This window comes from Myiozetetes cayanensis, unplaced genomic scaffold (assembly GCF_022539395.1).
Source record: "Myiozetetes cayanensis isolate MyiCay16 unplaced genomic scaffold, myiCay2020 scf13, whole genome shotgun sequence".
Classification (NCBI taxonomy): Eukaryota; Metazoa; Chordata; class Aves; order Passeriformes; family Tyrannidae; genus Myiozetetes; species Myiozetetes cayanensis.
The window spans coordinates 4,240,027-4,354,200 of NW_026086937.1; the positions used below are offsets into that span (position 1 = coordinate 4,240,027).

The 114,174-nt window shown below is 41.2% G+C and overlaps 2 protein-coding genes across 5 annotated transcripts; both read right to left on the reverse strand.

Moving 5' to 3' along the window:
- Positions 1-27,147: 27,147 nt before the first annotated feature.
- On the reverse strand, positions 27,148-30,183 carry KCNE4 (potassium voltage-gated channel subfamily E regulatory subunit 4). The gene is made up of 2 exons (XM_050307790.1): positions 30,138-30,183; positions 27,148-29,723 (listed from the first exon to the last, which is right to left on the reverse strand). Exon 2 carries the CDS (start codon positions 29,694-29,696, stop codon positions 29,205-29,207), a length of 492 nt encoding a protein of 163 aa, XP_050163747.1. The 5' UTR covers positions 29,697-29,723; positions 30,138-30,183; the 3' UTR covers positions 27,148-29,204.
- A 21,249-nt stretch (positions 30,184-51,432) lies between these two features.
- Positions 51,433-102,559, reverse strand: ACSL3 (acyl-CoA synthetase long chain family member 3). 4 transcript variants are annotated; one of them, XM_050307786.1, is made up of 16 exons: positions 102,408-102,424; positions 86,969-87,072; positions 82,168-82,589; positions 75,173-75,350; positions 69,882-69,991; positions 68,543-68,681; positions 66,546-66,696; positions 65,838-65,961; positions 65,477-65,548; positions 64,826-64,965; positions 63,931-64,103; positions 63,533-63,607; positions 62,722-62,913; positions 61,752-61,866; positions 57,013-57,170; positions 51,433-55,573 (listed from the first exon to the last, which is right to left on the reverse strand). In XM_050307786.1, the coding sequence occupies exons 3-16, from the start codon at positions 82,558-82,560 to the stop codon at positions 55,410-55,412; spliced, it is 2,184 nt and encodes a 727-aa protein (XP_050163743.1). In that variant the 5' UTR covers positions 82,561-82,589; positions 86,969-87,072; positions 102,408-102,424; the 3' UTR covers positions 51,433-55,409. The 4 variants fall into 4 exon arrangements, with proteins under 4 accessions (XP_050163743.1, XP_050163741.1, XP_050163742.1 ...); XM_050307784.1 differs by lacking the exon at positions 102,408-102,424 and adding an exon at positions 93,118-93,322; XM_050307785.1 differs by lacking the exon at positions 86,969-87,072 and having other exon boundaries at positions 102,408-102,559.
- Between the last annotated feature and the right edge of the window lie 11,615 nt (positions 102,560-114,174).

Sequence of the window (114,174 nt, forward strand, 5' to 3'; positions counted from 1 at the left end):
TTGTTGTTGTTATTTTTTGTGGTGTTTTTTTCTTTTATTTTATTACTAATTAGGCTTAGAGTCTAGCCACAGACCATGACTCTGAATGGGTTAGCTACCACTGACCAGAAAAAATAAGTCTAAGCAAAGAGTTCCAAACTGACGAGCAAATCAAGATCCAACAGCAGGATCCAGAGAACCAAGCACAGATCAGCAACGAAACAGCTTGGAAAAAACATCTACAGGCAATCATAAGATACTAAAAACAGAAGAGAAGGTATGTGCAAACCAACTGGTTTCCAAGTCTGCAGAATATATTGATTTCCTGCCATAGAAAAGTTTGATGACTATTCTAATTCAAGATAACGTAAAACTAATTCTGCTTTCCTGCTTCACCTCGAGCATGTGAACTTTAGGACTCCAGTCAATCTAAACATGAACACAGCTGTACTTCTGAGAGGTCACTGTTTTGGAAAATACATCTCAAGGTTTTCCTCTATAGATTAAACAGAAGGAAACTGTTCCTCACATGAAGAATAATTAAGCTGAGGAACTCCAGTGTGGGATATAATGGATGCTAAAAGCTTACAAGTATTTAGGGGAAAACTGAATGTGTTCATAAGAGAAAGATTAATTGAATGTCACTAAATACATAGAAGCTCCACTGGCTCAGGACATCTAAGCTGAAAATGGGAGCCTGGGAGAGTGTTCACAGGGAAACTGTGCACATTCATTCTGCTCCCACATTCTTCTCTACACAATCATCCATTTTTAGTCACCATCAGAGACAAGATGCTGGGGTGGGCAGTCTTTGGAGTGAAATGAAGGTTCTTATGCTCTTGTTTCTTGTAGATTAGGATTTCATCACTTGCTGTTTTGTTAAGCTGTTGTTTACTGTTATTATGCACTGTTTCAAGAACTATATTCCTCACAGTTTCACAAAACTATACATGAGATGACCATTGGTCATATAATGACTATATATTATCAAACAGTTTTACAAACCTATCCACAAGTCCTGACCAAGACATAACGAAAAGCAGGATTGACAGATCTTATTCCTGAACTCTACTTCCCACAGTATACACAACACAAAATTATTCATGTGCCTTTCCAAGACTGCAGAAAATTCAGCTAGCTAATAATGAACAATTCAGCTGCACAATGCCTACCATAACAGCTACACACGTTGTTTTGCACAGCACTTCAGTTCATTATGCAATTTTCATTACTATCACTGTAATTCTGCCTGAGAAGAGTCAAAGTTCAGTCTAGCTATCCATGGCAAAATACACAGTTCCATTCATTTCCCAACAACAATTGTTTATTTTTTTCCTAATAACATGAGCTGCTTTCAGCTCTGTTGAGTAATGTAAATTAGTTATTCTACACCAGAAAGTCAGCAATCCTTGCTCGCAACAGCCTCTCCAGCAGGAACCATTTGCCAGAGATCATATGATGAGCGGCTAATTGTGGCTTTCTAAAATGCCTTTCACATTCTCCACCACAGAAGTACTATTTCTGCCTTATTTAGCTGACAAACTCAAGCAGAACTGTCCCTGCAGAGCTGGGCTGAGCTTCGGTGCATTGATCTGAGCTTTCTCAAAAGTTCGAGTGTTTTCCAGTCTTGGATTTAATTTTTTTTTTTCCTTTGCAGACACTGAAGTCTGCTTCAAAACTTCTAACTTGATATGCAATATTTATCATATTTCAAGCAAAGCATTACATTTCTGAAGCATTTTGAGATACCAGAATATTAAGTGACATTAATGTTTTCTAAGGATGAAAACAAATCTTCCTAATGGAGGAGGTCACAGTATATTTTAAACAGTTACAGAAATCACAGAAAATGGATGTTTGAAACACTATTCCTTTATAGGTTTTGCCTTCAGTATCCACCTAAAGCAGAGGTCAAACCCAGACACAATGATAAAAGTTACCACAAAATGGTGCTGAGGATTAGAGAGGCCACAAAGACTGACAAGATCAAGAAGCTTTGGCTACCTCTGTACTGACTGGATAAAACTCATAGTGGCATAAGCTTTAAATAAGCTTAGAAATAACCTCAGAAAACACATAAATAGTGATTCTCAAGCACAACATGCAGCTCAAGATGAATCACTGAAAAACTGCTGTTTGATGACCACATTATAGTCAATTCTAATAACATTAAAAGACAGAAAACACTTCAGAATTCCACCACAGTAATATTAAATTTTCTAAAGGAAATTACAGAAAAATGGAAATCATAGTTAAAAGAAAATTTCAAATAGCAACTACAAGAGTAGGGCAAATTGGATATAGCAGAGAGGCTGCTCAAAGTATTACATAAAGGCTCTCAGTTCACAGCCATCTGAGAAAAAAATAGACTCCAAAAGTAGCAGTAAGAACAACACTGTGGTTAAACATCTGAGTAAGGACTGTTATTAGAAGGAAAAAAAAAAATTCAAAAATGTGGAAGACATGGTTAGATGGAGAACACAGAAAAAGGAATTAATTCTGTCAAGTTAAAAGTAAAAGCACATTAAAAAATCCCTCATAATTGTTGGCATAAAGTACAACTTTCTATAGGTAGAAATACATGCTAATAAAAACTTTTTCAAAAACACGGGAAGCCAGAAGCCTGCCAGAAAGTTTCTGAAGCCAACAGATCATACAGATATAAACACTTAAGAAGATAAGCCCCCATTTCAGAAACACCAACGAATTCTTTCCATTTGTGTGCAGCACAGGGAGGTCAGGCAGGTTCACCCACTAAGCCAGTCTGCCGAAGGAACGAGTCTGAGGAACTGCCTCAAAAAAATCAAAGTGTTAAAAGAGCCAGCTTTTTCCCAGCTCTGTAAAGTGAACCGCCATAAATCGTCAAGACCAGGGAATATTCACCCAGGAGTTCTAAGGAATTCTAATACGAAATTTTGCCAAGCTGCTCTGGTGCGTAACTTGTCACGTAAATCCTCCTGACTTGCAGAGGGGCATAGCAGGCAGGCAGACATCTCCCAAATCCTGTAAAATGGATCAAGGGTGTTCTTGCAAACAACAAACCAAAGAATTTAACTTCTGCTTATGTAGGGGAGTAAAGCATAGAGTAAAGGTCAGAATCAACAGATCCTTAGATAAAGTATCATTTAATGACGAATATCTGATGAGCTTTTCAAACACAAAGGGCTGCCTAGTAAATCTATCAGAATGCTTTGAAGTGTTCGTCAGGGTGTTAATAAAGGCAAACCACAGCAGTGTACTAGGATTTCACCCCAAAGATACTGGCATAGGTTTCTGAATGGCTTTGAGAGCCACTACTCTCCTGTGGGCTCTCTGACTGCGCTAGAGGATAAAGCAGTGTCTTTCACAAATTAATTGTCAAATGACAGACACAAAGGTTTAATTTTCAGATTGGAAGAAGTTATAAGAGGGATACTCCAAGAATCTATGCTAGGACCTGTGCTACTAAACATTCTCTTAATCTGAAGAGGTCAAATGGGGAGAGAAACAGAACAAGAGAATTTTCCAATCATAAAAAACAGCGAGGGGGAAAACCCAATATGAAATCCCCATTCTGGACAGTTAAAACCTAAGCCTAACTATGAAGGTTCAGAAATTTCCCAGTGTTAGCTAATTAGGTCATTAAATGAAAATAGAATTTATTGTCAATAAAAAGAAAGTAATGCACATGGGGAAAAGCAGCTTAACTGTTCCTGTGCAGTGATGATCTAGTTTTGCCATTAGTATTCACATCTGTTATCCAAATTTTACTGCAGGTAACACCTAAAATAGCAGATAGATTGTCAGAAAGCAGCTAAAAATACCCAATCAAGTGATAGGAATTGTTTTGACATGAAGAGGTAGAAAATGTGTTCTATTCAAAACCCAGTGTTCACACGTTACACAATGTATTTAATTCAGCATTTCCTTTTTAATCTCCTCTTTCTCAAAACACAGCAGAAGAATAGGAAAAGGAATTGGATAGCATTTCAAGCACAGGGTCACCTAATATATGAATTGGGAGGTGGTGGTTTTGTTTTGGTATTGTTTCCTTTTTTTTTGAAGTTTTTTTTGGTGGTGGTGGTGTGGTTTGTTTCCACCAACATTTATTCCTTGCAGTCACCAGAGGATATCAGGCACGGGTTCTGGCAGTTCCTACACAGGAACAGCCAAGTCCACAGTCCTAGTTTGGCCAAATGCATCTTTCAGGGGGAGATGTGGAATGTAAAGAAAGGAATTCCTCCTTTTTTCCTTCTGTTAATGCATTTTTGCTATTTAACAGATTGCTAGTGTTAAGGGTGGCTGAGCAAACCGAAATATGAATTTCAGTACAAGGCCTCTCTCTGACTCAATGCACTTTCAAGAAAATAAACATGTCTCATCTACTAAAATACTAATAGACTCTACTGGCATTGCATTTAAATAGGTACTCACTGCTCTTTCATATAATCTGGGAATTTGATTATTTTTAACAACAACAACAATAGCAAAAAAAGAGATAAATTCTCTCGTCGTATATTAAGTTTGTACAGGTTCTAAAGCCTCTTTTCACCATAGCAAAGTTCACTTATAACTAGTACAGACAGCCAGAATCTGTAGCCTTTTGAAAACATCTCTTAACATCTCTCTGTGCTGGCTGAACTGCAGCCTTCACCAGGACTCACAGATCGTTCTTCATGAGGGAGGTGAGTGGGTAGATGTCTTTATACCTAAACAAAGATCTTTCTAAGGGGTCCTCACCAATATCAAAACCATTTCGTTTCATCAAAGGTTTCCATCTTTTATACACAAGCTGCAACTCACAGAGCACAGTGCCAAAAGCAGCGAGCACCATCTCCAAACAAACCAGCTCCTGGAGCATTTCGGTGTAAATAAACAAAGCAGTGCATTATGCCAGCCAAAAAAACCCAAACAAAAACAAGACCAAAAAAAAAAAATAAATCTTAGAAATTGCAAGAGCACAGCCCACAAAAGGTCTAGTTTCCTGAACTAGGTTAGTATTTCTAATTCATAAGCATCTTTGGACAAGGAACAAACAAGCAAATATTAAGCAGGGGAAAGGGAACTCAGTCTTAATTTTGGAAAACCACAGCAGTACAGCAGATAGCTTGCACTTTCCTCAAATAACTTGGCAGAAGGATTTCTAGCTGTACACAAGCATCTGCCCCTGAGCCACATCACACCCCAGCCTCACCAAATCCCACCTAAGAGGAGTACCAATCCATGCAACTCTTCCCAGCCCCAAGACAGCCATTTGACCACCACCAAATTTAGCTGAGAAAAATCAGGTTTATTGTGGTCCTCAGAGGCAATTACAGCTTCATTCCCAGCCTGTGAACTCTTTCATGCTGGAGCCAGAAGTGCCAGGGAGCAGCAGCAACAACATGCCAGGAGCTGCAGCTCTTGAATTTAAGACACACAAACATAAAATGGGACTGCCTGACGAACAAAGGAGAGCACTTTTTCCTTTACCTGTCGACATGCAGCTTGAAGACAGACACAAGGAAGAAGCAGCTGCCCATTTCCTCTCAAGGCACACTTTGTATGGAGACCACATCTCAGTACAGCAGAAGTTTCATGCCATAAATACACCTTAGCTAGGGAAAACAACCAGCAATGTAGATATCCTCTTAAAATAAGTAACATTCTTTACTAAATCCTGTCAAATAATTGGTGGGGAATATCTTAGAGATGCTGTATAAACAAAAACTATAAAAAGTGGGAACTTCTGAAGTCTCTTTTGCTTCCAAAAGGAAACTGTGATATTTGTAATTTCAGATAGAAACCAGCAAGTAGAGCTTTTCCCTACTGGGTCAATTAATTTCTGTGGTGGGGATACAATCAGGCTTCCTTTGCAGGAAGACCAACTCAGCTTCCAGGCAAAAGCACCTGAAAGCTGGATCTGAAGGCACAATCACACACTGAGCTGGTCCACACAGGCAATCAAAAAGCTATTCTTTTACCAAAGAATATTACCTGATGGGAATGTGGGGTATTTGCCCAGAGGAACTTCATAAAGAACAGCAGTACTACAGACTTCCTCGGCTCACCTCCAACCAAGGTATCAAATTGCTCCCAAATCTCCTGGGAGAGCTGCTACCAGCCTGGAAAGATGGCACAGCCACCACACTCATTAAAATTCCTGCTCGTTCCCTTAGCTGTGTTCCCTTCAACATCATGCTGAGCATTCAAAAGGTATAGAACATTAAAACCATGTATTGGACTCTGTTCCCAAAGACAGCACATCCAATTACTCATGTTTTTTACTTCCACAGCTGTTCACCAAGTGTCTAACCAGAGCACAGATTAATTTTAGTCTACCAACCTAAACATTTTCCATATAGTATCCAATTATGTAGGTTAGATTCTTTTAGTTTGAAGCTTGAACATTTGAACATGATTAGTGCTTTTTAGGAATAGCACACAGGAAATAAAACTGATTTCCTCAGAAGTCAGGACAAAAAGCAGTCTAATAGTCACCTGCCTCAATGAATCTGCATAATCAATCAGCAGTAGTGTATATGAAAACATGAAAAGTAATAGACCCTCAGAAGTCCCCTCTGTGTTACATGCTACTATCAAATGCATAAAAACACTATATGAAGATCCCTGTGTTCACTGAGAATTAACTCTGTTCAAACAATTTCTTTCCTAAAATTTTACATTTTTAGATATTGAGGTGGATTTTTTTCCTGAAAAGTCTGAGAAAACTTCTTTCAGCTGTTTCAGAAACATGTGGGAGTTAAATTCCCCTGCTATAAAAAAAAAAAAAATCCAAACCCTGCCAAACAAACAAAAATCCTCACCAAAACAATAACAACAAAAAACCAAACTCACACTCACTCAACCACCCACAGAAATCCCCCTTTTAAATTACACTGGATAAAATAGCAGCAGCATCAACAACTGAAATATCTTGCATACCCTTCAGTTAATACTCTCATTTTATTATTAAGACAGATGGTAAACTTTTGGCAAGTTTGTTTTTACTGGGCCTCACTCCTATGATATATGTCTCAGAAAAATCTATAATTTGGGGATAAACAAATGGAAAATTCAGCTGGTAGGATAAAACATGCTGCAGGAGCAAGATGAGAAGTAAACAGGTCGGCTGTGCAGCCACTGGACTGACAGAAATCCCACCAAGCTTGGTTTGTTCACAGTACTAAGAAACCAAGAGGTGAGATGAGCTGCCTTCTTTTGTCCTGATGTGTGAGGAGACCTAGCAGAGGACACTGAAAAGGGCTTTTGTTGTCTTGGTTGTATATACTCCTACAGGAGCCAGACTTTCACAGGGCTGGTGGAGGACAGAGGCTTCCTCGGAATATACCAGGGAGATTCCCCAGCAACACTGCATGTACAGGGTCAGGTCAAAGATCCATCTGGTCTGTTGGTTTTCCCCTGCAGCAGCTGGGATGCCTAGTGAAAGTAGCACAAGTATACAATAATATTTCCCTAGTGTATCCTCCCAGCTCTGAACTTCCTCAACCAGAGACTGTATCGACTGTTCAGGAGCCCTTTGTGGATTGTTTCTTCCATTGATTTGTGTAATAATGGTTTGAAACATTTGGCCTTCAAAACATCCTGTGGCAAGGCATGCCATCATTTAACTGCGTTTCTATGGAAAGTAAGGGGAGTTTTGTTTGTCTTAAACTTGTCAGCTGTTTATTTCATTATGTACTTATAGTTCTCATGTCATGAGAAATACTGAATATGCCTTCACTAGTCACCTTTTCCATACCTCCTCTGATTTTATAAGCTGCCATGATCTGCCTTTCCCACCCTCTAACTCACATCAAATCTTCCAAGTTTAAGACTTGCATGTCACCACTTCCTACATCTTCACATAAACTTCTGAACACTCTGAGAGGTCCAAAACCACACATACTAAGCGAGACAAGAGCAAAGTATGACAATGCTGTCTCTTTTATTTTCCTAGTATTTTTCCCAATATTACTTTCCTGCCATTTTTATTACTGCCAACCACTCCACTGTGAAAAAATAAGGCTTTATTCGCAACTCAATCTCTGTGAGGAATTTTGAGTGTGTGTTTTGGGGCTTTTTGCTTGTTTGGGGTTTGTTTTATGGTTTTGTTTGGTTGGGCTTTTTTAAGATGTTTTAGTACTCTAACATAAGCCAGATGGAGACTTAGTCCCTTCACTACTGAGAAGTTACAGAAATATCATAGTCATTAGGCATAGTTTCTTTGTGTAAAGGCTGTGTGAACCACCCCTCTTAAACATACGACTACTCATTCTATTGTTTATTATAATTGTTTAATAGTTTTCTCCTGTAGAAAGCCATCCTTCCCCAACTTAATCTTCCCTGATCCCCTTAAGAACAAGCATCAATTTCCTCTCTGTTATTCCTTTGGCATCAAGGCTAATTTAACTTGTATGTCATTCACCACAGCAAATGGCTCAGTAATTTCGTATCTGAATTCCTTCAAAACACCCAGGCTACACCATTTGGCCTTGACAATTTGTTACTACTCATTTTTATGGACTTGCTCCAAAAACTTCTACTGACGTCACAAAACTTCTGTGTGAAATAGCCCAAGTCAGTAAGACCACGTCACACCAGCACAGACACACGAAAGAGTGGGGAATGTTCCACAGAAAAGGATGCACGAAGAGGGCTTGGTGCCATCATGATGTATTATGCAATTAAAAGACAACGCTAACCTCAGAGGTGTAAATGCCAAATTTGGAAAGAGACAAAGATCTTTTCCTTCACCACACAAACATTAACGCTGACACCTTTATAACTCACCACAGGAAACTTCCAAGCTGGCTGGTAAAACTTTTTGCTGGTCTTGTGTGCTATAAAAGTCTGAAGACTAAACATTACATGTAGCTGTAAGCCATACCTAGTAGGATCACATTACTTGAGGCCAGGGAGAGTACAGAACGTCAAGACTGAATGCGATACCTTCCAAAGATAAGCAAACAACAAACTGCTTTGTCCTGGGGCTCCTTTTGCTCTGTAAAAGGTTGACTAGGCTTAAAGGCCATGTTACCTAAAACAGTGTAGCAAAGCCAAAGACCACACATTTTCAGGGCTAGGCTTATGTTGTAATATAAATGTTTTATAGTATGGAAGCAAAGTTTCTTAACGTTACCTAATGAAGGTTACTCAAGACAGGGGAAAAAAAAAGTAAATTGAGCTGTGTTCCCACAGGCATTCTTCTTTTCCTCATGCCTCATTTTTCCCACCTCCCTCTATTTTTCATTTAAGTTCCTTCTGCTTATAATCACACCTCAAGATGGTTTCTTTAGCTTAGTCATAGACACTTACTAAAATTGATGCTTTAGTTGTTTATTCTGGTAGCTATCATGCCCCTCCTGGGCAAGTATGGCCCTTCTCTCTGGCTTTGTAAGAAACTACAACAAAACCAATAAGGAGAATCCAACTAACAAATAATAGTTAATTACCTAGAAGCAAAAAAGAGAAGTGGATTTCCTCCCTTAACCTACATGTTTGGTTTCCAAATGTCATAGTATCCCTTCACAAAGCAAAACTACTTTCAAGCACTGCCCCTCTGCCCAATCTGAGTCATCAATGTTTTAGAGGAAGGTGATAGGAAGGGCAGGAAAGAATGAGTTGCCAGCTCTGAGTAATTCCTTCTCGATATATCACCTTAAGGATCACAAGCAGAGCCATGTAAGAAAAGCAAAACAAACGAAAAAAAACATACTACACAAACAAACCCCCAAACTATCTCCATATGCAGAAAACCACATAATTTCACTAACTCTAAAAGTCTCAATACCTGATGAGAACAACTTTTCACTCGGGTGAAATGACATTTGTTTGCTTGCAGCAGAAACTGGGAAAAGGGAGGATTTCACATCCTCTGACTTATTTTGTCAGGTTGAATTTGATCTTACCCACATCATCATTTCAGACAGTGAACACCAAGAGCTCCAGGGAAAGGGAACCAGAGAGTTCATGAGAAGAAATAAGATCTTTTGAACATGAAGATCACTGAATGTCCTATCCTACCAGGCATGTACATATGCTAAAGGTGTTTACCACCCTCAGCCTGATGTAGTTTCTATCTAAATTGCTGCTGCTTAAGGAGCACCATCCCTCCCCTAATTCATACACTCTCACTGTCCTCCCCAGTGGGTTTCTAAAACCTTGAGCTCTACAGGTAGCAAATGGGTAATCAGGTCGTTGTTTGAGCAATGTGCATTCCCAGAACACGCAAAATGCACTTTCCTATCCCTCCCTTGGGAAATCCATGGTCAGGTCAGGAACTGAGCAAGAAAGGGAAAATTTAAAACACCTTTCCATTCCAACATGTAGATAGAAAAAATAAAGGCATCACCCAGCTCTTTTCTTTAGCAGTAATAGTCAGGCCTTCAAATATGTTAGTGTGCTCAATTCCTGTTGAATTCTTTACAGATTTAAGCATTTAAACACCTGCAGTCAAATCCTGATTGAATTATGTGATCTGTAGGTTCTCTTAAGATATTTAACCAAATCTCTGAGTTATAATACAATGGAATAAAGAAAGGAAAACATGTTTGCAGAGACAGTTCAATGTTAAAATGCAGCAGGAGCTAGGAATCCTAAAAGCAGCATCCATGCCAATGATACAAGGCAGCACACATCAACATACTGCTCTTTTCCACCCTGAAAGATAAAGCTACTGGGTTTTTTGAGGCTTTTTTGCTCAGATTTTCTGCTCAACTAAGAAAAAGTCAGGTATAAATAACGAGAACCTTTAAATTCTAGCTACACCAGGTACAGCTTTGTCTCAGGACACACAAATCACACCACACAGGTTGGCAGGATGTATATATACATATATATATATATAGACATATACCTACTCTGTGACTGCATGATTAGGCCATGTGAGTCATTATTAGGAATGAAATGAACCGAAGAATTTTGCATAGTCAGAGAAGAAATTACAGAAATGTAAGTAGCTTTAAGAGACTGGCATTCTAGAGTGCACTGGGATTCAACCTGAGTTTTAAGATTAGAAATCGATTTGTAAGATCTGATAGTACTGAAGAAAATGCATGTTAGTGTTCCCTAGCACTGGAGAAAGCAAAGCACCAGGAAACCAGAAGAGAGCCACTCTCTCAACATCATCCTTACTTTTAGCAGATGTGGTCTCTCAGTACCACTAATTTATAGGGAATACAAGAGACATCTTAAGAGGGAATGGGGTATCCAGTCGTCACACGCCTGACAAGTTATAAAGGTCCTTTTCACTGCATGTGCAGCCAGCCCAGTGCAGTCCAGGAGCCCTGGATGTCTGAAGTGCCTGCTCTGCTACGCATGTGCAGTGACCCCATCCCACAAGAACAGGGAAACTTGGTCTTTGTGAGAGGCACATAACCACTGGAGCTGCTCTCATCAGGCCCAGCAGATGGGATTCTTCAGGACTGCTGCACATGAGCAGAGCAATTTCACAAATACTGGCTTTGGGGCAATTTTAGAAGTACTAAACCGATACACCAGGGACCTACAACTTAAGTCTAAAGTTACTATTAGTGAACACCAGTTTGAGTAGCCCTTCCCCAATTCTGCCTTGTGCTTACACAACTCACAGCCAGTGCATTCTGCTTGTTTGGCACCATTAATACCCACAGAACTATAAACCTTTGGAGTTATCCAGAGCTTGTAGAGGTCATGGACACCTAAATGCAGACCCTTTGCTCACCTGAGAGCCTTCTCAGAGGATCACACAGAGCCTGCCTCATCAAGCCATGGCTTGCAGTGGTGCCAGGACACACCAAGCAATTGGCAAGTAGATCCAGACACATGAAAGTTGTGCCCAAGGGCAGATTTTATCAGCACTCATTGCTATGGTAGTCTGAGCAAACCAAGACTTTCTAAAAATAATCTGAACAGCAATTTCAGAGCCTTTGTGAAGTCAGAGTTCTTTAAATTCTGTCCTCAAGTAGACTTGAAGGTTTTGACTGTAGTGATATAAACCTGTTTTATAGCAAAGATAGATATCCAAGCCCTGTATTTACATGCACAGGTGACAAACAAACCCAAACAATCCTTCTTCACTTTTAAACAAATTTTTCAGTCACACTGAGGGCAATAAGCTTCAGCTACTCCTTATGCCTTGCATCTCTATTAACTGACCCATTCCTGAAGGTGATACATCACAAGGAACCACTTCTCATTTGGGAAACAAGTGGCTAAAAAGGAGCTTCACAGTTCAGGCAATCTTCACACTGTAGACAAGCTAAAAATCAGTTCTTAATTTGGACAGTACTCTTCCAGCTCTAGAGCTCTCTATCTGAAAAACTCTTACCCTCAGGCCTACTGGTGGGCTAAATTCCAGCAGTGTCCTGGACTACCTGCTTTCACTACGAGGGTGACTAGCTTTTCTTACCCCCATGACTTGTTTTTCCTTGCACCTGTATTTCTGTGTTCCTTTGAAAGGTCACACTGTTTGAAAGTCACAGAACTATTCATTTGCAAAGCTGGTAACAGCTTGCAGGTCCCTGGCTGATCCTCAGCAGTGTTTGCATAAGCTACTTTCTTCTCCTGGAGATATAATTTTACAGTCTCACATCTGCTGAACCTGCAGCCTCTTTGAGAGTGACTCTAAAGGTCATCGTTCTGTGTTTCCATGCATAACAGCTCAAGGGTTTCAGCCCCCCAAGTTATGCTCAGTTTAGCTGTACAACAGGAAGAATAAGTGCTTCCTTCCACTTTTGCAGAATAAAAGGATGCAAAGTGGCTTAGTTGAAAATAATCCCTTTAAAGTCTGACTATCACGCTATGATTATCCAAGAAATTTTAGCAGCTTACAAGATCAGTAACACAGAATCTTGGTGCATTATTGTAAATACGTTAATAAGATTTTTCTGTGTAAGCAGTTATTTTTCCCCTAGGTAAGGTATGGCTGTAAAGCTTAGGAGGATAATAATGGCTGTTTCCTGATAGACAGTATCTCCAAGAATACCCTATAATGGATGCATACAGAAAGGAACAAAAGCAAGGGTAGCACAGAATAATGCTTGCACAGAATAGTCACTCAGCATCCTGCTAAATGTTGCTCAGCACCTTTCTCAGCAAGAGACCCCAGCGATCAGTTTAGTAACTTCAAACCTTAAGAAAGCTCTGATTACAAGGCTAAAAACAGGGAATGTGCCTCTAAAAAAAAAAAAAAAAAAAAAAAAAAAAGGGATTATGGTCCCCAAAAATGATTCATTACCTGAAAACGAGAGAAAACCTGTGATACATAGGCCAGGAGGACCACCAGGACCTGCACAGTACCTGACCTCTGCAAGGATCTGCAAAGTCCTGATGGTGTATCCTACTTCAGAGAGAGAAAAAAACGCCAGCCAGGGCTATGCTGCTCAGTGAAAGGGACAGAGGACAGGGAGGTGACCACAGCAGCAGATAGTTTTAGAAAATCATCTCTGGCACACCTTGATGCAGCTACACCTGCGTGGAGCAGCAGCTCCCCACTCTGCAGGGACTCTGGGGGCACGCAGGGCCACTGTGCTCACTCACAGAGACAAGGGCAGTACAGAGTATTCCTTTTACCTCCACAGACTGCTCCAGTGCCATGGCAACGTGAACAACAAATAAAAAGCGAGACAATATGAACCTTGAGCAGAATTTGCCATTTTCATAGCTTCTGATTAAAAAAAAAAAAAAAAAAAAAGCTTTGATAACTTTTTAGTGTTTTTCCACATTTCCTTGAGTTTCTCCTGCCAGTAATTTACTAGATCCTGAGATCTGGTCTCTGCCTACACTCTTCATGGGCAGATCCCCAGGTAATAATTATGCTGTGGCCACTTTTTTTTCCAGGAAGCTTTTCCAGTATCTTTTATAAAAGCAGTGCCCAAAGGCCTATCCACTAATGACTGTTTGTATGTTCTTTGTAATTTCTCCCTCCAGTTCCAGGTGGCAACTGCTGCCCTGAGACAGCAGGTCACACAAAAGTTTGGAAAGAAAGGCAATAGGAAGGGCCCATTAACATGCTCCATAGCTTTCAAGGAACATATACTTAAAAATAAAAATATGCATTCTTTCCACTTCGGTTTGCCATGCCTTGTTGGAAACAAAAGTCTTCTGGAGAACAGTTGAGGTTCTCCAGAAGACTTTTGCTTCCAACACCTCCCAAAGGCAGTGTGTACTAGAGACTCAAAAAACTTGTGCTCTGGCACAGAACCAGCATTCTCACAGACTCATGTTTCATATGAAATATTAGAACAAAGCAGCACACCAAAATTGCCACCTTGGTTCTCAGATCACCCTTCAGCTTTTTGATGCAGCCTTCCTTGCTTTCAGGGGTTTTGTTCTTGCACCATATGACCATGCACACATACAGGTGAGCACACACACACGAGTGCACAAATGTACACACTGCAAATCTAATAAAGAATCTGAAATCCAACTGTAACACCTCTCACTGACCTTTTTGCTTAGAGCATTTAACTGCCTTTTGAAGACTATTGAAATATTTATTCACAAAGCCTCTGTCTAATGATGATAGCAGGGATGTCAACTGAAGGGAACCCTTGTCAATGAGTTTGCAGACCTTTCTGGCCTCACAGGGAAAAAAAAAATAATTAAAAAAACCCCAAACAAAACCACACAAATAGCCCACATTAAGATTCCATCTTAGATTTCTGGAAGCCGGACCTAGTGTAGCTGTGGCAGTAGGGTTATTGTGTCTGTGTTGTGTTATCTGCAAGTCTGCCTCTTGCTCCCTCCTTCCCTGCATTTCACTACTCAGAGACTTGAATGCACCAGCACGGGAGGTCGTAGCCAAACCAAGGACTGAAGCAGTGAGCCACAAAACTCAAAGGCATGAGCTCCTTCCTGCTGAAACACCAGGCTCCCAGTGAGAAGCGTCCCATGTGCACACATCCTCTGTGAACTGGGCACAGCTGGGGACACGCTCCACGAAACCCACCCACACAGTGCTCCCGAGGTCACTCACCAAGTATGTGGGACCGGCCACCGAACGCAACATTCGAATGTGGTGAGTCACGTCACAGCCTCCAAACCCTGGGTTTGCAGCAAAAAGAATGCATTGCCATGTGAGAACACTGGAAACTTCCCGGCCGGCCCAGGCAAACCAGCAGCACTATTCAAGTTCCATGATCTCCCAGGTTTGACCCACCCTTAACAAGCTGCCAGGGTGACCCCTCCCAACCACTCTGAGCAACTCAAGAGGTGGAGGGAACGTTTTCCTGATTTGTCACAGGCCTTTACAGCCAAACCTCCCCAAATCTGAGCAGGACTGAGAACCTGAAAAGCTCTTTTCCCGCAGAGGTTGGTTGTTACCTGCTAAAGTACCACCATACTTACAAATTCCTCCACATGACTGCTTTCTTACTGCCATAACATTCCAGGCCACATAAAATACAAATAAAATATCCCAAATGTAAAATACAGGAAAGAATCAAAACCACACCTTTCAATCTCAGAAGCAACATCTTCCTGTCTTTCGTCTTCTGAGAGCAAACAGGAGAGCTATGAAGGAGGAGCTTAATGCCCTCAGGGCACTAATAAGCCTTTATTACCCTGAAAGATGTCACCCACACCTGTCTCCAAGGCCCAGGAGCTCCTCTGTAGCCTAGGTTTGGTACATCAGTCCCAGAGCACGCAGCTATGACAAGCACCCCCAGCTGGTCTGAGATGATGTTTCGAAGTCTCAGTCCAGGATGTCCAAACTGAGAAGTCCCCTTTTTGTCCTGATCCCGAGACCTCAAAATGAGGCAGCACACCGTAAAATGCGAGCAGATTTCCTGACTACTTATCACACACTTCTGCTTTTGTTTTATGCCCCACTGCCAATTCACAGCCATGGGACACATGTCCTCTCAGGCCACAGGTGCAGTCTTCTTTCCAGATCTGGCAGCTCAGGCCAGTGCCTTCCTTTCTATCCCATGGTGAGACTGATTGTCTTTGTCCTTCCTACAGGGATGTAGAGTACATGACCGACCATGTAGTGCCCTCTTTGCTTTGCCACCACATTCTGTCTCTTCTTCCCAATACAATATTGTGCAGGCAGACCTTACAGGAATGCAGCAGCCCTCTTAAAATCTGCTTGTGAAGTTTCCATTCAGCCTTTGCCACATCTGCCATGGGGCAACTTTTCAGCTGTTTGTTGCAGGGATCAGGTGGGACAGGAGAGAAAGGTACTAACACTTCAAGCTGCTCCTGCAGCACGGTTAGCTAGCCATTAGATAACTAGAAAAACCTGTAGAGGTGCAGCTGAAATTCAAGCTTTCTTATAGGTTACACCCAGTACTTTCATCCTTTCTGAGTGAAAGGAATTTTGTTTTTCCCAGTAAAAAACAGATGTATAAGAAAATTGTGATTGTAACAAGATGAATTAGCAAAATTAAAGAGACCATTGTGAGCTTTCCTGAAGTGATCCAAAAGCCTGTGCTTCACAGTTGGTGTTTTGTAGGATTTTTCCCTGACATTCTGCCCACTGCACCTTCCCCAGTACTACAGCTACTAAGAAAAAGACAAGGCATATTCTCATCAAAACTCTAAGGTCTGTTTCCAGTTAAGGGTGCAGTAAAATAACATGTCATTTATAAAATCAGATGGAAAAACCCAAAGAACAATTTAAAGACAGGCTGGTTTCTTCTCAGAAAAATAAATGTCAGCCTAGCCCCACTTTTTCTTCTGTGCTCAGGACAGACTGAGAAGAAAAGAGGTCAAGCGGTCCTTTCTGTCTCATGAGCTGAATATTTCCCACACCCTTGCACTAGAAAAGTTTGTTGTAGCCTGCAGCACCTTGAACAAGTACATTGAAGGAGCAAGTGAGATCCAATTATTGTTTTCAGGTTGTTTTTAAATATTAACACAGTTGACAAAAGACTAATACCTACCTACAATCCATTGCCTACCTGGCCCGGGTCATCCAAGCAGCATACCAGGTTACTTGGTCTCATCTCTCTGTTTACCACTTCTCTTCTCAACTTTGGGAGTTGAGTAGCTTTTTTGGTATCCCTTCCTTTAGCAGCTGAGAGATGAGGCCCCATCTGGACAGATTCATGTGAGTAACTGCTTTTAACCAAAACCAAGATTTACAAATTAAAGTAAGTTGATGTTTCCTCACCAAAAACTAAACCAATATAGCTTCGACTTGAAACACGGTTGTTTCAACAAAACAGTCGCTTCCTATAAACAACAAAAGAAAAGAAAGGATGGGATATTTAATTCCCTGATTAAGTCCAAGAAGCAGTGGATGCAGACTGACTTCTATCCAGGACCTGAGGAAATCCATACCTCTTATGGGAGCACTATGGCTGCCAGGATACAGGATAGCCAAATCTCACAGTGTCTTGATGTTCTTGTACAATTTCATACAAGTTGGAGTCAGAACAGACTATACAACAGAAATCAAACATATTCTTGCCTCTGTATTTGCTAACCACTGTGCTAGAGAGTATTTGTAATTTCCTTTTCTCTGGCTCAAGAAATAGGTATTTTATACTGTAGGGACACAGGTCCAATGGGATATACCGTGGGTGTGCTGCCCTTTCTTCCTAAGATACTCAAAAGTGCTGGTAATTCAGTGGGAAAGGATTACCCAGCTCCACCCAAACATAGACTGAAACTGTCTGAGGCATTCCCAGCTTCTGGGCAGATGCATTAACCCCTGGGTTTAGTAAAAGTAAAAAAATTACTGTGAATAAAAATCCGCTCCCAGAAAAAAAAAGAAATCCCAGGAGTAAATAATTAGAAAATTTGACCTGAATTCATAAATAGTTTTAGGATGACCTAAATACCGTTTTCCCAACAAACTCACTGTTTTCACCAGAATTTTTTCTTCTGATTTAGCAGGCCAGTTGGCTCATTTCAGCTCCTTTGCTATAGACATTAAACAACAAACAATACAAGGTTTTCTTTGTATACATCGTAGATAGAAAGGAACTCATTATGGGATTCCCTAGTCCACACTTAGAAAGCTGCAGTCCGGTTTTCTAGAGTAGCTGTCATCACAAAATTATCACTGTGAGGAACACAGCAGACAAAATAGCCACAATCATCCTCAAGAATGACATTCTCCCAAGTTAAAGGTCACAAATTGCCTGACAGAATTGCCCTTTTCATAAGTCACTGTAAATATTAAAGTTCCTGAGAAAAGCAGATGACACGGTATCATCCTCAGCTACAAAGCAAAATGAAAAGGTGTCTAATTAGAAGTTTCACAAACACCAACAAGGCAAAGCTAGAGCAGATCTCAGCCTGTGGGAACGAATTTCCTTCTGATTACCCCATAATTAAGACCCCAGCTCAGCTGTGGTCACCACTGCCACCACAGACTGACCAGATCCTTCCACCACCTCTGTGGGCAAAGTCACCAGGTGGTTCAGCCTCAGGCACAGGGACAAGCATTCACTGAACCTCTTCACACTCATTTTGAACCCCCGCAGAAGAGCTCTGTGAAGGATGAGGAGACATCAGAGCAGTTGGCATTAAAGATGCAGCAAAGGTAAAGCACCCATTGGATATGCTTGGCACATCTCTCACCAGGCTGATCAGCACTGGGAGGCAGATGCTGTCAGCTCATGGAGCCTGACAGACTGAGCAACTGGAGACATTATTCAGACTGGGGATGTGTAATTAAACCATGAAGCGTACCCTGATGTGGCTGCTGGGGAATAATCACGGGCCTCAGGGGGATGAAAAGGCATAAAGTTGTGAGCAGCAGCACTTAAGAGGTGCGATTATGGAGGAAATCATGGGGTTTGTTGTTCCTCTGGTTAGCCTGGCACTGGTGGAGCTGCTCAGTGCCCTCCTCCCTGGCCCTTCTGGGGAGACTTCTGCCACTGCCCCTCACCACCACCTTGAGCCCAGCCCCATCCCCAGGCTCTGCCATGGCAAATGGCCTTGGGTGGAGGTGTGGGGCTGATGTGGGACTCAAAAAGCACAGGCTCAGGCTGCGCCCCACAGAAACCTCTCAGAGATCCCCCATGGGGACTGCGAGCCCTCTGCAGAGCTCGCAGCCCTTGGCTGAGCTGCACGCTGCCTGCTGCCCTTGCTCGAAGGCAGGAATTCTCATTTCATGGCTTTTATCACCTGACAGTTTCTTCTGGGAGTCTATCTGTGTAATTAAGAGTTTTTCAATAACTTCCAGTCACTCCATAAACGCAAACAAGACGGCCGGAGGGCTGCACGGAAGTGCCGTGCAAAGGCAACTGCGTGGCCATAGCACTTGTCTGCCCCATCTCTGCTGTGGTTTTCTTCACCCCTGGCATATTCAATCCCCACAGCAGGTGGAAAGGGGTGTTGGGGCACCCCAGGCCCCCAACTCACTGTGCATGGGGCAGGGCTCTGTGTCAGGGCAGCCTGTTCCCTGTCCTGCTGAGCCCGAGCACGGTGGGGAGAAAAGTGAAAGAAGAAAAAAAAAAGGGACCTATGAAAGGCAGGGTAAAACCAGGCTGCGGCTTAACCCACACTCTGGGACATCTGTGACTGAAGGTGAGGAATCTGGTGTGAACTGGACACAAAACAACAGGTTCAGGGTGAGGGGACCCCACTGGCGTGTCTGAAAGTCTACAGGGTCCAAGGCCACTGGAGCTTTTTTGGGGTCATTCATAGTGGAACGCCTCTGGTGAGAGGAGCCAAGAGCAAATCCTTTATTGGCTTGACAAGAGATGTGCAAATCTAAAGAAACAGGATTAATTTTACCATGTCACTACTTTACTTTTACTTCTACTATTATATACAGAAAGAGACCCATGGTGGTGAGGAGGACAGTGGAGCCCATGGAAACTGGAGTACTGGGGGAAGATGCTGGATCAAAGGTAATGGAGTGAACGGTTACCTGGTGAGGATGAGCTGTCCTCACCAAATCTTCACAACTTCTCTTTCAAAACTACTCCAAAGCAAGCTGTGGTGCTACAGTTCTAGCCCTTATTGTTCAGCTCTATCTGAGGTTTAAAATGCAGGTCCCATGGCGGCATGGGGAGATGGAGAACTTCAGCCAATTTTCAATAACTAAGGGAACAGTGGCAGTAAGTATGCAGGTTCGCTGCACTGCTAACCCCACAACACTTGGGACATACATGAAGTCAGTATTTCCACACAAAAATACATCACCAATAATGAAACTCATGAAAAAGATTAGGAGAGCAGTGGTAAAAAAGGCTGAGGTGGGTAGCTGACACTAGAGCAGGGTGCTTCTTTTCACTGTGTCACAGCTCAGCTGATTGCTTGAAGCCTGGTCTTTCCCTGGGGCTTTGTAGCACAGTCACTTTTCTGGACTCATGCTTAAATGGAACAGTTTGGCCTTCAGATGCAACAATGGCTTACGTGCAGGACTCCCTAAAAGCGCAGATCCCAGGGGAGGAACATGAGGATGTCTACAGGAATGAGCTGGCTGTGGCCCGAAACGGCGGAGCAGATTTCTGTAATCCCTTATAGACTAGAGAGAGGAGTTAATAATTTTCCAGGCACTGCTTCAAATTGGATCACTGGGGATATCTGCGAGGATTCCAAAAGAAATGTTCCTGATGGTCATTAATGTGTTCCCATTGACGTACAAGACGCACACACACATGTGCACAAGCGAAGCAGAAGCTGGCCTGGAAAAAAACCCCAGCTTGTGTGCAAAGGTGCACTTACATTTAATCTCATCACAAGGGACTCATTCATTTCCAGGACAAATAATGACTCTCACTGCCCTTCCACGTGTGCTCCCAACAAAGGGGTGTGGGAGCTGGATGCAGGGCATGTGTATAGCCCAGCTTCAACCCTTGAAAACTCCAAGGGGCCACGCTCTGTTTCCATAACACTTTTTACATGCTTACTTTTATGGGTCTCTTGATGACAATCTAAATCCTGCCTGTTCTTCAATAAACCATTAATCTTCCAGATCGAGTTCAGGGAAGTTGCTGTGTAGCAATAAAGTGCGTGTTTCCAGAGCCCAGAGGGAACAAAAAGGGGAAAAAAAAAGTGAAAGGGAGCAACATTGTTTCTGAAAGACAGCTTCCTGGCTTGGAGGGGTTTGGGGCCATGCGGGGTTATCTCCCCAAATCTTTCCTGTAGCCTATCCCTCCGCTCACCAAACGTTGATGCCACTTTGACTGTAACATTTGTGAAAAGGTCCACTCTCCAACAAGCACCATCAGAAAAGGGAGGGATGACCCTCTCTACCTTCCACCCTGATGGCCCAGGAGCCTTTTGTGAGTGGAGCCAGCTGGAACTGTGCTTTGATGAGCAGATACCAGCTGGGAAGAGTCAGTGATCATCACCTAGCTCCTGCTAGGCCTGGCTTGGAGATCTGTGGGGAGAGGGCTCCACCATTTCTCCACCATCCAGCGCCTTCAGTATCTAGCTTGCATCACCCCATTTACAGGCTTGCTGCTGCTTTTGCAGACTGAAGCATGAAATGTCTCCTCTTTGTCTTCAAACTACTTTGGTCTCATAGGGCCGCTGGTGCAAGAGCCATCAAGTCCCCACACCAACCCTGTCCTGGGTTTGCATTTGAACTGGTGACCCACAGCCTAAGTTACAAGTTCTGTGCCCCACTTTATAACAGGAAAAATTAACAGAATCCCTTGTGCTTCTAGGCCCCTATAAAACTGATGGTAACCATATGTCAGTGTGTGTAGCTCTTAGGAAAGCACGTACAACCCTACTCAAAAGAGATGGTAGCAGTCAGTGTGAGAAAATGCAAAAAAAAAAAAAAAATCATGTTCAACCTGACTTCAGTGCCTTAAGCTATGTCTTTTATGCAGTAAAGAAAAAGAGGACCAGAATAGGGCTGAGAAAATAATCTCCCTGAGCTATGGTCCTGCAGAAAAATGGTAGTAAGAGGGGAAAAATAGGCACATCAGGCATACACATTCAGATAGAAGTCCAATTATTGGGTTCTCCCTGTTCAAACTGACACAGCTCTCAAAAGAAAAAGGAGGGAAAATTCACTGTCTGTCTAGACATCATAAATAAATACTAGGACTCAAAGTGTCTAGTACTATTACTATAAGCTCCTGTGTCTCTGATCCTTCCCTGGCACACATGTATCTCACAAACATTCCTATACAGGACACTTTTAATCCCAAAGCTCTGCCTATTCTACATGGATGTTATGTTCTCTTCTTTCCACATGAATTTAATGTTCTTGTCGTTCCCGATGATAGTACTTCACAAAACAAACTAAAGGTCATGGAAGAGAACATGACAAAAGGAATCCTGGGATATACTGAATGTTCTTCATGAGCTTTTTTACAAAAGTAATGCATAACTCAGTATGTAAATATCCACACAAACACTAAGTACAGTGTCTTTAGATCACCTGAAGCAATAAAAGCCTTGTGCAACCAGCTCTAAGGCAGCATTTTTCTACCCACTGCAGCACGATGAAGGTTAGCCCTGCCAGCAGGCATTTGCACCTCCCTGCTGAAGAAAACTGCTCAATTCTTTTAATCTGGTCCTGCATTCTTGATGAATGTAGGAGAAAAAAATCTTTACAGTGAGTATCCGAGATACACATCCTGGCCAAAGAGCAGCTAATGAGATATGACTGAAGTTAATTATGTTTAACACTGAGCAAACCCTGAGCAACAGAATGTGACGTGGCTCTTGCTGCTTTTTCCTTTGATGGATGCACAACGAGCAGTTCCTTGGTAAAAATGGGTAGGTGCTACCATTACATCACCCATGGGCCTCACTGTCATTTCTAAGATAGCACTCACCTAACCAAAGTCAACAGTGTCCTTTGGTGTAAAATCCTGTACAGCTGATGAAAATTAACACCCATGCACACGACGTGTGCACATCCCCAGAACCTCCCCAGTGCTCTCATACAGTGCTGTGTGTGGAAAGTCACATCTGGAGAAGTGTCCCGGTGGTGGCTGGGCTTTCAGCAGTCCCAACACCACTCCATGCTTCTACAAGTGTCAAGGGTGTTCCCTGCTTCCCAGCGTGGCCACAGCACAGTGCTAGCAGGCTGGAAAGCAATTACTGACACTCAATGGCCTGCTGCTGCTGCTGCTGCTGACAGGATCAGCAATAGAAATGGGTCATTCTGTAGCGTCAGGTATTTGTAAGGAAAATGATGGAATGGGTGTTCCATTAAGGCCTTGAAAGAGTCACCACTGGGGCTTGTCAGTGTAATTTTCAAGGGCAGTCTGTCTGCTGCTGTGTCGTCCCATACCTATTGATAAAAAATAGTAGCAGCAGCAGTTTGTCTCTTCCTCTCTTGTCTCTTACAGGAAACCTTGCCTGATCAGTTTATCGTGTTCTGAGGAAAGAGAAGGGGTGTATACATCCTTAGAGGTGCACGGTTTACGTTTCCTCCTGAAGAGAAGGAAAGGACTGGTCTTTTGTGGACTGTCTGGGACAGAATTCAAAATCACTTGTGTGCCTCACATCCTCTTGCCTGCACTGTTTAGCTGATGTTTTCACTGCTGGGATGAGGCACAGCTGTCCCAGGGAAGGCTAGGCTGGAGACCAGCCCCACAGCAGGCTCGCTCCAGGTAAGCTGCAGGGCCTGGAGGCATCACATGCTGGTCCCATCTAAACATCTGGAGTTCACACAGGAGGAAGTTTAATATTGTGGTTCCTTCTCCAAGTATAAACAACTCATCTGCCTCTTCTCACTTTGCATGAGAGCTCGGCACTCTGAGATTCTCAGCGTGGTTATTCTCACGTTAGCCTTACGCAGTGATCTTTATAAATGAGAATCTTAGCCAAAGCAAGTAATTTTCCAGAGTGCCACAGTGAACCTGGAGCTGAAGGGGGAAACTGAATTTAGTTTCCCGTATCCCAGAATGACTGCCCTACTCACCAGCTCTCAGCCAAGCAAAAAGGTCCTGTTACAGGGCTTCTGTTGACCTGAGGGGGGATGAGCTGAAATATTCTGGTGCTAGCCAAGTGGTAGCAATTGGCATTTGTTACCAGTGGCTACTCTCACATCTAATAGTATTAGGGAGGGCAAAAAGTTTGTTGTTCCTAGGTGGGCAAATGCTTTGTATTTATACAATTTCTTTCATCTGAGATTCACAGGCATTTCGTGTCTATCAGGAACACATCATATTCACACAGACAGCAATATATATATAACATCCTCTGATAATCAAGTGAAACACAAGACAGTAAACCAGATTGCCAGGGGAGAGAGCTGAGAACACTGCCTGTAATGCACCATTCAATAGCCTTTCTTATCCTTTTAGTCACTTATTTAGGTGGGAAAAGCTTCAGTCTAACCTGGCCTAATACAAACTAGAACCTTACCCAAGCTAAAGCAAAACAAAATTAAGCTTTGAAAAACTCTGGTGCTCATTGATTTTCCATTATCTTCCATTTTCTTGCCTAGCTGAGCTGGTTACAGAAGTGTCAATGCACTAAGAAGGTGGCTCATCTTGCATCTATCTGTTTTTGGCTGTGTGTAGCAGGAACTGCAGAGGCATGTGAAAATGGAAAGAATATAAAACCAAATCAGCAAATACACAGAGGCATAAATGATCAGTGCATAGAAAAAAATAGCCTGAACAATTTCATTAACTGTTATGCCTCTTAGATACAAGCCTGGTATTTTCAATCTATAATGCCACTGTGAACTCCTGAAGAAATCATCTTCCCACTAGAACAACAAGGTCCAAAAAGATTATAATGTGACCCTGGTAGGTCAACAACCACAGGAGAGCATGGTCCAGTTTTGGCACACTTTGAGCAGCTGTGAGAATGTTCACCCCACTTTGAGCATCTCTGAGAATGTTCATCTATCACGTGGTGAGGACTCCTTCCAACTTAAAAATTTTCAGACAAATATTAAAGTCAGGTGGTTTAATCTCCTGGTTGAACTGGCTGTGACAAAAACACGGTCTTCACTGGGGTCCTGTCTGCTCCTTGTCCTCGAGCAGTGCACCTACCCTTGTCCAGCAGCATGCACTGAGGACCTAGAAACAGAAATGACTGTTAGAGTTTATATGTTTCCTTCTTTTCCAGCTCTTTGAGAATTGATTTGATTATTTGGGTAAGTGTGGGCGCTTTTCTGAGAAAGGGACAGATCCAGGGGAACCCACTGTGAGAGGGCCAAGCTGGGGAGAGAAGTTTTGTGATGAATTGTAACCCATGAGGCTCCTGACCTTACTTACCACCATCTGTGGCCTGTGCTCTGGTCCTAGGAAAGTGGATTCTCTCATTAACCTTCCTTCTCTGGTTAATTCTTTCCCTGACAGAGCACAGCAGTCCTGGGACAGCCTGGGAGATCCTGTGCCCGAGGGAGAGACAAGTTCTGCATTTCCCCTGCAATTATTCAGCAGGTTCAGTCTGTTGAATGAGTAACCTCACAGGTGCATCTGTACATGATCCACTGGTAGGATTTAGGACAGCAACTACCACAGATCCCAGTGCGGTTCGAGAGCTGGCACTTTTGTTTGCAGTAGGTCCTGGAGCCAGACCATGTGCACATGCCACATGTGACCTCCTTTTCCTCTTCTATCAAAGGGGGTATGTATTAACTACTCCAGCAAACATGTGAGGTATAGCGCTGCCAAGAAATGGGAGCCTAACTGCTGTGTTCTTCTAAGAAAGAATGCATTTGTAAAAAAACCCAAATCATCTCCATTCAGTCAAATTACAGTCAATTATCATTGCCTTCAAGCCAAGATATATTAGCTCTGAATTTGCCTTAACTCAGTTACTGAAGCACACTGGAAATGTCATTCAATTTGGAAAAAAAAATATTATTACCTTTTATTCCTTAGCAGTCAGAAAGATTTTGAAACAAGATTAATGGGGGCAATTTTCTTCCTTCTATCTGCAGCTTTTGAAAATTAACAATGCTTCTTTTATTTTGGAGTAATAGACACCTGACAATCTTCAGTCACTGGACTGTCTTCAAGGCATCATTGCATTCACTTCACATGCAATTAACTTTTACGACTAAAACATATTTTTGCCTTTTTTTTTTTTTTCCTTCTGCCATCAAAGGGAAAAGACAAAGACAAATGTGAGTATATACAAAACTATCCACACACTTTCTCAAACTCCTCAGGTCAAGGATGGCTCCATCACAGTGTGCAAGAAAGTGGCCACATTTTTGTGCTTACTACCTCACTTCAACTGTAAACAGACCCCCAAACACACAGTGTTTCCCTCACAGCACCTCAATTTAATGCAAGAAACCAATGCAATAAGCGAGCTCTTTGATCCATAAAGCAGAGCTGTAATTTACATTTTGTTCTGTTTTTCCTTCTTATCACCAGTGCTGTCACAAGTCTCTTGATTCATTATTGTGGCAATGGAAACACTGAAGCACTGAGACAGCGGCATGGGGAAATGTGGAAGATGCAATTACAGACTGACCCGCTATTCCAGGACACCGAGGGTGTCCCAGGAGATTACATTGCTGGAGGGAAACACAGTCTTGCTGGTGGGTAGCTTTAGCTCCACAGGAGCTTGTGACCAGGCCCCCAGAATTATTTAACAGAGAGTGAGGGAAGAGAGCAGAGCACAGGGCAGAGCAGAGCAACTCTTGTGGGAAAGCAAGCAGATATAACTTCATAGCAATCTGATTTTTGATACAACCTCAAATCACCCCACACAAGCAGGTCTTAGCTAGTGCTGGTGACCCCATATATAGCCTGACAGATTTAGGGAAGTGCAAAGTTGCCTCTAAACATTCACCCTCTGCATTGGGAGCCAGAATCCCAAAACCTCCCCTACACGTAATGCTGGAAATGACAAAGCAGCAGTGAGACCCAGGGTCAAAGCTTGTGGCAAAGCCAGCTACATTCCATGGCCAAGGAGGGGAAATCCAGTGGGACTAGAGAGATCTGTGCCAGATACTTACCCATAACCTCAACCCCAGCCCACACGATTTGCTACAGTGCAAATCTAAACCCAAAACTCAAAATACGCTTTTCCAGAGGCTGAATAAGCAACGCAGGTTTCCACAGCAGCTGGTCAGTTTTGCCAGCCTCCCCAGTGGCTCACCAGCACCCCCAGCTCCTTGCAGGAGGATGTCCCTGCGGCTCTGCCTGCACACACGGGGGACCTGAGCGTGCTGCCCAGTGCCCCCATGAGCCAGCAGGTACTGAGGATGGATCTGGAGCACCTGGCTCAGCCCTGTGGGCAATGCTGCAGTACTATAAAAACACAAGGAATCGTTTCAAAAAGAGGCTAAGAGAAGGATCCTGTAGAAATTGTGCCCAGTCTCGTTACTGGAAAACTACTTGACGTAGTGAACAAACACGGAGACTTTTCCAGGAAATGTGTTTCTTTATTTAAATAAAATTAGTGCCAGTAGAAACATAATAATAAACTTTAAATACATGAGACAATTATATACAACTCAATGTTAGGAATTATATACATCAGGTTTTTTTACAGATACAAATACATTTATACCAAAAGTAAAGGACGAAGGAGAAAGCAATGGAAAATGTGACAACTCGCGCATGTCAGTCTCATTTGGAAAGTTTCAGGATTCAAGTGATTCCAGGCAAAGTGCCAAACTTAATTTGGCTTCTTTCAAACTTAAAACAGCCCCTTTTAGAGTAAATCTACCAAAAAGCTTTATATGGTCTGATCCAAAGTTCACTGAAGTAGATGGAAAAACTCCCACCGCCTTCAGCCTGCTCCGAATCAGGCCCTTTGTGAGCACAATGGAGCCTTTGTTCTGCTGTGGGTGGAGAGAGACAGCGATCCCTGATCCCTCGGCATCCTACATCACATTAACCCTCTGAGCCCAACCCAAGCTTGGCCCTCCCCAGCAGCAGGAGCACAGTAGATTCCAGCTTCAGTTCATTTCTGCCATTTTCCAAGCTGCCTCTCCAGCTCTAATGCCAGTGGATAAATCACAGAGCTATTTTAGTGCAGGAAATACGTGGAGAGGTTTTGCAAATATTTTGCTGTGCAATGCTTTAGATTCAGGCTCTTCAGCCCTCATGCTTTAAAGCTAATCAAAACACTGTAATAAGTTATTATAAAATATAAGGTATGATTGAAATATTAATTTTTTTGTTTTTATTAATTTTTACTTCTTTTAAAAGTGCAATAATTTAATAACAAATTTCATGAGCATTTGAAAAAATGTCACAGTACCATTAAACTGGGAGAGGGGGGTAAGTTTGTGGTGGTATTAAAAACTAGTTACTAATAGCTTTATAGAAATGCATGTGTCACATGCGAGCTGATTAAAAAAAAATATGTAATACAATGTTTACCTACACTGGCTTAAATAGAGCAGAAAGTCTAGATAGTTTAATGATGTAAATGAGTACAGTTTTACTGACCTCAAATGGAGAATTTAACTCCAACAGAGAGGCACAAAATCTTGTGCCTGTCCCTGACTCAGCTGATGACTTCAATGGGGCCAGGAATACACCCTTGATAGGTTAAATTCTATTTGGAATTCCACCTATTTTTCAAGGGGGCGTAACAGAGCAGCATTTGTTCAAGCCTTTCTGCATCTTACAGCCTGTAACAAAGATCTTTCATCATCTTCTTTAACTTACAGATCTTTGCCTCTAGTGACCAAATTTACATATCTTTAAAAAAATACAAAAGCAAAAAACAAAACCACTTTTCCTACTAGTAACTCAGTCACAGGCTGAATTGCAGCAGAAGGTGGTGAACCTGACCCAGTCAGTACAGGTATAACTTAAGCAAAGACAGATATAAATGGCATGGATCTGAAACTGGGCTTTACAAACTGCCTAGAAATTTAGTGCCTTTTTTTTTTTTTTTCTCCTTTGCCTTTCACTCTTTCTGTGCCTAAAGTCAGTCTCCAGCCATGATGCAATCTCCCTTCAAGTACACATCAACAAGTCTTCAGCTTTGAGGTCTCATTGAGCAAATCTGCTGTTGGCTGTGGTTTGTCATAAGAAAAACACAGTAAAAGTACTTCTAGTCTATCACAGTTTTGTGTGAATGAGCATTATCCACAGCCTTTAAGAACCAGGCACTCGCATTAAGGTAACTTCCCTAAACATTTCCCAGATATTTACAGAAATCTGAAATATGCAGAGACGTGCCAGTAACAATTACCTCGTTAGAAAAAACATATACATTCTCCTTGCTTTTAGCTCTCATAGTAAGAAATAATAATGGAAAAAAATAAAATTAAGCAACCCTATTACGTGCAAGTTGCACTTTGGGGTTGGGTACCACTGCTTCTTTGTCCTGCCAGCTCTCGGGTGTGCCTCGGGCCCAGGGGCACAGATAGATACCTGTTCAGAGTTCATTGGAGAGCAGAAAAGTAGAGCCACAAGTTCTTAGTGGGAGTTCCACTCACGCTTTGGCAGCTGATCAAGGGAACCCTGCAAGTGCTAGGAGTTCTTATGGATGTTTTCCACAGACCCCTCGCTGCTCTCGTTGAGGAGCGTTTCTGACGCTTCCCCGAGTTCAGTATCCAGCACTTCCTCCTGGATGGTGAAGTGCACGTCTGGGGAGGAGGATTCGGAGCTCACGCTGCTGCCTTCCATGGAGCAGATGGCACAGGACAGGGATGGCACCATGCTCTCCTGCAGCATGTTCAGCATCATGGGGATCTGGACAGATTTTAGCCCTGCCACGGTTGGTAGAGGCTTTACAGCTTCCCCCCATTCTCTCTCCTCGTCTTTGTAGAGCAGAAGCAAGTTGGATGACTTGTCTTTTCTTTTGGATTTCATGTAGCCAAGCATTATCCCTATCAGGAAGATCCCATAGAAAGACATGACAATCAGAATGTAAAAGTACTCGTTGCCGTTGTTCTTCTCTGTGCTGCGGGATTCAGCATCAAGCATGGCTTGGGTCACATTTGCATGGTCCATCTTCAGCATGGAAAGTGTTTTACCACAGCTAAAAGCCTGGAGGAGAATGTGCATGGATATGTAAGATCAAACTTCAGAGCAGAGATGTAAAAGAAACAACTAAAAAAATGATTGCCCCCAACTCTTCCCTGCTACTTGTAATTTGTAAGCTTGCAAACCCCATACCTGACTGAAGCTCACAAACTATCATAGCTCTGCATTACTATTGTAAGTGAATGAACTCTTATTAAGATACAGAAAACATTAAAGGAAAGAAAACACATAATATTAAATTATCTTGAGTTCTAAGATGAATTATAAAACACCCAATCCACATAATTAAAGAAAGAAAACTACATAGAAATACTCTGCTAGGCACTTAAATATAGTTTTGTGCTACATGGTGGGAGAAAGTTAGAAGTATTATTTTGTTCAATGATGCACAGAAAAAAATAATCAAAAGCAACTTACGTCGGTATGCAAATAATTCCTCCTCTTGCAAAGCTCAAGAGACCTTTCCTCTACCAAATGCCGGGTGTTCTGAAAACTTTCCTCTGCTGCAGTTGGAATAAATAGCTCTCAAGAAATGTTTCATCACGTGTTTTAGAGGCACAGTTTATAATAGTTTTGTGTTGGAGTCAACAGATGAACTTGAAGGATTGCAGTTCAACCCACTGAACTCTTAACAGCTGTGAAAAGAAAAAGAGTTGGGAATTCAGATTTTACTCTTTCCTAACCAGTTTAGCACTGGCTCTTTCAGCCTGTGAATCTTTTCCTTTCACATCCCAATTGCTAAATCTGACCTGTTACCCAGAGAACTGCTACACAGAATGGAAAACCTGCAGACCATTACTCTGTGTTTGTCATAACATATAGTAAAATACATGTGTGAATTTTGTAGTAGACACTACCAAGGTATTTACACGCCTGCTACACGTAGTCTTCACTGAAGAGATGGGAAACAGGTTATTTTCTTTGGTCAGGATTAGTGACAAGGCTTTACAAAGTGTGTGCAAAATGAAGTGGTGACTTTAACCTTGTGTTGCAGCTCCACTTTGCCACAAGGCGTGGGACTGAGGGGAACTGGGCCCTGGGTCTCGAGTGAGTTTTGGGTGGAAGGGTGTTGGTGCCACCTAACTTTGGCCATCAAATCAGCAATTATGGGTGGGATCTGGGCTCCCCACATAATCAGTGGAATGGTGCAGACTCCTCCAGGAAGGGACTTGGAGCTCCTGAGGTTCATGGCCCCCTTCTCCCACTGTTTGTTACGTGCTGTCTGCGTGCTGTTTGTGCCTAAATAGGCCAGGGCCAAGTGAGTCAACGCAGATTTTGGTATGAGGGACATGAAGAACCAGGCAGAGGGATGCTTTCTGAGTGACTGCTGGAGGCTGCTGTAATGGGCTGCTGGGCTGAGCAGGACACCTCCCAGATGGCTGGGGAGGGCAGAGTTAGGATGCAGTCTGGGTCGCAGGGCCCACAGAGTTCCCAGCTCAGTGGTACAGGAGGCTCTGGGACCCCTTTTCAACACGTAAGCAACAGTACAGGCCATGGGAAGAAGGAGGCCCCGCTTGCACCTTAGGGATTTCATTTCCTTATCCTCTCCATCCCCGTTCTTCACACACAAAGCCCAATTAGTCAGGCCCCACATGTGAATGTCACCCCTTCTGCAAAGCTTCAAGGATGTTTATGTAACAGAACACTCCACTTCCAGAAAGCAGTGGACTGGTGCTGGAGTTTCCCAACGGTAGGTCTGGGTGGTTTTTTTCCCCTACAGTCACTTGTGGATTGTTTGCATAGACAGCAAATTCTTTTCCAAACTCTGCCCTCACAATCCCTCTGAGGTATAGGCAGATAGGATTAACTTCTCTTCACATGTAGGAAAAGGCAAGAGAGAAAAGTTAAGCAACTTTAGATACAGTGAAGAATTCAAGAAAAGACAGAATTGTATCTGTGTTTGGAACCAGCATTTTCCGTCATTTCTCTGAACGACTACACAAAGAAAGGAAAAAGTTACATTAGCCAGATTCCCTTCTCTGCACCTTAAAATAGAGGATCCACCCTTTAGGATGTTGGTTTTATCTCCCTGTGCATTCCCATGTGATAGCTCAGGAGCTGTTGATGTTGGACTAAAGTCTACTGGGATTTCATCTGACAAAATCTGTCTGCAGCACCAGCCTGCCAAGTCTGAATTCCTCTTCCCTGTTCCTGACAAATTACTGAGCAGGCAACAAGAGCATATCAACTGGTAGGCTAAAGCATAACCCAGAGCAAGTGTCTGGATTTTCTAGTTAATTTGGGGGAATTTTCATTTCTCAGCTCCATGTGATATTTGCTCCCCCACTCAGCTCTGGAAATTTGGTGCTTGAAAAATCAAAGACGACGTGTCAGGTTTTACCAGCACCCATTTATGCAGGACTTCCACAGAACAGTGAGGAAGCGCCCAGCATTGTTGGGTCAATGCAAATTGTCTCAAATCCTTTCACTGTGCCCATGAAACCAGCTCAGAAGTTGCTCAGTCCTGGGAACAAGACCACCTAAAGCCTGTCCTGCTGCCTCCTTTCGTCGGGATCACACCCAGGCCATCACTCACCTCGGCACAAAGGCAGATTCAGAGGCACCGACACCCCACAGCTCCCACCAGTGAGCCAGCAGAGCAGGGACAGACCAGCTCTTCTGCTGGTGCCTGCAGCTGCAAACAGAGTGTCTCATTTGCTCCAAAACCTCACATTCTCCCCGTGGGTGAAGCTCTGTCCAAAATTACCAAGACAAACTGAAGCACCTGACAGGAGCACAGGAACACTTCTCAGGTACATCCATAGTTTTATACAATTCTCCCACAGTTTAACTGAAAGATGACTGAATCACACGATTTTGCATAGCTATTGCTGAAAACTCTTTGCAACTATGTTTACTTTGGCTAGCTGGGGACAACATCTCTTCTCCATCTGTTAGCCCATGATTATGAAAAACAGTTTAATTTTAAAAAGGCCTGGAAGGAATCCCTGAGCCTTCTACAGACATGAAGAGGAGGGATGGGAAGACACTGAGGAATAACCACCTGAAAAACATATGCCACTTGCTTACTGATGCTGTAAGTCAGCTTTCTCAAGCTGTACCCTGTAGAAATTATACTTTTGTCTAAAAATAAGACATTGAAAATTGGAGCTTTTAGTTTTGTGTTTCAAAATTATATTTGCTGCAAATTATATTGTAAAGCCATTGACCGCAGCAAAAAGCTTGCTTAATTTGAAATAAATTATTTTTTTTTAGAGTTAAGCTTACTGGCTGTTTCTTTTTTCATGCTTCTGCCTTCCTTTCGGATTAATTTTTTTCCCCCAAACTTCAGTGAATTTTCCCTGAAACTTCACTTCGAAATTTCACCTGAAATGGCACCCTTATGCTTTCAGCAATTGCCTCTCATGTACTCCTCTTCACCTTCTTTGCACCAGTCCCAATCAAGGCTACAACATTCAAGAATAATCCTCATGCTGTTGTTACCACCTTCCACGTTCCCCCTTTGGAAAATATTCTGACCAATAAATCAGAGCAACAGGCACTCCAATGATGAAAAGGTCACAAAATAGTTGTTGATGCCAGACTTTTTTTTTTTCTCAAGGTCCCTGTCTCCTAGAGAGCCTTTTGTGGCAGCAACCTCCGTCACCGAAAGACGCAAACGTTGAGGCTTGAGGCCTCCCATGGGGCAGGAATTCTTCACAACATGGCTTAAGGGATCTTATAATGTGAGCCCTTTCTCCAAATAAAAATTTGAGGACAGTCAGAAAACTGAACAAAGACAGAATCCATTATGAAGACAACATGAAACCTCCTTAGAGACCCAGATGACTGTGCAGGCTGCCATGGAAAATATATGCCTAACCCTTCATTATGGGTATAATCCATGGTCTGATGCTGCATTTATCTTTCTTTTCCCAGTTAGTGAGTTAATAAGACAAAAGACACAAGACAACTGTTAAAGGGCCAGCTCCTATGGGAAGCTGAGCCTGTTTGATAAGTGTCTGCTAACAGTATCACTCTAAAGAGTACCCAAATATGTGCACTCTTGGAGGCACCATTTGAAAATCTGAAAAAAAAATAAAATTAAAAGAGAAACAGGAAGAATAGAGGAGTTGGGTTTTTATTTCCTGCATGTGGACCTTTAAAGGAAGCAGTATTTGGGAATTTACCTCTAGGGAGAAAAAGGAGGGAGAGTTTTGCCATATCAATATGGACTTAGTTATGATTTAGACCTTTGAGACACAAGTTGGCAAAGGACAGCAAATATGATATTTTTTCACTCCCATATATTATTTCAATTAAAGTAATATTAGAGATCAAGACCTGGGTTTGACACCATTAAAGGAAGGCAATAAAATGGATATTTGTGCCCTTGATCTGGTCTTGCAGCTGAAGACCCGCCATGCTGAGATGTATATACTGACTTTCAGTCCTGCTGCAAAACACACACCTCACCCAGGACCTGACACCAGGCCCCTTAAAGTTAGTGGCAGTGTCTCCCCTAAAACAAACTTCAACACCCGCTCCTTGCAAGTTCTGTGCAACTCAAAAACAGCTTTCAGTGAAGCTTGTGAATGTACTGGAATAAAAGCTAGTTTAAAAGCAGCAAGCAAGTCACACATTCATTCCTGGAGTAGGAATGAGTAGCAGCCTGACACAAGCCACGTGCCTCCTCGCTAGCAAACCTACTTACAGCATGGAATTTATGAGCTTTACTGTGTGCTCGTAGCCCTTCTGTGCCTCAGCAGTTCGCCCACTTGTGAAATTATTCTGATAATACCTACAAATTACTTGTGCTGGGAGGGTACAGCAGAGTAACACACTGGCAGATCTCTACCTGAAGAGGTAACAACCACTGTGCCTGCGAGCACGATGGCTGGGCTGGTGTCTGAGCCATTCTCAGGCAGCTCTAGGTTCAGTGTCATTTTCCACCACTCCTCCTTATTTTTCACAGTGCAGAAATAGATGACATTTTTTATAAACTTGACACAAGCAATTTCTAGAGGAAGGTGGTAATTTCCTTAGTGCCATCCATAATAAACTGTGTTACCTTCTGGATAGCAAGTGGAAGTAATGGTCTGACCTGTTATTAACTGTAAAAAACTTAGTAAAAAGCTACTGCTGTGCCTTGCTACCTTACAGTCTTCACTGGGGAAAACATGCAAATAAAATCTAGAAGATGAATGCATCAGCCTTCTCTCCAGCTGCAGAGTTGAGTTAACTTTAATTCAAATTTTACTTAACCTTCACAGCAGATCCCCCTTCTTGAAACTTGAAGTTTCTCAGGCATTCCCTGCACCCAGAGCAGCAAATAATTATTTTAATCAATATTAGCAAACACAGGGTTCAGAAACATCTCACAGCTGAGGTGACCATCTGCACTCAGATTCTCAGCTCTAGCAGTGGCAAGAGATTTCCCAGAAGCCGTATCTAGAGTGTGCAATTGCCCTCCAACCACATAAAAAAGATCTGTAAGGCAAGTTGGTTTCTGATCCCGGAGATGACAAGCAACAGAAAACCTCAATGATATCTGTAATAACAGTTTACAATAAATTTAGGATTTACTGTAAGGCTTGTGTCGTGGGAGTCTTGGAGTTTTGGACAGGAATTTCTTTTCAACCTCTAAACTGAATTTTAGAAAGCTCAGAATGACTGGAAACAAATAGAGTGGAAACAGGTAACTCATGACCGAAATAACAAGAAATTACATTAAAAAAATATAGACTTCTGAGGGGCTGTAATGAGAATCTGAGTCAAAAGTCGTCACAGCCTCAATTCTCCTTCCTGTAGCTAAGATAGGTTACAAAGTTATTTTACCAATGTATATTTCTATGCAATAAAATGGAACTTGCACCTCATATTACCTTACCTTTTTCCTTGGATGTGACATAGAGGATATAAGGATGTTTGATTTGGAAATTTGTTTTCTTTTCTTTTTCTTTTCCAAATATAATTATCTGATGGATGCAGTACCTTTAAAAACAAAATAGACTCTAAGCTTGCTTTGCTCTCAGAGTCAAATGATAGATTCAGCTGCACTATATGCAATAAACTGTGTTCCACATTATTTGCTTCTGTTTGGATTTAAAACAGTAAGCAATATACTCAATTTTAGATGCCCTCAAAAACAAATCAAGAACCTCTAAATTTTAATAGCAGTGTTTAGAAGAAATTCACTGACAAATCCAAACACACAATTCTGTTTGTTCAGCAAAGAGACATGCTTGTTCTCCCAGCTATGGAAAGGTGCCTTGTGTAGATCTATTCATCCTCTCTGAACTGCTTCTGACTCTCAGAATTAGCACTTTGATTTACATTAGTAAAGGCAAAGAAGACAAAGCATCTAAGTAATGGAATTGAACCCTCACCTGACTACAGATCATAAGATCATTGGGAAAGTTAAGAGTTGCTTGCCCAACATTAGGCAGAAAGCTTATAGAGACACTGATGAACATCCAGCTATCCAGTTAAACATAACCAGAGATCAAATAGGAAAGCATGCATTCATTCCTCATGCCAAGAAATATTTTGTTAGGGTGGATTCATGTCAGTTGGGACTCTGCTGACTTCTTCACTGCAGAGCAGCTGCACACTACCTGTTGCCACTTAAGCAAGTTCGTTTCTCTCTCCAGTTAATCTCTTCCTGCTCCTCAGTTCTGCTGACTGCCTACAAGCCCAGCATGGTTCAGTCATTTTGCTCGGAGCTTTTTTGAAAATATATTTGGAAGCCAAGGAGAACAGAGGAGCAGGATGCTTTCCCAGGAAATGATCAGGGTAAGGTTCACACACCCTGTGACTTCACTTGCCTGGACTCAGAGGTGTAACAATTCTCAAAGTTGACCACACTTGGAAGAATTTGAGAAGAAAAATGAACAGACAAAAATTTAAGCACTGGGGAAACCACAGACTCTGAAATCAAGGAGACAGCTGTTGCCTAGACCTACTAAACCACAGTGTCGTGGTTTTAATTTTCATACATCAAGAAATGGTGAAGACACCAACATTTTAGTAATGCAAGTTCTGCCTCAGACACATGCTCAGTGCTCCCATTGAATCCAGCAGGATTTTAGGGAGTGTTAGGAATACAACCACTAATACAGAGCGAGGTACCAGTCTGCCTCCTTGCACAGTCTGTGTCTGGTTTTCTGCCTTGAGATTGAAGTACCTGCCAGGATATAAGAAGTACTTCATATGAAGTTCTAACACTGCTCTTGAGGACACAGCGTTTAAAATAGATTGAAAAAAGGGAGGGAGATCATTCTGGCATTTACTACAAAAACAACTCATAACAGCATACAATAAAGGCTACAACCCAAGTGTCACACTGATCTCCCACCCTCCCATCACGTGCCGAGGGAGGTTCGCTCTCCTCTCCCAGAAATAGGTGTAGAGCAGAGATGAAAGGGACAGAGGGTGTTATCACAGTGGCACACATCCAGCCCAGCTGAAGCAAAAGCATTTGCAAGGCCTTAGAGGAACAACAACCCACATTTCTCTTCATTATTATTTACAAAATTTGTTTGCAAAGTAAGAAGTAGCCCATCCTGCTTCACAGCCATGTCAGGACAGCATCCTAGGTCACTGTGACCTTCAGCACATGCTGGATTTTCACTTTCACATGGATAACAGATGTTGAGCGCTTTTTCCCTCTGATGTTCAAGGCCCTCAGGCTTTTGTACACCAGGCACTCGGCATCATGTGCTTTTGTAACACTCCCTTTGAGTTTTGGTTGAGAAACCCTCACATTTACTGTAGCTGTTACAGCAAACATCACACTCCATTAATTTTGGCTCTCAACCCTGTTGACCTGAATCTTCACAGGATTGCAAATACAGTCTAGATTTCATCACTGCAGCTTTCTACAGCACTTTCTACAGCACACCCCTTTCAAGCTGAAGCAACTAAGACAGCACTTCAGTTTGATCCATTACATCTTGACATCTGTTGACTGTATTCACTTTCAGAGCATAAAATACTCAGAACATCTATTTGTATTCTTACTCCAAAAGTCTGCTTTGGAATCATAACATAAGGCACAAAACAGCACCAATTGGATGAACCCCAGGTGCACAGCAAAGAAGACAGAAAGTACACAAAAGAGGCAGCAACAGCACATGCATCCTCTCCAGAGGGAGGGATTCTGCAAGGCAAAGGACGGAAAGCAGGAAGCGGCGATTTCTGAAATCTGAGGCTGAACTCCCAGTCTCAAAATACGAACCTGTCTGCGATTTGCCTTTGGTCTGGATTTCCCTCTCAGTGCCAAGATGTAAGAACTTAAGATTATTCCTGAAAATGAGCTGAAATCTTTTCCCGTATTTCTGCGTTTTGGTGCTAGTCCTCAGTGCCACAGCTGTGAGCGTGCAGAGGAGGAACTCCTTAAATGCATAACGGAGAGAATGGGTTGTAAGCAATGCAGGGTCACGTCAGCTTTAACAGGACAGGGTTTCTTTCTTCTCAGCTGTTAGAAAAACTTCATTTCTTTCATTTAACACAAACACTCATAATCCAGCCTTGAGTGGACAGCTGATAGAGCTTGAATAATCTAATCCTCCATTACCAGGACCTTGGTTGATATAACAGCCCCCTGAACCCTCCCATACCTCCTGCATGAAGGACATTTAAAAAGAGTTCTAAGAGACTTGGAGAAGCCCTTCTGGCATTTCCCTCATCAGTGCAGTGAGCTGCACTGCAGATTAGGTGCACCCTGTGGGTGCACGTGGCATCAAACTGAACAGACAAAGTGTGCAGCCCTCTGGAAACGACTGCCATGTTTCACTCCACCCCGTGGAAAACTGTCCCTGTACCATGTGGTGAACAGAAAGAGGGGAGAGAGCAGCATCAACAGTGCAATAAGGCTGATCAAAGGAATCAAAGTTAACTTCCTGAATTATTTTTTTTTAAAATGATACCAAAAAAAAAGAAACTGCGCAACACAGAAATGCCTGCTCTAGGCAGCGAGTGGCTTACTTGCAAATGATAAAAGAAACCAGAGAGGATATGTTTTTCAAATGCAGGCATTTATATCTCAGTGGGGAGACATCATCCCTTCTTGAACAAATTTTTTTAAAGCAAAGACAACCATTGTTTTGACGCAATAATGCTTTTAGAACTTAAAGGAAAACACTCCTATCTTGGCTGCTCATAACATGTGAATAATCAGCCCAAAGTAAACAACATGTGGTCTTGTGTGGTCTTTTTTTCTCTTCATATGAGGCTGGTATTTCACTCGAATCTAGGAAGTGACGGGAAGTGGGGAGTTCTGTGCAGATAAAGGAGACTCTGTGTTTTCCTTACAGGCTCTGGAAATGCAGTGTGTTTGGAAAAAAAAATATTGCTGTTGCAGATGGGAAATACAAGAAATACATCTAAACACATAGAATAAATTAATAGTCCTTTAAGTCATATAACTAAAGAATTTTGTGCAGCCACATTCAAAATATTTCCTGACTCTTTCGTGGCATTTGAGTGCTCAATCATCACTGAGTACGAATCGATTCTTAAACCGTAGCATTAAAGGAGTTTCTGAAAGCAACATAACCACGGCATTATTTGCAAATACAGTTCATGTTGTGTGGTGGTTGCTCACATAAATCATCCACTTAGGGAGGAGAAACAGTGCTCTGGCAGACAGAAGGGCTCAGCACAGCAGGGTCTGTGCTCCCCTTGCTGTTGCACTGCAGGCAAAGAATCCACTGGCTGCTTTCTTCGGCGGGGATCCTGAAGAATGATGACTGTTTAACACACTGCTACCCATTCTCAGATCAATACAGGGTGTGGAACGTTTGTATTGGTTTTCTTAATTGTCACTTGCTCACCCAACCCCAGCACACCCCTCCTGCTCCCATCATGGTAGGGGATGCACACAAACCATCAACTCAGTGTGTTTTCCAACTGCCTCCTCCCTTTCCCTACCACACAGCTTCTCTCCTACATGACCCATCCATGTCCCCTCCACTCCAGCCCTTCCTCTTCATGGTGTTGACCTGCATCCCTCCAAGCCTTTCAGCCCAGCTCAGTCAAAACCCAGGAGAGCTTTGCCTCCTCTAGCCACCTCACAGGATATGATTATCTCCCTCTGCCCCACAGGCTCAGCCTCATGCTCTGTGCAGTGCAAAGGCAAGAGGACACAGACTAGTCTTACCATTCAAACACTTCAACCGTGAGCTGAAAACGAAAACTGGAAGCTGTTGCTTTGAATACTGTGACTCACATGGTCCTTTTATACATTTCAAGGCTTACCTCCTTCGGAGTTACACCTCTGGACACCTTCTTCCATGACTCATCCCTCTCCCAGGTTATCTCATTTGCACCATCGATGTCCTTCAAAAAAACAGGTTGCCAAAGCATCACCTTCAAACCCCACTAAAATACACCTGCTTGCCTAAAGCGGTAGGGAGGGAGGGGAGGTAGAGAGATTTAAAAAGATTCTAAGTAACACTTTAAAAGACAATGAAAAATACTTAGTGCACATCCATTACTCAGCACCACACATCCATATTTCTTGTCCATATCCTCTGTGTCTTTTCTCTGACATTTCTAGTTATAACCATAATGTATCATATCAAACCACACTGCTGTGTTTGTAGTGGGGTGGCACTGTATCTGTCTGTAGTGAGATACCTCACGTTTTTCTGAGCCCTGAAATAGCAATCACACCCCACACATTTGTGAAGTGCGATCGCTGGGACAGCTCTGCAAAGTTCCAAGTGTTTTCCCAATATCTCCCACCAAGAAAGAGCTGCCAAAATCAGTTCCTTCCTTCTCCCAAGAGAAAACCTCTCTTTGCCACATCTCCTCGGGGGTGCAGCTCAGCACCTTGCCCACCACAGCACCAGCCCTGGGGCTGGTGCAAGGCACATTCCAGGAATGCTTCCAGCCATAGCACCTGTGCTCCTAACTCTCCTCCTTTTCCTAAACTTTCAGCCATGGTTTAATCAGGTTTTTTTTGGTTTGGTTTGGTTTTTTTTAATAGTTGCTCATTCTCAAGCTGAAACGTGCACTTATTCTGGAGGGTTCCCTGCCCAGCTCCTCATCTTGGTGCTAGTATTGGAGCAAAGACCAAGAAAAAATTAATCTGAATTCATTTGCTTTTCTAAGTAACAGTTTTAAATCAAAAGTGGATGCAGATGTAACTGTTGTGGGTATGATAATCTCGGCATTAGGATTAGCTAGCAGCATGAGTAAAAAAAACCAACAAAACAAAACAACAGACCACCAAAACCAAACTACAAAAAAAAATTCAGAAAACAGTTCTTTGGTATTAAGGAGTCTTGATGATTAAGCTTTATGATTTGCTGCTGAACCAACCAACACGTCTAAATATGTCATTATTTTTTCCTAAACCCAAGAACTAACAACATAAAACAAAATAAATTCCCATCAGTATTTTACTCTATTGTAAAGTCTTTTTAAAAATTAAGTATCAAGCTGACTCTCTGAAGACTACTGCAGAACATAAGTAAAAAGTAAACAGCACAAAATTGCCATGAAACTTAGTGGTGAGCTGTGCCAGGGTACTAGTTGGAAGAATGGGGGCAGAACCAACTTGTACTGGTCTTCTGCATAATGTGGGGGTGAATAAACCAACAATAATCTCTTCCAGTTATGTGAAGGATAAAAAGGAGCTGCAGAATCATTCAGAACAGAGCATAGATGAGAAATCCCTGAGGATATCACACCACTCCTTTTGAATCACAGTTTCTAGAAACTCTGCAGAGATCAGACTTTGGCTGGTGCTGAAGAGCTTGGAAAGCATGCTATGGAACTGGGAGCTCAGTTTCCAGAGAAGCAGCAGGTTTAGTGGTGGATGCAGAAGCCAATTACCTCTGGTATCAGTAGGCTCTGCCCTGCCTCTGCCACAGCCCATGCTGACTCCTACTGCTCTCTCAGGAGGCAGAGCAGAGCTGATGGACACTACTGGGTCCCAAAAGCTTCCAGTAGGAAGCTCACAGCCCCCCATGCAGACAGAGGTCAACAAGCACAGCCTGGGAACTGCTCAATTCCATTGGACACATCAAATCCACACCAAGATCATTTCCCACTGAAGTCGCTGGGTTGACTGTTTTTCTATAGGGTAAATCATATGCTGTCTTTTGGGCTTAATACATAAACCCTTTTCCAGATAAGATTCCCACTAACTCATCTCTGTAAGTTGCCTCATAACCTCCTATCCCACTGATGTCAACAGAAACGAGGATTGGTCACCTCTTCGTTGTGCCCCAAAACTCTGTGCTTGTGTTACTACAAATCTGTCCCCTTTGCAGCCATTGCTGTAGCATGTCCAGGTCTCACAGTTTAATGTTGGCTGGTCTCTGGTACATCTCTGCCATGAACTCCTTCTCAAACACAGCTCACATGGACTCTCCCTTGAGTATTCAGCAAACCACAACAGGCTTCAATACGGTGAACAGAGTCAAGTTGTAATAGATCCTGTTTCATCACTGGAAATCTGTGTGGGGAAACTTAGGTCATCACTGAAACACAGAGTTGTGGTTTCAGGCTTTTTGGTTTGTGTCGTTTTTCCTTTCCCCTCATGACCGGTTTCAGAGTCTGATGGATTTCAAAAAGGAAAACATAAAATAAAATACAGACATTAATTTGGGTATCCAGTGCTCAGACATCTTCAAGTAAATTGTCAAGTGCCTTGATGTAATTTAGCTCAGGAAAGCAGCCAACTTGCTAAATTAAAGATATTAAAATTCTTATGAGTTAAGCGAGCCTAGAGTTTGCCCCTAATTTATTAGCACTTTCAATTCATTTCTCTTATCTTACTCAACCCTTCGTTTCAGAACCGGTCAAGTTACAGTCACGCAGGTTCCTTATCACGTGGAAAAATCCACGTGCTAGACCAGCGCTGTAGGCTGCAGTAGCACCCTTAAAAACAATAACCACAGCAGGAGTGAGCTGCACATCCCCAGTGTGGGCCAGCGTGGATTTCTGTCACCCCGTGTTGCCATGGCTACGAGCGATGCTCAGGGACCAGCGTTGCACGGAGAGGAGATTGCCATGACACCAAAGCAAGCAGGGCAGGTAACACACTGAATTCTGGGTGTCATCGTTTTAATTAATAAGGGAATATAACGTAGCCAATTACACACAGGCAATGCAGAATTCTGGGAGCATTTCTGTCAAACTGAACTTAGGAGAGGATTTAATCTAGCCATAAAAAAAAAAGTGGCAAAAATGCAGGATCTTGTTAACAAAACGAATCACAGACAAAAGATATTGGGTTTCTGTTATTATAACAATAAAGTGGGTACAATTAATATGCACTAAAAATATGTAAAAACAAAATTAGGATCCCTTATACCTACACTAACTACATACTACTTTCTAAGGATAAAAGGTAAAGGCTTCCTTCCCAGGAGGCAATTACAGTGCAAGGGAAACCGAACAAGCAGCAAACTCCTCTGTACCATGATTTTTAATACTGGAAATTTATCCATGACTGGGGGGTGCTCAAAGCTCAGTCTGTGTGACTCACAGGTGCCCTTAGCAGGACCCATGTTATCAACTCCCCCCATTTAAGTAGGTACCTTGCAGCACTGAGATGCTCATCTCACACTATCCCACTGTTGCCAGGACACCATTCACACTTCTGATTACCCGTTAGCATTAGCTAATAATCTTCTGCTGTTGGTTTTCAAAGCACTCCAGAAGGATTCAAGGTTGCTGTAAGAAAACAGGGCAAGAGAAAAAAGCCGCTTGCTCTTGCAAGCAGTCAAATGAAATTTAGCCCATGGCTTTTGCATGCTTCAGATAACCAGGAAACCAGAAAAATAAAATCCTAAATCCATTAATTTAAATCTAATCATTCAGGGATCTGAGTTGTAATTTTTGAATTACAGCTTGCTCAGAGTTAGCAGGAGCAATAAAACTTTAAAAAACAGGCATGACCACAGGTTCCTCTGTTTCCACGTTCTTCTCCCTTGAGTGTTAAGCAAGCTCTCTCTCTCTGCTTACATCCACAGCTGGGTCCCTCCTCCTTCCCTAGAAGCCCACAGCACAACCCCTACACTTCTCAGCTGCTTTCCCATTTTGCTCAAGGCACAGATGATTTGAGCAGAGGTTCAGACGGGGGCACAGGAACTGTTCATCCTGAGCAAAGTTTTGGGGAGCCTCATCCCAGGGCCAGAGCAGAGGGAAGCCCTGCTGCCAAGGCCAGCCAGAGCTGCTGCTCCTCACATGGACAGGGTCAGAGAGACTGAAAAATTCCAGCCAGCCTGATCTCACCCCATTACTTTGTTCTGACTGAAACAGAAATGCTGTTATCTTTCACCCTACTCTCCTTCCAGGATGCAATCACAGCACTTGTGAAATGCTGCTGCTTCTGCAACACTAAATCCTCAGTGGGGAAATCAGTCCCGTAGATCTCAGAGTCTGAGCAAAAGCTACAGACATTCAGTAATCACTGTGTTCACAGGGCTGTATATTCTGGGCTTTGCACTGGTGTAGCACGCAATCCGTGTCTTTAGCCCTCAGCAGGAAGGTAATGGTGGCAGAGGGAGATGAATGCCAAGGCTAGCAGGAAGCCAGCAGCACAATAAATATCCAACTGCCCAACCTTTACCGCAGCAACCTGACTATCCTTGCCCCCAGATTCGTTTCAGATCTTATTTCAGCTTAACTTGATATCAGCCTTCAAAACAGTTAAAAGAAATGAACTCTTACATCTATGAAAACAATACTGCAGGCAAATGAAAGAGGTATGAGAACCCCAAACCAATACCTTCTGTTGAAGTTGGTGAGATGACACCTGGGTGTGGGAAGTGGAGACTTCTGATTTATTCCCTTCATTTTCTCTCTGGACAAAACACTTGCTCCAGAACCAAGAGCAAAACATGACTGGGTCACTGCCCGGGAGGAAGACAGCCTCCAGGGAGGTCAGGAACTCCCCACTACAGTAGGAAAACTACAAGGATGAATTAAGAAAAAAAGACTTCTTCACTTTGCTTTGCTACTGTGAAACAGTAAAAAAAAATTTTCAAAACAAATAAAGTAGGACTGGGAAGATAATTCCTTAGAGTAATTAAGGGTATTGCTTTTTTCTAGATCCAAAACGTGAGGGAACCGTGTCAGAACCATGGGTCTTTGCTCTTCTGTGAGCTTCCCAAATTCACAGGAAAACAAATGTCACTCACTGCTGCTCACCAAGTCATCTGGTGCACGCAAGTGCTATCATAACTGAGTCATTGACAACTTACAAACATTTCCTTACAAAACTTCTACAAGAGTTCTGTCTACTCAGTTAATACAGAAAGTCTTTTGCTGCTGCTTACACGCGCTTCCTAATTTTAAAAAGAACTATAAATTAAGAGTAAGATACCAGACGTGGAGATGCTATAAGCATTTGAGATGTATCAGTCCTTAAAGCTATTTGTCTCTGAAAACTATGAGGAGAAAGGTCCTGGCATCAAAATCAAAAAGCCATAGTAAGCAAAAAATAGGGCAAACGATATATTAACTGTTCCTGAAGTGGAGCTGGGAAGAAAACCAAAGCTGGGCTGTGTAACTGTGGAAGCTGGGTATAATTTTCTGAAGCCTCTCCTAAGGTTTACCACAGCAGCGTCCTTCACTGCATAAAGTCACCGTTTACGAGTAATGAGCTTGATTCGAAGGCTCCTGATGTCAGGAGGAAAAGCTCCCTTCGCCTTGCTGGGCTTTGGCGCAAGCCCTGACTCAGCAGCCGCCTGCACGTGGTGACGTGGCCACAGGGATCCGATGGGAAAGCAGGCTCTGCTCTGCTCCCCGGACACAGGGACGGTGTCACCACAGGCCACGCTCCCGGTGGAGGGCAAACTCCTTGGAAAGACTGGGCTGGGAGTCCCCCCAGCAACAACGTGCCCTGCGATGCCGCCAGTGCATCTGGCTCCGGTCAGATCAGGAAGGCGAAGGGAACACCTGGAGACACAGACAGATGCAAGGGGGAAAATAAAAGTGTGGAAGAGAAGCAACCCAAAGGTTTTTAAAGTAATTCAACAAAAGCTGAAAGAGGCCAGGGAGCTGGCTGTGGTCTCAGCACAAAGTGGGAAAGGAAACGTGAAATGGTGCCAGACTGTGGTCTCAAATCGACTTTCTAAGGCTTTGCTGCACTGAATCAGCACTGGAATCTGCAGATCACAATGGGCTAGAAATTTCTATCACAATAAAGCTGTTCTGAGTACTACTAGAGCTTTCTTGAAAGAGTAAACAAACAAAGACAGACAGATGGAAATAATTAGAATCCAAATGCTTGGAATTGTTGGAGTGCAGTTTTCAATTATCCCAGATTGACCTGGACCCTAAACCCCCCCCCCATCCAAACAGCTAAAGCTACAAAACAGAAAAAAAAAACCAAAAAAACAAAAAACAACACTTCTGGTGCAAGCAGGTGGGAGGTTCCTGGGCTCTGGCCCTCTCCTGCTATCAGCAACAAAACCCCTTGAGGGCACAGGCAGGGCTGCTGCACTGGCACCCCCACTGTGGAGCCCTGTTTGACAGCCCAGAACAACCCCTGGCACACCCCACCTTTGAGGAGGGCTGAGCCACGGAGCAGGACATTCCTCCCTGCATGGAGGGTAAAGCCCAACTCAGGTGGCTGCCCCAGGTACCTCAGGAGACACTCTGGCAGTCACCCTCTGGCTGGGGGCTCCCCAGAGCTGCTGCCCTCCTCCTGGTCATCCCTGGAGTAGGATGCAGATGTTATCTACCTATACTTTCTTTAGCGGCATCAAATCTTACTTTAAAGATTAAAAATTAAAAATAAACAGCTCATAATAAAAGTTTTCAAAAAAAACCCCCACCACAAACCCTCTTTCTATATGCAAAGAGAAGTGCCCATTTTGCTGATTTCCCACCCAAAGTGTTTGCCTCCACAGTGCCCATTGCTGTGGCTGCTGTTGCCAAGGTACCAGTTCCAAAAGGCACCCAAGACATGAGTGATTTAGTGTGGCATTTCCACAATCACAGCTTTAGTCATGTGGCAAGTAACTCTGAGATAAATATGAAAACCAGAAGCCTATGAGCAGCACCAAATGAGCACAGCTATTCTGCTCTGGCTCCTCAGGCCCCCAAGGGCCACCGGTGGCCCCAGCCCCACAGCTGAGGCACGAGCTGTCTGTGAGGTCCTGGAAGGTTCAGCCCAAGCTCAGCAACCCCTTGGGGTGACCCCACACTCAGCCAGGGCAGCCCTGGCTCCCCCCCAGTTCCCAGCCCAGTCCCCAGCTAGGGCACAGTGGGGCTTCCAAGTCACAAGCCCAGAAGGCTGGATTGGACAGATTCTTCTATGATTCAAAGTGTCTTCACTTCTTCCCTACAGGAAACAGAGCTGATGTAATAAATACATTTCTTCTTGCATTTTGGCCAGCCCTTCTGCTTAAGGAGCTCTATCAGGGTGGGCTGCTGAAGTCTGGGTGAGCCTGTCTTCTTCTGCTAACACTCCACTTGCCTTAGAAATAAAAAAAAATTTGTAGCTGACCTAATTATAAATATTGAAAATATTTATTTAGACATTTTTTCCATTGTGGAAAACACAGGGAAGCTCTGAAAGAAGGGAGGGGGTGGTGGTGTTTGGTCTGGTTTACCACTGTGTAGTGGCTACATGCTACAGGTGAAATTCCATTTCCCACTGAACCCAGCCTGCTGCAGGCCAGCACCACTGGCTGTTCACAGATGCTCAAAACACAGGCTGAGGACAGCAAGCCTCTGTGCTCATGGCAGGCATTTCTCAAATGGAGTTCTTTGTCTCCACCAAATTAGCCATGAACTCACCCTTCCACAAGGACCAGCAAAGGCAGGGTGGTGGCCTGAGCACGGGCTGCTCCAGGTGACACTTGGCAGCCACAGCCTCACTGTTCCAGCATTTTAGAAAAAGCTGTATCTAGAAATCTCTTGCCAGTCAAGATTTAGTGAGCATCATGCCTCCTGTGCAAGCAATCCGTTTTATCTACATCTAATGTGGTCCAAATTTTGTAAAAGAACTAACAATGAATCAGTTATGGGAAACAAACAAACAAACAAACAAACAAACAAAACCCACAGCAGAAAGATCTAATCAGCATATGACATAGTGAAAAGTTACTGGTAGAAAATGAAACCGATAGAAGGAAATGGAAAAATTATTTAAAAAACAAGCATCCCTTAGTTCCCTTGGAAAAAAACTGGGGAAAGTCCCAAATCTTATCTATTTATGAAAACATTAGGAAAATTACTGCATAATACATTGTCAACAGCACATCAATGAGTACATACAGAAGCAAATACAAACCCAGCAGAACTGAGCACGGGGTGGGGGTGCTGCTAGGACACAGAAAGTGTTCTGCATGTTCAGTGGAAACATCAGCACTGGAAGGACCACTACCTTCGAGCAAGCCAAAGTTAGGCTGTCCAGAGCCCACAGTGGCTCCTGGGGCTTAGGGAAGGAAGCCAGCCCTGGGGACACACTCCCCATGGGACACCCTTCAACGACACCTGTCACCTGCCAGTCCTGGAAAACATCAGATTAAAAACATCAGACATAAAAACTATTCTTGGAAAAAAAAAAAAAAATCTTAATTTTTTTCTCCCCCCTATTGTTTTACAGCTCTTACACAACTTTGACGAGAAGGGGGAGGAAAGAGGATGTGCTGCTAAACAGGCCAGATTGCTCATTGGCCTTCTTACCCTTCCTGCTAATTTTATTACACTGCTTTAGCTGGAACAGACCAAGTCTTGAACTGCAACAAAATTAAGCAAAATCACTTCATTTCCAAGAAACCTGGCAGTAATAAGCAGTAAATGTGCGTGAGATCCGGAGAACTGATGAAACAAAACTCTTACCAAGTTTTAGCAACTTGTTTCCTTGCAGCTTGTTAAACATCCACAGCCTACCTTCCAACTACACTAAATAACAGACACTATGTTTTCCAAGACATTCTTAAATCTTGTAAGTTATATGCTTAAGATTCAGAAACAACTAGGAAAGGTATCAAAAATAGAGAGTTTGCAGTAAAATCCCTGATGCAAATCTTTTTAGAAAAAACTGAACTGTGTCTGATGAGCATCATTAAGATAAATCCCTGAATCAAAGCCTGTATTATTAGCTAAAGCATCCAGGATGTTTTACCAGGTTGAGATAAAATGAATTTTATGGGAATTTGATACAATAGATGGTCTCTTTTGCTATTAATATTTTCATATTTCAAAATGACGCTGCTTTCTCCCCCACCCTCTCTAGGAGCCTGGAACTCAGTGGAAACGTAAGATCTACGTCAAAATCTCGCCATTTCAGAGGAATTAGGGACACCAGCCACCAGGCCTGTTGCCAAACACGACTGCAATTGCTCATCAGTGGGAAGCCATACAAACTTTTCCACTGAAGTTTCATATGAACTTTTACATTCATAAAGTTATCTCTATTATCTGCAAATAATTGCCAAAGCACAACAAACTACCGTAATCAACCCTTCCACCAATGGAAAGCATTACAGCTTCAGAGAAAAAACACAAAACACGTGCTTGTGGTAAAGTGGGAAGGAATACACTGGGATACACAGACATTCAGGGACTAGGGATTCAAATGTGGCACGTGGCTTTCTTCCTGGGCAGTGCTGCATACCCCTTAAGTCTGATATAAAACATCGTTTTGGCATTTCTTGCATGGAAGAATTGTCCCTGCAAACATAACTCACCCACCTCAAGAGGGAAACAGTGTTTGCTTTTCTACCAGCTATCTTGTCCTGGAGACCAGGCAGCAGTTCAGGGATGCTGTCCAGGACCACACACAGATGGAAGTGGCCCAGTGCCCAGCTGTGTGCGAGGGCTGCAAGGTCTGTACGTTGGGTGGGTGGGCAGCCAAAGCCAAGCAGTGGTTTACACGCAAAGCAGGAATGAAAAAAACTGAAAAAAACTTGGTTTAAACCAATATGTAATTAAATTTGGGATTCCGATCTTACAGACATTACTTGCTGAAAGCTACAGGTGTGTCCATTTTAATACTTGGCAGCTTCAGTAGAGAAAATACTCATGTTCTCTGAAACTTTTAGCCACCTGCACCTACCTTCCCTCCAGCCACAGCAGCTGGATCTCTGCTGGACAGGCACTGGGCACTGGCACCAGCTCTGGCCCTGAAGTTCAGCTGAGTTACCCACTTGCAAAAGCTACCCCTCCTGGGAGCATTCCCTAATTTCCCAATTTTCACTGGCACCTCAGAAGGAGAGTAAACACTATCCAGCCCTTTCATCCCAAAATAGAAATATTTCTCTGCTGGCTCCCCGGCACAAAGAAAAGGCACACCCGCCATCAGTACCGTGGGTTGCCAAGGGTGCACAAATCCACTTTGTAAGAATCATTTCTAGGGAAAGCCAGAGTTAATTTGCCACACTGTTCACCTCAGGGCAGGCTGAGAGCCCTGCCAGGTCACAGCCCCAGCTTAGCAACATTCCCAACATTTCCTTTGGGACAGCAGGTAAGGACAGGTCCTGCTCTGTGCACACAACACAGACCTGGGGCTCTCTTCAACTTTTCATTGTCAAGATAGAAACTGTACATACCCAGAAATAACACATTTTAAAAAGTATTATTCCCAAGTATTAAAATTCTTAAAAAAAAAAATTACTCACTTTTTCAGCTGCTTGGGTGCTCCCTTTCCCTGCTGTCTCCCCTAGATTTTTTTGGTGTAGACAGTAATAGCAACTCAGGTCTACAGTGGTTTTTATTTTTATTGTATCTATATTGGAGCCTATGCCTCTCTAATGACTTCCTTAACATTTTCTGAAAAATCATGATGTTTATCTTTTCTGAAATTAGTTGCTATAATAAATTACTTACTATAGTAGTTCTGAACTTGTTTACTTCTCTTTATTTTATTAAAGACACCCCTAATAGCATTTTAGCAGCTATAGGTGCCTAAGGAAAAAAAGGAAAAAAAAATCAATTAAAGTGTGTCATATTACCCTAAATCATTTGAAATAAGAAGTTTTCAGTCTTAACAGAACCATAGCATTTTTGAAAGAAAAAAACAAACCACAGACAAAAAAAAAATTAATCAGGAAAAAGCTGGATCCTTCTCGTGGCTGATTAGAGGGATAAAATAAAGATCAGCTATGCAGCAGGGAAGGCTTGACATTTTGTCAGCACTACGACCCTGGGCATTTGGGGAATCTGTAAATAGAGACCCAAAACAACAAAGAAAAAGAGGCATCTGTTGAGATGCCTCCAGGCTGGATGGTTACTAGCAATGCTTTGTGGGTTTGTAATTAATTCCAACTGCAAGCATCTAACATCACTTTGGGATCTGACCCTTCAACCCACAAACCTAGGGAAAATTACACACCAAATATAAGCCCTAGCACACCTGGATATGAAAATAAGTCAGAAGGTGAGAGCTTTACATCAGGTATTTACCACAGCTGGTGCTTTTAAACAGGGTAAATGGCACATCACATGCAAATAAAAATCGACCGAGAAGGATTAACTTTCCTGCAATGAAAATCCAGGCTGAACTGGTAACTCCTGTTCCTGCATTCAGCCTGAGACAATCACATCTATTTGAAATATCTGACAATAACAAACACATCTCTCTATTATCAATTCTGTGTTCAGCACAAATCCAAAATGCAGCCCCATATTGGCCATTGTGAAGAAAACAGACCACCTAAGCCAAAACCACAACACCCAGCAACCTCCTTAGCAGCCATGTACCCAATTAACATGATTTGAATCCACTAATTTACAACCATAAATTATCCAGACTCAGATAAAAATGGAGTGCCACTGAAAAAACTGGACATATGGGTCCCGATTTGTGAAATTAATTTTATTTTTGAAACATGATATCCAATTACAAATAAATAATTCATACAATATAACTCAATTAGGATATACAACGTTCAGGCAGTTCATAGTAACAACCAAGATCACATTGAAAATGAGTTTACATTAAATAACCCATTACAATAATATACAACTGGTCATTCAGTTAACATTTCAGCCTGGTCCAAGGTGTACACAAGTTGAAGATTGTTCCTCTTGCCAGTAAAGAAACAGATGTACACGATTTTATACTGAGTCCAAAGTAGTTAATACATCACATTAATAGAAATTAAAAATGCTGCATTGCATTGCCTAAATGTAATTTTAGTACAGAATTAAAAGTTTGAATTTTAGCAGGACAAAGGTTATTGTGAAGGAGTTTTATGTCCTATAGCAAATTCTGCATAAATTTATGAGCTTTACAGGGTGTTCCTAATGTATGGTTTTGATTCCATACCCTTCTCTGCATCCTGCCTATAAACTAGTGGGATGTAGGTACATGTTATGCCCTTAGCTCCAGTTGCATGTTGCTTTTTCCTTTCATTTCAGCACAATCTTTTACTGCTCAGCCACAGCTCCCACAGAGGTGTGCCCCTGCCTCTGTGTGACCTGCTGCAGCAGCAAACTTGCACTGTCTTCTCTGACAAGTAACTTTTAATTTCCTACCTACCCCAGAAACACTATCCTCTGCAAAGAACACTTACGGCATCTAAAGTGAATTTAGCCTGAAGTCCTGAAAATTTTTTAAATAATTGTGGAAATTTAAAGGAGATTCACAGGATCCTTGGAATTTCTTAGGCAACCATTTCAATAATGACGTTATGTAAATTTTCATAACACCGCATGTAGTAACAATCCCAACGGTTCGAAGTCCTGGGAGGCTCATATTTACAAAAGTTTTGTTAGAAATCCCCCTCTTCTGGGGGCCCTTCAGGTGAGGTATATGCCCCTTGTTCTTAGTTTGAACTCAGAAAGATTGTACACAGTGACAGCTCTTTCCATGACAAAATTCCCCCCGTGACCATTACTTCCAACCATGCACTACTCTACGTTACTGTACAGCTGTTGGCAGCCCTGGGGACACGTGCAGTAAGTACATTCCAGCAGGTACTTTTGTTCCTGTTACACTGGGCATGGGAAGACACACACCAGACGAAAAAAAAAAAAAAAAATTGAGAGAACCTAGGCAAATTCCCAGCTGGCAAGCAGTGCATCTCTCTGCAGGGTTTCAACAAACCTCTCTAAAGTTGTCCTTCTGCTCAGCAGTGTTGAGAGCACGTGGAGGCAGTCAGAAGTACCTGGCAGGCTTGGCAGCCTGTAGAACCAGGGCCACCAGAGCTGGGAAGCCCCACACCTGAACTGCAACCTGATTTACCATCCCTTCCCAGCGAGTGAGGGCACCCACGGGACAGGCAGCCTCAATGGGACATGGAAGTACTCAACCTAGCAGTATTCGAGTCTGTCTTTTGTTATAAATCAAAAGCAAAAACGTACTCATCACAAGTATTTTTACAAGTCTTTCTATCTCCAGCACTGAGACTAGTCTTAATGAACCGCTTTAGTTTCACATTCTGTTGAAGAAATAAGTGTCCACAATGAATCTGATGTTTAATAAAGGAGGAACTATATATATATTACATCCATTTTAAACATAAACAGACCTGAACTAAAAAAATCAAATGCATAGTTAGACTGCAACCCCATCTTGTGACTGGATTAGAAGAAAAATTAAAACTACTCTCTCCAAACAATTACAAAAGTTTCATTTATGCAATTTCTCCAAAATGCTTTTAAACCCTTAGCAGAACAAAACACTAGCTTCAGGTTTCTTTAACCAAAGCAGATTTGTTTTGTTACATCTGCTGCACAATGCACCAAGTGATATACATAGTACTTCAGTAATTTATTAATTTTCACTAAAAAAAAAAAATCACAAAAAAATATTTGAACAATGTACAGTTTGTACCAAGTGTGAACTATTTAAGAAGCTGCCGATGGAGAACAGATACATATTTAATATTAACAATGTCTAATAAATGGTGTGACACTTCCCTAGAGCCTTGGCAATCTTCCCACATTCAGATTCTTCAGTCATTTTTCAACATTTCATTTATCATCTAGATATCTGAAGGCAGTAATCTCATAAATATGGTTCCAGTTCCTTTTTGATGCTTCTATATCCATTTGATAACTTACATCAGGATTCACCGCATGTTACCAGTTTTTCATGGACAGCAGCAAGGGAAATCCATGAATAGCACAAACTACCTTATCATTTCATCAAAACTGAAGGACAGGGAACCTGCTTGATAAGTTTCAACTCCTATGAAACTGCTTTCTACAATCACTGGAAAGTATTAACTTAAAAAAATATTTCAGAGGTTCTTTAAAATGACAATTTGCATATCTGATAGCTCCCACAACTCCACGTCACAAATACTAACAGCAGCAACTCCTTCCCCCAAACAAAGCTTCTGCCCTTCAGCATTGCTACGTGCTACTACAGCAGGGGACTAAGTGTGCATCAGGACCCTGATTTTTAGTACTACAAGTAAAGGATATACATGAGAGTACTCTCCAAATTAAAGCCATTTTAATATTTGCTCCATCACAAGGCTGACTGATGCATGCCTTTTCACATTCTCATGCAACCCTGAATATCCTTCCCAGAAATATTTTGAAAATAAAATTCACATTTGAAATAAATCCAAACACTCTCACTGAAAAAATGTTCCCACATATTTCTTCAAACAATATTCACGTATTTCTAGTGAAGCAAAAACTGAGGCTCCTTCCCAAAATAAGAATTCTGTGTAACAAACCAAGCAACGTAACTCTGGCTGACAAATGCTTCAAATACCTGTTTTTAAAGCAAAAAGTGCTAAACAAGTAACACAGCATCAAAGGGAGATTTTTAATGGCACAAAGGGCAGCTAGGCACTGTGTGAGCTGAGGACATAACTGTCATTATGACTTTAAAAATCCCCCCCAGGAAGATCTGGGTTGCAGCTAGGGCAGAACAGGGGTCTTGCCAGACTTTCACAAACAAATAAAGAGCAAACCCAGTGTAATGTCCAAATCTAATGAGAAAAGACAAAAGTTATTACAGTCCCTCTGCTAAAAAGGACACTGTCCAACCTGTAAAGAGTTAAGTGAAAATAATGCTGAGAGTTCACATTAGCACTACACTACTCAACTCTGGATGAAACAGTCATGAGCTATTTAAAAAAGGAGTTTCTGTATCTGAGAGGTTATTCTTAGGTTTAACATCTGCTGTGTTAATAGCAATTTCTGTATTAAACAAGCTTTAGCTAACACCTGCCTTGCTGCAGAGTTGTGCCATGACCATCTTCCCATTTTCAGATAAAAATAAAATAACCATTAGGCACATATTGAAGGTGTATTACACAAGCTGGAATGTCAAACAAGTTCTCCCTCAGATTTACACAGAAAGATAGCACAGCAGCAAACAACCTGGTTCTCTGTTCAGCAATTACCTTGTTACAAGCATTCTCAATGTACATAATGTCACAACATCAATACCTTATCTTTAAATAATTAGGTAAAAAAAGGCCCCCAGTATAACCATTTCTTATATAGCCAAGTTCTCTCTATATACATCCAAATTTTAAAGATACAAATAAAACATTATACAGGATTTATAAATGTTTAAAAATTTGAGGCTTCAGAATCATGGTTTCCCAAAAAGACCTGGGAAAATCCACAGACTGACAAGGTAGCAGAGAAAACTGGAAAAAAAGGAGACAGACACAAGTTTGCTGCCGTAACAATTTACTAAACTTGCCAGTCATCATAGTGATGTCATCAGAAATAACAGTTTAAGCTGGAAATGAGGAATGGTGGTTTTGTGTGTTGATCTCAAGTGCTGAGTTGAGACAGGCAATTCAAGTATTTCCTATTTGATCCGAGCTCATCGTAGCAAAGTGGTGCAGAGGAGAATTATTTTACATTTTTCCCGTACATTCGATCAATGTCCATCTGATAGTACGCCGTGAGCTCTTTGCGTTTGAGCTTGAACGCGTCTGTCACCAGACCAGTCTCTGGGGTCCAAGGATCGGGGCTCAAACGAATCTTCACTGGTATTTCAAACTTCTCCAGGTTAGCTGTGAAGAGAAATATTTTGAATACAAACCATAAATGTAACCATTTACCTAAAATGAAGGCGCAAAAGGTGAAATCATATTCTCACAGACAAAAGCACGAGACGTGAATGAAGTGCTCCTCTAAACCCCCCAAGGTTAGCTTTGATAACCTGTGGGGTCATGAGCAGTGGCACGATCCACCAGTAACTGTTCTCCAGTTTCCACAGAAATACTGGAATAAAGCCCAGCTGCTCAGGCTATCTGTGCTGCTCCTTGACTTCAGAAAAGCATCAGTGCACGGAAGTGACACCCTCAAAACACACATCACTGTACCAGCGTTATGGCGCTCATCATCTGGAAACAAAAAATCTTAAAATCCATACTGCTTAAGCTTGAAAAAATAGGGGAGGAGTGTTGTTCTTTCCCAATAGTCCTAAACTGATAAAGGAAATTAAGTTCATAGGGCAGCCACTCCCTGCCCTGAAACAGAACAGTGCTCTGCGTGTTACACACTTAGCACAAAACGCTATCAATTAGCAAGAGGTTCTGCTATGGTTTCAGATAGAAGAGAAGAAAAACAAATAACTTAGAAAAGTGTTCAACAGATGAGCAGTAATCTTAAACACATCTATTTTCAAGTTAAATTTCAAAAACATACACAAATGCAGAGTTATTCTGTGCAATCTGCCACTTTTAGATTTTCCTGCACTTTTTTTATTCCCCCTGGCATTAGATTACTGGGATTTGGGTTTTTTTTGTGTTTTGGTTTGGTTTTGGGGAGGTTTTGTTGTTGTTTTTTGTTTGTTTGTTCCAATTTAGCACTAAAAATCACAGTATTACTTTAAAAGTAACACCTGTGTCAAACACACTCATCAGAGATTAATACATTCACAAGAATATTTGAGTAATTTTCAAGTGTGACATAAGAGTTAACGGAAGGAAAATCTACTGAAAGTTACCAACTGCAAAGATGCTGCTTCAGTTTTGGAAATCCCTCAGATGCAAGTAGCTGGAAACCAGGAGAACCTCTGTCTCCACAGGTTTATTTCAGCTCTTCATCACTATGCAGCATGTGAGACTGTGTGATACACAACACATGCTCCAGTGACACACATTTTTTTTGGACCATCAGCTAAGGCCAAAAAGATACTACAGGACATCTTAAAGAACACCAGACACACATACACCCATTTATACAGGGAACTGAACCTGTTAAGTTTGTCCTGTTTTTATATTCTTTCCTCAGTAAGAGGAAAAGTATTTGCCACAGTAAGAGAAGTTCCAAGAACCAAAATGATGCAAATCATGGTTTTGTTGTTGGGGTCTGTTGGTATGAAAACTTCACTTCATACAGGTTCTATGAAATATACACATTCCAGGAAATCTTTTTAGGGCCTACACTTATCTGTTTCACAGACATTGCAGAACACAAGGTCGATACCATCTACCCAGCCACTCACCTGCCATGGCAGCCTCAGCTAGCACTTTCAGTACCTCTTTTTCCATCTCAGGACTGTTACAGATCTCTTCCCAGGTTCCTTTAAATCCTTTTTTTCGAGCTAGTTCTGCGAGCTCCTTTTGATTTGGCACGACAAATCCAATGACATAAGAATGGAAACTGAGAAGTACAATATACTTTAGTATGGATTTAGTAAAGCAAACAAGTCTTCAAAAATAACATTTCAAGTTGGGTGGGCTTGCACCTTCATACAGAGACATTGCTCTCAAAAGCTGGCTTTTGTTCACCTGATAATATTTCTGAAATAGCACACGAAGGTACCTTCACCTGCTTAAAAATAAGTAGAAAGAGAAGCTACTTACCTTACAGTAACTGGATTGCTTCAAGGTGTGCTGTCCATATGCATATTCCACTGTGTCTCATGCTCAAAGCTTTGGGAAGCAGTTCCCATACGGTGTCAATGCGCCCTGCCTCTCCTCATGTTTTGCATCCCGGTATGAAGACTGGTGTGCGGCTTCCCTACCTCAGTTTCCTCTCAACTGCAGAATCCCAGTTACTGTAGAGGAGTAGAGGACTGCAGTGAAGAGGGGTTGGAGAGCAGGTTGTGGAATGAGCATATGCACAACACATCTCAAAGAATGCCTGCTTCTGTAAGGGAAGTGACTTCTCTTTCTCTTTTAAGTGATTGTCCATACGCTCACTCTACTGTTGGCAATCTTTGTCTGCTCCTGATATGCCCAGAACATGTGAAGCTGTGATCTCAAAGTCTTTGGAAAACACTGAAGCACAGTTCACCCTGAAACAGGTATTCAAGATGTTTCAGATGGTGTGTAGTTCAGGGAAAATGTGAACAGAACCCCATAGAGCAGCTCTCCTCATTCTAACAAAGCCCTTCACAGAACCAGAGAGTTGAAAGCAATCTCAGAAGATCACCTAATTAATTGACCTGCCCTGAAGCAGAGTCACATACATGTAACAGATGTTTGTCTAAGTCCTTCTTAAACATGGGACAAGCACTACCACCACTGCTTCATTGCAAGCTGTTCCTGATGGCTATTCCTGACTCCTCCTCCCTGCAGCTTACTTCAGAATAGTCAGATGTTCTCCTCTTTTCCACAGAAGCCATTTATTTATTCACAGACTGTTACTTTTTTCCTTCTCACCTTTCTAATCTTCTTTCCTTTTTAAAGTTTATTTAGGAATTTAAGCAGTGCCCTTTCCTCCTAAGTCATATCACAGACCTCTGTCCAGAACACGCCCATTTCTTTCCTGGACTCTTTTCAAGAGGTCCACTGTCTCAGAAGCACCACATGTGAAAATCAGAATCTTTAATGCTTGGTAGAGCAAAAAGATTATTGTGCATCTTGCAGGCAATACATCTGATTATTCCATACCTTCTTATAACTGCATTGCACTTGTTGACTGACGTCAGCTCCAACAAAACTGCTACCAGCTGGTGGCTCTGATCCTGGCCTTTTGCAGTTGAGGTGTAAGTATAATTTACAATTCCCCTCTTTAACCTCACTGCTGTTTTCAAGCAGATCTCCACCCAGCCAAGCTTGCTCTGAATTCTAATCCTATCCTCCACTGTGGCTTTAGTTCTATCTCACCTTAGCTATCTACAGATTTATTTAATCTTTTCAACTCTCTCTCTCATCAGACAGATCATTAATGTAACATACAGAAACTTAACCCTGGTATGGAGATTACTGTAGCTTATCCTTGAAGGTCTCCAAGATAATTTAAAAATACTAACTCTAAATACCCTTTTGGTTCCTGTACATTACGATTTTCTCCTTTGTTACTGACATGAATTATAATGGGCCTCTGACAGCAGTTGTGAAGAGTCCATTACAAACACAGCCTTCTCTGTCAGCATCATCATAAGCTTTGCCTGCTGGCAGCCTTGAAACCATTCCCATTTTGCTCTTACTTAGAATGTACTTAAAGAATGATTTCAGATTAGTCTCAGTATCATTACTGCTTGCATCTCACCTTCTGCTTTTGCCTTGGTGTGATTTCCTTCCCCATGCACACTCATGCTCTGTTCTGTACTGAACCCTTGTAACTTCATCTGGGCTCTACTCTCTGATGTGTAAGTATTGTGTATGAAGGCATCCAGAACAAAGGACTCTGCCTCTTGCATCCCTGGTTCCTGTAGTCTTTTGACATGCTTAAGGTCAAGTCCAGCAGTATCACCAGTGTCTCCAGGAATAAACAGTATACAGAAACAATCAGTTGACTGGGTAAGCACTGAACTTTCTGATTCACCTAAAGTTCAGCTTCTTGAGTAGAAGTATATTTGTTCTGGACAAGCAGGTTCATCCAACTGTGCTTTTTCCTGGAAAGAACACCACAGCTCCTGGAACGGGCAGCTTTTCATTCTGTTTCAGGAAGTTAAATCTTCATTTGTTACAGTTCAAATGCTAAAGCACTGTTTTGTCTCGGGAAGTATCCTGAAGAGCACATCTTCCCTCTAGAGCAGTTACTTCCCTCTCCACCACTGTTCCTTCTGCAGATCTTTTGCATTTAGCAGCTTTGCCAGTCTTGGAAGTCATCACAACAGCATGAAGGAAGAAATTTTCAGACTTTGGTCCCCAGGACCACTTTAGCCATCCCCTCCATGCTAAAAGATTTTGCCAAAATGCCTGTCCTACTCTAGACATCCTTATTCCCTTGCTGTGCTTGAAATCCTACCCACAAACAGCTCTCAGACCTATGGTCAGACATATTCAGTGGCACTACACATCTGGTCCTTATCTCGAGACTCCTGCTGAGAACTCCCTTGAGTGTTTTTTTAACATATTTGCTCATTTCTCAGGTAACTGAACTACTCATTTTCCTAAGGTGATGCTCAAGACCCACTTAATGCATCCTGGACTGGTGAAGTGTCGATAAAGCAGTAGGAGTCTCCCCTGAAAGAACTCTAAATCATGATTCCTTTCAGCAAACATTTTATTCTTTATCATACTGAATATTTTTGAAGTCAATACAGCTTCTGAAGCAGCAATATCATGCAAACAATTTTGATTCCCTATTGCCATGTTCAGAGGAGCTTTGCACCCCAAGATCTAAAGTCCAATCACAGATTTAACTCATTTGTGAAAGTCTGCCCTCCTTGTCCTTTTGCATGGGGGAGGCAGAACAGCTACAAATGAAGGACTCCTCCTGCACTGGAGATCACCCAGGCAAAGTATAAGGAGAGACAGGATCTAAGAGGTCACAGGCACTGTTACAAAACACTCTGAGCTCAGACTGCTGAGGTGAGCATATACCCACAATGAAATGTGCATATGGACAATCAATCAGGGAATCTGTATGATGTGGCTACTCATGCCACAATAGCCTGGAGAAGAAATACAGCAGCAGCAAAACCAATCTAGAATATCTTGTCTTGTTTGTCCTTGATCTGGACTCTTGTTTGTAAATTACCTTTAAAAATTGCTCACAGGTTTTCCTGTTTTTAAATAATAGTCAAGACAGTCTATCAGAGTCAAGTGTCTGTCTGACAAGTGCATTTTAGCTTTCAGTGTTACTTTGACCTGGCAAAATTAACACAAAATTTGATAGTACAATTCCAATAGTGAACTTCAGTCCTAGAAGAGCAGAAACCACCACCTGTAGGAAGCTCCTTCTCCACAGACTACAGATGGTGCTTGCAGAAAGCACATAACTTCAGGTAGTCAAAGCAATCAAACAAGAGACTCACTCAAGAGGTCCAAACCACAAATGAAGATTAATATAATGCAAATTTTCTCAGCAATGGCTTGCCCAATGCATGTTAGCCTACTGATCCCAAACTGTCAGAACTGAAGTTACAGGATGAACTACTATTAGTCAACACAAACCACCCAAGATTTACAGAGAACCAGGAGAACAAACCAAAAGTTAATTTTTTTGTTTATTATCACTGAGCAATTCTCTGGTATGCTTGTCTTGCCTTTTATCAAAAGTGGGTTTTTTTGGCCATACTGGAAATCAGGATATTTCTGATCATTCAAAAGCTCCAAAATGATTTTTCAAACATCAAAATGTCAAAGAAAACAAAGACAACCTGAAGTATATTTATATTTATATAGGTAAGTATATTTATATATGTAAGTCTCTATTATGCAGAAGCAAGAAATTGTAGAAATACAAACTTAAGACACGCTTGAGCCTTTATATGTCTCACTTATTGGTGCACATAGAAAGCAAACAGAGAGGTCATTTGATCATCATTTATTAATTGCGTGTTTGCATAATATTCAGAGTGTTTTAAGCTTCAAGGCTTCTGCTGGTGTATGGAAAGGGGTTAAAGAAAAGTAATTTTAACTTGCAAGTCAGCTTCTGGGCTGTCAGGGATTTTTTCTACCACCTTCCTCTGAAGTACAACTAAATACAGCAACAAACAAGGTGTCCTGGGGCTTCTATAGTTAATAACCTCTTAAGTGCTTGAGTGATGTCTGTTATTAATGCAGTCAGAAATCAGCTGCTTTTCACATTGGGGAAGAGGGAATGAAAGAGACTCATTTTTTATTGGCATTTTCCAACAAAGGATGAAAACACAGGAGAAACAAAAAATAAAAACACAGATTTCAGATGTTTTAGTTTTGATAAAGTTATTCCATTGTATTATATGGAAAATCCTTTTTCAATTGATTAGAAAAATGCCACACAATGAGTGGCAAAATTTTTTCCTTATGGTTTCAACAGAACAGACAAAAAACAGAGCAGTAAAAAGTATCAGCTGCCTCTTACCTGCTTGCATACGCACAAATATTATCTACCAGTGGGAGATTCTTCAGAGCTGCTTCTACTTTGCCAAGAGAAACATATTCTCCTGCCTGCAGTTTTACAAGATCTTTTTTGCGATCTAATGAGGGGAAAAAAAAGGAATTAAATGTTAATTACAGAACAGAAACCTTTTAGACAACGATTTTAGATTTTTCTGAGATGAATCTATAAATATCACAAGATAAGCTGGGTCATGTTTGGTGAATGTATCAGAAACATTTAAAGTCAGGTTTCCAGACTCTGTATTTTATCAATCCATCGCTCACATCAAAAGAAGGGACGTTACAATTCCATGCATTTTCTGCCTTTAGAACAGCATTTCCTATATGACAGCACCATCATGTGCATGGAAGACAACTAGGATTATGCAAAATCCAGTATTAGTTAGGAGCACACATTTTGTGCTGTCTGGAGCAGACACTCAAGGCAGAAAATGCACAATTTGGTGACATTTTGTTATTTATTTCAGCCCAAATCCATATATAAAGAGCAACTGCACACTTGTTACTTGACAAAAAAACAACAAGAACCAAAACTTAAGCCCAAATAACTCAATCTTATTGTACACAGGCTTATTTAATTCCTGAGCACGTATTACCCCAAGAACCTTTTCACTGATTAAATTCCACACTTACAAAATTATACAATCTAAGGCACCTTATCTACTGAATTAGCTTATAGTTGACTCTCTAATTACTACCCAGTCTCACTAACACATGGAGTCAATGTTAAGACTGTTTCAAAATTAACCAAAAATCAACTTCTAAAACACACAAACAAGCTTCCAATAACATATCAGAACTTCCCTGGGCTAAATGGGAGGGCTTTACTACATGCCAAAATATGGAGATTTTTTGGTTGTGATTTGTATTCAGCAGCCCTGAAAAATGTGTGTGTGTATATATATATATATCATATGTTCACCTAAACTCACCGATAATTTTTAGACACCCATCATGATGAAACTCTCCAATGTCTCCAGTATGGAGCCACCTCTGTCCATTCTCATCAACAGTGAAATCTTTTTTGGTTCGTGCTTCATTTTTGTAGTAGCCCGCAGTCACATTCTGCCCTCCAATAAGGATCTCACCTCTAGGATATGGTTTATCAGTGTTGTAATAGCCACCTAAAATGATGGGTTAATTAGTTAACAAGAATTAAAACATATCTCAAAGCAAAAATTCCTACTATTTTCGCTATCTAAATATAGCACTAAACACTATATTAAGTCCTCAGCCAAAGCTACCACTTGCCTAAATAGTTCATTAAGAGAAGAAATGGTTGCAATTCTTTTCAGCATCTAAACAGCTATTAAACAGGTGTGTTTATCAAACAGTGACACTCACACACGTGCAGAGGCAAATGCCACCTCTATGGCAATCTTTCTGCCAGTATTAACACGCTCTATCAGTTCCACACAGGCTCAAATAAAAAAATAAATTAATTTTGCCTCACATTTTAAAAAAGAAAAAAAGCTATAGGGTTTCCCTCTGGCCTAAAACAGCCTTAAGTATTACATATTTCTACTCTACAATACAAAAAAATGAAAGGAAATCACCTAAATTTTACCCTTCTTCTTCCCAGGAGCAAAATTTATAGGCAAGAGTAGTATTTAAAATCTAAATAGCCAAGAAACAGTGTTCTAATTACTACTGAGCAAGACCCAGTATAGTGTATATATATATATATATAAAATACAGTTCTTACAAACACACTTCAATTTAATCAGAAACAGGAATTCTCACCTTCTTCCCAGTTCAATAACTTTATTTCACAACAGACCAAAGGTGCTCCCACTCTTCCCGTAGTGTAGTCCCAAACTAGAATTTTAAAAAAGAGCATTTTTCAGAAAAATATTTAACCAAAACCAATTAGAAAAAAAAAAATCTTTTGTTATCATGCATCTTATTTAGTGAGAATTAACTGCTATTTATTTTGGAACTCTAATGAGAACATTCATTTTATATGTAGGTCACCAGCTTTAGCACAACGTGCCAAAATTAGTGCTCCTGCTGTCTCATAATTTGTGATAACAAGTAATTCCCAGGATTCCCCAGTGATGCCTGGTGGCAGGCACACACCAGGGGGACAGGCCATCCAAGACGGCACACGCAGAATGCCCAGTGGATCCACGGACACTAACCTTCCGTGATTGTTCCGGCCCCGGCCGACTCCGTCAGCCCGTAGCCCTGTCCCACCGGGCAGCAGAAACAGATGTTCATGAACCGCTGCGTTGCTGCCGACAGCGGAGCTCCCCCACAAAGCAGGATGCGGATTTTCCCGCCCAGCAGCATTCGGACCTTCCGGAAGATAAGGCTGAAATGCAAAGATGAGAATATATATATTTGTTGGTTAAAAACAAAAAGAGACAGTACCGACTTTTGTACCTGAACTGAAAATTTACACCACCTTCGAAAACACTCCTATGGCATTCAAGGAAAACACCGAAGGAGCACACTGAAGTTTTCAAAAAGCTTTCTAAGCTTGTTTCCACATTCTAATTTAAAGAGGGGTTATATGTCTGAGAATGTGTATTTACTGAGACAGCAAAGTTCTGTAATTTTCTCCTAAAAATAACTCAAGTAAGTTGTATAAGTTTTTCAACTACATTATCCTTTAGTCTCACTGAAGCTGGGAGTTAGACTCAATGATCCTTGTGGGTTCCTTCCAATTTGAGATATTTGTCTCCCTTCTGTGAAAATGTGAAGTCTACAGTTTTCTATAGGAATAGAATTCTCATCTTACCCAAGAATTATATAAATCTATTATTAAATTCCCCATGAAAATAATGCAATAATGTAAATTTCTGATCAGTTTCAAGTTAAATAACACTTGCTTAAATTATATCAGTAAATATTTAAATCCATCACACAAACTACAGATTTGTTGTTTCAATTTACACTTATTTAGACTTGTTCATGTTCAGAGTGTCAACAATAAAGTGAAGAAAAGCACAAAAAAAAAAATCAGATCCTGTTCATGCGGTAAGACTTTGGTAAGTGATTTTCTGGTGCCATTACAAATAAAGTAAACATTACCTATCGCAGAGTGGGGTAGTGTAACCTTTGGAAATCTGTTCCATTTTGTAATTGTAGGCCAATATAAATAGATTCCGCTGGAAACTCGTCATTTCATTCACTTTATTCATGACATTTTTGTAGATCCGATCCATAATTTCCTAGTTACATAAAAAGATTAACTTTAACTGAAAGAAACAGAATCCCTAAATTCAGTACAACAAAAAGAAAACATGATCTAGAAATTCAAGTACATTTCAGGTGACAACAGACTCCCAGGTTCCCTCCCCTTCCATTGCTAAGAGATACCAAGATGGTCACAGCAAGGAGGAAAACAAATGTCTGTGCAGAAGCACCAGTTAAACCCCAAGCTGCCTGCTGCCAACTCTCTTTATTCCACTCATTCATTATGATGATCAATAAATTACTAATTAAAGTAGGAATCTAATCCCTATAGCTATTCTAACTTTGAAAAATGTTGTCACCTCCAACATAATTTTACCCATGCTTACCTCCAACATAAAAATACCAAAATTATTATTTTAAGCTGGTTTATCAAAGGATCTACCTTTTTTACTTAAACAGTCATTGCACTGATTTTGTTGTTAAAAACTGAATTATGCATTACATTTAAAAATAATCTTTAGAATTATTTATCCTTCAGTTACTTACCGGGACAGCTGCCATTAGAGTTGGCTTAAGTGTAGTCACGTCTCCTTTGCTTCCTTTCTTTATTTTAGAGGACTAAAGTGAAGAACAAATTTACTAGCAGACATACTCAAGATTTTTAACATGAGAAACAAAATGACATAACACATCTTTCAAAACAGTAATTTTTATTTAAATTATATTCTGACAATTAAAGCTGGCCCAGAGTATCAGTCATAATCCCCAACACCCTGTTTCATGAATTGCAGAAATGAAGATTTGTTGTACTATTTTTTTTTAAGAAATATTATAGAGATCTGAGTAATTTTTTTAATTTCCTTTTTTTTTAATCTATATATTCTAAGGACTTACGCCTACAGCATACCTGGTCAGCCAATGTCTGAGGTGAGGAGTAACCGATGCGGCACCCGTGAGACAGACACACCAGCTCAGCACTCAGCTCCAGAACGTGGGCAAGAGGCAAGTAGCCAATATAGATGTCTTTTTCCCTGTGAAGAATTTGTGAAAGATAGGTTTATGTGGTACCACCAGAATCCTCAGATGAATCATTAAGCAGGATTTTCTCAGAGTTTACCGCAGAACTAGAGAAAGTAGGAAAATGCCTTTGAGCTTGAGAACATATTTCAGATGATAGGGGTTGTGTACTATGGACTGTAGGTTCAAGGCATGAACAAAGGGAGATGTTTACTCATCCCAAGACAATTAACGGTGTGTTATGGTTGCAAAGGCAACTCTGTGGACAAGATCAAAAACTGCACCAAACAGAAAGACACCACAGAATTTAAACACTGACCAAGGGAAGTACTGCTTAGGGGAGCTTTCAACATTCAAATGCAAGGCAGCCTCAGAGGCTTTTGTGTCCAAGTCTTACCCACGTAGAGAAGATGAGAGAAAAAACAGCACATGAAGTAGTCATGTCATTTAGTGCAGTGCTGGAAGATCCTCAGACATCAGTGCATAGTATGATGTGTCACAGACAGAGCTATGTTTATTTTTTCCACAGTAATTAATCTGAAATTATATGCAACTACATGACTTCTTTATTTGCTGGTAAGCAATGGTTCATACATACCCCAGGTTTGGAATCCTCTCGGCCATTCCAGTTATCCCAGCAATTATGTTGCAATGGGAGATCATGACTCCTTTGGGAATTCCTGTGGATCCACTTGTGTACATGATCACCGCGATATCCGAGGGCACAGGCCTGGATGGCTGTTTGATTCCTGCAATTTGTGTTAAAAAAAGAGAACGTGTAACATGTGGGGAGGCTCTCAGGCTGGGAGATCTGATACACTAACACATTCCAGCAGTCACTGCAACACAACACCACATGACTCCTGCCATTACATTTTGCTTAGAAAGATTGTGGTCAAGCTTAAATGCCTTCACAAGAAGCAGGAACTTTGCATGAGCTGAGCAATACTTTGAGGGACTGTCCTAGTCTGCCAGGACAACACTCTTCCTATTACGTTTCTGCTATTCCAGCAGCAGAAAGAAAACTGAGCAGAACTTTGGCTTCTCCAAAATGTCACTGAGCATTTCCCCCTTGGGAAGGTTTGCTGCCCTGGTTCCAGCTGCTGCAGGGTCCATCCCCTCTGTGCAGAGCTCCTTTCTCACATGCTCCCTGGTAGAGAACAACGCTGCCTCATTTGCAACACCTGCAGCAAGGCACTGCTGAGCCAATGTGAGGTCCAATTCCTATAAATATTTAAAAGAAGTTCAACAGCTCTAATTGGATTAAAGTGCTTTTTAAATGCTTGCACTGAGAGCAAGAAAATACAAAAACAATTGTGTTCACTCAGAGGAAAAGCTGCATAATGCACAATGCATGTGGCACAACAGGCACAGTGAATGAGAAGCGTGAAAGCGTATTTAATCATTTCCCACTCACTGAATCCTGCCTATCCTGCACAATGAACAACACACAGAGGAAGAAAATATAAGAAACAGCTCACATACTTAAAATTAATTGGACATGCTTGACCATAAACAATTCATGACAGTATTTCAGAGTTTATGAATGGTTAACTTGACAAAGATAATGTTCCTTTGTTGTAGTGCAGATTATGTGATATTAAAAAGACTGAAGAAAGAAGGATTAGACATTGTTTTTACACACCGCATAGATTAACAGATCTCAAGGAGCTAATGAATTACCACAGACATAATTTTTCTGTTGGTGTTGTATGAAACAGTTTTAATAGTACATAAAACTGGTATATCAACAACAGAAAACCATCTTTTAAGGAAATCGAGAGGTAATGATGCTGAGAGCAAACCTGCCATTCCCCTGAACATCAAGAGCAGATGCATTAACCACCCTCCTACTCCCAAAATACAATGCAACATTCAAGTGCCTTCAGTAGTTAAGAGATTCTGAAAATACAAAGGATAAGAGTAGAAGAAAGCAACTACTGAATATAATTAAATCTTGAGATACTAGATCTGGTAGCTCTTCAGAGTCAAGAATAATATGGTAATATGGTAATAGTTAATGAAATAGTGTAATAGTTATGAAATATGGTAATAGTTATGAAATTCAGAATTTTAGTTCTAAAAATGTGACAGATTAGAAAGAGATTTCAGTGAATTTACATAGTAAATCAATACTTTCAGAAATGTAGTAAATTATCAAATTCTATCAGATTCAAATGGCTATTTTACATTTTTCTATCTGTGAATTTCACGAAACTTAATGGTAACAAACCACTGACTTCTTTTGTCATAAAATGCACATTTGTGTGCCCTGAAAAATCTGGTTTTAATATGTCTGATCAGAAAAATGCTTTCCAAGTTTCTATCCTGGACTAAATGCTTATCCTAAATATTTTCCTTCAACATGTTGACCCCTGATTGTGGCGAAGGCATTTTCCTCAGTTGAAAAACAAAACCAAAAAACTACCACAACCATACAAAAAGAAAATCCCCCACATCTTATTCAAAGAAAAGGCAGATAAGAAAAGGTTAATCACTGCATAATTTTGAGATCTGCAATTTCCCCAAGTTTACTCAACAGAGTCAGGGTAGGATAACAAATGAGATGGTCCAAACAGAAAGAAGAGAACCTACCAGCATCTGCCTTGGCCCCCATGGCTTGCACAGATGCCATTGTGTGAACAATGACACCCTTGGGAAACTCTGACCACATCGTTGGTTTGCCATCCACCGTAATAATGTGTCGTAGCAGTGGAACTTGGGATACGATTTCCTGTGGAAGTAAATGTTCAAAAACTAAAAATGAGGATTATGCCAATAGGAAAAAAAAAAACAACAACCAAGAACCAAAACTCCCACACTCTCTATTGTACACTTTTTAAAAAGCATCTCAGAATTTTCAATATCAGAGGATAAACTTTTTGAGCTCAAATAGCTGCAAAGGTTGAAACTTTCTACTTTCAAAGTCCAGAAGCTTCTCCAACCATTTATTGATTTGTGCTTTATTTCACAAAACCCCACAAATAAGACTGCAATGACTTGTAGAGATAGTTGACTTTTCACATCTATAGAACACTAAGAAAAACTGACGATACTGAGCTCACAATAATTCTTAGGTTGCCCCTTGGTAACTATGATACTTAAAATAAGCAATAGCTAACAAAAATACGGAAAATTATTAATTAAGCATTTGAAGCAAAACATCAGTTCTAAAACATTTATCAGTGTTCTAGTGGAAGAAGAGATGATCATCACCTCTAGCAGAACAAATACATTCCCTTGCTGCAAGTTGAAATAAACATGCATTGTATATATATTGTCATTGTAGTAACTTTTTTTAAAGTTTGGGACATTCTCATTCAATTTCCAGCAACAGCACAGGTTTTCATTAAATTCCCTTATCTGAAAGGTCCCATTTCCACCAAAACACAATGATGAAACTAATTCAGATTAATTGTTCTACTTGGATACTCCACCTGGGTTAGCAAGCTACAAGTTTTTGGCTGTTATAATGTTCAGTAAGCTTTCCCCACATACAGAAAAACAGCTCTAACTCTATAATCACCCATCTTTCTATTTAAAAGCCATTCTCTGCTGGGAGAACACCCAACAATAAGTCAGGAGGATGATCGCATTTAGCTCTCTGCACAGTTTATAAATTTTCCGTTCTTCCCACTGTTAGATTTATAGGCACTAAATCCACTCAGAAATCATGGCAGTTTCTTGTAAAGGTGTTCCAGGCAGCACTGCAGGTCTTCTATACTGCAAATTGCTCATCCCATTCTCCAGGGTCACTGAGGAGCCTAAAACCCACTGAAAGCAAACCATCCCTTTTTTTGTACGTAAACCTTATTCCAAAAGCATCTGCCTTATAGAAAGGCAATAAATCATTGTTCTGTCCAGTGGAACCAGGCCACTTAACGATAATGAACAGACACACTGGAAAGAAACAGACAAAGAACAGTTTGCTGACCTTCAGTTTTGTTTGCATCAGTTCTTTACTGGTGATGATGGTGGTCACCTCCGTCTCGTTCAGCCCATGCACGATTGCCGGGCCCCCCAGGGTAGCGTACAGAGTAACAACTGAAACACGGAATGGGGGGAAATGGTGAATCTCTGTGCTACATTTTCAATTCCAGTTCACAATAAAGGACTGAGATTAACTCATTCCACGTTGTTTGACAGTGAAAAATATTTGTCAGCTCGGAAAGGTGGGACAGTTTTGTACCTAAAGTTTCTACCACATGGATTCAAATGCAGCCTGATTTTCAGTTACTCCCAGAACAAATAAAGAACGCCCACTGTCTGTACGACTGTTTACTAATTTTCAAGCACTAATTAGAGGTTCCAAAACCACAACACCCTATGCAATTCTCCTAGATCTACCCATACCTTCATTGCTTTACCATCTGAAAAGTAGGCAGATGTTCTCAGTTTAACCATTGCGTAACAGTCCTGTTGCACACAGGAAGGAAACAGCTTTCATTCATGTCATTTCTCTTTTCAGAATTCACATACTCTGTTACTAACCTTTTACAATTGACTACTAATAAATTATGACAACATAGCAAAATGTGTCATGAGCAGATGAATTCTCACACTCAGTAATAAATCCATGGCTATCCTGTTCTCTCATCTATTTAAAACAACATCACGTCAGAAAGGTTTAATCATCACCATCATTAGACATTAAACTGACATCATGAGAATCATACAGAACAGCAAAGAAAGAAAATATTTTAAGAATTGACTATAAGAAACACTGTTTCTTGTATTTAAGGACAGTTTATTAATGATAAATGTGTTGAACTTCTAAGAGTATATTTAATTTCCTGTCATTTCTATGGGAACTGAATGAGAACAGAAGAGAGTAGTGAAGAAAAAGTGAGCTCAAAAAGGAAGAGAGGTGTTGGTCTCAAAAAAAAATAATAATTTCCTCTTTTCCAAGCAGAACACAAAACAAGGCTATCTCAAAAAAGTTGTAAGGTCAGCCAACACAACCAATAATTACAACATCCATGCTGGAAGTTTTGTCATATCAGGTATCTGAATCACTTTTGTATTTTAGTCTGTATTTAGCTGAATATTTAAACAATATAATTATGAAAACGAGACACCATACTGTACATTAGGACTGTAACTCCACTATGCTCACTGCAGCAAGGATAAAAAAATTAAAATTAAAGTTCGTTGTATCTAAGACTTGAAATGCAGGGAGTTACTAAATCAGTGCAGAATACCAAGGAAGAACTCAAAAGCAGTTTCCTTACACAGAAAAGTAAATAGTTGACCTCTACTTATTTTTTCCTTGTTAAAACAGTCCATCATAGTTCAGAACTGTTGCAGGGCAAATGCACATGCACTGTGTTTTCTTTAATTTGGTGGGAGCAAAGTCCAGAAGAGTGCCTCTACTAGTTCCCACGAGCTCTCTCCACTTACTGCAGTGACCCCTGTTATATAAACATCTCACAGAAATTCAGCTTCCCCGAGCCAGCAAGCAGAACCGACACACTGCCCAGAAGGAAAAGGATCATCTCCAAAATAACCACGTTTGTAGTTACTCATCCACAAAGAAGTACATTAAGACACTCAGAGCTATATGACAGAGCCAAACAGAGAGACACCATTTATATGATGGTGCACTTATGTCATGGAGAGAATAAAACTGAGCAGTGACTCTGATCTCTGAAATTCTCACTTCTCCACACTGGCACCTGAAACTTTTTCAGGAAAATCTGAAAGTTTTGGTAATTTTTTTTGTCTCCTCGTTCTCCTGAAAACATATCTAGAAGGGATTATCTTGTGTTCACGTGCAGTAGTACAAGTGAGTCTTTGTTATCTGACCTGCTGCTAGGAATGCTGCTCTAAAAGCCTAAAAAGAGAAACTCCAACACTACTAAATTTGCCAGCTCATACACAAGGACAAAGCCTTGCCCTAAAGAAACAAACTAAACTTCTGCAATTCATTTCAAGCGTAACTCAAATGTTAAACTATTTCAGCATTTGTTGCACATTAAAAATAAAAAGCAAAATACACATTTAAAGGCTTCAACCAAATAAATGCTGACAAAACCACTTCTGCTCAAGCTTTAGGAAGGCATGATTGAAAAACAACCTCTCCTATTTCATTATTTGGTTATATATTTGGGTGTTTTATCTGCCTACACTAGTGAAGAGCTGTTCACACAGATGGAGAGGAGGTACTTTGGAAGAAATCTGTTTTCATGTGATACTACTTTTTCCATTTTTTAACTAGCAATCCCACTCTACCTCCTCAAATACAAGACTTCAGATAGCCTCAATCAATTCACATTTAAAAACAAGCAAGTCATTTCTAATCAAAAAATTACTTGCTTGTGCAAGTAATCCAAAACAAAAATTACTTTCCCCCTTTTAATTCTGTAGTGCAAAAGGCATTCTCTCCAACACTATGTATGAAACAGATGAACCTGCTCTCTTGGCATCAGTTCTGGGCCCATACCATCAGATTTCACACATTTCACGTTCAGAAAGAATGTCACAACGCTACCAGAGCGGTTCGCTGTGAAACAAAAAAATACTAAGTCATTTAGCAATGTCTTGCCACACTGCTACTTCAACACCATCTGAATTTTCTAATTCATTCAGCAAAACTGACCGTGGATACTGCACAACACTCTCATCGTCTGCCAACACACAAGTCAGCCAAGTTCACATCAGACGACGCACAGCTTAGATGTCGAATACCACGTCAGACAGTGTGCCGGAGCACGTTGCAATGAGGGGATTTAAAACACTAATCCAACAAAACCAAAAACATATGCATTCCATTCTGCTCACAACATCCATCCCCTATCTCAGATTTCACACCCCCCCCCCAAAATTATGAAATCTCCCTAGGATTTCTATGTGTACTTCACTACCGAAGGAAAAAAATGATACAAGCCTTTGAATTTTATTTATTTACAAACCTTTGAATGTTGTATAATAAATATAAGCCTATGAATTTTAAGCCTTTGAATTTTATTGAATTTATTCAAAGGCTTTTGTACAAGCCTTTGAATTTATTTAGTCACCAGGAATCTAATAGATCCCAAAAGTGATAAAAGGGAACTGGCATGGTGTATTACGAGACACATAATTTAAAAGCAACACAGGCATCTTATCAGAGAATAGCCTGTGCAGGTCTCTGCTCTGACAGGCAGGCCAGCAGCATTTACTCACTGAAGAAAGAATCAAAAACATCACCAAATTTAGGTTGGAAGGCACCTGGGAAGACCACCTGCACACACCATTCATTAGAGCAGAGTGTTCAGAGCCATGGCCAGTCTGGTTTTTCCCCTATCTCCAAGGATGGAGATTTCACAGTTATTCTAGGTTCCTGTTCTGACACTGAACCACCATCATAGTGAAGAGGTTTGTCCTAATATCAAAAGTTTTCCTGCCATTCAACTAGTACCTGTCCTCTCCAGTCTCATCAAAACACACCTTTGAGCAGAGTCTGGCTTCTCCTCCTCCGTGTGCTCATATGGGATAGTTCTAGATGGCAACAAGATCTGAACTCACTCCTCTTAATGCTGAACAGACCCCACTCTATCAGCCTCTCCTCAAATGTCACGTTCTCCAGCCCCTTCAGCCTCTTGGCAGCCCTCCACTGGACCTGCTCCAGTATGTCAGTGTCTTTTTTCCTACAAGGAAGCCCTAAAGCAGACACAGTACTCCAGATGTGGTTTTGCCAGTGTTCGAAAGGAGGAGAAGGATCATTTCCCTGGACACTAAGTGCTACAGCCACGCTACCATCACCCAGGATGCTGCTGGTCCCCACTGCAAGAAGGCACTGGGAAATCTGATTGACCCACTGCCCACCAGAACCCTGAGGTACTTCTCTGCAAAGCTGCTCTCTCCAGCTGTCCCCCAGCCTATACTGGTACATGAGGTATTCCAGCACACACAGAGGAAATTTTAAGTGCCTTCACCGAACTCCATGAGGTTCCAGACAACACGGTTTTCAGCTGACAGGCTCCTCTCTACATCAGCCCTGTCCTTGAGTGTACTGGCTGCTGCCCACAACATGCTGTGACCTCTTGTGTTTGCATTCTGTCCCATCATCCAGGTCTTCAATAAAGAAATTAAACAGTATTGGAGTCAATATCAACCCCTGAGGGCTGGCAAGTAACTTGGCCCTACTTATCCAGGTTTTATCTGAATAGTTTGGCTGTACAGGTACTACAGGAGCCCATTGCCAAAGGCCCTGGTGAAGTCACAGTACAGGACATCCACTCCCTCCTTGTCTGCAGAGCCAGGTGTCATATAAGGCAAGCATGCTGACTTTGAAATGTGTTAGAGCAGTGCACCTTGTCATCAACTCCACCCATTAACTAAGGGAACAATACAGCAAAAGGTACACACAAAATAACCTGAGAGACGCAGTAAAGACTTATGTAAGTGAAAACTGCTATACACTCAACAACACCTGATTTCTCAAACTGAAACAGATTCGTGCTCAGAGCAAAGAGAGGCCACTGAAGATATAATAATCTTGTTAGGCTTGCTTCGAAAACCTGATAAAAGTCTATCTGACATCTTTGGTGCACATAGGTAGCAAATCAGGAATTTCTGCACATGTGGCTTTTATGGCCCATCTCTTATTGAAGGAGGGTTAACACAGAAGGGAAGAGGCCAAAGCCTGTGAGGAACAGCAGTTTCTAGCATGCCTTGTGGTACAAGGAGATATGGACCTCTGAGAGCATCACAGAAGGTGAATGACATACTACAAGTGATGATGAAACAGACATTTAAACAACTAGAGCAAGCTGAGATTAGCACTCAATAGATTTCTTGGCAAGAAAAACAGGCCTAACCAAAATCAAAACCGAAGAACTGACAAAATACCCAGTTAAAGCAAAACTTACAGGCACAGATGAAGGTTTGACGTCAACTCCTGAAACTGAGTTAACGAATTCATGTGTGATTTTTGTTTGTTTGCTTGTTTTTAGAAACTTGGGAATCTGTACCGATTTGAGATTAAAAGAAGACAAACCTCCCATGAATTCCTTGAGCAAACTCAAAATCATACCCCATCTGCAAAGATGCAGGTTTCTCTCTTCACTAACACAAAATGCTGTAAGGTGCACAGTCTCTACCTTATGCAGCATTTTTCAATTCGTAAATTTTAACGCTCTATATAAAACACATATCAAGTTTTCTTAGTAGGTAAAGCAAAGAAAAGGTTTTATTTTCAGACTGTGTAGTAAGATCAAAACTTCAGGGAAGACGTGGACTTACGCTGGTAGTTGCACATAAAGCAGGCCTGTGCTGCAATCATCCACTCAGCTCTGGTCTCACAGAAGATAGCGATGTTAGTCTTTGGTTGCTGACCCAACACTGCTAAGCCATTTCCAAAGTTAACAGCTTTAATGTATACATCTTCATAAGAAAGCCAGGTGTACTTGCCAAGGATGACCTAATAAGAATAATAAGTTCATTTTAGAAAGCGAAAATCCTTAACACATGTCCTACTACATCTTCACCCACGTGAAGAGTCCACAGATGTCTGAAGTAACGTGCTTGAATTATAACAGCAGTTTACTCAAGATAATGAACAATATTCTTGCCAAAAGCTAAAGGGCCTGTGGAATTTCCAACACAAATACTGCAGTATCTCCACGCACGTTACCACCTCAGTCTCTGTTTTCACGTGAGGGAAGCACACGATGCCCACAGCACTTCAGAAGCCCTCTGAAATGTGGTTATCTGGCCCACATGCCTTTACTTTTTAAAAAAGGTTTGTTTTATGTAAAGGGTGACAAGCACTAGCTGGTACAATTCATTCTTTATATTTGGCTACAGTTCTCCTGCATGAATATCATGTTTAGGCATTAATTAAGAAAATGTAAACTGGAATACAGAAAGCAGCATATCCACAGGTCCTCAGTCAGAAATTGTGAAATCCCTTTTCCCTTCACTCTGAAACAATTGTCAAGGGGAAGAGTAGCAATAATTTTGCCCTTTTTTTACTGTTAAACAAAAGTGGGACTGAAGACCAGACTGGAAATTACTGGCAAACCTCAGTTCTGAGAAGCCATGTGGAAAATATTAAGCAATCTCACTTTTCTTCTATACAGGAAAGCTGGTGCACAGTAAAACTGGATTTAAATTTACAGGTCATATCACAGATTTCTACATGTGCCACTTGCACCTTGCAGTCCTAGTTTCTTACTGAGTGACAGAATATCTCTTTGAGGATATTCTAGATATTTTCATATCTAGATGCAGTAAGAAGATGTTTTACATTGAAAATCCAGACTCTAAATCATTATACCTTAACCATCTAGTTATACAAAGGCACACTGACAACTTTGGAAAATAAAATTTTTTAGTCAAGTATTTCAGAAATATTCTTTAACTACAAAATATTAGTAATAAATGCAAGCAAATGCTAAAAAAAGCTAGAGAAGCAAAATTTCTCCCTCCTTCCCCATTCTTTTTTCCACATTTCACTCATCAACTTGAAATAAATTTCAATCTTGTAGGTTGTTAAATCTAACAACGTTCTGGCATGTAATTATATTTCTAATGAGTATGTATTTCCACATCCACTTCCTTAATAAAATACATTTAAAAACCTCTCTCAACCTCTAATAAAAAATAAAGTTTAGTAGATTGCTTTTATCTAAACACTTTTCCAGAGTGCTGAAGTTACAATCAGGTAACTGAGTTGTACCTACCAGTCTCACTGCATATTGCTCATTAACCTACTTGTTCTGCAGGACAAACCTTTCTTTACTCAGGACAGGTACACATGCAGCTGGCTCAGAAATTCCACAAATGTTTTCACAGGAAAACACCGTTTAATGAACTCAAAACCCAATACTTGCAATATATAGCAATTTTGCCAGAAAATACATATTTCTCACACAACTATCTTCTCAGGTTTTCCTGGTTTGGTTACAGAAACTCAGTTGCATTGGCAAACAGGCTGTTTCAGAGCCAAAAACCTTGCTGGAGCAGAAAGATCAGGTTGGAAATCTCCACTGCAAGCAGTGTGAGAACCCCAAGGGGCAGGGGCTCACCCCTGGTTGGTGCTCACTGCCACAGCCCCCCAACAACAGGGGGATTTTGGGGTCCCTTTCAACACACCAAGATATTCCTGGTGTAGAAAACTCCTACTGTTTCCAACAAAAATATTGCACCTTTTCCCGTCCATCCAAAGTTCGGTAATTTGGAAATTTAAATTCTAATTTGGGACGTTTTTCCCCAAAGGCAGTATTTTTGGCACACTTGGAAATTCTTGACAAGCTCATCAGTTGAAAACAATTTATAGCAGTGAGCTGGGTAACACCCTTGCCCCCATTATATTCTGCCTACAGCGTGGCCTCAGGAAAACTGTACACAAATAATTAGGCCAGGAAATACAAGCAGATTCTTTTTACTGTTTCTCGTAAGTTTGTCAACCCATAAAAGGTTTTAGTAATTTCCACCATTCACTACGTAACTCATTAAAGTCAGGGGGAAAAAAAAATCATTAAAGGGCCAAAAATGAATCTTTCCAAGTAAGACTTAAGATTCTGGGTTTTTCCCTTTTTTAATTCTCTTACATAATTCATCCTCATTACTTAAACAAGTTTGATGTGAAGTAGTGAAAGAAGCCTTATTGGTGCCTTGTTTTCTTAAAAAGGAAAAATCCACAGGAAGGATGTATAGCACTGTTAGGTATAGTTATTTTTATATATATATATAAAAATACATTTCTGAAGAATGCTGACATGTGAAAACAGGTAAGACTATTTTCAATGCAGTTATTTTGAGTTTTACTTTCCTACTGCCTTCCATATATTTAAATTCCAATGTTCCTTTCCTCCCCATGCCCAGCATTTTTTCTCTATTCCCTCCCTACATTATTTATACTATATACACCTTATCAAATAATAATATATATTCATATATACATCTATAAATATTAACATACTGCCTCTGTATGTCCCTTTCCTCTGCATTTTGCTATATGCTTCTTTTGCAGGACACAGAGCAGGTTTTGGTCTCTCTCAACCTTCCTTATTTTTTTTTGTCTCCAAATCCATCTCCATTCTTGGCCTTTCCCTTCAGTAGCTTTCACTAATATTTTCCAGTGCACAGTCCAGGGAAGACAAGAAGCTACTGGAGAGGGTCCAGTGGAGGCCACAAAGATGATCTGGGGTCTGGAACATCTCTCTTATAATGAGAGACTCAGAGCTGGGCCTGTTCAGTCCAGAGAAAAGACTGAAGGGGATCTCATTAATGCACAGAAATATCTCAAAGGTGGGTGACAAAAGGATGGTGCCAGACTCTTTTCAGTGGTGCCCAGTGACAGGATGAGGAGCACTGGCTATAAACTAAAACACAAGGAGTTCCACCTCAACATAAGGAAGAACTTCCTTACACTGAGAGTAACAGAGCACTGGAACAGGCTGCTCAGGGAGGTCATGGAGTCTCCTTCTCCCAAGACATTCCAAACCCACCTGGAGGTGTTCCTGTGTCACCTGCTCCAGGTGACCCTGCCTTGGCAGGGGGGATGGACTAGAGGATCCCCAGAGGTCCCTTCCAACCCTAACAATTCTGTGCTTCAGTTTCTGCTGTAAACAGCTGGGAAGGCTGACATTAAGTGCCACAATCCTTTAAACATTCACACACATTTAACTTTACAACTCTCAGAACTTGCTTTTGCTTGGTAACTACTTATGCATGTAAAGAAAGCAACTGAATGCCCAAGAAGTGGGGATTCACTGAAGAACCCCACAAACCTCAGCAGTGCCCAGCAGAGAACGCAGCGCTGGGGCTTTCCCTGGAAACACGACATTCCATAGGAAACCGCTGCCCTCTAGTGCTCCAGATTCTAAACTGCAGGATGAGTTACTGATGTAACGCACCATAAAATAGTAGGAACTATCAGGACTACATTACTATTTGGAAATCCGGAAAAGCGTAGACACTAAACATGCAGTTAACATTTCTTTTACCTGGATTTTAGGGAGATATTGAAATTTTTACTGTGAAGGTGTCATAAAATATTCTCCATAGAGATGCTGGTACAAGTACAGTCTTTAAACTACCTGACCTCAGTCACCTTTGAAGGTCTTCCTAAATGTACCTAATAAGGTTTAAAGAACCTTGACTACTACTTGGAAGCAAGTAATCATTAATTAAATACATTTTCCTGTAGAAAGCATATTATAAATAATACAAACAAGATTATTTGAAAGGTCTACTTTCGGCCTTTTTCAAATGAAAACATGGATTGCAGCTGAACACTTCTGAAAAAAAAAAACAGCACTCTAAAACATTATTTACATGGCATTCTATGGTTTTCAACATCATAAACTACTCTTTTACTGCTCAGTGACTTGGCATGGCAAGAACCTTCCTGTACCTTCACAATAAGTTTCAGTATCAACAATAATGAGCTCTGAATTCTCAAGTGCTTTCCCACGTGCTTGCTGTTTCACCTAAATCTCTCTCTCAGGCTTCAGATGCATCACCTTCCTCTCTCAAAACTGTGTTTTCTTTTCCTCACTATGTCTTATTTATTATGTTTCCACTAGCTCTGTTCTTGGTTACAAACCCTTTTTAAAACAGAACGACAAACAACCAATCTCCAAAACAAACAAACATCCCCCTCAAAAAATAAACCACCAAAAGAACACAAACACACAGAGCAAAATCCACATACCAACACAGATAAAAGCAAGCACCTGACAATATAACTAAGATGACATAAAACCAGCAGCCAGCAGAATAAAGCCCATCTTTTGGGCATCATAAAATTTAGCTCTGCTTAAATTAATGATTTTTTTCAATTAATTATGTCTTAAACTTGGAGGTATTTTTTATCCTGACTTAAATACATATTTTATGAAATTAATATTAAGTATGCTCTCCAATGATGAGATTGAAGAAGAAAATTGGAGAAGTACACCACGGAAGGAAACAGAAGAACTAACTACATATGAAATATTATAAAATGCAACAAAGTGAGCATGAACAAGTATTTATATTTTATTCACACCCATGAGTTTCTGCAACTGCACAGGAATAAATATTTTTGTAACAATAAAACATCACAAAAATTAAAGAAATTACACATTATCTGGGATATCTCAAAATAAATTAACGCCATATCGGATCTTAAAGATGTTAATAAGCTTTAAATAATTTCAGCTATAAGTGTGAGCACACTTAACTCTCCCAAGAATCACAAGTTAAATATTTTACTTTTTTGAGATATAATATCTACCCCATTAATGAATCATTAATTAGGCTAATGTAGCCCACTGCAATTTGCAGAGGAGCACATCTAATAGGTACTGCAATTCAGCCAGACCCATGATATACATTCAGATCTACTCCTGACTTGCAGATGACCTCAGAAAAATGCATCAATCACGCCAATCACTGTGTTCAATCGTGGAAAGGGAATAGCAATTAACAAGTTTCGCAGATTCTGTAAAGTATAGAAATTATATGCATTATACCTAAGAATTAAACTTGTCATGCAGCTTTTTGAAGAGCTGCACCAAGCAAATCTCAGCAAGTTGCCTTTGCTAAAAGAATCCAGGCAATAAAATGGTGTGTGGTATGAAAGACAGAAACCAAAGGAAAAGAACCCTGACATTTAGAACCAACAAGGTATTGTGGGAAATGGTCCAATTTTCCTCTCTTGCTAAAATCTGCTATGAGGTAGTAAGGAACATTGTATCCCTTAATGGAAAAAAAATTAAAAGTAGATTTGTGTGATAATGCTACAATTTGGAACAAACTAACACGAGGGCAAGTGTGGCAATCGACCATAATGAACTGTTGTGTCAAGCTCAGACAAAATTACCTAACTTGGGTAATTTCTAAGTCTACATACTTAGAAACAAGTAATTTAAGTAGATCAACACAAACATTCTTCAGCTTTCCAACATTCAGAACACTCTGCTTGCATAATGGAAAAGGCTAAAACTCCTAAGTTCTTAAGTCTCACATTACCAATTGCAATTGAAAAACAGGGCACATACCACAGGAAGCCAAAATTCTGATTTGTGCTCAGAAGCCTTTCTTTGTACCACTCTGTACAACATGAACTTTCTGTTTCTTTACAGGGTAATGAGGCAGCAAAATGTGCATCAAGAAAGATTACATGTAACCATTCATCCCAGCACTTCCTTCATACTGAAAAAAACTAACTCAGTAGCTGAGAGGAAGTTTTACTAACAATTTAAGCTTCTATAAAGATTTAACAGAACTGACCTTTGCCATATATTCGGATATTAACCAAATTCTACTGTAAACGTACTTCTCCAACAGAATTAAAACTAGCGGTATTTAAGGGATTTTATTTTAACTTTCTTTTATTTAAGGTATATTATTTTTTATTATATGAAGAGATAATTTTTTCATCTGCAGGGAAACCAATCTTAGCTAAAAATTACCTTTATATCATGGATTTTAACAACTTCTAATACAGAAATGCAGACCTTTAGTACACTACACACAGATGCACAGAAATATGTATCCTGTTGCAGCCTCGCTTCTTCAGGCAAAAGTGAATTTTTAAATACCTCTGAACAAATACAAAGCAGCAAATGACAATACAGGCTTGAACATTAAACACTATAAAAAAATCTATCCCTTGAAACAGAGTTCATACTGCAATCACATCCCACACACACACCTGGATTACATATTAGCAGAGAAGCAGTTCACCTTAAAGGAGACAAAACAGAAAAAGACAAAGACTGTTCCAATAAAGTCTGTGCAATCCTTTTCCAAACAAAAGCTTCATTTAAGTCCTGAATTCACAGGGCAGAACAGCAAATCCTTAAGTTATAGCTGAGTTTACTGGAATGGCACATCTGAGTATAGGCATCTAGTAATTTTTCAATTTTTATCTGATTATAGTTCAGAATAATACAAAAGGAGACTTTTCTTAATTTGCCTAAAAAGCAACCTTTGAAGCTACTTACATCATCAGCTGAATATTAAAAACAAACAATTAAAACATATTTGTGCTTTTTCTTCTGCTAAAACCATAAAAAAAGGATATCTACTCAAGAATGTAAAAAGAAGGTTTAGATTTGTTTTAAACACCAAGTAATGAAAGATCAGGAATTAGATCATTTAACTCTTTTCAAAACTATTTAATCTAAGTAGAGAAACTTATTTGTTTACCCAGCTTTGCTTTAGTGGACTAGAAGTGCTGCACAAGAAAGTAAACACGTTCTGAAAAAAAATTCTTAAAGGCAGACTGCAGAAAGACTTACCTTTTTAAAAACTTTTCCCGATGGCTGGATTTCATCTTCCTCCTTCAGGATTTCACGTGTTCCCAAGAGCTTTTTGTCCTTATATTTAGTCTTTGCATATTTAAAAACTTTGTCAAGTGTATCACACCCAGGGTATAAAACTGAAGCTAAGCAGTGTAGGCTGTTAACAGATCTGTAAGCACCCCCGGCCTTGTTATTCACAGGTCTGGCTTTAACCTGCTTGGCTTTTTCAATAGCCTGCTTTGATCCCGAAAGTATGTACCATGGAATGTATGTCACAAGGGTGTACACCAAAATGATAAAGTTTATCAACTGTAAAAGAATAGGGTTGATGTTATGCTTTAGCTTCATTTTGGCTGCTTGTGAAGGTTCCGAGAAGGAGTTTGGAAACATGAATCAACTACACAGGGATCCAAAGAAATCTGAAAAGAGAAAAGAAAAGGTTAGTGGTAAACTATCACTGTTGGCAGAGGGTTATTTTCAAACATAATATTGCAATCCATATCCCTGTAGGTCTTGTTATGCAGAAATTATGCTGTAAGTCTTAATCCCTAATACAAATGAAACAAGACATTGATACATGAGGAAAAACTTTTCCGTTCCCATTTAGCAGACTGTAGTAGAATTACATGTGAATGAGATGCATTTCTCTGAAAATGTTATGTGATTGTGCAGTTTAAAAGACTCCCTCCAACCACATCAGCATACCTACATGTGTATTTTCATTAGCAATCTTTATGTATCTGTACATCAGCCTCCAACAAGCCCTAAGAACATGAGCAATGCCCCTGCTCTCTGTACGTGGGAACACCAACCACTGAGGATGCTGAAATGCTTTTGAAGCATTAGACACACTGAGACACCTACATAAGACAAGGAAGGCCCTGTATGTGACAGAACTTTGCTGGTCCTTTTATTCCTTCCCATCAGTCAGAGACTTCCCATGGGTCCCCTGACTTCAGTCTCAAAACCAATAAGCAATGGGCACACTTGTTACATCAATAAACATGACAGTGAGTTAACTTATATTTGGTAAATACTGGTAAATAGCTTAGAAATACCCCCAAATTCCCAACAACAACACTACAAAGAGAAGTGTAACTTTTCACAGGGTCCCTAATGATGCCAGGATGTTCACTTTGACTTTTTGAAAAGCATCATTTGTCATATCCAATGATCACAATGATGATATTACTTTCTAATGTACTCTATTGTTGAGTCAAGAAATGATGCCATCTACCTAAAAGATTAAAAAAAAAAAACAACAAATCAACAGAACAATTTAAAACATTATGGAAAACCAGAACACTTGCCATAATGGCTGAGGATGAATTTATGCAACAGTGAACGAGACATCAGTTACTAAAATCAGTGTTTTGTACATAAAATGAATTACAAATGCATTTCACTCAGGTAACTTTTCAAGGGTATGGATAGAACTTATTACTATCACAAATCAAGCAACTAATAATGATATATACATAAGATGGACAGCTTTTGACAATACTAAATTAAGTAAATTTTCATTTGTAAGACACATTATTCTTTGCTGATGTCTTACACTCACTGACTCTTTGTCCACTAACTCTCCAAAAACCCTAATGAAATTTGAACTGAAAAAGTAATGTTTAAGCCATGTAAGACCCTTCAGTAGTAATGAAAAGAACCCTTGCTTCATTAATTTTAGATCTGTAGCTTCCTTTGGGAACAGATCAACCCAACACCCTTCCTTTATAGGATGAGATTAATTCCACCTTTCCTTGAAACATACAATTTCTTAAGCAAAGATATTTCACCAGCTTCTTCCCTAACAAGCTACTGTAATCTCATTTTTCACATTGCATCATTACGGGCAGTTTGAAGGAACCAAGCAACACCAAAGCCTGCAGAGCACCCACAGATGCACCCCCAACCAACAGGAGCTCCTCACAGTAGGGAGTTACTGCAACAAGCAGCAGGGGGAAAAGGAGATTTAAAAATCTAAAAAAAGGAAGTGCATATATTTTAATTTTCAGATTAAAGACAAAAAGCAATGACAAATAAAAAAACCCACCAAATTTAAATAGGCTAAAGGGCAAACTCAGTAATCATTTGAAGAGACTTATGTTCTTAGTCGGTCACTGAAGGATACTTAAGGAAAATAATCATGAGCCAGCCAATAAGCTACTGCTGCCCAGAAAAACTGTGTTGTTGTTGATAGCAAATAGAACAAGATGCTTTAAAGCTAATCTAAAGTTCACACAGCAAAAGTTTACCCATTTTTCAAAAAACTGTATGTTGCCCTATAATTTCGTCTGGCCCAGTTCAGGAGGGACACATCTTTTTTCTCTTTACAAAGCTGGAGAACTCTCTGCCTACGAAGTAGAAACAGAATTCAACCACAAACACCGTTAAAAACAAAACCCTAAAACAACTCATTTAATACCTTTAGGAAAACTTTTCTCCAAAGAAATTCCTTGTCTGACAAACAGTCAAGCCTGTCTAAAAATATTCTAAGTTTCATACCTTTCCTTGGTTAGAGAGGCACTGAGCCCTTCTGGAATAGCAACCTGCCATTTGATTTTGCAGTTATCCTAACAGCTTTATTCCTGCCTCAGGAGGAGAGAGGAACCTTTCCCACCCTTTCTAAAATAACCACATCAAGGTCTCACATCAAGCCTTGCACATAACCCCCAAACCTGGAAATGTTGGCTTTGAATTGCAAACATAAATTGTGCTCAGGCCCACCATTTCATAAAAGGCTGCTTTGCAAGAAAGGGTCTAAGGAACACTACAACAAGACAGAGTTGAGGGAAGTGTTTTGAAATGTCACCCTGGCTCAGAAAAGTAAGCATCCAGCTCCAGAACTCTGCTCTGATGTATGTCTTTTACCCCAAATAAATTGCTAATTATTTCACCTCCTCCTTCAGAAAAGTGAGGCTGTTACAAGTCATTTACTGCAAACAATTTCTTTTAAAAATTAACACTCACAAAAGTTTTTTCATTTAAAATGCAGGTTTTTTAAGATTAAAAACTATCTTTTGCACATGAAGTATCTTGCCTTAAAGGCCCTATAGGACTCCATTTTTCTTCCTTCAAAGTCTTATAATTAGGAGATGATAGCAAACTTAGAGAGCACTCCTGTGCCAGTGTTGACAATTTGGCAATGGATTTCAGACTACAATATTTACAGAGTATCTATGCTTGTAACTAATTGTAATTACCACTGTAATTGGAAGTTGGAAAAGTGCATTCCCTTTCTGAACAAGCAAGAAAAATATAATAGTCTCAACAGATGGATAAGCTCCAGTATCTTTGTAGGGTGATTGTTCTAAGGAGAGCTGAGCCATGACACAAAGGAAATTCCTTAGTGGCAATGAAAAGGCTCCACCTCTTTCCTTGGGTAACTGAAGAACAGAAGATGCATTTTAATTCATCATTTTGTTTCTTTGTTTGGTATGTTGTTAAAGAGAAAAATACCAGGTAAGCAAAGGAAAACAGTTTAAAATGCCTTCATCCCCAACAGATTTATCACTGCCATTCTCAAAGACTAAATGAAGTCAGCTAAATGGATCACTAAGCATGCAGCTTAACATGACAGTACACTTTCTGTTGGTTTCTGTTTGTTTTGGCTTTTTTTTTAAATAAAAGGTCATTTAATCTTAACACACCCCCCCCATTTTTAATGACAATGTAAAAGGAAAAAGATTCTTTTCATTAAGATACAGAGAAATATGCACAAGCAAACACTTTTATTTCAAACCTTTACTGTATGGTATTCTAAAAACTCAAAATGAAAATACATTATTCATAATCAATTTGCAGAAATAATATGAAAATTAAGTTTTAGTAAATTTTCAAGGTTTTATCAGATTTGAAAGGCTTAAAAGAAAGGCACTGTCTGCTGTTTAATATTCTGCCTTTAAAGAAAGTACCACCAAACAACAACAACAAAAAACTCTGGAAGGTTTAGTGAAATACTATACAGGACTTTACAATTTCACTTAAGTACAATTTGTTGCCACCTCATTAATTTTTGGAAGTACATGACTGTTTTTAACCATAAAAAGAGGGTAAGTAAACCCAGCATTTTGGGGCAGGGAATGAAAAGCAGAGGACATGAGCCTAAGCAGTTTTTGAAAGTGTTAGACTATGACACAGTGAGAAAGTCCACTGCCTTGACAATGCATGAGTTCTGTTCTTAGTGATTTGTCCTACACTGGCAAATAAAAATACCTGATGTGGTAATATTCTAACTAAGTGGTTCAGTCTGCAGATGAGCTGTAAACACTCACAGAACGTGCATCCATCCTGGTTTCACATAATCCTGCTGGGGTTTTTGAGGAATCAGTGCTCAAACGCTGAGTAGTGATGCAGGAAATGTTGGGAGGTTAAATACTGGAGGGAAGAGCTGCTAATTTATGCAAGAATACAACCTATAGAAAACCTGTGCGAGCAAATGATTCCACAATAGCTGTTCAGTTACATGGAACTCTGTTTCATGAAGCTGTCACCAAATGGGAAAGACCAAGACTACAAGTTAAAAATTTACACACTTTTTTCAAGAGCAAAGAGAAACAGCAATCAGCACACTCATGAATGAGAAGTAAACCAGCTCTTTTTAGGACTGATCCTGCTTAATTCATAATCAGTGATTTGGCCGATATACTACTTATACTAATACTGTTATACCCTTTAGTTTTAGAAGCAAACTTTTGTTAGATGAGGGAAAAAAAAAATCCTTAAAGGAATGTGTTTACTAATTAACCTGCTTATAACAACTACACTACAAGAAAAGCATGAATTAACAATAAAAAGAAACCTTATGCAACTTCTCATGGTGGCAGGTACAGGTACAACAGGCGATACAAGATGTTCCCGTCTCAGTTTACTCAACAGGAGCTGTCACAGGCAACTGCATGAAATCTAAAAATGGAAAATCCCCATTAAACATGGCAATTATAAAACATATCCTCCATTCTTTCACTTGTATTATGTAATAAATAAAGCCTCTTGCTCATCTGATACTGCACTGTATCACCTCAGAGAGTGTAGACCCACCACATCCAAGTTCAGCAAAGCCAATTGTAACACAACCATGGCTCAGACTCAAGTTCTGAATCAGGGGGGCTGGAAGAGCATTAATTAAACTCAGTAGCTCATGGTACTTGCCTCCCAGACAAATTCTAATTTCCCCAGTTGCTTTCAGTGTACACTGGTTCTACCATTAGGAGTTAAAAAAGAACCAAAACAAAACATAAATGTACCTATATTTGTTTATCTGTCTACACAGAGAACACGTTTCAGCCTGAGTAACAAATATTCCTGAACACTTCATAAAAAGACTAAATAAAGTAGTAATCATTGCATTTATTGACTTTGCTCTACTAAATAAAGTTTTATTTATTGCCCTTTGCAGAAGGAAGTCTTAACCTGTGCCAGCAATTCACATTTAAAATATGCAGCAAATGTAAACATTTTGTACCTATTACCTTTGTGCAAACATTATTATTTACACAGCTATTCAGTTCATACAGAGATAGTATATCCACTGAAAGTGGAAAATATTATTTGCTGCTTGAGGTGAACACCAGTGTGCTCACTGCCTCACTTGACTTCCCTGATTTCACACATACTAATTAAACAAAATCAAACTCAAACCCAGAGACCCCAAGATATTCTTGCAAAAAACATTTTGGTCAACAATTTATAGTTGTAGGAACACACATGAAATTTCTCTTATGAGTGAATCTTGCAAAAAGAAACTGATTTGTTAAGATGCACAGAAAATATAAAACAGTTATTCAGAGGGTTAGGCTTTAATGGACAAAATAACTGAGTATCTTCACACACTGCATGATCTCTTCACTATAAAATATAACAACATGAATACAAGGCAATATAGCAAAGCCAATAATACAGGCTTTTAACTGTATCAAAACTTAACCTCTGGTTTACATCTGGACTTAAAAAATTAATATTAACAACCCTAAGGAAGCAGGTTTTTACTACACCTGGAATTCACTATTGGAATAGCCATTCTTTGCTAGCATTCAGCAAAAGTGAGTTTTCTTTTACAAAAAGGAAGAGGTCTAAAAGAAATCCATATTATTAATTTATAAATACTCACATGGTCATCTATATAAAAATAGAAAAACCCACCAAAATGTACACAAGAGCAACAGCCTATGCTTCACAAGCAAATTCCCTGGACTATGAAGCAAAATAGAGCCTGAGGGGATGAACAGTGCAGAGAAGAATCCTAAACATGGACCCATCTAAGCAGAAGATCTCTCTGCAATATGGATTTAAGACACAGTTATATCTGAAAACAGATGTTCCTCACAGCTACAGCAGAAGCGCCTTCACACATTTCCCGAAACTGAGAGGGTGGAAATCCCAAGCCCAACTGAATGGTGGAAATGGATGCCTTGGATCCCTGGAGAGGAGATGGTGCTAAGTATTGTCTTCTTGAATTTGAAGCAACAGCAGAGAGAGCACAAGGACACACCTGAGTTCCCCAACTAACCCCCCTTGCTTCCTCAAGCCTCTCCTCCCACCACCTCCTGCACCCCAGAGAGCTGCTGCCCTGGACTGCTCACATAACCTGTGTTGCTCCCCAGGGTCCAGTGCCCTCCAGGCCATCCTGGCAGTCCCCTCTCTTACGTGCCCTGTGGGTTCCACACAAGCACACATACTGTCCTTGTTCCCTGCTTGCTGATTTTCCAACCTCCCCATCCCTCCATGTCACCCTTTTCCAGGCTGCTGCCTGGGTCTCAGTATCACTTCTAGCACAAGGGAGACCTTCCACATCCTCTCAGACATCCACAAAACCCTTCACCAGGCAGACTTGAAAACCCTGTTACAAAACAGACTGCCTCTCTGGAGTCAAGTTGGGAACAGATCCACGGTTCTGTCCCAAAGGACATCGGCTTTCAACAGGGTGCTCAGCAAAGCAGCGCTCACAGCACCAAGCCCCCAGTGCCCAACACCCACTGGAAACAAACCCAGCAGGACCTTCCTCAACAGCTCCACATCACCACACAGGGCTTGTCACAGTTATTAAACAGACTGATCCACTCTCAAAGGTTTTTGTGACACTTCTTCAAGCAGGCAGACACAAAGAAATTATTCCCACGTCACCTCCAGCCCTTGATTTCTCACTCCCAGTCCCCAACAAGAAATAACCTGTCTCTCCCTGGACTTTGCCCTCCCTGTTGCTACACACACACACTGTGAGCTGTCCTTAGGTTACACACTTCGGTGGGAGACCAAAATCACTACTCTTCTCTCAAAAGGAGGCAGATCTTCTGGACATGGTGAGAATAACTACCCTCTGCGAGCACATCTAGGGTAATTCTGAGCTACCTTGTTCAGATCACTTGTAGCCTCCACCTCTGACCCACCTCTTTCGCAACCCTGGGTGAATCCTCAGGTTCTTTAAAAGCTTCCCGTTGCTCTTCTGGGGAAGGCAAACAGGCCCTGGCAGATTGCTGGAGCCACCTCAGCACTCCTGCTCCCGCAGCTCGCCCCCCGCAAGGTGTCAGCACAAGCAAATGCACAAATTAACTCTGTTCTCTGCATGAGTGTGTTTCTGGAAAGCACACAAAGGCACACACAGACCATTGAGAAAGAGGCATCGTGACCTGGAACGAGCCAATTTCCAAGGTAAGAGTTTAGAAGACCGCTGGGGCAGCAAAGGTTGGCCATGAACTGCACAGCCTGAGGGTGTGATTTCAGTTTGGCTCTAGCAGGTTTAACTGGGCTGCTAATAAAAACAGACTGTTCATCTCTAAATGTAATTCAGCTCTTTCCCTCCATTGTACCAACACACAAGTGCCTATGTGGCTAGGAATGAGTCAGATTAGCTTGCTGATCCATTTTAAACCCTCTCCTTCTCAGGGCAGAATAGTGGATTTTCCTTTGTATCAACACTGGTGCTTACTCCAGCCTAGGGTGAGTGACTCCAGGCACCCAAATCAACAGAAAATTAGCACTACAAAAGAAGTTATTCTTCTGTTATCTCGAACTGAGTAACCACGAATAAGAGTTAATGCCAAGGCAAAACGGGAGGAGGAAGAGGGAAAGAGACTGGCAATCGTACTGCAAATCAAACCTCCACTGAGCCGTTGAAGACCAGAGATCAGCACAGACCGGCAGCAGAACGCCTTGTGACTCGTCCTCAGCAGGGCACTGCGGGATCAGAGAAGAGCTGCGGACTGGAGGATTAACCTGATGCTCTCCCTACTAATGATCTCTCTACTGACTTTTTCTGGAGCTCACCGTTGGGGGTTGCAGCTAGTACAAACCTATACACCTTTAAATTCTGGATGTAGGGTAATAAACATTCCTATGAAGACAGACGGGTTTAACTTATGTTCTTCACATGTCAGTGTTTGCAAAATGATACTCCTATTTCCTCAGGAGGCAGCCAGAAGGCATGGTGTCAGGATAAATAAATTGTTATGTAATTGTTAAACACCAAGATACTATAACAGTAGGAATAACGTGAACCAAACAAGTCCTTTACCCTAGGGAGATGTTTTCTACTCTTTTAGCTGAATTTTGAAACAAAAAGTTTTATTATCTAGGAAAATGTAGGGGTTTTTTTTCTTCTTAGTAGGCTCATTTACTTTGGGGGAGGGAATCACACTTAGTGGCAGCAGACAACAGGGAGGCAAACGTGGTAGCACAGAACTAAAGTAGGTAGAAGGAGCTGACATTTCTTGAGGGTAAAGACCTGCACTTTCTCTCAAACAGATCCTTCCTATATCCAGTTTTTTTAAAAAAGCTAATGGTAAGTGGGTGTTAAAAACTATCTGACATCAACCCCTTCTACGTACTTCCAAGCCCCACTGTATGAAATATCACTACATGCTGCAGGACAGCAAGAGGCTCAGGTTTGTACATCTATCCTCTGCTTTCTAACAAAACAAAGGCAGGAATATTTCTGAGAACTTAAAAGCTAAAAGCTTTTTAAAAGCTAAAGTGAAATTACAAAGCAGACAAACTTTATTAAAAAAACAACAAAAACCAAAACAAAAACCAAAACAACAATAAAAACAAACAAACAAAAACCGAAAACACCTTACAGAACCTTCAATGCACAGTCTTACTGCACAGCCTACAAATTTTAAGTTTAAACCTTTATTACAGGTGAAAAATAAAACTAAATCAAAATTAGGTCAGCACTAATGAGCTCCAAGAGCAACACTTAAACAGGCACTCCTAAAACTACCTTCACTCACAACACAAATACCCTTTCAATAACATCAACTGAAAATGAAAACCTCATTGTAATCCTGCATCTTAGATTTTTTTTTCTATTCAAAATATTTAAAAATTTATTTTTCTTAAGCAATTTTTTTTTAGCTTATACAAGACAGTTGAAACACTTAATGGATTGACAAGTATATCTTCTATTAATAAGAACAATAAAACACAGTTCTAAAGGTAACAACTGTTGTCAGCAAACCTGAAAACACTTCCCAAGCTGAAAATAGTGTGCTAAAAACATCTACTCAAAGTCATGGAACAAAGTAATGGTTATGCCAGAACACAATCCTGTGCTGCTACATCTTTTATCTCCTTCTCCTCCCACTACATACTACTGCTTCATGGCAAACACGGGTCTTACTTGTTTCAGATACTGTAAATACACTGCTTCCACTCCTTTTTTATAAAAAGTTATTAGAGGACTTAAGAGATGTATTCAATGCTAAACTAAATTCAATGTTTTCACGTTTGTGTCAGAGAAACAAAGAAATTAATGGATAAAGCACCTTACTACTGGAGAAGATCTCAGAGGAACTTTGGTATCTACAAATTAACTGACAGAGAGAGAAAAACCCACCAATTTCCCTGGCATACTGCTAGATTTTTAAACCAAATACTTAAATAAGAACACTAATACCACTGTACATACAGTATGAAAAAAATCTTTGTAAAAATAAGCCAGAAGCTTCACCATTGTTCCCAGCCTTTGGCTACTGAAGAAGGGGAGTAATGGTCTACTTACCATTTCCAGTTTATTACCCCCCAAATTCCTACAGTCACTTTCCACTCGTTTAAGTCAATCCTCCTAAGTACTTCCACTGGGAGGCAGACTCTGCTTTCCATCTGAATCGAAGGGACTGGCCAGAATGGTTTATATACTATTTTCTACTACAAAACAGCCTAAGATCAGTTCTCCAATTTCTGGGAAATCTGAAATGCTAAGGCATAAACAATTCTTGCTTTGTTTATTTCTAAGAAAACAAACAAAAAAAAATAGATGTTCCGATGCCATACATTCAATGTGGTTTGTGCTGTATCCTAGTCATGTATTTGTCAGATCAGAACAAAAAAATCTAACATAACAATCCCACAAATTTTTAGCAGTGAGGCTGCTTATGTTTGTTTGCTTTTTTTTTTTCTCCAGCAGAAACTATACCTGCATAAAAGTGTTCTCATTTAGATTAATTGAGTTCATGTAGTGTCACAGTAAAAGTTACCCATTACCCTATATTAGTTTTTTAAAAAATACCAGGTGGCCAGGTCCAAAATCTGGTAAGCATTTGTATTTATGTTTTCTTTGTGTTCTTTCTGTAACATTTCTTCTCTATTTTTATGTGCTTTTGTTCAGGATAACTGTTGTCCCTAACACGGGCTCCTTACCTGTTGTGCAGTTCTCAATTCACACCCCAAGATGAGGTATTTTATTTGCTCATTCTGGTTTGTGCAAAGTAGTGAGGTTAGTGTAACCCACAAAGCCAGCAAAACTGTACACTGGTTATACATTTCAACAGAGGCATCAGTTTTCATTGGTTACAAATTACATAGCTTTTTCGATACTTAGTACTCAAACCCCTATTTGCTAATTGTATCTCTTGTTTGTCGTGCTAATTACTCTGCACATGCAGCCCTTCCCTCGGTTGAGTCAGGGGTCTGTCCTGAGTGCCTGGTGCTCGTGATCTCCCCTGCCAGAATTACCTTTCCCCGAGCTCCTGCTCAGTCCTGCTCACTTCACTCCTGGTGGCTCTTGTCCAGACAGCCCGTTCATTTTGGGATTGTGTTCCCCTTTCCTGAAAAGCAGAACACGAGCCAAGCCTACAAGTCTCTACAAGTTTCTCAATGCAATTTCTTAATCGTAACTGCCTGCCTGCAACTACTGATTAAACATCAAAAACCCTGCACAGTTTGGTTCAAATCCTGACAGACTAGATACCACAACCTTAAGCCAGAAGCTCTTAAAGAACAAGTAGAAGATGAATACACTTCGGGCAACAAAGGAAATCTGAGAGAACAAAATGGAGATAGAGACCTCACCAGAAAAAGTGTGAAAATTCCATGTTTTTTGAGAGAGTTCTTTACAGGAAAAACATCGGTCGGATGAACAATATGTACAACAGGAATTTTATATCTCAAAGGAAAAAGGATATCCACAGCATGATCAAAGCTATCAAAGTGATAAAGTGGGATGTTTCACCATTTAATTTGAAAGGCCAAGCTGCTGACATTTTCAATACACCTTCCCTTTTGAAGGATGAGTACATTTTCAGGTTTCAATTCCTTGGGGTTTTGGTGTGGGTTTTCTGGTTTTGGTGGGTTTTGGGGTGGTGGGGTTTTTGTTTGTTTGTGGGTTTTGTTTGGTTGGTTTTTGTTTTTTGGTTTGGTTTCTTTCCATTAATTTCTGGGGTTTTGTTTGTTTGGTTTAGGTCAGGGTGTTTTTTTTTTTTTGGGGGGGGGATATTGGTTTTGTGATCCTTTTTGTTATTGTTGTTTTTTTTAAATATCATCATTATGTCCAGTCACCTACGTATTTACTACAAAAATAAAAAAATTAATGAAAAAGCTCCCACAAAAATATCTGCTTTTCTCACCCCACTTTCTGCTGTGGTGACAAACTCCAGAACAGGAGCAACTCCTCTCCTCTGGCCTGTGATGGAAGTCATGGATCCTTCAGGAAGGACCACTACCTTTCTAAGGAGAGACTACTGCTCCCAAGCCCACATGCATGCTTCAGAATTATCTAATGTTCACTCTCAAAATAATGAAGAGTTCCCCCTGAAGCCACACAGCAGAAAGACCAAGAGGAATGCAATTTATGAAAATCACGCCCCCAGGAAGTGTTGCCTCAAGCCAACACTCCCTGGGAGTTTCATACTTTCCAGACTGAACTCTCTGCAAGGACTAAGCTACACATATCGAAAGCAGTACTTCACTCCAGCAACCATGGAAATGCAGAAAATAACTTGTAGAGCCTTTCCTGAGCACAAATAGAAAGAGAGAAATGAAATTCACTCATTCAAAGTTTTGGGAATACGCCATTTTCACTTTTAGTAATCTTACCTTGGCCCCAAGTTATAAATCTATTCTCAAAAATATAGTTGGCTGTTTCTTAGCTTACAGGAGTATCTGTGAAACCCCATCTCCTAAACACCCAGGTTTACAGATGATTATGCCTGACCCCTAAGCTGGTTTAAAGAAATACTTCACTGAAGAGTAGTTGTATTTGAACATATACCCCAACTGTACTGCATGGCCAAAAGCTGCCCCTCTCCTAATATTTTTCAGAACTTAATGCTAAAAAAAAAATATAAGACACCAGGAATGCCGCAAAATCTGTAAAAATAACTTCAACAAATGTTTCCTACAGTACAAACAAGACACTATAAATGCCAAGGTGCCAAAAGGAACATCACCTGGAAGCCATGGCAACACAGTTCCCCAGTTAAGCACTTGATGAAGGCTGGGGAAGGCTACCACAGAAGCAGGTTTCAGCTGTTAATGTTTCAACCTCATTCCTCCAGGTATTTATGGGCAGACAGCGCTCTTGACACTCGACAAGTGGGGGCTGACCAATGGGAAGTCACACAAATTGCTGAGTTACAGAAAAACTGGCAGGCTGTTTCATTGCAAACCACTTTAAAAGCTTTTTATTTCTCTTGGCTGGTCTAAAATTCTAGGGACAGTGGGGAATATGATATTATAAAAGAAAGAAATGGCCAAGGAAAAAGAAAACATTTCAAATTCAGTGTTTTCCTAAAGAGCTACTTGATCTAAGTTTTATACCAATACCTCTTGGGGAAAAATTACTCCTTTGTTCAAAATCCAGCACTAGAATTTACTTAAGCGTGGCATCTGCTCATTTGAGTCATCGTTCTGTTTTCTAGCCTCAGAAGTAACAGTGTCAGGACAACCTCTCTCCTCCATGACACTTGAAAAAAATATCCCTTTCTCTCCTTTTATTCTTCTCTCTTTTGTAAGCAAAGAAAGGCAGGATCAGTTATGAACACGCTCAACAATTGCATAACACAAAACTAACACGAAACAAGATCTCATTCAATTAGAGGCCCTTTTATTCTATGTGAAGAAGCCTTACAGAAATGTGGTTCTCAGCTCAAAGTCCTTATGTGTCCTTAAAATTTACAAACACAGGTGTTGGAAATCAAAGGACAATATCCAGTACCCACAGATATGGACTGGATGAGATGAAGGTGAGGAAGTAACTTAAGTCTGCACAGGAGATAATTCAAGTCAGTAGTTCAGGATCAGCAGACAAATACTGCGTAGGTAGGTGGAGGTTTTGGTAGAAGGGAATCCTGTTTTTCTATTCAGGGAAAACAAACACACCCTTAGACTCATTATGTAAACACGACCAGAACGGAGGTACCTGGCTGGGTAGAGCCTTCACTGCTAAGTTTCAAGAACACTGACCTTTTTTAAAAAGAAAGGTGCCATACAGTACCAACAGCACTTGTAGGAATTTTGTTAATATTCTAAGGCAAAATTATTTTATGTTACACAGATGTTCATACTAGATTAATACAAGTTGACAAGTTGGAAGTCCAGAATAGACTATTAAATATTTTTGAAAGAATAAAAATATTTCATCTGTTTCATGAGCCTCCAACATTTCAAACACCAAGAAAAGTACATCTTCCTTTAAAAAAAAAAAAATATCTCCAAAAGCGTCATGAAATATTAAGCTAATGATATAATTAAAATGTAGGCAGTTTCAACCACTGTACTCAAACTCTTAGGTATATAAACATCTAGAGGTGCACAAAAAGAGGAAGTCAGGTTAGTAGATCTCTCAGTTCTGTCACACCCTGGACCTGGCCACAGCTGCATTTCTGGATGGATAAGACAGGATTTGGGCAGAAGATTATCTTTTTATTAACTAAAACTTATTTTTCTGGTAAATCACAGGGGGTTTTTTTGTTTTGTGTTTTTGTTTGTTTGTTTTGTTTGTTTGGTTGGGTTTTTTTCCTGTCTATTTTAGTTAGCATTCCTAATGAAAAACCCTCACACCCACTAACAGCCCTGGCTTGGTGGCTGACACACCAGGTCACAGCCCTGCTGCACCTATTGGGAAGTGGACTTGTACCTTGTTCTTGAAAGTACTGGACGTTACCAGGTTAAGCTATTTGTGCAGATTGCAAGAGAAGCACATAAAAATCTCCACAAGAATCTTCCCTTCCATAAGAATTTTCAGCACTGCTTAACTGGAAAATATTTTCTAAGCATCTCAAAGCTGTCCATTAGGAAAACCATTTCTCTATTCACAGTTTTCCTAGAACAATACAGTGCAGCAATACTTCATCATGACAATCCAACAGCAGCAATGAAAGCCTGGAAAGTTCTGTCAGCAGGGCTTGATGAGCCATTTGTGGACTTACTGCTGTGGAACAGACCAAACCCAGTTTGCCACACAGACCCCCTGCCTCGGCACTACTGAGACCACTGTCTACCCCTCCATGCCAGCTGCCTCACCTCTTCAGCACTCATGAACATACAAATTCTTACAAAATCTGCAGACATAAAAAGCAGATGCACCTCTCCACCACTGAAATCCTCCTGCAAATACCCACATGGTTAAAAGTGACTACAGACACCTCTTTACCAAACACAAATTACCAACACGTCTAAATTCTAAAAGCTAACCTTAGATGTTCCACTTTCCACATTTTTCACAGGTTCTCACAGAACAAGCTCATAAACTTTAATAATGGTGTGGTGAAACAGCTGCGGAAGACACAGTTTCACAAACCACCTTCTCACACTGTCTTGAAACTTTGGTTGATAGAAATCATTCTGTATGCCTGATCCAATAAACGTTGTGTCATCATGCACACTGATGTATGACACTGCACTAGTGGCTCAAGAAGCAAAGCACCCAGGAAAAACCTTCCTGAGGATGGTCCAGGTTTCCCACATGTCTCAGCAGCCAACCTGAACAAAATGAGGCATGTTCCATTCCGTCCTGGAGAGCAGTAAGGGAAAGGTAAAAGTCTTTCCTCTAAAGATGCACAAGTATTTTTAAATAATTTTCAGTTCAAAGTATGCTTAGGAGAGAATGTTCCACACAGATAGAAAAGTAAAACAGTAAATAGGTGGGGAACTGGATCTGGCAGTGCAGGAGTCCTGCTATTCTGCTGCTTCATCTTCAGCAAGTCACTTCTAACATTTATTATTCATTTTCCCCTTCCAGGTCTCATACTGATTTCATGTAGTAGATCCAAGCATTCAGGGTAAGGATATTTACATAGTTCCTAAAAACCAAACCACTAGATTTCCAATTTTACAGTGAAATGGGAGAAGGCTTGCAGTTTGTTATTGCTGTTTTCACTATCAGTGAAAATTTAAGTCAATAATTTCAATAATCTTATCTTCCTTGCTTTTCAGGAAACGCACAGAACTGAGAAGCCAGCTTGTCCCATTTCATATACTGTAATTAACTAGCACATTTTCATAATTAACAAGACTCACGAACACTGAGGGACAGACAACTTCCCAATGCTCATGTGGTGACAAATTGCCACCTCCTCCTCCGGGAATTTATGGACACCAAGTCAGCACCTTGACTTCCTGAGAGCTGCAGGCTCACTTAAGGAATGAGAGGACACATGGGTGAGTAATTCCTTCCCCAGGGTCAGTAAAATACTCTTGCAAGTTTTGAATTAAGCTGATTTTAAAACCAGTTTGAATTTTGAACAACTTTTCTCTAATTCATTTAAAAGGTAATATACAATAAGGTTTGAGCTTCCTTCAGAGAGTTGCACTATTTATCCCCTTCCTGCCCATAGTCCTGTATTTCAGAATAGCCATCCAGGAGATGTGGTTAGGACATGGCCTTGGCCAGGGGATTTCCTTCAACAGACTCAGAATCATTAGATCCCAAACTCTATTTCAAAGCTGAGTACTGAATGCTCTGAAAGCCCTTCAGGTCTTACTACATGGCAAACACTGATGCAGACCAGGCCCTCAGGATGAAGAGCAGGTTCTTCCAACTCTAACTGCATAATTAAACAAATAAAGTCCTGCCATTTGGGAACTGCTTAAGATTGGCTTGAGTGCTTGCTATACTCCTCCAGGTTTGATGTGTAAACCTGCACTGCCAGACCACACGCAGTCCTAAATAAGCTGGCTCACAACCTTCCACTGAGACTGCTCTGTTGGTACAAACTTAACGGAGCCATGGGACAATTCAAGTGAGTAAGGACAGCAGGGGGACTCTGGTTCAACCTCAAGCTCAAAGTGAGATCACACCTGCTTTCTCATGGCTTTATCCAGTTGGATTCTGAAAACCTCCACGGAAGGAATCTGCACAAGCTCTCTGGACAGCAAGCCTCATCACCTGGCAGACCTCAGGGTGGAAAATGCCTTGTAGAGACAGACCCCTGCTGTCTCTTGTCCTCCCACCATACACCACTGTGAAGAACCTGGTTTCGTTCTCTTGAAAACCTCCACACAGGTTCTGGAAGGGTTCCCCAGGCCTTCTCTTCTCCAGGCTTGACAGGCAGATCTCTTCTACTTCTCCTCACAAAGCAAAACCTCAGGACTCCAGATGATCTTGGCAGCAGTCCACTTAACTCACTCCAGTTTATCAACACTTCCCTTGTCCCAGGAAGGGGAGCAAAACCGGATGCTGTACTCTGGATGCAGTCTAAAGAGTGCCAATGGAATGGGATAATTGCTTCCCTTCACCTGCTGGCTGTGCTCCTGTTAACACAGGGCACATGTTGGCCCATGCTCAGCTCGCTGCTCACCATGACCCCAGGAGCCCTCTCAGCAGAGCTACCCCCAGGCAGGCTGTACTGGTGCAGGGGGTCACTCCTGACAGGGAACAAACCAGGAAGCCCCCACGCTCAAACAGCTGCTTAAATGGTAAATTTGCTTAGTAATCGGCAGCAGATGAAATGGATAGAAATTGAAGCCAAGGCTTCTTAGTGTTAATACACCTTACTTAGTAGTACTAAGTCGCATCTTAGGGCCATATTCAGATGGCCTAAATTCCACATAAATCCTTCTGCCTCCTATTTCTTATTAGCTGGCTTTCAGGCAGCTCCTGATTCAGTGTCATATGTAAATTTTCTGAATTGCTCTTCAAAAGCACCTTGATTTCTCCACTGAAGAGAAAAGGTGCTTCAGTGGAATCCAGGCCACCTGAACCTAGCCTTTAGGGTCTGATAACATTGCAGCATCAGATTGCATTATTCCTTTGGATTTGCCATTGTGGCAGCAAGTAACAGTTCATTTGTCAGGACAGGTTTAGTTACTCTTCCAATGGAACATATATTTCAAAAGAAAATGTAGGTAACTAACCAATTCGGGACTCAGTTCTCCCTGCTACTTTCTGCAAATTTACTCTATAGTTGGATCTCCTTGAACAAGAACGCTTTATCCACAGCTCTTGTGCATTTTGTCCCGAGACACGGATGATGCTTTGTTCCAGATGTCTCAACAATTCATTGAAAAAAATCTGGGTCTTTAGTATGACTGTGGCTCAAACCATTCACTAGTCTACAGAAAAGAAGAATAAAAGCCCTACAATCAGCACTGAATGTGGGCTGGGGAAATCAATGGCTTAAATGCTCACCAGTTCAGCAAAAACACACCACGCTTTAAGTCAAGCATGAAGATATTTCTTCTAGTTCTTCAAAGATTATCAGTTTTCCAATAAATACCATTCTGATTTTCCTAAGTTTCTGGCTGAACCAGAACTTTTGATTTGAGAAATTATTTCTTACAGGCATTAGGGTTTTATAGCAGTGTCATAAATTCAGAAGTTAAACATACCAGCATGCTCTACTCAGTGTTCTTACATAATCAGGATTCTCCAAGTAAGAGAGGTGGAGCAGGGAGGGTGGGAACCGCTCATAAACACTTCTGAAAAGAGGAGCCAGATTCAACACACCACAGTCCTGACACCTCTTTTTAGGACATTAACAGTGCTTTTGTCAAAACATCAGAGAATTCCAGATGCACAGGTATCGAGAGTCTACCCCCTGTACACAGCTGTAACCCAGAGCTTCCTCTCAAAACATCCCAGGACTGCGACATACACAGAATAAAACTGAGGCTGAGATTTACTGTATTAATCCTTACTTTGAGTGGAACAGGACACTTGGAGATAGCACAACTTTCAGAACCAAGTGCCAGCTTATTGCAGATCAAACAGGCTATTTTAGAATTAAGTCAGTAAGTTTGCTTCCCTCTGAGGGATTCTTCATTAGCAAGAAGTTTGCTTTCCTGATCAGCCAGAAGGGACCAGATCCATACCGCAGGCTGACTGTGTTATGTGTTTCAGCAGTTTCCACCACAAAATCAGCAGCTCCATCAGAATGACTCAAGTCTGTCAGCCAGCCATCGGCACTGAACGTGCAAACATTAAATGTGAACCTACCTCTGGTTTCCAGGCACTAACAATAACAAACATGCTGAATAACTACAAAGAAAATCAGGTCTGTAAGTTACAATGTTTAGTTTCAACGACTCCTGAAGCACAAATCCACAGGACAAGGACGAATTACCAGACTTCATAATATCTTTCCTTAACTTTCCAAATCACACAGGACAGTCAAATACTATGAAAAGTGGTTTGCTCTCACAGTGGTGCAGATGGTTATGGGCATAAAGTCTTAAGAGTGCACCCAGATGATTACCTTCCTCTGAGGGAATAGTTAAGAGCTGATAACACATCTATTATTTCAGACTTCTTTACTTTTTAGCCCCAGGAAATAAAAAAATCATATGCCACAGTGAAACTCTGCACAATGAGACACCAATCCACTCTGGAGAAAGATCACATCTACAGTAGAATGTAACCAGACAAAAATGTCATTAAGGCTTTTTGGTTTCATTTTATGCTTTTTCTTTACACGATGCTCAAACAACAACAACAAAAATTTAAAGTCAGTTCAAATGTTCCTTAACACTTGTATAATATTTCAAAGTATTTTGAGTAAAAATGACTGCCTTTACCCTTATCACACTTTTAAAAGTACTCAAAATCATATATCATTGGTATCGCTTATAAATACTGGCATTGCTCATTTCATAAATTCCGTACTGAGAACTGAACAAGATCAAAAGATAGGCCATTTAAAATACAAGAATTTCACATCTGGTGTTATCAAATCCATTTCAGAGGCCAAAAAAAGCCACATTCTAGAATCTGGTACTTTTAAACAAAATGCAGTGTTTCTGATTTTAAAAAATTAAATACCCGTTGCTGTGCATAATAATTAAACGTTTTGGGAAGCTTATTTCTTCAGCAAGCTAAAAACCAAATGTAGCAGTGCTTTTAAGCTACCTTACGACTATTTTTATTCTTTTACTGCCTTACTTTCTCTGAAGGCACTGTTTGCTTATTTCCCAGAGATTCTATACGGGTCCCAAACACTGAACTTCACCCTCTTAATGAAACTATCCGAAACAGCCTTTTAAGCCTTTCTTCCCTTCCCTCGAGCGAAGGGTGGTCTGCGCTACCCTTCCCGGGAGAGCTCAGCGACGGAACCTACCCAGGCACTAAATCCAGCACCAAACCCCCTGGAAACCTGAACGGCAACACCGGAACGGGGCTGCAAATCCCGGCCCGCGCCCCCTCCGGCCCTGCAGCTCTCACACCGCACGCGTTCGCGCACCACGAGCAGCGACCGGGCCGGGGACGCGGCGGGGACAGCTCGGCGGTGTCACCGCCCGCACCGGGCACCTGCCGGGCGGCCCCCCCGGCCCCGCCAGCTCCCGCCGCGCTCCCCGCACCCCAAACACAAAGCAAAGCCTAGGGAAAACAGCCCCTCGCCATCGCCTGTTATCTCGCCGATTACCCGGTGCGCATCCCCGCCCCGCCGCGGCCCGCACGGCCGCCGCGCTCGCCCCGCGGAGGCGGCGAGAGGCCCGGCGGGGACACGCAGCGCGGCGCGGCCGGGCGCGCTCCCGGCGGGCGCAAGGCCACGCGCTGTGCCCCCCAGCCCGCCCCGCAGCCCCGCACTCACCGGCCCCGGCGCGGGGGACGCTGCGCGGCGGCTCCGCCCGCTCCGCTCGGCTCGGCTCGGCCCGAGTGCGCGCCCCGCGCTCCGGTTCGGGCTCAGCCGCGGCCGGGCCGGCCCCCCCCGCCGCCGCCGCGCGCGCTCATCCCGTATGCACCGCGGCGCCTCCTGGTTGGCCCGCGCCGGGTGGCGCGCGGGGCCGGGCTCCCGCGCCGCGGGGTTACTACAGGTCACCCGCGGCAGGGGGCGGGGCGAACCGGCGTGAGGGGGCGGGGTCGGGGAGAGGGGGCGGAGCCTGGGAAAATCCCTCCTTCCCCGCGCGCGCCGCGTCGGCCTCGCGGCCCGGCCGCGCTGCGCGTGCGCGCCCGGCGGGGCGGGCAGGGCAGGGGCGCTGAGGGGGCGGCCGCGGCTCGGAGCGAGCGGGGTCTGTCCCTTCTTCCCCGGCGCTCCCGGGGCTGCTCCGCTCCATCACCGCGCCCCGGAACGGCCCCGGGCCCGCCTCTAACGCCGCGCTGTCCGACGGGCGCTCCGGTGGGCGGGCGGGCGATGCTCCGTGTGCCGCCGGCGCGCCTGTTAATAATGGGTGTTTCTTGACGCGTCCCCCCATCAAAGTCACCGCCGCAGAGCGCTGGACGTGCCTCGGGGGCTGCCCGGCCTGGGTCCAACTTCCCCGGAGTTGAGGTTTTAAGGGACGGTGTCGCCCGGGGCAGAGCTCCGTGACTGGATCTCTGCCGGCAGGACCGAGCCAAGATCGCTCCTTTCACATCAGAGCTGCCCTCACCCGGAGCGAGGTTTGGTCGGCGCTGCTCGAGGCTGGGTCCCCATTTAACAATTACTGAGGAACCTCTTCTATCAGTATTGACTTACCCGGGCCCTACAAATGTTCCTTCAGAATTGGAGGTTTTCGTTTAATCGCCCGTAATGCAGTGCCGAAAGATAAAAGAAATGAGCGCCTGCCAAAGATAAGAGAAATAAAAACGACAAATGGGGGGAAGGTTCCAAAACCCAGAGGGAAGATTTAGTTACGGCGGGTGGTGGGGTTGCCTTTGCAGTGGCGGCAGCCAGGGCTGATACAAGGGGCAGGTTTGTTTGCAGCACTCTGTGCAGGTCAGGTGTCATTGTCACTGTCACAGCCTGGGAGCTGAGGAGAGGACGATTGCAGTGCTGGGGACAGGAGCCTGAACACAGAGGTATCCACAGGTTATTACTTTGTGCCACCCATAAACTGTGCAGCTGACACTGCCCGTGTCGTGTGTCCCACCTTGCCCCTCACTGGCACCACCTTTCAGAGGAGGAAGCGCTGTTTGCATCCACAGTCACCTGCAGGGCACTTGAGTGGCAGGGAATATACTCACTCTTGCTAAGAGCAGATTAACGGGGTATATACTCCTAATCCAAAGACCAACTAAGTCAGTCACCTCAGTGACTGGGAAAAGCGCTTCCAAGTGTTTGGAACTGGAACAGAAGAGGTGGCCACTGACTGCTTTGAAAAAGCAGGAAAAACATTATCCACAGTTGTCTGAGCTGTAAAAGTCATGAGCTGCTGAAGGTAGTGATGCTACCTGGATTGTGGGTAGGAGCATGGAGATTTTATATTTAGAACAGTTTCACACTCACTGGAAGAAGTGGGAAAGGATAAGCAAACTTGGAAGGAGAAGAGTCATTTCTCAAAGATGGAAAATGTGGCCATTTGTGCAACAGGAGGGAATTCACAGGGCTTTCTGCCAAAATATATACTTATACTGGTAGAGACAGGATAAAGTCAATAAATACAATATGAATATTAGCACAAGGAAAGGAGTCCTAGATTTTTGTCACAGAATCACAGAATCACGCCATCTTTCACATATCATTCAAAGCAAGGAAGGTTCAGAATAAAACTGGAAAAGCGATTTGATGTAAAGGAAGATGGGAGATAAAGCACTGGATAGCACAGAGGTCATCTGCTCAGTGTCAGGTCTCATGTTGAACCTCTGTTCTTGTTTGCTCCTGAGTAATCATCAGTGACTGACTGGTGAAACACCTCAGCAAAAGCCTCACTGTGAGAAATACATGGAGCCCACAACCTGAAATTAAATGGGATCCGTATTAAACTGCTAGATCTGAATACTGTCAATTTTTATGAGGAGATTCCAAAGAAACTTTTAACTTCAAATACAGATTTGTTGTAAACTCTGTATTTCAGTCTTACCTTTACTACATCTGTGTGCGTGGTGTAAGTTTGCCTGAACTTTTGAGTGATTTGAAATCCAAAATGCTGACTGTGTAACCAGCTGCATTTATTCCAAGTAGACCCAGCTATTGGCTGCATCCCTAGCAGTCTTCAGGGTAAACAAGGAGTTGTTGTTGATGTACCACCCCAGCAGGATGTTTTTTGAAAAATTGTGAGAGTATCTCTTTTGTCCCAAAGAGCTGCCCAGTGCATTCCATATCTGCAGATAATTTAGGCAGGAGTAAGACATTCAAAGAACAACAAAAATACTTAGAACTAACTATTAAATCCTGACAGGTTTTGAAGCGTCCTTTTGTTAGCGTTTAAACTAATTTCTATGGAGTTACAATTAAAAAGACAAAACCGTGTTCAATCCGGTAGTCCACAATGACATTTCTTAAGCTTCTTCCTGTATCATTTGGTGGTGGTGGATGCTGGAGACAGTACTCCTGACTGGATAGCCTGGTCCCTGGCAATGCCTGTGGCTCCTAATTCAGCTCAGCATCAGAAGTGAAACACAACTGCAACCTACACTGATAAAGCAACTTCAGTTTTACAGACCCCTAAGGATTAAAAATGTATACACATATACAGAAACATCTTTGTTGTTAAATATTGATTTAAATGGATTCTTACATGTATTCACGATTTTCTTTATGTTCTTCATAGATTCCTGATGTTTACATATAGCGTAGGCAAAGTTTTCATGATATCAGGAATTTTACCACACCTTTTGCTTAAATGCAGATTTTACAGAGCAGGGCTTTGGAAGATACTGGTGTAATGTGTCACACTAATAATTTTCTTGTGCAAGCCTGTGCTGTGTATCCCATAGGAAAACCAAAGAATTTGGGGATAGATAGTACACATAACAGTCACCAGGAAAATGATGGATAATGTATGTTTATAATTGGAAATTTAAACTGCACAAGACACATGCTCTAGTGACTGTGGGACACAGTGACTTTTCCTACATGAGCTATGCATGGTGATAGGAAATTAAAACAGTAGCTGATTTATATTTTCATTAGAAAGTCAACTAACAGAATTAAAGGCAGAAAATAAGTAGTTGTATCATCCTGGAGCATTCAGAAAGGGAAGGAGTATCAGTGAAAATATTCATGGCTCCTACTAACCACATTCATGTATTCACAAATGCTTGTTTGGTTTGGGGTTTTGATTCCCAGAAGGAGAAGCTCATTAACTATTCTCATTTTCCCTTTTAAAAAGTTTCAGGCATGCATTCAAGGGGAAAAAAAACCCACTGCCATATGTTTTGTTCAACAGTGGAGAATGAGTAGCAAGCAGTAAATAGCAGGGAAGATTGCAAGTGATCTTATGAAAATACTGATTTCAAAGTGCAGTCAACTGACTCATTAGGAAAGAGAACACAAAGCCAATATTATATATGGCCAATTCTAACTAATATCCAGGGGGAATTAATAAAAACAAAACCGTGAGCCACACTGAAAGAGGAGAGTCTATGAATGGGTAAGCATGTGGAAGGCTGGCATTAGTCCTTGGTGAGCAGGCTGCTGCCCACTGATTCTGGGGAAGAAGCTAGAGGGGGAAAACCCAACAGTGTCACAGATAGAACAGATGCAAGAGCTTTCAGCTAAAAATCCCTGGAGGGGCACAAACAAAATTAAGTAGTATAGGACAGTACATGTGGTTCAACTAAAATCAAATTGACTTCTTATGTGAAATAACAGACACCATTAAAGAAGGGTTTGGGTGGAACAAAGCTCATGGTCTTGATGCAATATATGTGAGTGTACACCTTCAAACCTGTGAAAAATGAATGACTCCATAATTAGGAAACTTTCTCCATGACTCATTAAATAATTGAATGCTACAAATTAATACAGTGCTAGTCTAAAATTAATTGTAACTGAAGAGAAGATAATACTTTTAAACCTTTTGCTTAGAACTTCTTTTGCTTTAGCTATGAACGATAACCAGTTCAACAAAGAGAGGAGTATCCCTGGTAATTTTTAATTAAACAATCAAACTGACATTGTAATGTTTTATTTCTAGAGATATCCCGGTAGTGTGGCATTCTTAAATGCCCTCTTGAAAGGTAGAGAGTGCTGAGTTACTACTGAAGGGGCAGGGAGAGCCAGCTGGGATGCGGGTTCTGGCAGCAGAAACAGCTTGTGTTCCTGAAGTGATCATTCTCACAACTGTTAATTTTGGGGTGTTGTTTTAAAAGATGGAAAAACATTTCTAGCACAAGCAGCATGAAGTTTCAGTGCTAAATAGTCTCCATGTACATATCAGTACATTTGACTCATTTTTATCCGTGAAGCTTTTTGTTTCCAAATAAAGAAACGGATGAGTAAGTTCCTAAGATTAAATTGGAAAGCAGCAAACTCTGGCAACATGACCCAATGATAAATTATTTAGCAGAACATTTGGTCGTATGGGCATGCCCAGAGCCACTTCTTACAGAGAGAGATTGATGACATTAATAACAAGGTGATCAAGGGCATAGCAGAAGATTTATCACCACTTGACACAGTTCAGCTTTGTTAATGCTGGAGTACTTCTTTAAATTCCTAGCTTGTATTTTCTCATCCCACAGATCTGTTGCAAACCCACTGCGATAAATCAAAGTGCCATTCAGGTGTTAATAGTACAATAACCCCCAAACCTGAAATTTCCAACTAGAGGAAAGCATGTAAACAGGTTAGGAACTGTAAAACAGGCTGCAAGGCGAGCTCTGTGACACCACCACACCCTGGAACTGCCATGCTGTGAGAAATTGTGTCACGCACGGAAAATGAGAGGAAGGATTAAAAATAGAATTTATTTCTGCTCTTGAACTTTCTTGCTCAAAAAGCCGCCTGTCATTTTCTAGGCCAGCGAAACGTTACAGTGGATCTGACAGCGCCAAAGGCAGCCAAGAGGAATCAAATCAAACAATGAATGGTGACTCGAGCCCACAGAAAAAAGGTGATCCCTGTGGGCTCCAAAGACAGTGGTGTCCTGAGAATCTTACAATACAATTTAATCATCAAGTAGATCATAAAAACATCCAAGCCCAGATCCAAACCCATGTCTGAGCCTCCCACACTGCTTGTGCCCCAGCGGCTGCCCAGACTGGGCTCCCCCACAACTTGCCCTGAGCTCAGGTGTTATTCCACGGGCATGGATGCACTGGGCTTGCTGCAGCCCAGTCCACTGACACCCCTTCCAGCCTTAGCACAGCACAGATTTAAGATTTGCTTCTTTGTTAGAGCAGCACCAGGCACAGAGCCCCTTTGGTTTTTAGACCACCATAGTTAAAACTCACCATTTTTTTCTGGAATACCCTGCATGCACCTGATATTTGAGAAGGATGGAAAAAAAGACACTTCCCAGGACAGACTTGCTTTCTTCTACAATTCTGAACAACCATGGTAAACTGTTACAGATAAAGCTGGCAGTTATAAACCCTGAAATGTGACATCAAGTGGCCAAAACAATCCGAGTGCTTTCCTGCTGCAGCAGGGGAAGGCTGCAAAGGCTTCCAATAGTTTGCTTTTATTTAATGGGCTCTGTTTAGTCAACTACTGTGAAATGTTTTCATAAAACAAAACCATTTTACCGTCTCAAGACTTCAACCAAGAAACAAATGCGGCCAAGGGTTTCCAAAACAGAAGCTTAAATTTGGGCTCTCGTGTGAGTTGGATGTTTGGGGTTATTTGAGAAAATTGAGGTAAACAACCATATACTTGGCAACTTGAGAAATACATAACTCAAGTGGGTGACCTGAATTACCCAAGACGAATTCTGTGAAACTTCAAAAGAATGGCTTTCAGTTTATTTTCTAGAGGAGGGAACAGCATCCTCCCCCTGGAAGAGATATGCAAAGGAAGTCATTCCCTCAATTTCCCTGAGCTGAACTAGCAAATTCTTCAAAAAAATTAGGGATGTAGCAGAGGTGTCTGATTTTGCAGGCTGAGCTGGTCACTGCCAGGCTGTCTGCTGGTCGGTACCTGCAAGGCAATGCTTCGTGACTTGTTTATTTAAGTTCTGACTGATGGACACACTCCTTTGCTTCATAGCAATTACTTAGGGATTGAAAATCGGGTATCAGAAACAGCAGACAATGAAATAGAACTTCTCTAGCAGCTAGGGTTTATATGCTTAAGAAAGTAATTATGTGTTAAGTAAAGTTATTGCCAAATTCAATATTTCAATAATAGTAATTGCAAAATTCAATACATTTCAAGGCTATCCCACTGCAATGCTAGAGAAAGAGATCACTGATTTTTAAAAAAAAAAAGGAAAACCCAAAGAAAAATAAATTCTAAATTAAATACTAATACACTTACATACATTAATGTTCATTCTATACCGTAAAAATATATTAGAAAACATATTAGAAAGCACAGAGAAGTCAGAACTTGCAGGAACAAGTACAATCAGAAAATAAAAAGAAAATATGCATAGCAGAAAGGCAGAAGAATTTAGGAGTAAAGTGTCATTCAGGAATTCAGAGCTGAAGATGCAATAATGAAAGTATTTTATAATCCTCCTACGTCTTGGCATTATTCTGAAGTAAATCTACGAAGGCATAAATAACTGAAGACAATGTGATCTCTTTGATGATTAAAGTGATACAACATTGAGTTCAGAAATAGGGTGGTCTGGGTTTAGGGAAACTAGGCCTGTGGTAGCTGGGAACACTTAGAGCATTCACCCTCACCTGACACAGGAAAGGTCTAAGGATTAGAAGGATTAAGCTTAAGGAAGACAGTTCATGCATCAGGAAGATTAAAACCACACTTGCTTAACAACACACCAAGAGAATGGCTACATCTCATGATCTGCATCACTGCAAAGTGATTACTTATCAGCTAATAGAACATATGCGTGTTCTTCCAGACACTGCACTCTGTACCTCTTCACTCCTCTGATATTTCAAAGACATGAGCGTTTCTAAGAAATGAAAGGAGAATATATGCAAATGTATGTAAAAATTTGGAACAACCAATGCTTTGCATGTGCTGAGAATATTTTTAAGGGATAGCTCCCCTAAATCTTTCCCATAGGAGACTAAAACGCTATTACATTCACAGGAGAACACCATAATTCAAAGAACTCTTAAATCCCGAAAGGGTGGTCCATCTGGAACACAAGGAGCATTTGCTCCTGAATACTCTATGCTGGACATTCCTGAGACAACCCCTGCCAAGAGGTTCTAACCCCAGTCCAAACAGAAATTACCTCTGGCAAGAAGGTGATGAACAGGAATTTATCCTCTCAAGCTACAAATCACTTACAAAATACGTTTGGGGCTGGTCTCTGCCAGCCAGTGAAGTTACGGGGCCAATGTGCTCAGTACCATGACCACTGCATTCCTGTGCAGCCCAGGTGTCACCTGACACCACCACACTGCAGGTATTCACAGGGAGACCACCCACAAACACAAACTTTGTGGGTTTAGTACAAGTTTCCACACATGCCAGCTTGGGAAAAACTGACCCTGCCATAGCTAGAGATCACCTAGTTACTAATTGTAATATTTTTTTTAACTGTATCTACATGTTGTTCAGCACAATTTGTGTTTTTTTAAACGCATTTTGTCTCGTCTAATTCTCTACTCGAGACAAAAGGCTGGAGTTTTAAATCACAGTCATTAGCACAGCTCACCAAGGTCATGTTCTCACATAACCTGTTTTGCTCCTGGAAGTCAGTTCTGAGAGCTCGACTGCATGCACTGAGTCAGCTCCATTTTCTTCCAGAATAGGATGCTAACACAGAAACAGCATTATTTTTTCTTGAAGCAAGGTATTACTGCTCACCAGGGGAGGGTATGGCAATAATTGCTTCTTATGTAAACAAGCAGAAATGAATAATGTTTTCTGGAGACCTAGATATAAGTCTTGCTAATTACTTGGCGAGGTGCATGGATGTAAAATCTCAGACCTGACAAATATTAGGTCACTTACACTTAAAGTTCTATCTCATCTCTTACATTACAGAAATAAGAGCAATAGTTTTGTAGTACATGGATGTGTTAGAAGTGTCTGCAAACTATAGGGTTGACTTGGCATACAGTATTCTTACAATATATTAGAGTATGATTTTTTCAAGATTTTAAGTGTAATAGACAATTAGACTACTCAGCTGACACTGTAATTACCATGATATAAAGGTAATAGTGAATAATGAAAGTGGCTACTGAATTTATTGTGGAATAACTAATCAATGTGTGAAATCTGGATGCCTTTATGTTATGATCAGCTAGAAAAACTGTCATCGAGTGTCATTTGCTTTGTTCCATCTGAGGCAAAGAAAGCATGATACAAACCATTAAGAACTAATATTTATCAATAAACTTATTTTAAAAGGCTATAAATTATCCTTATTACTTTCTTAAAAATAAGGAAGTGCAAGAGATACCAGATTTTTTTGCAATATGAAGTTTCCTCTGATTAACTCAAAGAGTAAAACTCCTGGACAAAACCTGTTTAACTGATCCATCTTTATTTCTATCCTTAACAGTTTTCAACACCAATTCATGAAGGCCTTTATACCTTTTTATTACTCCCTTCATCCCCTCCTCAGTATCCAGCACGGAAGTTAACAATTAACATCACAGTCATTACACCATGAAAAGAGCAGATACTTTCTTAAGCAAGAGAAAAATCTAGCTTGGAGTTTGATTTTAGAAATTCAATGGTACAATTCTGCAAACATATAATCATGCAGTGTGGAACAGATTACACCCCATCACACTTATTTAATGGTTTGATATTATATTTAGTAATATCTTTTGCCTGAAGAAATACTAAATAGCTGTGTTCTTTATGCCAAGGCATTAAGATCTCCCAACCTGCTGAAAGTACCACTCCCAAAGTACTTCTAGCCCTCATAGTCACTCTTGGGGAACTCATGGTTTTCTTACATTTCATTTACCAGGGACAAGTACAAAATAAAAACTAGTCTTCACCTAAAAAAAAAAAAAATCCCAGCAAATAAGACATCAGTGTTTCTATAAACAAAGACTGAAATCTTGACAGGCTCCAAATCCAGAGTGCAAAGGATTTGCTATTAACATTTTTGTGGTGCAAGTTTGTTTGTTTTTTTTTCAGATTGAGGCTTACAGTGTGGCTCTCAAGAGACACATCGCTTACAGAACCCAGTTCTTGGTTTAGAAAATATATATATATGCTATGATATCATGGGATTTGGCTAACCTAAGTTCCAAAAAGGTCACATTTGAGGTGCCAGCTGCAGAGTAGCCCAGCTGTGGCCAGCTGGAAATGCAGGCAGGAGAACTTCTGCTGGTATTTAAGAGGAGGATGTTATATTTCAATGACAGGTCTTTTAAGAGGACAACAAAAACTGGCACCAGAGAAGGGCAGACCAATCCTCCTGTTGAATCAAATGCTTGGGTCCCATGAAAATTCTGAATTTTCCCTTTCTGCAAGAATTGTAGCCATCAAGTACAACTTTATCTGCAGCAGGCTGTTGCCAGCTCAACTCACATACTCCAGCTCAGCTGCTGTGACCCCTGCTCTCCATCATCTTCATGTTGTGGTACCTGGAACAGAGCCCTTGATCTTACAGCAGTTGTGCTAGACTAGGATCAAAGTCAAGAGGCTGGCAAATTAGCATGTGAGGCTCCAGCCACAAGGAAAAGGCCTTTTCATACTTGAAAAACAACGTGCATACTTCTGCTGCCATGTAACTAAAAGCATAGTTATGGTTGGACACATGATGATGAGTAACAAGGATACAGATTACTTGAGTGCATGGAGATGTGTTCACATCATCCAAAATGCTGACAGTGCCAGGATTCATCACTTGCTGTTAGTGACACCTCCCCCCTACGTGCTTTTATTTTTCCCACCATGAGCTAAAATTTCAAAATGTGGCAGCACGAGCTAGTTATGGATGACCTGAACTGACAAGCAAGTAGTTATTCACAGAAAGCCAGATATATTTTAAAAAAAATTAGGAAATTTATGCATCCGTATCCTATTTCATCATCACTACTTGTGGTAACAGCCTCTCTACATGACAGGTTTAGTGATCACCTCTCACCAACTGCATTCCCTGACCCTTAGCCCAGCTGGGCAGTGGCTGACAGCTCCTGCTGAAATGAGACAGGGAGGGAAGGTAAAACTGAGCCAGGTTCTTCAGGCCTTGGTGGGCCAGAAGCAGCTCTTGATCTTGCTTTTCATTCAGTCCTTCATGGGTGATGAGGAAGGCAGGATAGCAGGCCTTTGATGTCATTTGCAGTGGTAATTCTGGGACCTGCAGCCAGTGTTGGCAGGATGACAATTCTCACTGGGATCAGTGGAGGCACTGCTGCTCCCCAAAGCCAGTTATTTTAAGTCACATCTAAACAAGGAATTAGGAGCTTAAGATCAGCCTTTCTCCCCTGCAGGAGGTTCAATTAGATGCAAGACTTGGTAACTAAAAAGCAAAATCACGTCCCTCTCGCTTGAGCCAGACTGCTCTGGTGTTGGGTTAGGAGGGTGTTGGTTCCTGCTGAACTGAAGAATTCACAGCCTGGCTGTAGGTATGTGGGTAAGTACCTGGGAGGCTGATGTGCCTGGTGTGCCTGTTTGTGTTGCTGGATACCAGCAAAGGGGGCACAGCAGCCTCATTTCAGACACTTCTCTGTGTGCTAATGACTGACATCCTTGCCTGTGGGAGGGCAGGTGACTCCACACCACTTCTTGTACCACCTGCCCTGCACCACCTCACTTTCTGGTGGTTGTTAAATTTGAGTCCTCTCTTACTCATATCCTGGGCAAAAATAAACAAACACCACCAAAAACTACCACTGGACTCTACACTTCACAGCCTGCCCCATGCACGCTCCTCTCCCTTCTCCCCTCCATACTCTGAATTTTCAGTGGGTATTCCCTGCTCCAGTCACTGTGTATTTAGTGGCAGCATATCTGCACCAGCAATTTGCATCACTGTTATAATCCAAGCAGACACTAAAAGCCCATTTCAGACAAGGTCTTAGAAACATGAAGAAGCTTGTAATAAGGGAAACAAAACAAAAGTGCTCTTAACACATCCATATTTTTTTTCTATGAAACTATTCTATGATTTTTTTTTTTTAAATCCATTGCTAGTTCCCTCTACAGTATTATTGCCCATTAAGGAGAAAGATTTACATACCAAAACAAAAAGACAATCAAATCCCAATCTCTTTATTTTTACCAGGTCTAGCTCAGGAAACCTCTTGCTGGGCTGTAGGGCTGAGCACCAGCCAGGGCCACCAACAGACATTTAAATTAGAGACACCCCCGGGCAGTGATGGCCAGTTCCAAAGACTGAAGCTACTCCCTCCTTTTCTGACTGCTGACCTAAAACCAGCATGAGTAAATCCCCTTCCCCTAAGTCAGAGCATTTCTGTTAACACCTGTTAGATAAAACCTTCACTCTGTATCCAAATACCTCTGGTGTTCAGGCAGGTGCAGATCCAGGGATGAATCTCATGTCTTACTGAAATCCATGGCATTGCTTCTCAGGTTCCTTGCAGCATTACCAGCCCACATCTAAGGCTCAGGCTCCACCAGGCTTCTCCTCCAGCAAGGGATGATC

What these genes read in the sequence shown, in the direction of transcription:
- KCNE4 (XM_050307790.1), bottom strand. Translation starts at nt 29,696, where the DNA reads ATGCTGAAGATGGACCATGCAAATGTGACCCAAGCCATGCTTGATGCT.
- ACSL3 (XM_050307785.1), bottom strand. Translation starts at nt 82,560, where the DNA reads ATGTTTCCAAACTCCTTCTCGGAACCTTCACAAGCAGCCAAAATGAAG. An exon ending in TGATGCAAACAAAACTGAAG is followed by an intron (nt 68,682 to 69,881) that starts GTCAGCAAACTG and finishes TTACTTCCACAG; the next exon opens with GAAATCGTATCCCAAGTTCC. An exon ending in GGGGGCCAAGGCAGATGCTG is followed by an intron (nt 66,697 to 68,542) that starts GTAGGTTCTCTT and finishes CACAAATTGCAG; the next exon opens with GAATCAAACAGCCATCCAGG.